Genomic DNA, 121,729 nt, shown 5'->3' with positions numbered 1-121,729 from the left:
GACCTCAGTTGGCACTCAATCCTAACCATGATACTGAAGTGAGAGTCCAGAAAGGTGATTCATCTGTCAAGGAAACAATAGTAGACTTGTCTCAAATTCAGTTGCTTCGATTCAGCAAGCCTCCACAGCAAAAACAAAAACAAAAACAACAGAACCTCCGAGGATGGTGCCTGTTTCTGAAAAGGGAATGAGGGGGCAGACAGGTGGGTAAGCTCTGAATTCTCCAGCCACAGAGAAAGATCCCGGATTACACGAACAAGTTGGTGTGTCTCTGAACACAATGAAAGACTTCTATCAAGAAAAGAAAATAAATGGAAGCAAAGCTATGAAAGACACAGACAAACCTCTAAAAACATAGGAGAACTCAAGGCATACCGGTCCTATGAAACCCATGAAAGAAATGTACTTACTAGTGAGAGAGCTGCAAACACGTTTGAGACGCTTACCTAAGGACTTGTCAATCACATCGATTATAACTTATCTCTTTTTTTTAGTTGTCATTGCACAAAATAATCGGTTTCGTTTTGGTATTTTCATGGGTGCCATGAACTTTGCTCATATCTACCCACCACATTTTCATTCTCCTTTATTTTGTACTTGCCTTTTATGTCTTCCCAAATATCCCCCTTCCTGTTAACCTGTGTGTGTGTGTGTGTGTGTGTGTGTGTGTGTCCTACAAAGGGGAACACAGAGGAAGGGAGACAGAAAAGCAGCCACGGGGTAACAGCAGTGAACTACAGCTGCACCCCAGAACTGGGCTTGGAGATAGCACACATCTGTGGGGTCACAGGGGAGCTGCAAAGATGGCTTGGCAATTAAGAGTGCTTACTGCTCTTGCAGAGAGCCACGTGACTCCCCCACATGGCTGCTCATAACCACCTGTAACTCCAGATTCAGGGCAAAAGAGGCCTGGCTCCTTGGCCTCCTTGAGTACCAGGCACACAGGAACTGAAACACATTCATGCAAACAAACACTCGTCAACATAAAATTCTTTTAATTTAAAAATGGGCACGCGTGCACGCACGCACACACACACACACACACACACACACACACACATACACACACACACATACACACACACACCTTCCTCTCTGCATTGCCCATTGGGAAAGCTTCCACAGAATAAGAACTTAGGAATGAAGAATCTCTAGACCCAGATTTTACTTTGAAATGTTGTCAGGAGCCAACAGGTAGAAGCTAATAATTAGCAAGTGATCTTCCTGAGATGGGTCCACCTTAGATTAAAATGTACGACAGATTCGCTCTGGAAGACAAGACACAGGAGAAATCCATTTTAAGAAAGATTCCTGCTATTAATATGCTTTTTCTGTTATTATTAAATATATATAACAATCACTGGGTATTAGCCCACCCTGTTGATCATATCTCTGCAGAACAATGAAGATATGCTGTCTTGTAGTGATGCTATGTAGACAAATATATGATTTCTTAATCCTTGATGATGATCCTATAAAATTATATTAGTTATTACTAAGTTCTTTGATAGTGAGGTTGCTATTGGCTTCTCTCTGATAATCAGAAAAGCACTGAGAACTCTGCCAGTCTTTAGTGTCATGAGTGACTTAGCAAGCAGGCATATACTAATCAGCATACATTCCAAGAAGTTGTAAAACCATTAACCAAAGCTCATAAAAAGGGAACTAATGATTTACTATGGATGCTACGACAGAAGATAATATACTGACTGATTTTATCTATATGAAACTCGGTGAATATCTTGGTCATGAAAGTTGTGTTTTAACTATCCATGAACATGCAGAGTTGGTGACAGGTGATATATGTTTAGCCCAATAATTACTCCTAATGGATATATATATGCATGTAAACATTCTCTGTTGTGAACTCCTTATTCAGTTTATAATTTTAATTTATGTGTACATTGTGATGAACTTTTTACCATGTCATAATGTACTCTGAAAGATGTACAAGTGCTGAGGACAAAGAGACAACAGTCCACTTAGTCCATTTTTCTTAGACAACTCTTATCCTCCTTTTTCTTAGAGAGATTCCATAGGAAAATTTGTGGAACTTAGAAATAAATGCTAAAAATCACTTTTCAAAGTGTCCCTTTTTCTTCCTGTGAAGTCAACTAGCAGGCTGAAAGTTAGAGCTGCGTAGTTCCTACAGAAATAGAACAAAGGCCACGTTACTTAATCTCCTGATCTTTTATGACAAGGTGCTAAACAGTTTCTCACCTCAGAAGAACTCAAAAGACAGGTCAGCTACTGAAGCACAGTGATGTGGACTTAAGGCAGGTAAACCTTTTATTAGTATACAGCAACCCTAAATATATCGAAAGACCAAATCTTACCCCCACCCATGCTCTTCCCTGCCCCCTCCCCTGCTCCAGTCCATTTCCTTAAAAAGAACCAGAACAAGAAAGAAGAAGAGGAACACTCCTCCACTGCTGATGGGGTTGCAAGCTGGTACAACCACTCTGGAAATCAGTCTGGCAGTTCCTCAGAAAACTGGGCATGACACTTCTGGAGGACCCTGCTATACCACTCCTGGGCATATACCCAGAGGATTCCCCGGCATACAATAAGGACACATGCTACACTATGTTCACAGCAGCCTTATTTATAATAGCCAGAAACTGGAAAGAACCCAGATGTCTCTCAACGGAGGAATGGATACAGAAAATGTGGTATATATACACAGTGGAATACTACTCAGCAATTAAAAACAATGAATTCATGACATTCTTAAGCAAGTGGTTGGAACTGGAAAATGTCATCCTAAGTGAGGTAACCCAATCACAAAAGAGCACACATGGAATGCAGTCACTGATAAGTGGATATTAGCCCAGAAGCTCTGAATACCCAAGACACAACTCACATATCAAATCATTCCCAAGAAGAAGGAAGGAGAGGGCTGTGGTCCTGGAAAGGCTTGATGCAGCATTGTAGGGGAGTACCAGGACAGAGAAAAGGGAGGGGGTGAGTGGGGAATGGGCAGAGAGATAAGGGCTTATGGGACTTATGGGGAGGGGGGAACCGGGAAAGGGGAAATCATTTGGAATGTAAACAAAGAATGTAGAAAAAAATTAAAAAAAAAAAAAAGGAAGAAGAAGAAGAACCACCACCAGGGCTGGTCCCTGGCAAACTGGAGATACTAAACAACAAGGACTTTCTGGTAGTCGTTGATTCTAGGTAAATGTACTAGAACTTTTAAGGGTGAAGCCAAGAGAAATATAGAAGGTAATTGAAGATACTAATTTCAAAAAGGGTCAACGTGCTTCTCACGGGGCCAATTATTTACCACAAGAAGGAACGCTAGAAAAGAACGCAGCATGGCCCTCAAATCCCTCTTGCTCCCAGTCGCAGCGCATCAGTTGTCCTCCCCTTCCCATTCACTGTTCATTCCTGCCAAGATGCCATTCTCCATTCAGCAGCGTGGCCAGAAGGCGAGACGTGCACCGGCAGCTCAATCCGCATGGTCAGTCTTGGGCATTCCGCTTCATCTCTGTGTCAACCAACCCCTTTTAAAGAAGAACACACTGAGGCTCAGGAAATGCCTCAGTGGATAGAGAACTGGCTGCTCTCCAGACCACTTGGGCTTGACTCTCAGTACCCACAAGGTGGCTCAGAGCCAGCTCCAGGGCATCCACTGTCCTTCTTTGAACTCCAAGGGTCCCAGGGATGCACATGCTACAGTATACACAGACAGACAAAAATACTCACACACATAAAGTAAAATAAACCTAATTTACTTCTTTTAACAAAAGATCACCAGCCTCAGGTCTTTTGTCACAACAGAAAAACATGATACCTTCTGAGACCCATAAGGAACAGCATCAGAACACACATAACAAAAATTTTCTGTGATGTCATTTTTGGAGTACACAACATGTCTCATGTAGTATCTCAGAGGACATTAGCCCCTGATGGACCAAACCCAGATTTAACCCTTTGAAAAAGTAAATCTATAAAAAACAGTAAAAGTAAAAGTATTCATTTCATGATGTTCTGTTTAAAGTACATTTGTGGAGTTTTAAATTAATGAAGTAAACAATCATTATTTTATAATAGGAAACATGAATTTTTAAAATAACAAAGAATATAACAGAATTGTTGGAGATTTATGTGGTTTTGGATTTTTGATAAACAGTTCACAAAAATAAATAAAGGAATGGCTCAGTTGTTCAAGTTAGTACATTTTAATTAGCTTATGTGCTAAAAAGTATGGCGGACACACACATTCTTTAAGAAATGCATGTGTTCATTGCACTCCTGTGTAACTGCTTATCCCATGTCCCCAAGTGCTTCCATCCACAAGTATACAACTATTTTTTACTTTATGAATCATGCTGATTATCTATAGACTGTTACTAAGGACAAAGTAAGCAAACCAAAATGTTCTTAAAATACTGAGTTCCAAATCTAAATATAGAACCCAAGATAAAGGACATGTAGATCTGTCCTCTGTGTTAGATGTTTTAAAAATATTCAAAGTGAAAGATTCGTTGAGGGTTACATCTCAAGAATGCAAACGTGAGGGCTGGAGAGAGGGCTCTGTGGTTCAAAGAACTCACTGCATTACAGAAGACCCAGATTCAGTTCCCAGTACTTAAATGACAACTCAAAATCATTTGCAACTTCAGTTCCAGGCATCTGATGGCCTCGCTGGCCTCTTTAGACACCAGGCACACACAGGTACATGTAAAATAATATAAATAAATCTTTCAAACTCACCAGTGCTGTAGCAAGTGGGATTTAAATGAATAAGTGCAAATTTTATTGAGACTTGTATTAGTCAACACATATTATCACAATTTTGTCATCAAAAGTTAACATGCATAATTTATGTAAATTTGATAAATGGAAAATAGTGCCAATATTTATAAAGCTGACCTTATTCTGTGACACTGTAAATGTTTATTGCTTGTTATATATAAGACCTGTATGAATGCTTCACAGCAATTCTATTCATCCGCAGATTGAAAAACATATACAAATGTCTCTTAACAAGAGAACAGATAGAAAAAGGGACATTTATTCTGTGGGATTCTACACAATGGCAAGACAGGAACTATGCTATTCTGGGGTGGGGAAGCTGAGGACAAAATCATATAAACTGAATAACTCCATCAATATGGGACTGAACAGGCAAAATTTATCAACAATGATGAAAGTCATAATTGTAGCTATTTAGGAGACAGAACTTGATCCAAATTGTTAAATATATCCATTCTATTTAAAAAGCTTAACATTGATAAATTGATATTATTGATTAACATTGATGAATGAGGTCAAGAACTTTTAGTGTTTTGCCATAACACTCAAAAGAATTGTCTGGAGGAACTTTTCATCTTTATACTTTGTATTTTCTGAGTTATCTACAAAAAACAACTACTACTCTTCAGCCAGAAAAAAATTATTTCTAATATTTCCTCTGCTTTCTTGAAAGATATCATATAATACACATAACACACTTTATAGCATAATTAACTACAGCATTATATGAATGGAAAATCAAATATATTGCTTAATAAGAGGAAAACCTTTAACCCCCAAACACCTTTGAGAAACTTCCCAAGATGCAACGTGCTTGCAGACAAATTACATCTGTTTAAATATCTGATGGGCTCATGCCTAGTTTTATTTAAATCATACAGAACATATCAACATTCTCAGCATATTTTTTTCATATCTGCTTATCAACTGTGTACCTGAAAACATGATTTCAAAGAGGAAGTGATGAATGGTAGATCCACAATTATACATGTGGTTTATACTCATGGGACTTGAAGGTCTTCATTTGATTATAGGATACTACAGGTTCTAAGGCTTTCTGAGTCCCGTGTGGATAATAGTTTTTTTTGCTGTGCACTGTCCACTTTAGATAGGAATTATCAACATAGTATGTATTTGTGAATGTATTCCTTCAGAATCCTGGTAGGAGAACTGATAGAAGATGTCACACTTTTATGGAAAACAAAAAAGATTCTCATCCACTTTGCCTTGATCTAATTACAAAATATCAAAAACTAACTAAGGAAAAGCTAGACACATCCTGGAACAGGAACCAAACAAAGTGATGTTTTCAATCATCTGTACTCACATGTGTATAAACAAAATTATTAAAACGTATTCTATGTAAACATACTTTTATACAAGAAAGCAGGCCTAGATGACTCACAGAGTCTAAGTCCTCCCTCTACACAGGCTGGGTAATAAAGAGACAGCAAAATGCCTTCAGTTTCCATCCAAGATGTTAACAAGACAGAGTTAGGAAAAGAAGGTTTCTGAGGAAAACTGGTTGAGTGGTATCTTTAATCATTATTCTATGTTTTCATGTGACTTCCGATCTGCCTCATCCCTATACAACAACCCACAGTGCACTCCGACTTAACTGTCCACCATTGTTCTGGGTGCTACACAAAGAAATCTGTACTTGGGAAACAAAGATCTAATACAAACCATGTGTAACCCAAGAATCCAAAAAGCTATTTGTACTGGGAAATTTCGATCCACATTTCAAACCTATAAATTCTTACCCTCCTTCAATAATGTTGGCTTGTGCTCATTTTTAAAACCTAAAGCATCTATCTGACTTACTCTATGCTTGAGACTGAACTCCTCTAAAACTGGGACATCCACCATAAAAAAAAATTAAAGATAAACCTCCATTGTTTTTATATTTTTAAAAAAAATATATTCTTTTATGTCATTCCAGAAGATTTTTTTTTATGTGAACAGACAAAACTTTCTTTTCTGTTTTTTTTTTTTAATCACAATCTGAATTCCTTAGCTAAATTCTTTCCAGTGTGTGTCATCTTTGTTCAGTGTTTGTTACACCCTCTGCAGAGAGGGCCACTGAGTACTGAAAGTTATGCCCAATCCAAGACCTTAGGAAGAACTCCCAGCAGCACTGACTGCTTCTTGGTTTACTTATTTGAATTTTTAAAGTACTTAATTTATTTGGTTATCATCATTGTGATAGATTATGAGTGTGTGGTGTGTGTGTGTGTATGTGTATGTATGTGTGTGGTATGTGTGGTATGTGTGTGTGTGTGGTGTGTGTGTGGTGTGTGGTGTGTGTGTGTGTGTGTGTATGTGTGGTGTGTGTGGTGTGTGTGTGGTGTGGTGTGGTGTGCGTATGTATGTATGTACGTGGTGTGTGTGTGTGTGTGTGTGTGTGTGTGTGTGTGTGTAGGATTGTGAATGGCATGGCATGTGTGGATGTCAAGGAATACATTTTGAAAGTAATTTCTCTCTTTCTACTGTGGGTTCCTGGGATTAAACTCAGGTCATTGGGTGCTTTTACCATGCAAGCTGTCTCACCAGCCCCTTGTTTATATTTTTAAACTTAACCTATCATTTGGGCTGATGAATCTCAACACAGAAATCATTTCATGTCATTTATAATGTTGAAGCTAGGGTTGTTAGGCAGGTTTACATATTTATATGGAGGGGCTCTGGGAGGTCTGGGGCATTTCCCAGAATACTATTGACGTAGATGCCACAATGTCAGGATGTGGTGAGAGAGAGAGAGCCATGCAGGGGAATGGGCCAACACCACAGTTCCCTAAATTAGGATATTTGAGGGAAAGAATGACCAGCTTTCTCGTGTGACCTTGGGAGCTCGGTGTGTGGCATCGGGTTTGACCCTGGTGACTTAGCAAGCAACTAGAAATGTGACCCTGAATAATACCACATCCGTCCATTCCTGACTTGTGCACACAGTTCTCAGTGACTTTCAAACCTGTTGTCCAGGCTGTCTGCTTTATATCTATTGTAATAAATATTTAAGTACGTAGAGTAGTGATTCTCATTGTTCCTAGTGATTGGACCATTTAATACAGTTCCTCCTGCTGTGGTGACTGCCCCCCAACCATAAAATTATTTTAGTTACTACTTCAAAACTGTAATTTTGCTATTGCTAGGAATCATAATGTAAATATCTCTGTTTTCTGGTAGTCTTAGGTGTCTTCTGTGAAAGGATTGCTTGATCCCAGAAGGGGTCATGACCCATAGGTCAAGAACAACCGACATAGAAAAATCCATGACGATAAAATACATCTTAGATGGAAAGCCATCTGTGTGCAGCCAAGTTTTCTGTCCAAATTATGGGGAAGACCTACGAAGTCAAGCCCTTCTGAATCTATTCATGTGCCAGGGGCAGAGGGGTCAGACGCTCATGTTAACCTTTTAGAAAAGTATCTACAACAGAGAGCTGCTGAGAGGTGCTGTTGGTAAGAAATGTAGGCCAGTGGGCGTGGCCCTGGAACGGCAACACGTGGTTACCACTGTTGGAAAGAAACTCCTAGAAGTTATACTTGCCAGATGCTACAGCCAAAAGGTTCCTCTGGGAGTCCATCGACTGGAAGCATCAGTGGGCGTATCTAGCAAGGAACGAGGTCTGTGGACCAGCTATGGGGAGAGTGATTTTTTGGGCTGAGGCTGTTTTTCTTATAGTCATTATTTTGTTGAAACATACTTAGATGACTCACCCTTGATTTTAGAGAAAAGGAGAAAAACTGTTGGTCTTATTAGCATTGACACTAACCGTCATAATTTCCTTCAAAACCAAGGTGCCCTTGTGATCCTGTGTGCTTATTAATAGCAGTATTAATCTGTTTGCTCCCCGGGTGGAAACTTTTCATTATTCCTGGTGCTTCTTCTCTCCTTACCCACATGCAGATATTTTTAACTCTGCTTTGGAAACTCATCTATATAAACAGTGATCCGAAAGCCGGGAATCACCTGACCTTCCCAAAGCACTTCAGAGAGCTTCACCCCCAGGAGCCCTACGTCTTCACAGCTAAAAAACTGGAGAAAAATTAGACACTAGGGCCGGGGAGGGATCAGGGGAAAGTGGACATGTTAAGATCAACAGAACACGCAGTTGTATTTCTCTTTGAAAAAAAAAAAAAAGCTGCGTATGGGAGAAACCACTATATCTACCAGGGCTACATCTGTTATGGCTCTGTCAATCCTAACCCACTTAAAGAGGGCGTGGTGTGGTCAACAGATGATTATGTCATGTTTTTAAATCTACTTCTGACATTCTTCTAATTAGTGTGCTGAGACGATTGATTTTTTTTAAAGGGATTTTGACAGAGCTGTACTATTATCTATAATGTTTGCTACTGCTACTGCTTTCCCCCACCCTGATCTTCCCCCTACGTTGTCTGCTGTGGTATCCATTGAGTACTGTATATTGTTCAGTTTTCACTCTTTTCTTAGAACACCAACTATATCCTTAAACTGATTTTAGTGCTTGCTCTAGTCTTCAGATGGCATGTCTATTGTCTCTATTTCAGACATATATGTGCATATAAATACACATATGCATTAATACATACGAATATCCTCTAAAATAGTTTGATCCACCTGAAAGCATGGTTCTAAGCTGTGGCATCAACAAAGCAGCTGACAAGAGAAAAAGCAATCATCACAGCACTTGGGAGGCAGAAGCAGGTGAATTTCTGAGTTTGAGGCCAGCCTGGTCTACAGAGTGAGTTCCAGGACAGCCAAGGCTATACAGAGAAACCCTGTCTTGAAACGAGCCCCCCCAAAAAAAAAACAAAAGAGAGAGAGGGGAGGGAGGGAGGGAGGGAGGGAGGGAGAGAGAGAGAGCGACCTTTCTCTGGATGAACATGTTCCTAACCCCTCATCCCAGGCATGTAAGCACAGCCTGCCTTCTTCTACAGCTAGTCACTAGGGCTGAAGAAAGATCTGGAGAGACAGCAAAAGCAGTCACATTACACACCAGTGGGAAAGGCAATCACTCTGTGCTCTCTCTCTCTCTCTCTCTCTCTCTCTCTCTCTCTCTCCCACCTTCATGTCTCAAGTGTGATTTCCCAGAGCTCTAGGCAGCCAGATCTCTCTGTCACTTCTACACCCTCTCACATGCCTCAGAGAGAACTAAAGGCACAGGGGGCCTCTTCCATTTTCTCAGAGGGCTTCAGAAGGCTGAGCTTGAGTTTGGGGGTTTCCTCATATTACTCTAAGGTGCCAATGTCTTTTCCAGTTCTAATAGTGGAAGATGCTATAGCAAACCAATCTGCCTGCAGAAATTTCCAAAGAAGAAGCAAGTACCAATCCATATCCGCACATTCACTTTAAATCAGTCTTTTGTCAAGATTTGTGTTCCTATAATTCTTGTTGTTCGTTTCATCATATTTTACTACAGTATTTGTAGACGTCTACGAATTAATTTTCCTATTCCACTCCAAAAAGTCCTAAGATTCCCTAACTGTTATCAGTACTCTTGTTCTCAGTCGGGTAGACCAGATAGCCTCAAAGGATCGACACTGTGCTATGCCCCACTACTACTACTACTGCATAGGTTTCATGATCAGATCAAACTAAACTTAACTCATATTCCCCACAAAGATTCCATATTTTACTTTTACTCACTATAGACCTCTGTCTGGGAACATTCTCTCTCTGATGCTTCCACTATATACAACTTTAGGGTGGTGTGTGTGTGTGTGTGTGTGTGTGTGTTCATGTATGTGTTTGTAAAGATGCCTGCATGTGTGTATGTTGTCTGCACATTCATGTGTATGCATGTGTATGTGTGACTGCTTACAATTGTATGCATTTGTGTATGTGTGTACATGTCTGTGTGCTGTGTAGATGTATATGTATGTGTATATATGAGTGTGTGAATATGTGCATGTGTGCATGGATGTGTGTATGTCTGTGTGTGTGTGTGTGTAGGGACACACATATCATCCTAATCCATCTTCTGCACTCTTCCTTCAAGTGTCTCTCCTGAACTCTCCATCACACCAGCAATCCTCTTCCTTTCAGGATGCTCTAACAAACACCTTCTTCACTCCTCCTATCTGGCCAGCTTTAGTCATATGCTTGTGGTTTTGGAGTTATACCAGTAGGCTGTCTTAGTTATGGTTTCCATTGCTGTGAAGAGACACCATGACCAAAGACAACATTTCCTTGGGGTTGGCTTACAGGTCCAGAGATTCAGTTCATGATTATCTTGTCAGGAAGCATGGCAGCATGCAGGCAGACATGGTACTAGAGGAGCTGACAGTTGTACATCTTGTTCCAAAGGCACCAACAGTCATGAGAACTCTATCCTACAGAGGAGAGGACTCTTCTGTCCTGGGCAGAGCACTAGGAGTCCTAAAAGTCCACTCTCACAATGACACATTTCCTCCAACAAGGCCACACCTATTCTAACAAGGACCTACCTCCTAGTAGTGCCACTCCCTGTGGACCAAGCACTCAAACACATGAGTCTATGGGGAAAATCTATTCAAACTGCTACACTGGCTAATAAACATATATATATATATATATATATATATGTATGTATGTATGTATAGCAAAAGGTCAATGAATTTTAACAAAATCCAGTATAAAATAGAGTTTCTCTGTTGCACTAGCAATATTTAATTTGTCACAGCCTGCAACTCATGGTCCAGTACTGTATAGCACATGAAAAGAACATTTTTACTGTCACGGGAAGTTATACGAGGAAGCCCTGTCCCGATGCTTCGTGACCTTGTCTTTATCAGCTCAAAAGTTCTAAAGCTCAGACTCTCACTTCATATATGAAAGATTTCCATAAATATCTGTTAAATCAAATTGAGTGTATTTATATCACAGGAACACAGAAGTCGTCTCTTTTTTTAAAAAATTTATCTCCTAGATCTAATGCTATCAGTAGATGACTTAAAGAATCAAGATATCTTAAATAATTGATATCTCAAATGTAAATCGCAAAGTCACATATGTCATAAAGATGGCCAGGCAGAGAGTACTTAAGAATCTTATGATGTGGACTCAGACTGATAAAGCTTTATTTCCCACTGATGTCCAATACCTAGATACTAAGCATATTTGGATACGTATTCAAATCCCATTTCTTAAAACACCCAGGGCACAGACCATAATTTTCAAGTTATTTTTAGTCATTGCATTATTTGTATTTCAGATGTTTTTTTTTTCTTAATCCAATCTGATCTAGCTCAAAATTTGGTCTCGCACAAAGGTAGTTTTTCTCACCTCAGTTCAGGGGCGTGGGGAAGGGAAGCGTTTCCCTCCAGTCTTTTTGCCCAGCTCTTTTGGACAAGTCGTCAATCAGCTTCCAAGGCAGCTCTCCCCAGGCCTCACTCAATCACTTGATGATCTTCTTTTTAAATAGTTGCTGTGGTGCACTGAGCTAGGGACTAGAAGTTATGCAAGGATGAGATGCGGATTTCTGCTCTTACAGACTCAAGGTGTGTAAGCAAAAGTGCTTGTCCTCAAATACCCATAAACTCAGGCAGAATATGTTCAATATCTTGAGAGTTGCATAGGAGAAAAGCCCAACAGAAGGATGGAAGTCACCTTGTGATGAAGAACCACTTGAGGTTGGGATCTGTCTAAAAGCATTTATTTCTTTATTTTATCTTTACATTAAATAAACCAATATAATATATATATACATATCTGTGTGGGTTCTGTTAAAAATGATAGCAACTTGATCTAATGGGCATAAACAAGAAGATATTTATGGAGAAAAATTAATTTAAATGGAAAGTCATGGAGGCTGTCTTCAACAGAGAGAGAGAAAGAAAGAGAGAGAGAGGAGAGGAGAGGAGAGGAGAGGAGAGGAGAGGAGAGGAGAGGAGAGGAGAGGAGAGTTAAAACAGTCACCAGAATGTCCTTATCTTTCCAGACTCGTGCTAACTTCAATACAGAAGCTAAGTGAAGCTTTCCATCCTTGAAAGCCTGTCTTAGTTAGGGTTTTACTGCTGTGAACAGACACCATGATCAAGGCAAGTCTTATAAAAACAACATTTAGTTGAGCCTGGCTTACAGGTTCAGAGGTTCAGTCCAATATCATCAAGGTGGGAACATGGCAGCATCTGGGCAGGCATGGTACAGGAGGAACTGAGAGTTCTACATCTTCATCTGAAGGCTGCTAACAGAATTGTAGCTCCCAGGCAGCTAGGAACTAGAAGGTATTAAAGACCACACCTACTCCAACAAGGCCATATCTCCCAACAGAGCCACTCCCTGGACCAAGCATATATAAACCTTCACAGCTTCCCCCCTGACCAGCAAGGCATCTATCTAAACTCAGAACACACACGAAAAATCTTGCATTCTTACTGCAGAATTACAAACAAAATTCCTGAGTCTTTGTGGATGACCCAAACTTGGACAAATTGGTACCCTGAACTAATCAACGTCAGGTGAGGGAACAGAGAAAATTTTATCTCAAATGAACCTTGTAGTTCTTGTGTGGAGTTGACTCTGAAAGTTGGCTTGTGTTGCTTCCAATAGGGCAAGGGTTAGCAACGTTTTCATGAATGGGACCCAAAGTGCAATGTTAGCCATTTGGGGCCATAAAGACTTCCTATTTGACCTTGTCATTGGAGCTTAGAATCTGCCATGAGTTATATATCAGTAAACAGGCATGAATATATGTCAGGAAACTTTATTTACAAAATCAGGAAGAAAGTCAGATTTAGCCCGTAGGCCATATCTCTTCCCATCCCCAGCCTAGAGAGAAATAGACAAGTGACCCAAGTATACATCAAGCAATAAAAATAAGAATAAATAAATGTTCACACACAATGCACACAGATATGGCTGCTTCTCTGAGTCTTTATATTCCTCCTTCTTATAATGGTTATCACAGCCAAAGTCCTTTGGGGTAGTCTTTTTCTTTCTGAAGTTTATTTGGCCTCCATTTAAGTGGCCTCAACAGTTCAGGTGTCTATGGCAGATGTGTACAACTCAAGAGGAAATATAACAGATAGCTTTAGCGGCATCAAGCCCGTGTCCAGTGGCAGTCTCAGTTACAAATATTTGCCTGTAGAACACTTCCCCATGCCAAGGCATGCCCCAAATAATCTACCTCTTTGTTAGTCTTCGCCACGCCAGCCAATAGCACGCCAGTTTTTCCAGCCATTCAAGCCAAATGCGGAGGTTACGTTACACTCTTCTTGGGGCGCACACCCAACAGTCAACCTGTCAGCAAGTTCTATGCCCCAGATGCATCCTGGATGTGACTGTTTCTCCTTCCCGCAGTGCAGCTCCAGTCATCCTGGCCCTGTCCAGCACACTCCAACCCAAATCTCCCTTCCCCCCCTTGCTCCTCTCCTGTCCCTTACCCAGCAACTGAGATTACTTTTCTAAAACGTAAATCCTTTCTACGTTTCATATTATGTTTGAGCAAAATCTAAATGTCTCAGCATGAGTAACGGATGAATAAGGATGGCTCCACGCATGGGAAGCCTTGGCAGAGCACTGGTGGTGTGGAGAAGAGAAAGCCGGTGCACTGACCCACCCCACAGCCCACATCATCTTCCAACGCACAAGTGGAGGGGGCGGTGTTGCAGATTCTAAGCTGCAAAGCTGCAGGGTCTGCATGACACAGGGCAACAACAGGATAACCAGAAGGATTCAATACAGATGGATCACAGAAGCCAGAGACCTCAGACCCTACCAATGACTCATTGCAATGAGCATTTGCAGGTGAGGTTGTGCGACTGTAGGATATACTGTGAGACATACTGGGGCATAGTGCAGCTTCCACTATGAAATATTTTGCTTCCTCTCTCTCTCTCTCTCTCTCTCTCTCTCTCTCTCTCTCTCTCTCTCTCTCTCTCTCTCCCCTTCCTCCCTTGCTCCCTCCTTCCCTCCCTCTGTCCCTCCCTCCTCCCCCGTGTGTGTATGGGTGTGTGTATATGTATGTATGTGTATGTGTGTATATGTGTGTGTGTTTGTGTGTGTGTATGTGTGTGTGTTCGTGTGTATTTGTGTATGTGTGTGTATGTGTGTATGTATGTGTATGTATGTCTGTGTGTATGTGTGTGTGTGTATTTGTGTGTGTGTGCAAGACTAAAGTGGATGATGTGAAACTCACAGAGAATCAATAGAAAGTTAACAAACAAATAAGCAACAACAACAAACAAACAAAAAAGAATGTCCCCACAGGCTTATATATTTGAATACTTAGTTACCTGAGAGTGGAACTTATGAACGGATGATGAGGTGTGGCCTGTGGGAGAAGGCGTGGCCTTGTGGGAGAAGGCGTGGCCTTGGAGGAAGTATGTCACCAGGAGTAGACTGTCAGGTTTCAAAAGCCTGTGTCAGACCTAGTCTCTCCCTCCCTCCCCCTTCCCCCTTCCCTCCCTCTCTCTCTCCCTCCCTCTCCCTCTCTCTCTCTCTTCCTCCCTCGCTCCTTCCCCACTCCCTCTCCCCTCTCCCTCCTCCCCTCTCCCTTCCCCCCTCCCTCTCTCTCTGCCCGTGGATCCAGACAGAGCTCAGCTACTGTTCCAGTGTCAGCTCTCTGCCATGATGATAATGGACTGATCCTCAGTCAAATGCTTGCCTCTGTCGGCCATGGTGTCTCTTCACAGCAATAGAAGACTGGCTAAGATGGTGCGGCTCACAGGCACGCTGGTCTAGACTCCAGTCTGCTTTGGACTCTATGTTCTGAGCTCAGCCCTGCCTCAAGGCCTTGGGGCTTCCTCTACCCAGGCACACATTTTCCTAAGCATTTGTGAGGATATTAAACTCAGGAGAACAAGATGCGATTTCTCTTGTTCTCCATATGTATGAAGGATAGAAAGTGGTACCTGACATGTAATGGGCAAGCAACACATTTTTGCTGAGTGCAATGAAGGATATAGGGTGAGATAAATTAGGACAAATACATGTGTTATGATAATGCAGAAATGTTCAGAACGATTATATTTTTCCAAGCCAAGGTACTTACTTTATTGAGAGCTCAGAGAAGAAAGAACAGGGTCACCCCATGTGGGGACAAGTGTCGTGCTGAAAGGATAGAAAATAATACAGCCTAACTCTAATGACCCCAAGAAATCAGGAGTTTAAAATGCTATCTTGCTTTGTTAGAAACTAGGTAAAAGGTCACATTCCAGAGCCCGCCCTTTGTTTAGACCTAGCAGAAAGGCCTTAAATAGGTGATCCTGGCCCCATAGGGTAACTGGAAATGGGCTAAGCTTATCTTCTGTAAACTTACGCCATTACCCCTAAGCAGGAGTTCACACAGCTGTAGACATTATAGGAAACTAATTGGTCCACTGAGCACGGGCTCCGATAATTTAAACTGACTGGCCTAAAAACTATAGAGTGGTACAAATCAATTGGCTCCCATTTCAAGGGCTTCTCCACGCTAAGAAATGATTGGTTTGTGATTCGAGGGCTTTGTCATAAACTTATAAAAGCTGTCTCAATTCGGCACTCGGGGTCCATAGTCCTCTGACCCTGCGTGGTGCATGGCTATGGAACCCAGAATTCTGGAAATAAAGAAATCCTCATGCTATTGCATGGAGACCATTTCTCGCAAGTGATTTGGGTGTTGCCTTCACGGGGTGTGGGGTGCTGGGGCACCCTCGGTTTTTGGGGTCTTACAGTGCTAAAAAACTGGACCATCGGTGAATGAGCTGATTTATTTAACACTGTCTTTTCTATGAAGTGCAGACAGTGCAGTAAAGAATCCCTAACTCCAGCAAAACTGGCGAAAAGGAAAACGTCACATTTGTAATTGAAAATGTAAAATGCCCAAATCAGTAAATTCCAGGCGGTGTCATCAGGGACCAGTAAGTAACTTTATTGGCCTCTCAAATATGTTCATGATCTCACTCCCAGCATCCTGATGTGGGACCCATGGCACAGTGACACAAAGTGACCTTTTTATTAAAAGTCAGAGTCTACTCAAGCACTGCTTTAAGCACATAGTTCAAGGACATTATTCTGGGAAGAATCATCGCGCTGGTTGTCACTTGATATGAAACTTTTTCAAATTACATCAATAAAAAAACTACGAGAATGTTCTCAGCAAGGTGAGTTTTCCTCATGAAAACTAGTATTACTCAGCTTTCCTATGGCTTTACCTACATGTCAGTGACTTGAAAGACATTTATTTCCACACAATTGCCTATTAGCTGAGGTTCCGTTACCATCATTGTGTTCCGGGTTCCTTCTCATTCCGGATGCCAGTGTAAACACTACATTCTTCTGAGGCAGGGAAGGGAGATCAACAACACTATCCTCTATCTCGCTAATCTGTGACCTGGCATCATTGCGTTTCCATTGGCAGAAACAAGTCACGTGGCCAAGCAGGGACTGAGCAGGAAGTGTAGTTTGCAGGAACAGATCTCTGCAAGTCACAGGGCAAAGTGTGGGCGATGCCTGATGCTCTCGTAGGGAAGGGAACGAAGACTTGGGAACAGTAATTTAATCTACCAATTAGTGAAGCCACCAGCAGACTGTCTTTCCACCAATTGACGAAACATTTATACGGATGTCTTAGTTTCGCTTCTCTTACTGTGACAAAAGCATCGTGAAGGAGAAACTTTCCTTCTCCTGGCTTACAGTTCCTTAGGTGATAACATCAGGCGGGGAAGGCATGGCGGCAGGGGCATGACAGGTTGCTACGTTACATTGGTAGTCAGGAAGCAGAGGGAGAACAGGAAGTGAAGTCCAGGATATAAAACCTCAAAGCCTGCAGTAGTCGGGTATTTGCTTCAGCAAAGCTGAATGTTTTGTAACCTCCCAAATGTTTCGTAACTTCCCCAAGCAGCACCACCAGCTAGGGATGCAAGAATTCAGACTTACTTACCACTCAAACCACAGCAGGCATGGCATGGCGTTCAGAAGCTTCTTGCACATTTTAATTTCTGAGTTAAATCCTCCATTCTGAATTCGATCCTATCCCTCTCTTTAGGCCCATCCTCCCACTGCATGAATATCTATACCTTTAAAACATCATCAGTCTCCTGGGTACCAACCGATTTGCCATCTCCTATAATCTTTTCAGGAATATTTGCATAATCAAATAAAGGAAAGGGTTGATGGGCCAGAATTCTCACTGCGGGCCAAATTACCATTCCCAGCAATAGCCCACTGACTCTTTGCAGAGTACTTCCCTGTCTACCAAGTAGAATTCCCCTACCCACCGGAAAGAAGGGCCTGTTATGAGCTGGGTGGGAATGGGTCCTCAGGATTGAGACCTCAGTAGGCCTTGAGTATTCTTACAAGGGGAGTTCTCATCTACATCACATAAAACATCAAAACAGAACCTCTTCCCACATCAAATTCTGGCTTTAGTTGGTTTTTTTTTTTTTTTGGTTTTTTTTTTTTTTTTTGGTTTTTGTTTGTTTATTTGTTTTTTGAAAGGATATTGTCTTAGTTTGAGTTACTATTGCTGTGATGAAACACCCATACAAAAAGTAAGTTGGGGAGGAAAGAATTTCTTTGACTTATACTTCCAGGTCATAGTCCATTGTTGGAGGAAGTCAGGACAGGAACTCACTCAGTGCGGGAATGTGGAAGCCAGAGGTGATGGGCCTTTGGACAATGCTAGACATGTCATTTCTGTTTCCTTGCAAGGTGCATTTCTGGCATGCATTTTGCCTCATTAGAATAGTTCCTGGATCAAGCATCCTTTGAGCCTCAAAGTCTTCTGGGTAGTACACATACAGGTGCTGGAGTCTATGAGCTCTTCAGAGGCCCACACAGGGGCCTATGTAAATGTGTGTGTGTGTGTGTGTGTGTGTGTGTGTGTGTGTGTGTGTGTGTGTAGGGTCAAAATAAAATGAGAAAATGAGAAAGTTGAAAAACAAGAAAGTTGAAAATCAATGGCCCAACTAAAAATCTACAGATATAACCTGTATCAATTATATCAATCATCAACTTTAGAATTCATATACATGTTATTGCATTTTAATATTATTTTGAAAGTTACTGTGATTCTTTACTTTGAACGAATTTGACACTAAGGTTCCATAACAACTTGACACAAGCTAAAGTACTCTGACAGAAGGGAACTATCAATTAAGATAATGGCTCCAGCCGGGCAGTGGTGGCGCACACCTGTAATCCCAGCACTTGGGAGGCAGAGGCAGGTGGATTTCTGAGTTCAAGGCCAGCCTGGTCTACAGAGTGAGTTCCAGGACAGCCAGGGCTACACAGAGAAACCCTGTCTCGAAAAAACCAAATCCAAAAAAACAAATCCAAAAAACCAAGATGGGGGGGGGGGAGAGAGAGAGAGAGAGAGAGAGAGAGAGAGAGAGAGAGAGAATGGCTCCATAGGATGGGGCCTTAGGTAAGATTTAGAGCAGGTTCTGCATTAGTGAACGGTGTGGGAGGACCTGCCTCAGCCTCATTGTGGGTGGTGCCATCCTTTGGCTGAGCAAGCCATGAGGAACAAGCCAGTCAGCAGCTCCTCTCCATAGCCACTGCATCAGCTCCTGCCTCCAGGTTCCTCTCCCGTTTGAATTCTGTTCCGACTTCCTCCAGGAGTGGACTACAGTGCAGAAAGTGTAAACCGAATAAACCGTTTCCTCCCCAACTTACCTCTCAGTAACGGTGCTGCAGCAACAGTAACCTGACAGAACCCAAGAGTTAACTGAGGAGGGAGGGGAATCCGGTGTGGGAGACTGAGTTAGTGAGAAGGGTGTGGTGGAGGACCAGGGGGACCAGGGGGAAGACAGGAGCCAGCCGCTGCTCTGCCCTCTCAGCACTCTCTCTCAGATTCTCCAAAGGGCCTCTGGCTTCCATCTCAGATCCTCACTCAAATCTCCACTCAGTGAGTGGCTCAGACATCCGGCCAAATTTCCAGTACTAATTATTTTTAAATATATAAAAATATCAAGAAGTTCATGCTGTTTGTATGTTGAGATAATAATATTGAATTGAATTAAATTAAATCCATCACTGATATGGTATATGTGTTAATTTTAACATATTAAAATACATTATCAGTGGTAGACTATATTTAAATATGAAAAACAAATTATAAATGTATGTAAGTTTCTATATAAATTAATATATCGTAAATCATTGTCATTTATCTTACCTATTTCTCTCTCCTTTTAAATGACACTCCTAAAAGTTCTAAATTTCACATGTCTCACAGTTGGGAAATACCACTCTGTTTCATGTTGGTCTGTATATCCACACCCATGTTTAGCACATACTGTTTTTAGTGGCAAGATGATGTGTAACGTATTCGCTAACCATTTTTTAGTTCTCCCTACCTTAAGAACACCTTGCTGCATCTGAAGATATCTATCAGTGTCTTCATAAGTCCTGAAAGATGAGAGTCCTTATTTTCTAGGAAAAAAAAAAACATGATTCCTCAGCAAATCATATGTTTTGGATCATTTTCATTAGCTTGTATGCTCAGATCCTGAATAGGACGTGCACGAAGGATCTCAAGTAGAGATCTGACGGCAGAGGCGCTCCTAAGGGCTCTCTCTAGCTGAGGTAATAACGGATGATTGAATGTCCACGGTATCTGTGGGTTAGTCTGTCACATGGGCATGGGGTCAAGCAATAAATTCTATTTTTAGGAGGTGACTGCATAGTTGACAAGTCTTAAACTGGCCATAGATTGCTTCCGAACAATGGAGGCCAAACACGTTGACGGAGCCAGCTCATGGCACTTTAAGTCTTACAAGAGAACAGGGATTAATAAATCCCCAAAATAGACGTTCTTATAGGAAACTTTCCCCATAAATGTTAGCTTTTTGAAGTCCAGCTCAAACATAGCAAATCTGGACTCCTCATAGCGCAGGAATAATATTGAATGTGTGCCTTTCACACATTTCCAGAACTGTAAAGCAGAGTCAGGGGCACCAACATGCTTTGCACAGTAAAAAGCCGTGCAAAGACAATAGGCGCTATGGGACCAGTCAATGGTAACCAGTATGAAAGAGGAGAAACAATGCTTCCTAAATTCCAGTTTTCCCCTCTATAGAAGGAAACAACATTAAATGTCTCAAGAATCAGCGTAGCAGACCCCCAACTATGTGTAATGGGTTATTTTAAGCGTTTGATTCCGTGTTAGGCACAAGCACAGAAGCTGTCACAGTTAATGCTCTCTCGGAGCTGTTGCTTCTTTCCACTGTATGTTACTGAAATATTTGAACTGTTGTATTAATAAGCACATATGGAAAAGAGCAGAGCAACAAAATAGGAACCAGGGGCTGGAGAGGTGGTTACAAGTCCTTGGTTTCCCTTTCAGAGGACCCAGGTTAGATTCCCAGCACCTGAATGGTGCCTCCCAACTATCTGCGACCCCAGTTCCATATCAAACACCCTCCTCCAGCTTCTGTAGATACAAGATCTGCTCTTGGTACACACACATACACACACACATACATACACACATACACACATACACACACACATACACACATACACACATACATACACACATATACACACACATACATACATACACACATACACACATATACACACACACATACATACACACATATACACACACACATACATACACACATACACACACACACGTACACACATACACACATACACACACACATACACACACATACATACATACACACATACATATATACATACACATATACATACATACATACACACATACATACATACACACATACACACATACACACATACATATATACATACACATATACATACATATACACATACATACATACATACACACATACACACATACATACATACATACATACACGCAGGCAAAACACCAATACATGTAAAATTAATTAAATCTCTCTTTTTTTAAAGAATCAGAAATAAAACCTAACATTCTGCCATCTGAGGATGGCTCTGGAACACCTGTGCTGTCACCCCCACATTTTAAACCTGCATCTGCAGAGTTGCCTTCAGAGAAGTTGTGTGAAGAACCCAGTAACAAGAGCATGCTTACTTGCAAAGGCTTGACGCACACGCTAGAGAATATTCTAAGGACTCAAACTAATTGAATAATTGACATACTGTTTTGTACTCCACGTCAAAAGAAATCTAATTTGATTCTATTTACCATTTTCGTTTCTTAAAGAATCAACCAGGGCTGGACAGATGGCTCAGTGGTTAAGAGCACTGACTGCTCTTCTGAAGGTCCTGAGTTCAAATCCCAGCAACCACATGGTGGCTCACGACCATCTGTAATGAGATCTGATGCCCTCTTCTGGTGTGTCAGAAGACAGCTACAGTGTATTTACATATAAATAAACAATAAATTATTTAAAGAAATAAAAAAGAATTAACCAGCTCTCTCAAATTTCAGAAAATTCTGTAGACCTTGAAAAAAATCTCATGTCCATGGGTACTGTATCCAGAGAGCATCTTAGATAAGAGGCTGTTTGGATTGGAAGGGTCTTCAGACTTAAGGGCTTGCCTGGACCCTTGCTCTGTTTATAAAAGGATGAGTGTCCACCACCTCCCCACAGAGGTCTAGGCTAGGATCTGAGATTTTGTATTTCTTGCTGATATGGTGATACTTTGGGGGCTCTGGGAAACTCACTAGGGAACCAATGGTGTGTTTGATACTGCTGACGCCTTCCAAGCCACGTTTGAGCAGTCCAGAGGTGCAGAACATCTGTGGGGGAGCCCCCACTTGAATGTACAAGTATCTGGACAGGGACATAGAAGAAATTTGTGTTTTTACACATTCCTGCTTACCGTGTGCCAAGACCAAAGTCATGGTGGTACTGCCACCAGTCAATTATCTTTTATCAACTTGTAGAATTCTTCAGGGTGGGGGGGGTGGGGAAACGTTTTCGTTCTGGGCTCCCTTGATGCCTGTGTATGGAACCATTGAATAATGGTGAGGCACTGTATCCACGAGTGTTTTAATTAGATATTATTAAGAAAGAAGAATGCGAATTGATCCATCCTTGTCTCCTTGTACTAAGCTCAAATCCAAATGGATCAAGGACCTCCACATAAAGCCACACACTCTGAAGCTAATAGAAAAGAAACTGGGGAAGACCCTTGAGGACATCGGTACAGGGAGAAAGTTTCTGAACAGAACACCAATAGCGTATGCGCTAAGAGCAAGAATTGACAAATGGGACCTCATAAAATTACAAAGTTTCTGTAAGGCAAAGGACACCATCAAGAGGACAAATCGGCAACCAACAAATTGGGAAAAGATCTTCACCAATCCTACATCAGATAGAGGGCTAATATCCAATATATATAAAGAACTCAAGAAGTTAGACTCCAGAAAACCAAACAACCCTATTAAAAAATGGGGTACAGAGTTAAACAAAGAATTCTCACCTGAAGAACTTCGGATGGCGGAGAAGCATCTTAAAAAATGCTCAACTTCATTAGTCATTAGGGAAATGCAAATCAAAACAACCCTAAGATTTCATCTTACACCAGTCAGAATGGCTAAGATTAAAAATTCAGGAGACAGCAGGTGTTGGAGAGGGTGTGGAGAAAGAGGAACACTCCTCCACTGCTGGTGGGGTTGCAAATTGGTACAACCACTCTGGAAATCAGTCTGGCGGTTCCTCCGAAAACTGGGCACCTCACTTCCAGAAGATCCTGCTATACCACTCCTGGGCATATACCCAGAAGACTCCCCACCATGTAATAAGGATACATGTTCTACTATGTTCATAGCAGCCCTATTTGTAATTGCCAGATGCTGGAAAGAACCCAGGTATCCCTCAACAGAAGAGTGGATGCAAAAAATGTGGTATATCTACACAATGGAGTACTATTCAGCCATTAGAAACAATGAATTCATGAAATTCTTAGGCAAATGGATGGAGCTAGAGAATATCATACTAAGTGAGGTAACCCAGACTCAAAAGGTGAATCATGGTATGCACTCACTAATAAGTGGATATTAACCTAGAAAACTGGAATACCCAAAACATAATCTACACATCAAATGAGGTACAAGAAGAAAGGAGGAGTGGCCCCTGGTTCTGGAAAGACTCAGTGAAACAGTATTCAGCAAAACCAGAACGGGGAAGTGGGAAGGGGTGGGTGGGAGGACAGGGGAAGAGAAGGGGGCTTGCGGGACTTTCGGGGAGTGGGGGGGCTAGAAAAGGGGAAATCATTTGAAATGTAAATAAATTATATCGAATAATTTAAAAAAAAGAGTGAAAAAAAAAAGAAAGAAGCAGGAAGAATGGGGCAAGGTTCATATTCAGCAAAATATTAGAAATCTAAACTCTCGGTTGTTCCGGGGGCCAAAAGGCCTTTGGGACCAACTATCTTGATGTAGCATCAGAATACAACGGCCAGAAATCTGATTGAACTAAGAAGTGTAACCTTGCTGTCCGAATGAATCTACCTCCAAGCAGGAAAGAAGAACACCAAATTCTGTACCCCAAAGCCTGGAGGACCTGTGTTCAACAGTGCCACCAAGTGGCAGAAACTGGCATAGCTGTCCCGAAGGAATTTCAGGTTCTTTTCTGCTGGCGCTGGGAAAAAGGGATTTACCACCCTCTGTAAGGAACAATTTGGCTAAGTTCTTGAATGATTTGCAGGCAAGGACACGGCCTCCCAAAGGAGGTTCTGAAATAACATATACAAACAGACTAAAGTCACTAAATCAAGGAAAGTGACCATACTTGAACAGTAAAATCTTGTGATATGGGTCGTGCCTATAATAGATGATTTGCTTCTGCCCCAGGAAAACTCAGGCAGAACTCCACCTTCCACACTGTGTGTGTCTGGAACTCAGAGAGAGGAGAACAGTCAGTACTCCATTGTTGGGAGGATAGATTTAACACATTAGCATTATAAATCTTCTGGACAGACACCCTTCTCAGAGATTTAGATGTGTTGAACAGGTTCATACTTCAGAAGCTAGATATGCTACACAGAAGTATAAATATTCTTTAAAATCTATTGTTGCACTCTCAGGAATGAAGGGGATTTCTTCAGTACCTTGAAATAATGAAAAATTAACACCTTCAGCTGTGAGAGCCAAGGGCTTCCCTGGAGGGGAGGATTCTGCTGTCAGAAACCAGGGGCCTGGCTCTTAGCACTCGTGTGAGCAGAGAATCAGAAACTGTAAGCATAGCAGGTAGAGTTGGAACTCTGACCTCCACAGCATGGTCATTCTCCCAATAAGCCAGGACTCTTAGTTAACCACATCTTCGTGGAAAGAATGAGCTACAATATCTATTCCACAAGTCCAAGAAGAAAAATTATTTAGTCTGGATGTGGGGTGGCTATAATTATGGGTCTTCCCACAAAGCAGTTTGAGGTTTGACATAGTCCTACCTATGTAGTCTGAGAAACCCAAGCCGGAGGATTAATAATAGCAGACTTAGTCCTAAAACGCTATAATCTCCAGGCCACTTGGCTTAAAGCGATGTGGAAGGGTTTTTGGAAAAGCGTATTTGCAAGCCAGGCTGCAGAGAATTTCTGTGGACAAGACCCAAGATAAGTTCACAACTTGAGACTCCAAAACATGTACTAAGACTTTGAAGAGATGGCTTAGCAGTTAAAAGCATTTTTGCTACTTATTCAGAGGAACCCAGTAAGATTTTCCTTGTATCCACATGGTGGCGCACAAACCATCTGACCCTCCAGTTCCGTGGGATCCAGCTCCCTCTCCTGGGACCTCTGGGTACTACATGAGCAAACATCTAAGCAAGACATACCTGTAAAATAAAAATAATAGATCTTTTTCAAAACACATATTAAATAATTCTCGATGACGCCTTCTGAGAAGGACAAACAGAAATATTGTACCTGGCAAGATTAACACAAGGAAAGACAGGACATCAATTAGAGACGAGAGTGGGTGAGAAATACGTCAGTGTTCTGCAGAAAGACCAAGCAATTGGCTACGACTCGCCTGAGCATTTTGCTGGGAGTCTTCTGAAGCTTCTGGAGACCGGGGGCTCACAGTGGTTCAGTAGCGAAGCTCGCCAAGGGCTCTACAGTGTTCCTTTCCTGGTGGAAGAGAATGTGTTCATTCACCTTAAATCTGTCTGACTTCCCAGGCAAATGAAAATTATCCACACAGCCCCAAGTAACAACAACAACAAAACCAAGAAGACATGGTGTGCGTGTTTGTATCCATATCCACCCCCCTCTGACGTGAATCTTCCACCGTTCCTGGTCTAAAAAAGGATTTTTTTTTTTTTTTTTTTTTTTTTTTTTTGGTTTTTCGAGACAGGGTTTCTCTGCGTAGCCCTGGTTGTCCTGGAACTCACTCTGTAGACCAGGCTGGCCTCGAACTCAGAAATCCACCTGCCTCTGCCTCCCAAGTGCTGAGATTAAAGGCATATGCCACCACTGCCCGGCTAGTTCAATGGAGTCTTAACAAGTGACTGCTTGGTCAGTTTTCCCAAAACGAAGCTTTGTTTTGGAATGTTAGCAGAATAGTAACAGTATCCGGAGAGAAGCACCAGAGACTGCACCCCAGCCATGGATAGCCAAGCCAGTAGGACGAAGAAGGCGGCTAATGAGAGAATTACCAGCTAAGCACCTCAGACGACTCCTCAAGACCCACTATTTTTACTCACTGGATATCGTCCCCTCCAGATTCGTTGCCTTCCCTGCCTTGATATATTTTACTTCCAAACAAGTTTTAAGCTTCCTTTCTTATAGTTTCCAACCAAAATTATCCGCTAACTCCTTCCCCCGCCCCCAAGAGATATCTTTCCAAACATGGGTTTGCAAGGGAAGCTTACAGATCTGGGCTGCAGGACGCCAAGGGCACCTTTGATGGGGACCAGAGCTCAAAAGCCCACTAGCCTCTAGGGAGTGCTGGCAAAGAGACGGCCACTTTAAACAGATGGAACCGGGTCTCCACAGCCTTGCCTGCCCTGCTGCAGCGTGTCCCACATCCGAAACCTTTATCCATCAATCATGGCCCTGTCTGGTCTGAACAAGGAAGGAACTTTTGCAAGACTCGGACTGTCCCTCGTGAAGCCCAGCATTCCTCCCTGCGGTCTTGCCCACCACAGTGGATTACTTCAGTTCCTCCTTTTCATGGAACTCAGGAAGCTGACTGACAGTTAAAGGCTCGCACTGCGGCGAGATCAGTTTTCTCAGGCGGCAGCGCTGCAAGGTTTCGGAGAAAGAAGGCAGCTCCATAGAGAAAATACCACTGCAGCCAGATTCTGAAGGGTGGGGACAGAGAAGGCAGGCAGTAAAACTGCACCAAATATATAACAAATGATTGAAATGAAAATTAATTTAGTTAGTTGGCTGGAATCAAATGGTCGGATATACCAGAGCTGGGAAATTATTCTGCAGCAGTAAACCAAAGCCACAGGCATTTAGTGAGAGTCTCATACGTGCCAAACCAAACCATGGCCACTAAGGTCCGCCATAGGCCTCAAGGCCCTTCATGTACACAGCACCGTGTAGAGTCTCTCAGCCTTTGAGAAAGGCACAGATGAAATACGAATATTTGACCTTGTGAAGTAAGAAAAGGATTGGGAAAGCCAGAGGTAGGGGAAAAAGAAGTGATTGTGACAGAGTGATTATCTTCGGTGTCACGGAGGGACAAATGGGTTTGGACCGGGACTTTGTGGAACGAGTTGATGGGAGGTTTGCACATTTGTGGGATGCTTCCCTCGGGGAAGGGGCGTTGCTAAGGGAGAGCGGAAGCTTGTCTGGATCAGAGGAGGGAGTATTGGTAAATATTTCATAGTCCGTTAAAGAAGGAGTTAATATCGGCTGCAGCAGTAAAGTTATCTATTGCCAGGATGTCCCCCGCAGCCAGATTCAGATAATCCAAAACTGAGATTGCGTTCAACACGCCCAAATGTGACTGTGCGGAGAGAGGTGGCATTGGGAAGTGACTCCAGACAGCAAGCCCAGATTCATCTCTAGCATAAATTTGTTTATGCTCTAATAGTACGTGAGTGCCAGCTAAGCGAGCAGATAGCTCGATATCCAAATCTGAATCTCTAACCAAATGCGCAGAATAGTCGACATGCTCTCTCGGAGCTCGCTTCAGAAAACCTGCTCTTAAATCCGGAAAGTTCTTCACCTCTGGGCCTGGTGCTGAAGTTCTCATAGTCACATACCGCCACCTGCTGGGCGAAAGTTGTGCCACAGACAGACAAAGTATCTGCAAGAGAAACAGAATCCTAAGCAGCTAAGGCTGTGTCGCTCTGAACGCAGGGTCTGACGGTCTGACATGTTAGCAAATATCCCTGGTGGCCGCTGAAGTCACTGACGCTCCTACCATACACTTTCACGTACATGTTGATGAGTCCATCGACAAGCCCAGACGTCATTGCCCCCTCGAGATACAAACAAAGCCAGGCCTCGCTGTGTGAGCCTTCCTCGCAGCTGGGATTCTCTCTGAAGATGCTAAGATTGGAGGCTCTAGGCCTTTGGATAAGCAGTTCTTGTTTCCCAAGCAAGTTATGTGACGCCTGTTTGTCTGGTTCACAGACATACTAGCTTCAAATGGCCCGAAGATTGAAGGCTGATATTCACAAATATAACACATATTACAGAGGTCCCATAATATACATTGTTTTTTAACAATCACGTGAGAGATGAATTTTTGGCAAGATGATTACAGGTTTTCACTTCCACATCTAATATGACTGTAAGGGCCAACTAGAATTTACTACCATTTATCTTCCTTAGGATGATAACTGGAGAATATGGAGGGAAAAACAAAAACCAAACCCCAAAGAAGACACAGCAGTCATCACAGAGGCAATTATTAACATTATCACTGATTTTCATATCGTTACAATGTAAAATTTAATTACAAATAATGTAGTTATATTTCACCAGAGTACAAATTTTTCTTAGTATTATTTTTCTAGGTGATCTTAAATATACTTGGTGTGTGTGTGTCTGTGTGTCTGTGTGTTTGTGTATTTGTATGTTTGTATGTGTGCATGTGTGTGTTTGTGTGTGTGTGTTTGTGAGTCTGTTTGTGTGTGTGTTTGTAAATGTTTGTGTATATATGTATTTGTGTGTGTTTGTGTGTGTTTTTGTGTATGTATGTGTGTTTGTGTATGTGTTTGTGTGTGTATGTGTTTGTGTGTTTATGTGTGTGTATGTGTGTGCTTGTGTGTGTATATGTGTGTGTATGTGTATATGTTTGTGGTTGTGTGTGGTGCACATGTGGTTGTGTGTATATGTATTTGTGTGTGTGCGTGTATATTTGTGTGTGTGTTTGTGTGTGTTTGTGTGTATGTGTGTTTGTGTGTGTGTGTGGTTGTGTGGCTGTGTGTGTATGTGTGTGTATGTGTTTGTGTGTGTGCATGTGTATGTGTGCATGTGTGTGTGTGTGTGTGTGATCCTAGGCCCACATATCAAGGAGAAGGCTCAACCATGAAGCTATGCTGTCAGTCCAGCAATGGAGATATATCTGCCCCATATGAGAGATCACTATTAGGAGCGAAAGAATCAATAGTGGTTCCTGTATGTTATGGTGAAATGTACATTAAAATGTTAACCTTGCTGTTACCATCCAAAACTACTGCCGTCCTTACCGCCTAAGAAGACCGCAGTTCCCAGTGAGGTGTCATGTGCCCTTTCTGGGAGCAGGACCAGGGGACGGTGTACAACCACTGCTGCATAGCGTCACGTGTTACAGTCAGGACAGTCAGGTCCAGAAACAAGGCCACAGACAACAGACAACAAGGAAGAACATTCGCTTGCAAATGGCGTGGGCGTCTATGACAGAACACAGGCAGAACTTAAAAATCATCCTAAGACTAGTGGCCAATATGAGTTTAGCAAGGTTGTGAGATATAAGACAATTTTATAAAAACTAATTTAAACTATATACCAGTAATGAACACTTTGAAACCAATATTTAAAACGTAAACTGTGGTTCTGTTCCGACCTTGAAGGGGTGGGTGGTATTGGCCTGGCTTCTGGAATGGACAGAGTCCACCAGGAAAGTCTAGGGGCGGGAGGAGATGGGGAGGGGCCCTGTCTGCGGAAGGTAGGTTTAGATCATTCCCTCTGTGACCTCCTAGGGCTTCGATGTGCTGTGTTCTCATCCTACCGCAGGGTTGGAAATGATCTGTCAATCCCGGAGAGCGAGTGCACAGCTCTGCCTGAGCACACAGTCAAGCTGGGCACCTTGTAGCAGCCCAGCCGGCCTTGCAGAGCCTCCTTAGCTTGGGGGGCTGGGGACCCAGTCAGCTGGGGCGGGGGTGGGGGGTCCTCCAGGCTCTACCTAAATAGGCATACCAAAAAAAATTTTTTTCCTTAAACATTCCTCTTTAAACCCAGAGCCCTTTAAAGCAATAAAGGACCCAGTGCAGGTGGGTGTTTGTGAAATCCTGTAAGCGTAGAATACAAAGTTTAGTGGGCTGAGGGGCTCATAAGGACTCTTAAGGGCTGAATCGGAGGAACCACCTCCCTTCCCAGTCTGTCCAGTCCAGGGGCACCGCCCCCATTCCTGTAGCGCAGGGCCCAGCTTGCAATACACAGTGTCAGAAGTGACTCGTAACAACCCTGAGATTTCACCTTACACCAGTCAGAATGGCTAAGATTAAAAATTCAGGAGACAGCAGGTGTTGGAGAGGGTGTGGAGAAAGAGGAACACTCCTCCACTGCTGGTGGGGTTGCAAATTGGTACAACCACTCTGGAAATCAGTCTGGCAGTTCCTCCGAAAACTGGGCACCTCACTTCCAGAAGATCCTGCTATACCACTCCTGGGCATATACCCAGAGGATTCCCCACCATGTAATAAGGATACATGCTCTACTATGTTCATAGCAGCCCTATTTATAATTGCCAGATGCTGGAAAGAACCCAGGTATCCCTCAACAGAAGAGTGGATGCAAAAAATGTGGTATATCTACACAATGGAGTACTATTCAGCCATTAGAAACAATGAATTCATGAAATTCTTAGGCAAATGGATGGAGCTAGAGAACATCATACTAAGTGAGGTAACCCAGACTCAAAAGGTGAATCATGGTATGCACTCACTAATAAGTGGATATTAACCTAGAAAACTGGAATACCCAAAACATAACCCACACATCAAATGAGGTACAAGAAGAAAGGAGGAGTGGCCCCTTGTTCTGGAAAGACTCAGTGAAGCAGTATTCGGCAAAACCAGAGCGGGGAAGTGGGAAGGGGTGGGTGGGAGGACAGGGGAAGAGAAAGGGGCTTATGGGACTTTCAGGGAGTGGGGGGGCTAGAAAAGGGGAAATCATTTGAAATGTAAATAAAAAATTATATCGAATAAAAAAAAAGTAAAAAAAAAAAAAAAAAAAAAAAAAAAAAAGAAGTGACTCGTAGCTTTGCCTTGGTTATGAGGTGATTTCATTCCAAGGGAGGGGATGGGGGATCCCTTGGAGGTTCAGAGCAGCTGGCGCAAGCACCAGTTCACCTCCAGTGGCAGCTCAAGCGAGCGCCCCCCCCCCCCCCCGAATGACCTTGTCTAATGTCACCCCAGAGCTGAGCTGGTGTTGTGAGGGCTAATGTGAGATATCTTCCCCGGATGGCACAGATCCTCTGACTCTAGAGCTCCAGCTAGGACAGACTGAGGTCCTGTGGCTTTGGTGTCCACTGCTCTGCACTAGGCCTGCCTCCTGCTACAGGAGCCTTACTGGACCTCAGGGCCTGGGGAGGGAAGCCCTGTGCCCTGTGCTGGAGGGCCAAGCGCTCCAACTCAGAAAAGGAGTCAGCCTCTGGGGGGAGGGGCATTAAGCTTGAGCTTGGCCGGTGCCCTTGCGACCTGGGACCAGGAGTCCTGTGCTTCCTTCTCCTGGGCCTCCTGCCTCCTTCACTTTAGTGGGGCCTCCGTGAAGGCGGAGAACAATTCTGTTCCTGTTTTAACTTCATTCCGTTAATTGACGCAAGAAACTAACCAATTTTTTACTTTCTGCCTAGAATGATGTAAACATAGGAGAGTGTCTTCGTCAGGGTTTCTATTCCTGCACAAACATCATGACCAAGAAGCAAGTTGGGAAGGAAAGGGTTTGTTGAGCTTACACTTCCACATTGCTGTTCAGGAAGTCAGGTCTGGAACTCAAGCAGGTCAGGAAGCAGGAGCTGATGCAGAGGCCATGGAGGGATGTTCCTGACTGACTTGCTTCCCCTGGCTTGCTCAGCCTGCTCTCTTATAGAACCCAAGACTACCAGCCCAGAGATGGTACCACCCACAAGGGGCCCTCCCCCCCTTGATCACTAATTGAGAAAATGCCCCACAGCTGGATCTCATGGAGGCACTTCCCCAACTGAAGCTCCTTTCTCTGTGATAACTCCAGCCTGTGTCAAGTTGACACACAGAACCAGGCAGGACAGAGAGAAAGTGATCATGTTCCCAAAGGGCCTTGTTTTCTGTGATATAAATATATTTATAAGGACATATTCCAATAGGTTCTTGGTGTTCCCCATATCAAGATTTCTAATACATAATGGGAATACTGTCTAAAAATAAACCCTTTTCTCCCAAAGGTGGGGAGAGAGATCTGAGCACTGGAATGAAGACACCACATGGGCCCCTTCTGTCCCTGTCATACGGGTAAAAGGACAGCCACAATTTTATTTTATTTTATTTATGTATGTATGTATTTATGTATGTATTTGTTTGTTTGTTTGTTTATTATTTGGATAGGGTTTCAGGTAGACCTACCGGCCTTGACCCCCTAAAAATGACCTTGAACTACTGACCCCCTGCCTCAGCCATGCGTGGCTAGGACATCCAATTTGTTGTTGTTGTTGTTGTTGTTGTTGTTGTTGTTTCAAGTCTGGTTTCACTTGCTTTGCTGCCAGGCTTACCATGTGAACCACATCTGGACTCCCAAAAACCTGCAGGTTCCGTGTAACTCTTTGTTTGTTTGTTTGTTTGTTTGTTTTTTCGAGACAGGGTTTCTCTGTATAGCCCTGGCTGTCATGGAACTCACTCTGTAGACCAGGCTGGCCTCAAACTCAGAAATCCGCCTGCCTCTGCATCCCAGAGTGCTGGGATTACAGGCGAGCACCACCACGCCCGGCCAGCTCCGTGTAGCTCTTATGTAAGCATGTGAATACTTTATTTTTTTATTCGATATATTTTTATTCACATTTCAAATGATTTCCCCTTTTCTAGCCCCCCACTCCCCGAAAGTCCCATAAGCCCTCTTCCCTCCCCCTGTTCTCCCACCGACCCCTTCCCAGTTCCCTGTTCTGGTTTTGCCCTATATTGCTTCACTGAGTCTTTCCAGAACAAGGGGCCACTCCTCCTTTCTTCTTGTACCTCATTTGATGTGTGGATTATGTCTTGGGTATTCCAGTTTTCTAGGTTAATATCCACTTATTAGTGAGTGCATACCATGATTCATCTTCTGAGACTGGCTTACCTCATTGAGTATAATGTTCTCCAGCTCCATCCATTTGCCTAAGAATTTCATGAATTCAATGTTTCTAATGGCTGAATAGTACTCCATTGTGTAGATATACCACATTTTTTGCATCCACTCTTCTGTTGAGGGATACCTGGGTTCTTTCCAGCTTCTGGCTATTATAAATAGGGCTGCTATGAACATAGTGGAGCATGTATCCTTATTACATGCTGGGGAATCCTCTGGGTTTATGCCCAGGAGTGGTACAGCAGGATCTTCTGGAAGTGAGGTGCCCAGTTTTCTGAGGAACCGCCAGACTGCTTTCCAGAGTGGTTGTACCAATTTGCAACCCCACCAGCAGTAGAGGAGTGTTCCTCTTTCTCCACATCCTCACCAACACCTGCTGTCTCCTGAATTTTTAATCTTAGCCATTCTGACTGGTGTAAGGTGAAATCTTAGGGCTGATTTGATTTGCATTTCCCTAATAACTAATGAAGTTGAGCATTTTTCAAGATGCTTCTCCACCATCCAAAGTTCTTCAGGTGAAAACTCTTTGTTTAACTCTGTACCCCATTTTTAATAGGGTTATTTGGTTTTCTGGAGTCTAACTTCATGAGTTCTTTATATATATTGGATATTAGCCCTCTATCTGATGTAGGGTTGGTGAAGATCTTTTCCCAATTTGTTGGTTGCCGATTTGTCCTTTTGATGGTGTCCTTTGCCTTACAGAAACTGTAATTTTATGAGGTCCCATTTGTCAATTCTTGATCTTAGAGCATACGCTATTGGTGATCTGTTCAGAAACTTTCCCCCTGTACCGATGTCCTCAAGGGTCTTCCCCAGTTTCTTTTCTAGTAGCTTCAGAGTGTCTGGCTTCATGTGGAGGTCCTTGATCCATTTGGATTTGAACTTAGTACAAGGAGTCAAGGATGGATCAATTCGCATTCTTCTGCATGCTGACCTCCAGTTGAACCAGCACCATTTGTTGAAAAGGCTATCTTTTTTCCATTAGATGTTTTCAGCCTCTTTGTCGAGGATCAAGTGACCATAGGTGTGTGGATTCATTTCTGGATCTTCGATCCTGTTCCATTGATCTGCCTGCCTGTCACTGTACCAATACTATGCAGTTTTTTAACACTATTGCTCTGTAGTATTGCTTGAGGTCAGGGATACTGATTCCCCCAGATTTTCTTTTGTTGTTGAGAATAGTTTTAGATATCCTGGGTTTTTTGTTATTCCAGATGAATTTGAGAATTGGTCTTTCTAACTCTGTGAAGAATTGAGTTGGGATTTTGATGGGTATTGCATTGAATCTGTATATTACTTTTGGCAAAATGGCCATTTTAACTATATTAATCCTGCCAATCCATGAGCATGGGATGTTTTTCCATTTTTTGAGGTCTTCTTCCATTTCCTTCTTCAGAGTCTTGAAGTTCTTGTCATACAAATCTTTCACATGTTTGGTAAGAATCACCCCAAGGTACTTTATATTGTTTGTGGCTATTGTGAAGGGTGTCATTTCCCTAATTTCTTTCTCAGCCTGCTTATCCTTTGAGTATAGGAAGGCTACTGATTTGCTTGAGTTGATTTTATAACCTGCCACTTTGCTGAAGTTGTATATCAGCTGTAGGAGTTCTCTAGTGGAGTTTTTTGGGTCACTTAGGTAGACTATCATATCATCTGCAAATAATGATAGTTTGACTTCTTCCTTTCCAATTTGTATCCCTTTGACCTCCTTATGTTGTCGAATTGCCCAAGCTAGTACCTCAAGTACAATATTGAAAAGATAAGGAGAAAGAGGGCAGCCCTGTCTAGTCCCTGATTTTAGTGGGATTGCTTCAAGTTTCTGTCCATTTAGTTTGATGCTGGCTACCGGTTTGCTGTATGTTGCTTTTACTGTGTTTAGGTATGGGCCTTGAATTCCTGTTCTTTCCAAGACTTTAAGCATGAAAGGATGCTGAATTTTGTCAAATGCTTTTTCAGCATCCAATGAAATGACCATGTGGTTTTTTTCTTTGAGTTTGTTTATGTAGTGGATTGCATTGATGGATTTCCATATATTGAACCCTGCATCCCTGGGATAAAGCCTACTTGATCATGGTGGATGATCGTTTTTATGTGTTCTTGGATTTGGTTGGCAAGAATTTTATTGAGTAATTTTGCATCGATGTTCATAAGGGAAATTGGTCTGAAAGTTCTCTTTCTTTGTTGGATCTTTGTGTGGTTTTGGTATCAGCATAATTGTGGCTTCGTAGAAGGAATTGGGTAGTGTTCCTTCTGTTTCTATTTTGTGGAATAGTTTGAAGAGTATTAGGTTTTCTTTGAAGGTCTGATAGAATTCTGCACTGAAACCATCGGGTCCTGTGCTTTTTTTGGTTAGAAGACTTTCTATGACCTATTCTATTTCTTTAGGGGTTATGCGACTGTTTAGATGATCTATTTGGTCCTGATTTAATTTTGGTATTTGGTATCTGTCTAGGAAATTGTCCATTTCCTCCAGATTCTCCAGTTGTGTTGAGTATAGGCTTTTGTAGAAGGATCTGATGATTTTTTGGATTTCCTCAGTTTCTGTTGTTATATCCCCCTTTTCATTTCTAATTTTGTTAATTTGGATACTTTCTCTGTGCCCTTTGGTCAGTCTGGCTAAGGGTTTATCTATCTTGTTGATTTTCTCAAAGAACCAGCTCCTGGATTCATTGATTCTTTGTATGGTTCTCTTTGTTTCCGCTTGATTGATTTCAGCCCTGAGTTTGATGATTTCCTGTCTTCTACTCCTCCTGGATGAATTGGCTTCTTTTTGTTCCAGGGCTTTCGGGTGTGTTGTTAAGCTGTTAGTGTATGCTCTCTCCATTTTCTTTTTGGAGGCACTCAGGGCTAAGAGTTTTCCTCTTAGGACTGCTTTCATTGTGTCCCAAAGATTTGGGTATGTTGTGCCTTCATTTTCATTAAATTCTAAAAAGTCTCTGATTTCTTTCTTTATTTCTTCTTTGGCCAAGGTGTCATTGAATAGAGTATTGTTCAGCCTCCATGTGTATGTGGGCTTTCTGTTGTTTTTGTTGCTATTGAAAACCACTCTTACACCATAGTGATCTGATAGGAGGCATGGGATTAGTTTGATCTTTTTATATTTGTTGAGGTCTGTCTTGTGACCAATTATATATGGTCGATTTTGGAGAAGGTACCATGAGGTGCTGAGAAAAAGGTATATTCTTTTGCTTTAGGGTGAAATGTTCTATAAATATCAGTCAAATCCAATTGGTCCAAAGCTTCAATTAGTTTTACTGTGTCCCTGTTTAGTTTCTGTTTTCCTGATCAGTCCACTGAGGAGAGTGGAGTGTTGAAGTCCCCCACAATTACTGTGTTAGGTGAAATGTGTGCTTTGAGCTTTAGTAAAGTTTCTTTTAAGAATGAGGGTGCCCCTGCATTTGGCACATAGATGTTCAGAATTGAGAGTTCTTCTTGGTGGATTTTTCCTTTGACCAGCAAGAAGTGTCCCTCAGTGTCTCTTTTGATGACTTTAAGTTGAAAGTCAATTTTATCTGATATTAGAATGGCTACTCCGGCTCGTTTCCCGAGACCATTGGCTTGTAAAATTGTCTTCCAACCTTTTACTCTAAGGTAGTTTTTGTCTTTGACATTTAGGTGTGTTTCCTGTATGCAGCAAAATGTATGGTCCTGTTTCCTTATCCAGTCTGTTAGTCTATGTCTTTTTATTGGGGAATTGAGTCCATTGATGTTAAGAGATATTAAGGAATAGTGATTATTACTTCCTGTCATTTTTGATGTTATTTTTATATTTGAGTTGTTATCTTCTTTTGGGTTTGATGAAGGAAGGTTACTATCTTGCTTTTTCCAGGGTGTAGTTTCCCTTCTTGTATTGGAGTTTTCCTCCTATTATTCTTTGCAGAGCTGGGTTTGTGGAAAGATATTACGTAAATTTGGTTTTGTCCTGGAATGTCTTGGTTTCTCCATCTATTGTGATTGAGAGTTTTACTGGGTATAGTAGTCTTGGCTGACATTTGTGTTCTCTTAGAGTCTGCATAAGATCTACCCAGGGTCTTCTAGCTTTCATGGTCTCTGGTGCGAAGTCTGGTGTGATTCTGATAGGTCTTCCTTTATATGTTATTTGGCCTTTTTCTCTTACTGCCTTTAATATTCTTTCTTTGTTCAGTGCATTTGGGGTTTTAATTATTATGTGGTGAGAGGTATTTCTGCTCAGGTCAAGTCTGTTTGGAGTTCTGTAGTCTTATTGTATGTTGATGGGTATCTCTCTCTTTAAGTTGGGAAAGTTTTCTTCCATAATTTTATTGAAGATATTTGCTGGCCCTTTCAGTTGTAAATCTTCACTCTCATCTATACCTATAATCCTTAGGTTTGGTCTTCTCATTGTATCCTGGATTTCCTGGATGTTCTGGGATACAAGCTTTTTGCATTTTGCATTTTCTTTGCCTGTTGAGTCAATGGTTTCTATGGTATCTTCGGCATCTGAGATTCTTTCTTCCATCTCTTGTATTCTGTTGTTGATATTTGCATCTATGTCCCCTGATTTCTTCTCAAGGTTTTCTATCTCCAAAGTTGTCTCCCTTTGTGATTTCTTAGTTGTTTCTACTTCTGTTTTTAGATCCAGGATGGTTTTGCTCAGTTCCATCATTTGTTTGCTTGTGTTTTCCTTTAATTCTTTAAGAGATTTTTGTGTCTCCTCTTTCATGACTTCTGCCTGTTAACTCAAGTTCTCCTGCCTTTTTTTTTAACTGAAAAAGTTTTAGAAAAGATTATAGATAAAAAAACAATCTTCAGGATCTAGACTTGGTGAAAAAATTATTTCATTGACTCAATACTATAATTCATAGGAGAAAAAATTAAAATAAAAGCAAGTTAGAATTAACCAAAATTTAAAGTATTTGTGATGGAAAAGATCCTATTATAAGAGTCTGAAAGACAAGACACAGGGTGTGAGAATATATTGCAACTGATGCAGCACTGTATCTAGAATTTGGGGGGGGGGAGGCAGAATGTGACAGAAAAAATTAAGTAATTTTCAGACAGTATGCAAAAGATATAATAAGATATTTTTAAAAGAAGAATATACAAATAGTAAATAAACCATAGAAATATATTCAACACCCTTAGGATATTGTGCAAATTTTGACTGCTACAAGATATCTCTAAATATCTATACAAAACAAATATGAAAAATAAGTGGATCGAGAATGGGGTGACCGTGTAAACTGTTACAGGCCCAAATACACGCTTACTACATAACAAAGCAATTTTCTTCATGATCACTAAACACACAGAAATAAAAACGTTTTGTTCACACAGAAACTGGGAACTCCATAGTTGTTCTTTGCGAAACAGATTAAAGGCTAGAAATCTTCCACAAAATGTCCTCAGAGGGGAATGAGTAGTCTGAGTCTTGCTGTACATCCACAGCAAGAACATTAGTTGCTGATACAAAGTAACATAAAGGACTGGACACAGGAAGGTGTGCCACGTGGGGGACAATTTCAAAAGGTCGCATTGTGTGTATCTATTACTGTTCTTGGCATGGTAACTGGATTTCCTGCACTGGCATGAAGGCTGGTTTTTACAAATCTCTGTATCACAGATCCTCTCTGGATGGAGCATCATCTTTCAAAGTTGTCTAGCAGTTTCCTCTGAGATAAAACCCTTCCACCTTAGAAGGAATCTCATTAACATGCAGCATTTCAGAGAGCTGAGGCAAAAGGATGTGATAAGGGAAGATGAAATAGTCCATTGTTCAAGAATGCTCATTAAGCTCAGGAGGGGGAAACTCACAAGTTTCAGGAAGTCCCTGAAACTGACCAGATTCAACAGGCCCCCTTTCCCTTAAACATACTTAACCAGTACGGACTGAGAGACACAGAGACAGACCAGCTGAGTCTCCTGGAAGACACAGAGGTCAACCAAGCTGCCAAGATGAGGCAGAGCCAGTCTCTAACCTGTCGTGCCTGTGCTCCAGGTTCCCAGCTTCTGTGAGCTGCCATCCGTGCTGGGGTGGGCTTTGGTGATACGGTGGGCTTTGAGTCATTCCTGCTCCTGTAAGTAACCTTAATGAAACTCATTGGTTCACTGAGTTGGACTTAAGGGTTCCTGTACTTAGTCTGTAGTAGGTTCCCTATCTGGAGTGGGTAGGTGTTCAATCAGGTCCCCCCAAGAATGAGCCACACAATACTGCCAGTTTCCAGGATTTGGGAATGGTGGAAGAAGGAGGTGGGTTTGAATAGGGGGGGAGCCCTGAAAGACTTGTGGGGATGGGATAATTCTCTTCCTGGCTGTATTAGCATTTATCAGCTCTACACATGTGATAAAATTACATAGAAATGCACATGCTTTGAAACTGAATTCTAAGGGAAGGAATACAATTAACTAATTACATACCTATGGGACTCCACTTCTTCCAACTCACAACAGGTTAAAGACTCTCTGTCTTGTATGGCAGCTGGGCTGGCCTCTGGTCTCCCAGGAGGCTCAGCTGGTCTGTCTCTGTGTCTCTCCACAGTCCTTACTGGTTATGTATGTTTATGGAAGAAGGGGACTGGTGTATCTGGTCAGTTTCAGGGACTTCCTGAAGCCTTTCAGTTTTTACTTTCTGAGCTTAATGGGAGGGTGGGGGTCCTTGAAATATGGAATATTTATTCCATCTTCCAAAGTCTTATACTCTAGAATCGACCTGGCTTCTGTCACACCCATAATTCTACAACATTGATTTCATGACTGGTGTGCCTGCATTCCTCTACGAGGTTGTCAGTTCACAGCAATGCTATTGTGAGGCTTAAGTAAAGGCTGGTGTGTTCATTTTAGTAAACAAAGGAATGAATGATTGACTTCAGGGACTGGTGTAGAAGTCTGATATTTATATGCAGAACATTTTGGTGAATGAAAATACTTACCTTTTAGTAACAGGAGCAACTTACTGAAAACGTTCTTACTCCTACCATCCTTTTTCTTCAAGCAGAACAATTCCAAGACTGGCCAGCAGGGGGCGAACAATTCCTTGGCTCAGAGCAACTCCTGTTCAATTTTTATTGCGCCTCACAATCATTCATCCCTGATGCTATAACATGAAGGTGGTTTTTACTGTTCTTGTGATTTGTTTGTTTGTTTGTTTCATATTAGTAACAATCAAGTGTGTTTTCCATCTGCACCCAGGACTTAACATCTATCATGTCAATGCAACCTTCAGAGTTCACTGTGATTTTTTTAAAGTGATGGTTTTTACAGAGAAACCCTATCTCAAAAACAAAACAATGCTTTCATCCTATATAGCACTGAAGGACCGTTCCTCACCACATTTCCCTGTCTCCAGACAACCGCCATGCTACTGTCTGTGTCTACAAATGTGACTGATTTAGTGTCTCTCAGCTGAGTATTTGGCCTCACACCTTCCAAGTCTATCCAAGCTGGACCGTGTAGCAGCATTCACCGCGTGCATCCACGCACCACCTTCTGTTCACGGATCGGTGAACACCCAAGCTGTTTCCTCCCTTTGGCTGTGGTGAGTGCTGCTTCTGTCTGCAGAGGAATATGGAATCGGCACACATACAGAGATGGCTTGTGTCTCTTCAAGAGACACAAAAGAGGCAGAACCAGATCTATTCATTGTAAAGCGCTTCTCCAAACACCAACTAGCCTAGGAATTACACAGAATCTACACAAAAGATCTGCGTGACGGACTCTGGCCGTGAGGGGCAGCACCTGCCAATGCTGCATGCTGGGTTTTAAGGTTGCAATGTCATAAACTGTGGCAACTGACCGTGACTATAGGAGACTATAATTAGTTACATTCACACAAATCAAGGGATAGAAGGCAACATACATCCAAAGGTGGATATTGTCTCACAACGAAGAGGCGGACACAAGAATGACCTAAACCCCCACCCCACCCCTCTGGAGAAACCACATCAAAGGCTTCTGAAATGCTGAGGCGGCTCCTGCCCACGTCCCTCAGAAGCCTGACTTATCTTACCAGTCTTCTTATAGAAGAAGAAAAACATCCAGAGAGCATGAGGGGTGGCGGGTGCCCTACACGGGGAGGGGAGGAGGGAGGGCTGAAGAGGGAGAAAATGATGGAATCATATTTTAATTTCAAAAAAAAAATTAAGCAGAAAAGGAACCAGGATGTGGGCTGTCACTCATCTGTCCCCTCTCTGACAGGTATAAATTGGTTGTCTGATCTCACTAAGGCTACACAACAAATAGTGATGCATTGGCTTCACCTGACAACTTCCACGTTCTGGAGTCCCAGAGACAGCCTGTGCTCTGCCGGAACTCGTCCGTGCCCCTTCCTATAGCCACTCCTCCCCACGCGGGAGGCATCGAGCAGCTCTGCCAGAGCCAGACAGTCTGAGGTGGTCTTTCCCCCCCCCCTCGTATGAGGTCTTGGTGACTGCTGTCAACATGTCCTCTGCCGTCACACTGTCTCTCTTTACCTGAAATCTAGACCATGGTTCCTTGCGCGATGGCAGTGGAGATGGAAGGGTCTTTCAAGGTTCCTTACACACACATTCATTGTGCAGCACAGTGAAGTCCTAGGAATGCGCGTGCAGCGCCAGGACGTAATACTTCCAGCACAATTGCTTCTAGAGCAACCGTTCAGCCTGTGGGCCAAAGGATGCTTTCACCGGGATTGCATATCAGATATTCTGCAGATCAGATACTTTGTAAATATGATTCATAACAGTAGCAAAATTACGGTTGTGAAGTAGCAACAAAATAGCTTTATGATTGGGGAGGGAGTTGGGGGGTGTCACCAGACTATGAGGAACTGTATCAAAGGGTGGCAGGTGGCATTATTGGGAAAGTTGAGTGCCACGGAAGTGTGAGAAAAGAAACTGAGGAGGAGGAGGAGGAGGAGGGAGAGGAACAGAAGAGCCCAGAGGCAAAGAGAAGGGGGCGGGGCATTCTGTTTTCCCTTTCACCTCTGCTACTTACAAGGCTGTCGTTTTTTGATTTATGTTTATTCAGCTTTCCCCTTGGACAAAAGAAGACAAGCGCCAGAGTGCAAGAACACAGCCTGTTGTGTGCCTTCTCTATAATCTCTATAACGAGCCCGTGTTTAGATTCGACATCACTGTATTTTTCTAAAATTATACAATGCTTTCCTCAAAAACAAAGTCCCGAAATTCACATTATAGTTTACGGACTCTTATTTGTTTTTTGTTTGGTTGGCTGTTTTTTGTTTGTTTGCTTTGGGCCTTTCCTTGATTTCTTTTCGTTTTCTTTTCTTTTTTTATTATTATTAATCATTCCATTCGTTTACATCTCAAATGATATCCCACTTCTCGGCTACCCCTTCTACCACCCCCATCCCATGATATCCCTCTTCCCGGTGACCCCTCCACCAACCCCTCATCCCACATTGCCTTCCCCTTTGCCCCTCCCCTTTGCCTGTGTGAGTGCCCCCCCATCCACCCACACTCTCCCACCCCATCACTTCAGCATCCCCCTATGCTGGGGCATCAAACCTCCCCGAGGCCAAGCCGCCTGTCACTGTCAAGCAAGGCCATCCTCTGCTACATATGTATCTGGAGCCATGGATCCCTCCAGGTACACTCCTTGGTTGGTGATCTGGACTCTGGGAAAACTGCATAGTCAGGGCAGGTTATGTTGTTCTTCCAATGGGGTTGCAATCCCCCTCCGTAATCCTCCAGTCCTTCCACCAGCTCCCTGACCTGGGTCCCTGAGCTCAGTCTGATGGCCGGCTCCCAGCATTGGTCATTTGCCAGCCTGACCTCCCAAGGAATCCACACACTAGGTTCCTAACAGCAAGCGCCTCTTGACCAGGGCAACAGGGTTGGGAGTGGTATCTGCAGACATGATGTAACCCCAGGTGCGACGTCTTCGGTTGACCCTTCCTTCAGTCTCTGTTCCATTTTTTTTGTCCCTGTTCTTCCTTTGGACAGGAACACTTCTGGGTTAAAAACTTTGAGATAGGTAGACGGCCCCATCCCTGGACTGGTTCTATCTTCCCCTTCTCTGTGCATTTCTGCTTAAGTCATCCCCGTTGGGTCCTGGGAGGCTCACGTTTCCCTGGTGTCTGGGACCCCCCCCAGTAGGTATCCCCAGTTTTTCACCCCCCATACATATTTTGTTCAATCTCCTGACCCTCTGTACCTACCTCCATCTTTCCAGTTCCTGATACCGTCACCCTTATTTCCTCCCCCTCCTTTCTCCCTTCCCGGTCGCCCTCTTATTTGTTTCTTGAAACAAATTGTCAGTTCACCCTCAGATAGCATACAACAGCTTGTGTAACAATCCTCAAAATATGACTGTCCAGGGCCCCACCTTCCCTGCGCGATGGCTGAAACTTTGCATCTATTCTCGAGTGCCAAGCACAGGAAAATGTGAATTAATAAATGAGTGAAAATATATTCCTGGGTTTGTTGAATTTTCTGTTTCCCAGGAATGTCATAATTCACATACTCATGCCTCAGTCAAGAATTAAGGCCTTTCTTGATTCATTCTGCTCTCTCTTTGAAAATCTCTTGATTTTCTGTTTCTGGTACACCAAAATCTGTTCCAGGAAATCTGAGGAGACGTTTCAATGGGTAAAGGCACTTGCTGTGAAAACTGAGAGCCTTAGTTCAAATCAGTTCACCTACATAAAACTCCAGGTGCATTCTTTTAATCCCCCACTGGCAGACAGGGATAGGAGGTTGGGGGTGGGGGATCACTGGCTGTCAATCTAATTCTAATATAGAGTAATATAGATAGATAGATAGATAGATAGATAGATAGATAGATAGATAGATAGATAGATAGATAGATGGATAGATAAGATAGATAGATGATAGATAGACAGACAGACAGACAGACAGACAGACAGATAGATAGATAGATAGATAGATAGATAGATAGATAGATAGATAGATAGATAAACTAAGAGACTCTTTCTTAAAGGACTGAGTGGAACACCCTCCTCTGGTCCCCATGTATGCATCCTGCCACACCGTGTATACATACATCACACACGCACATATGTGCACACGCGATAAAATAAAATCGAAAATGAATTTACTTAAAAGGCATTATTCTGGTTTGGACGGAAATTTTGAGGAGTGAACTTGAACATGACAAACATGATTTTAAACAGGCACTATGACATCTTGTTTACAGGCTGAAGTTCCTCACCAGGGTCAGGGTTAGAGCGTTCTGGTTACAGACTCACTGGAAAGGCATGGAAGGCATTTAGCGCAAAAGTTTGAAACAAAAAGAAGCTGGGTAATAGGTCAGCGGCAGCATCACATGATCCATCGGCAGCATCACGTGATCCATCGGCAGCATCACGTGATCTATCTCAGGGACGCCTTTGGTTTTCTCAGCCTTTCATGGGACACCAAAGGATAGACCGATTGTGGTGACGCGGCACTGTTAGTTCTCCGAACCTGAGCCCAGTTTCATCCCATTAACCTGGATTTCACAGACAGGAAGTAATGGGAAAATATTTCTCCTCCCTGGGAAGATGACCAGAAGCTGCTGGCAACCGGCTTGTCCCGGCTGCGATCTGGCTACTGCTAGCTCTTTGTCTTTCCAGAGGTCTACTGTGGCTCGGTGGGTGTGATAACCCAGGCACTCGCACACACAGCCACCTTTGCCAAGTGGTGGCTTTCTTTCCTCCCCCCCTTCAGAGGACAGCAGACTGTCCCCAGGGTGGAGTCATTGAAACAATTGTAAAAGGCCCTTGAAAGGCAGTTTTACTCTTATTAACTTAAAAAAAAATCTGACTTGTGCACTGGTACAGTATCTATAAATAAACTTCTTTTAAAAGTAGCCCATTAAAACAGGCACAGTGGGGCCCTCCCTCTTGTAATCCTAGCAGCTGGGAGGCAGAAGGAGGCTTCTGAGTTCCTTCAGAGGAAATGAGGGGCAGCCTGGGCTACATGAGCCCTTGACTCAAAAAAACAGTCGGAATTAAATTAATATACAAATTGTAAATACCAACCGTATTTTCTGTGCAATTTTCCCCTACCGCCTCTGCAATGCGTTTGCCCTCAAGTAGAGGTTTTGGTAGGAATGACCCAATGCTTTTTGCTGACCTGAGCATGTTTTTAAGGCAGACAGATGCATGTTTTTACTAGAAGTGGGTGTAAAGTTTATTCCTGCTTTTAGTAACATGTGTCTTTGGCAGCATGACAAGAAATATCTGAAAAGTTATATATCAATATGAAAACGTGCTTATAACCACTGGGGAGAAGTATGCTGCATTGCTGGATTATAGTCCCTGTGAAACAGAACCCTTCCAGACCATAAACCTTATCAGCTAAGGCACTGGGAATCAGTTCAAAGGCTACACTCACAACAGGCTCAGCAGGGAGACCAGGCAAGGATGTGTCTGTGGCAGTCTCTCAGTCAGCATCTGATGTCTTATGAAGCTTGTGGTGACGGCAGTCTCTCTAAGAAGAGATGGGGCAGGACTCTGGGACCCCTGTAGACACGAATGATCCTTTACGCTTAGAACCACATCACCCCATGGTTTGAGTGTGATGTCACTTGTATTTGAATACGTGGCCCCACCTCACAGGACTGTTTGGGAAAGTCGCTGAACCTGCAGGAGCTGGCACTTTAACAGGAGGAAACATGAGGGCGGGGCGGGGCAGGCGGGGTGGGCTTTGAGGTTTTGTAGCCTGATTCCCCACTTCCTTCTTTCTCTCTGCTTCCTTACAGCCAGTGCCAGCCTTCTGCCCCTGCTTCCAAGCTTTTCTGGCCATAATGAACTGTATTCTCTTGTAAGTGAAAGCCCAGGAAAAATCCATTCTCCCTTAAGTTGCCTTGATTAGGCATTTTATTGCTGGAATGTGTGCAGCCATTATGAGATCCACTAAAATCCAACATAACTCGAAACACCAGGCCGATGCGGATGACAAAAATGTCATATTTATGCTGTTACTGATCCATCGGGGCCAGAGAACAGACTCTAGAGCTGAACTGCATCCGTGAAGAGAAGTTGTACAGCACACTCCAGGATGAAGCCACAAACCGAGGAGGAACGGGGTGGGCTGTAGCATCGTCCAATCGTATTTTGACATGTGTTTGGGCAAAGGAGTCTCCATCGCCGTTTGCCCTGACTCAGGGCCAGCAAGTTACAGGAAACAAGTAAACATTCCCCGGCCACCTGGTTTCAAGGCCTTTGACACAGAGCCTTTAGTTGTCAGACCTCATGCTGGATATTTAACATGTAACTCAAGATGATAAGAGAACAAGGAGTTGGTTGTGGACCTGGGACCATGAACTCAGATTGATCCTGCCAGTAAGATGGAGAAACTGTTCCCGGGATGGCTGCATGCAGACAATTGTCTCCTTCCAAAGCAAACTGAGCACTTCTGAAGCTGCTTTCTTTCCTGTGGTGGCTGTAGACACTGTCATTAGCAAGCATGTACTTGGTATTGCAGCTAGGGTCTGGGTACGACTTCTTGATACGCAGTGCCATCTACCCACTCATGTTGCGGCCACACAAGAAGTACCAGGAGCCTGGGGCATGAACTGTCTGCTATTTTACATCTTGAAGGATCTGACAGACCTTGTTCTTACAGCAGTGGCTCTCAACCTCCCTAATAACCCTTTAATACAGTTCCTCGTGTTGTGTGTTTTCTTTACTGCTTCATAGCTATAAATTTGCTACTGTAATGAATCATAATGTAAATATCTGATATTTAGGATATCTGATATCCAACCCCCAAAGGGGTCATGACCCACAGTTTGCAAACCAATGTTTGAGGTTAATGTTCACAAGTGAGCTGGGAGAGAAAGGAATTCCGTGTGTCCCTCCCTCGACTCCAGTTTACCCAGAATGCCTCACACCCTGTTAGGGAATAATCAGCTAGGCTTGGGAAGCCACTGCCAGTCCTGCTCTGGTTAAATATTATCAGATTCCTGGATTAAAATAGCTGTTGGAAACAAAATAACCATGTCTTAGATACACCTACAGGGATTGGCGAGCTTGCTTCTGTTTGTAACTTCATATGCATGAGTAGCTCTACAAAATAGTGACATTGTCCAGGTACACCGCAGTGAATGATAAGAATCCAGGATTAGAGGGGTCATACAGAATATTGAAAAACTGCAAATTTGAGCAATAAAACACACTCATTAGACTAAGAAGTTTTGCCTCACTTAAAACACTTTCAAGTTTTCGTATCGCACAGGCAGTTCTGAGGACTTTTGCCAGGGCAGCCCCCAGTTACCACATGAGTATGTGCAGAGCTATAAGCGGTTCTGATTTTTTTTTTAAAAAAAAAAACCTCAGACAGCACTTTTTCTAGATAGCCAAAGCCGGTCTTGAACACATGATCCTTTGGCCTCAAGCCTCCCAGTGCTGAGAATACAGGACTGGTGCCTCCATAATTTTTTTTTTTTTTTTTTGGATTTGGTTCTTTCGAGACAGGGTTTCTCTGTATAGCCCCGGCTGTCCTGGAACTCACTCGGTAGACTAGGCTGGCCTCGAACTCAGAAATCTGCCTGCCTCTGCCTCCCAGAGTGCTGGGATTACAGGCATGCGCCACCACCGCCCAGCTCCATAAATTTTTTTTAATAGTGAAAAATATCTGGTCATTATAAGATAAACTTATTGAGATACCATTAACAGTCTTCCCTTCCTGTATAACAGTGCTCTGTATTTTTTACTACGTGAGTGAAAACTGAAACGGATTCTACCTGTGAATACTAAATCTTCTTACTTTATAGGTATGAGTGTCCTTGCTTGCACCGTGGACATGCAGAGCCTGCAGAAGCCAGAAGACATTTCGGGATTGCCCAGCAATTGGAGTCAGACATCTATCTCTGTGCCTCGACTCGATGTGATGTGGGTGCACCCAGGGCCTCTGGGAGAGCGGTGTTAATGCTCTTAACTGCTGAGCCACCTCCCCAGATGCTGAATTCTGAATTTCTTGGATAGGTAACAGGAGTAGACATTTCAGTCAAAGCATTAGTTATTCTTATTAAAACCTTGAAACTGTCCCCTGACAGGTTATACTCCAACATAGAGTTAAATTGGAACAGCATTGGGAAGCACAGTAAAGTGTAGGCCAGTTGCCTTGTAAACTGATAAGAAATCTTTCCATGAAACAGGAAGAAGCTGAGAATACTACGGAAAGCCACGGGAGAAAAGCTGACCCTTGTTTTAATGTCAATGTCTGTGCCATCCAGACCAAGTCTTCCATTGGTCCCAAACGAAGACTTATTTCAGGTATGTATAATTTCTGATAACAGACACAATTTCTAGTCAACAGCATTTTTCTTGACTCATAACTTATAGTGGAAGGGATGAGCGCAAACATTTCACCCTGGAGATGTCTACGGTTGTCACGAGTTAGCACCATTCCTCTGGTTTCAGACTCTTCTTGACACTGGAATGACAGGCACATGCATGCCCTTGTCCCCAAAGAAGACAGAGTTTGCAGGCTGGCAGTGTTTGCCCTGCGAACCTGAAGTGGACTTTACTTCCTTTTCTCCCTCCAACAATGCAGCTGTGGTCTAATGTCTACTGGGCTTGGACTCCATATCAGTTCTCTGTGGGGAGCTCCACCCCTCCCCGCCCCTCCCCCACACCCACAGCCACATACTAAGCTGCCAAGACTCCAAATATTAGAGTTTTATTACGAAATTGACGTTTCTCAGTGTAGACACGCCTGCCTCCTGTAGAAGACTTTTCTGGTGTCTCTTACAGTATTTAGACTGACCAAAAAACAGCCCCCAAACGTCCTCATTTTGTTTGTAGCCATGCTAACATTTCAGCTTAGGAATGCATTCACCATTGCCCTCTTCCTGTTACAAGCTTCTACATGAAGGGCAATCAGTTTAATTGTCTCAAAGTTCAAGTGCCAGTTCCTCTGGCAGATAAGCATGTGCCCACAGGACAGACGTTTACCCTGCTAACAACCGAGAAAAAGCCAAGGACGAGCAAACTTCTCAGGGGCATCTTCTGCCTCCTCTCCTCTCCTCTCCTCACATCTCCTGAGCGCACAGGCTCCCTGACAGGCTCCACCTAAACAGTCCCTGAGTGCTTGCTTCAGATGCACTTTCCCTACAGATCCTGAGCCTTCAGCTTCCTCCCACTGTGGTCCTGTGTGCATCTCCGGTTCTTGAAAACACTTTTTAAAAATTCTGCCTGGTTCTTTCTCAGCAATGAAGGTACTGACCACACAAGTCATTTTCTAAAAATTTACTTACTTTCCTTAAGAAGTATGGACTCCCAAGGTACAGAAATAAAATTTAGGAATGGGGGGGGGGAGTGTTCATTTGCATAATAGCCCTTGTCAGAAAAAGTAGGACAAAGCCACCATCACCCACGGTAGCCCCTAAGAGCTATAGACCCTGAACTAAGCACCCGGTACATCTTTCATGTTTCATTTCCTACTCCTTAGGAACCCACTCACACTTCTGCCGCCGCGGCCTGTTTCCTCAAGATTACAGGAATTGTAACCAGTTCCTCTTTACAACTTTGGTGTCTAGCTCAGAGAATGGGAACCTACCCATTTAATGAAGCCTTACTAGGATGCTTCAGGCCAAGTGGGTCATGTAGCTAGAAAAAATATATGCATATATATAATATATATGTGTATATATATATACATACACATATATATTATATAATATATATACATTGCCAGGGTCCAGCCTCACACAGGATCGGAGTTCTCAACTGGAAGCAGGAATATCTAAAAGGCGCATAATAAATATACACAGACTACTTTTTGGGTGCAAGCTGACAGGCAGTTTTTCAAGGCTTAAAGTTTCTCTTCTCTCTCTCTCTCACTTCTCTCTCGCTCATTCACTCGCAGCTCGAGGCTGCACACACTGCATTCTCCTGCGCACACTGCATTCTCCTGCGCACACTGCATTCTCCTGCGCACACTGCATTCTCCTGCGCACACTGCATTCTCCTGCGCACACTGCATTCTCCTACACACACTGCATTCTCCTGCGCACACTGCTTTTCTCCTGTGCGCTTTTCTTCTCTTGCGCTCCCTCGCTCAGACACACCTGTGTGTTCCCCTTTCACTCACACACACACTCTTCATACACATCTCACACACACACCACATGCACTCTCCTTTCACTCTCTCACACACACACACTCTTCACACACACCTCACATTCTCTCTTTACTCACTCTCTACATGCTCTCTGCATGCTCTCTACATGCTCTCTGCATGCTCTCTACATGCTCTCTGCATGCTCTCTACATGCTCTCTACATTCATTCTGCATTCTCCTTTGCCCCGGTCTTTTATTGATACTCCAAAAGCAGATAAAAAAGACATTTTATAATCATTGCCAAATCAAATTCAAAAGAATAACCAAGTCCCACAAAGAATCAAGAATTATAATTGTTCCCCAAAGTTTCAAGCTTCCCTATTCCCAGGCCTATAGCCAAAATAATAATAATTGCAAATTAATCATTATTTAAACTTTAACTATTATGCTTCAGAGCTCCGAGCTCCGAGGCCAGATACTTGTATTTCCTTGTAAAGCTCTAACGATAAATGACATGGGCAAAGCTGCCAGGCAGTGGCCAGAAAGAATCAAGTTGACCCTTAACTCCGTAGTTCCCCTAGCTTTCTGCTTCTGCACATTGCACACAATGACTTTCCTAAGAGTCCCAGTGCGTTGACTTAGTTTTACTAATATAAGATTTTACATATCTATACTTGCTTATCCAGGAACCACTCTCAAATGTTGCACAGAACTTATTTCATAACTTTAATAGTTTTTTCTTTGGGGCCCCAATGTTGGCTCTAATTCATTTCAAGCTTTCTTTGCAAGTCAAGCATTAATCTGGAACTACCGTTGTGCAGTTATTGCATTGTTTCTAAGATGAGAACACACAGCACGCACCTGGGCCATTAGGACTGTGCTGTGCTGTGCCCCATGCCTCAATTTTTAATTGTTTAAGAATCATTACATCAGGGAACATCTAGTTTCACAGAATTCACCAGAGCAGAAGGAGAAAGAAGTAAGAAAGTCAGATATAATAGAATAATTGTGCAGACCAAGGCCAACTGAAAAACAGTCATGCACAAGTGAAATCTATACAGCCGTTGTCGAGGGCTAAGGTTGGGAGAAATGGGAACAACTGTTGGTACAAAGAGCTGCCGTGGGCTACTGAAGATGTCTCCATGCAGGCCTACTGCAGGCAGTCCCTTATTTCAGATGGCGGGTCCCCTGGAGGGATGTGTGTCCTGCTCCTCAGCATCCCAAACACCATCCTTTTCTACAAGGAGCTGCTGCGGGCTTCTGAGATGTCTCCATCCCAGCCTACTGCAGGCAGTCCTTGTCATTGTTTGCTGTCCCCAGCAATATATATATATATATATATATATATATATATATATATATATATATATATACTAGAAATTATATATATTAATATAATACATAATAAAATAAAATATATAATATGTAATGTGTAATATGTAACATGTAATATGTAATGTGTAATATATATAATATATTGTATAATGTATATAATGTCTATAATGTATATACAATATACTATATAATGTATATTTCATATACATATATATTTCCATGAGACACTTCTACAAATATAAAGCATGTAATATAATATGATGTATGATATATAATATATAATATACTGTATAATGTCTATAATGTATATACAATATACTATATAATGTGTGTGTATATATATATATATATATTTCCATGAGACACTTCTACAAATATAAAGCATGTAATATAATATGATGTATGATATATAATATATAATATACTGTATAATGTCTATAATGTATATACAATATACTATATAATGTGTGTGTATATATATATATATATATATATTTCCATGAGACAGTTCTACAAATGTAAAGCACACATTCCATTAATTGGTGACAAAGCCTTTATAGTATACACAAAACAAACCCAGGAGGACAGAGTAATACATAGGCAGACTAAGTACCTCAGGACCCAAGAATAACGTTCCGTGCTCCAATTTCCCTTGTATGTCACCTACTCAGACTTGATGAAGGAGCAACATGAAAAGGCCAGAGTGGAGGAAGCAGGGAGTGGAAAACATGGCTTACTCTCCCCAGTCACAGGCCAAAGCAGAGCTCCACAGAATCTACTCTGCTCCCGTGAAACACAAGAAAAGACCCTCCCACACCAGCAAAGGGCGTAGAACCTGTGCTTCTGCCTTGGGCAAGCCGTAAGTCCGTGCCCGGCTCTCCAGCTCCCCTGCCAGGGCAGTGCTAGCGAAGGCCGGGAAGACTGAGAACGTCATTCCCACCCAGCGCTGATGAAGCGTTCTCCAGGATGCCAGCATCACCGGAGACCAGCCAGGAGCAGTAAGTGGTACTGTTCACTCTCAGCATGGGAAGCATCAGCGATGAACTAAAGGAGATCTGAATCCCCACCCTGCTTACCTCCTCTCACACCAATATCAATGAAGGAGGTGAAATATTTCAGCTCCCAGGCAGTGAGGAGGAGGCTGAGCCCCCAGTGTTCCTGCCGGAATGATATCAGAGGAGATTTATCCAAGATGCAGAGGGTTACGGCAGAATGCCTAAAATATCCAGGTTTTAATTTAAAACAATCATGAGAAGCAGAAAAACATGTTGAGGACAAGAAAAACCCACTACACGGAGAAACAAACACTGACACCGGAAATGTGGATATACCAATGAGGCTGTACAACAGCTTTGTGAAAATGCTCCAACTGGCAACCACAAATGCACATGAAACAAATGAATACGTTGATACTCAATGGAAGCAATAAAAATTCTCAGCAAATAGAAGACATAAAGAAGAAAAACACGAACGACACTTTACAAATAAAACAATAGCTTGTATATAAAGCTCCTGGGACCAACAGCAGAACGGATAACAGGTAACAGAAAACCAGACAAAGCCCTAGACAGACCGGCAGGAAGCACCAAACATGGCAAGAACAGACCGAAAGATACACACAACAGTCTCCGAGTAAAACAAAACAACACATTCTAACGTATCACCTCAATGCCAGTGGCAAGTTTTATTACCTAAACATCTTTACAGATGACAAAAAGAATAATTATCCTGGGAAGGACATATGAAAACCTTTGGTAGACTAATATTATATCAAAGTGGACCCAGGAAACCTAAAATTTAACATCGCCTCTGGAGGTCCACAGGTTGGAACAAGGGCACAATCAGTGTAGAGGGGACATTACATCACGGTGTCATTTGTCGGGCACACAGTGAAGATGTTAAGTGACGGGTGACTGCATTCTCTTCAGATCTACACAGTTTCAAACTGAAGAGCTAAGCCGGGCAAAGCCCTCCTCCCACAGGACGGGAGGGAGGGTCTCTTGTGCAGAGAATACACTCTTCTCAATGAAAAATGTCAGTTTGCAAGAGCCAGTGAGTTCTCTGGGGTTTCATACAAACAAAGACCAATTGTAATGTCCTGAGAGAACCATGCTCAGGGCTGTTTTTTATTGTTTGTTTGTTTGTTTGTTTGTTTGTTTTTCCTGAGACAGGGTTTCTCTGTATAGCCCTGGCTGTCCTGGAACTCACTCTGTAGACCAGGCTGGCCTCAAACTCAGAAATCTGCCTGCCTCTCCTTCCCAGAGTGCTGGGATTAAAGGTGTGCATCACCACTGCCTGGCCATTTCTTTTTATTTTTTTTCCAGGGTTGTTTTCAGTCTTAATTCATTTCTAGTGAAGAGGACTGAGCTGTGCATGTGTGTATGTGTGTGCATGTGCATATGCAAGAGTGTGCACATAAGTATGTGTGCATGTGTTACATGTGCATGTGTGTACATGCATGTGTGCATGTGTGTACAGGTGTGTGTGAAGGTGTACATGTGCATATATGTATATATGTACATAGAGCCTGATTTTTATAAAAAGTAGATATATTCAACTCACAAATTTTCCATCAAAAGTCCAGTTTTCGAAAGTTGCTAAACCTGAAGAGATCCACTCACAATTTGTTTTAAAAGTACAAGACTAATGATTTGGTTATTGGAGGAGGAGACAGAAAAGATAGAAATGGGACCTCATTTAGTTAAAACTGAAACTCCACGTAAAAATTAATCCAGAACCATTTTCCATTTTTTAATGGGATGTGTGCTACCCCAGTCCTTTACTTAGTTTTATTAACAATAATAGGATTCCAATGCCAGGTCCCCAGACCATGTACACTGCCTCTTGTCCCTTAAGGGAGACCCAAGAGCACTTCCGGGTATGAGGTGAAGTGTCTTTACTCCCAGTGCGTTAGTAACACACCTAATTCTTAGGAAATCTGCACGGCACAGGACAAAAACTTCAATGCTCCTGCAGATGTGTTGATTCATCACACAGCCCCGGGGTCCGACACCACACAGGATTCCCAATTTTAACTCCACTTGACAGTTTCCAAACAATGCAAAAGTATAGAGAACTGTATAAAATATAAGACTCTTTCAAAAAAAGATCTATGATGTATTTCTTAGTAAAAAAAAAAAAATCAGTCTTCTTGGCTGAAGATTGGTAAACGTGTTTTCAACCTCAGCAGTTCTGAAACTGACTCTTGTCGGTCCTGGTAGAAGCTGAGGCCGGTGATGAGTTCGACGTCTGTGACCCGAGCTCTGTGCAAGGCCAGCAGCTCCTCCACCCATGAAGATTCCCGCTTACCGTGCTAGAAGGACAGAGATGAAGAGTCACGAGAGAACACTCAGTCCACATTCCCAATAAGGTCCCCCTTCCCAGTTTGTTGACTTAGGACATTTTAGGCTGGGAAATGACAAAAGTCACAGATGTGTGCATGTGTGAGAGAGCATGTGCATGTGTATGCGTGTGCTACCTATGCATGTGTGTGAGTGTGCACATGTATGTACATGCACACTTTTGAGTAACATATTTTCTGGTGTATACAATAGGCATGATTGTTGAATTAGATATATCAGATTTAAGGGAAAGAAAGCAAACTGAGAACAGTTGGTTACATACTGCATGGCTGTATGAATACTCATTCCTAGAGATTTCTGGTATTTAAAAAATACCAGAAATTGGAACTGTATAACATGGTAGAGAAGAAATGGGGGGAAATGGATTCAAGTTCTGGTCATCTGAATGTCTTCTTGGAAAACTACTTGACAAGTAAATTTGTGCTCTTTACTATATCTTCTAGGAGGGTATATTTATTTAGTTAGATTTTTTTTTGTATTGAGATTTACTTACTTTTAAATTATATATATAATTGTTTTGCCTGAATATATTATCTGTGCATCATGAAAATCAGGTGATCAGATCTCCTGGAATTAGAGTTATAGATGGTTGCTAGTTGCTATTTAGTGCTAAGAATCCAACCTGGGGCCACTGGAAAAGCAGCCAGTGTTCTTAACCAGTGAGCCCATCTCTCCTGCCCTGGTAAGCCAAAGCCAGGGTGGTTTTAAAGATCAAATGTAAGATGTGAGCAACTGTATCACACCAACTGTAGTTACCACAGGAATGTGTCATCTTTATGGTCCCATGAAAATGGGGTTGGAAAATGCGCGCGCGCGCGCGCGCGCGCACACACACACACACACACACACACACTACTAAAAACTATAATTGTTTTTAAAAGCCCCATACATTCTTGGGGCCTTATTAGTAGAAAATAATAAACAGAGTCTTCCCATACAGAGCCGGCAACCTCCCATTTCCCACCAAGCTTAACTTTCCCGCTGCTCAGTTCCCTCCCTGCCACAACCCTGACTCTGGCTTTGAGGGGAGCAGCTGACTCCTTGAGCTCTGTATCAGTAGGCAGTGTCCATTTGTCTCAACATTCTTAGACACGGGTAAAGAGGACATATAACCAGAGTGTTTCTTCAGGTTAGTGCAACTAATACTTCATCACTTCTCTCCTTCAGAGGGGAAGCAGAAGAAACAGTAACTGTGTAACAAGCTTTTCAAATAGCCTTCTTTCTGGCTCACTGCAATATTTAGGGTCTTCTATGATACCATTAAATAACTGAATACAATGTTCCCATCAACAATGGAGGCCAATCCTTTTTGGAATGGCAGAGTAGAACAGCCTTGGGATGCTTGACTCAAGTCACTCAACAACATTTTGATGAAAGGATAAAATTAGGGCTGTCTCTCCCCACCCCCAACCCAGGCAGGTCAATGCAGAATTCGAATGTGAAATCCGAGAAGCAGGAACCATTTTTAGGTCCTGTGGGCCAAAGCCATAAGCTAAGCATGGTGGAACAGAGAGATGAATGGTCTGGGCCCTTTATGGCTCCCCTGATACCAGCACCGTGCCTAGGCAGGATACAGCTGCCCTGGTACTGGAGGTCCCTTCTTTGCTTCTCCGTATTGATGCTTCAGGCTATTTGTTCCAGAACATATTTAATGTTTAATACTTATTACATCATTCTGGATAACTGATGTGTATTTAACAGCAATTTAAATCTCTCAAGGAAAAAAATTTGATTAAAAAAATCAACAATTGTTCAAAACAAAAAAACAAAATAAACAAACAAAAAAAAAAACCCCACCATTGGAATGGAAATACTACAAGAAAGATCATCATGATGTTAGATATAGAGGAACCATATTTAAATGCTTTCTCGCTGTAGCCTTAACATTAAATTATAATAGTGAAATTATAAGTCAGTTTTGGAGTCCAAGAAAATTCCTATCGCAAGTCAATCTAGACTTTAGCAACTAATCCATATTAGAAGTTTCTGGCCTCATTTTTAATGTTTTTAAGGACAAGGTGGCGGTCTTCTACAAAGACCAAGATGGTAATTTTCGAAGATCAATTTAAGGGCCAAGGAGATGGCACCTGAGTGGGTAAAGGCACTTGTCACCAAGCCTGACAACCCGAGTTCAATCCCTAAGCCCCACATGTTGGAAGAAGAGAAATCTCCTCCTCACACACATCCATGGGCCTCCAACAAGCCTAATGTACCAAGGCGTGCATGCCCCACAGACACACAGACACACAGATACACAGACACACAGACACACACACACACACACACACAGACACACACACACACAGACACACACACACACACAGGCGATGCTCTCTCTATAAATAAATAATATAATAAAAAGCAAGGACCACATGTAACACCATCAGGTAAATCCAAAGTCCACGGTACACCCAGGAGTTCTGTTTCTTTCAGAGTGTGAGTATGTTAAGGCACTCATGGGTTACGCGTCAGTGTATGAGGAGGCAAGGGAGGTTACTTACCGTACAGCTCTCGGTGTTATCAGGCCTGTGAGGCAGGATGAAGGCTGAGGACTCCAAGGTCGTGCACTCTAAGGGAGTCTCAGATAGCTGCTGGCAGCTGGTGAGTACAATGAAGAAGTGTGTTGGGATCAGAATTTCTTGACTGCGGATGACTCTGCTGTTTCTGTAAAATACGCGATATTCACTTCCATTAAGAAACATTTAGCTTTCTTTTAATAATACTTCAGTACAGCCTGCTCTTACGAAAACATATCTAAAGTTTACATTTAATTAAATAAGCATGTTATAAGAAGTTAAATAATCATGATGCCTCAATACTCCAACTGTTGCTGCTAATAAGTAGAATGTTCAAATAACTTTTTCTATTAAAAGTTGACTTTTTCCATTTCTATCTAAAGAATATTCAGATAGTATATATGTGTGTGTGTGTGTGTGTGTGTGTGTGTGCATGTGTGTGTTCATGTGTGAAATCTTTGAACACTCACAACCAATATTTTAACTCTAGATCAGTATTGATGGCCTTTTGTCTGCCACACAGTGACAGAGAATCGACCAAGGCCCCTCCTTCCCTTCAGAGAGGACATGTCATGAATTCTCCATCCCTTTAACTGAATTTCCATTTTTAATCCCCAAACTTTAACTGAAAAAAAGAATCACAAACCAACCACAGAGTCTTGTTAAGACTGACCTCTGTTTTTAAACCTGTGCTTATTCATTGGGCCTTTTTCAAAATTTAAGTCAGCGACTTCACTATTTTCCAAATAAAATGACCCTGTGTAGAATCATAACCTGTAACATACATTGAAAACGAGTTCTGGTTGATGCTCTGAGAGGGGAGCACATAAGGTCTCTTCTACAACCTCTACAACTTGGCTTACTGACCAGCTATGTTTTAAAAAAAAAACCTTTCTTCTTCAATAGACACAGCTTAGCTGTCTGGGGGTGTTGGTACCCACTTTAATCCTAGCACTAGGGCAGATCTCTGTGACTTCAAGGCCAGCCTGCTCTATACAGAGAGTTCCAAGATGGCTAGGACTACATAGAGAAACCTTGGCGCTAACAAACAAACACCCCAAAACACACAAAAGACACAGTTTAAAAGTGCGCGTTTTACAAACTGACATACTCCCAAGATGTTTTGTTATAAAGCAATAAAAGAGTTCTCTGTGAGGGACAAAATCTCAGTAGAGTCTTTGGTATCTGTCCTGAGGCTGTAGGAGCAGACTTTCTTTACAAAATGCTGTTGAGTTATTTGCTTTAATAGAGTTCAACCAGGACAAGGCCCATAGCTTAGCCGTGGGTGCTTGTCTTCCTTGTGGGAGATCCTGAGTATGAATCCTGCCCCACACCTCTTTCCCACAAAAGAATCAAAAACATCAACCAGTTCCTAGAACATCCCCCCCCCCCCCCGTTTCATTTTATGAAAGCAGCTCCATTGACAGTTTGCTCAAGATGGCGGTTCCCTCCCTGCCACCCAGTGAGAGACGGCTTGGCGCTGTGGTGTTAACTCAAGGCCATCAGCATTATGGCCCTGCATTTTCACGTCCTCTCCCACACCTTCACTCTGTACTTCTGTCAGAGTACCAGCACTGCTCCCAGTGTCTGCTCTAACTGACCATCTATTAAATGAGCGTCCCAGCCCTGAACCACAGAGATCTGACATTGGGAGCAGCATGTCCGCAGGGCGCATGAATGGGGAGATGTGACTTCTCTCATTGAAAAAAAAAAATTGATTGAAACTGAGTCTTATACCTATCGTAGAGGTTTCAAAATCACGCCTCTGGGTGATACTTGTCTTCTACGTACACGTGAGTTGCGCTGTACAGAAAGGGTCTGCTGACTAGATGGAAATCCCCCTCTACAGCTACTTTAAGAGTATGAAATATGTTCTTACTGTTTCAGGATCTCTAAGGAATCATAACGCCCATCATAATCAAAGTCAAACACGGGACCACTGACAACATTGACGCCATTCCTTTCTTGGGCATACCTCTGCAGGAGGGTGTCATGAAGATAGTGCCATATAACTGAAAGACAAGGCAAGATGCTGTCATCTCAAAAGAACGACACGCCCCGCTGCCGCGGCACAAAGCAATGCTGGTCTTTGTAATCACTGAAGACTAGGTCGAGCTTGGCTTTAGTCCTGCTGCCAAGCCCAGAATGTGACTCACTTTGGGCTTTCGGAAAGACTAAAGGGCAAATGCGGATTCAACTCCATCTCTCTATTCAGAAATGTGCATCTTAAACTGTAGTAATGATCGTGTCTCGATATTAAGCACTGTCGAAGCACAAACCATAAACCAGACTCACTCCTCATAGCTGAGTTTATCCCCTGAAAATATGCACGTGTCATAGACAAATATTCAAATAAAATGTCTTATATGCAGTATATTTTATATTCTGTATCATAAGTTTCACAGGAATGCCTATTACTCTTTTAAAAGTTCTCTTCTAGAACCATCAAATACTGAAATGACTAAGAATGCTATAAAATGTGTTCATTTTTAAAATGAAGACGATTACCCAAAACTTATTTAAATAAGAAACCATACTTAAAGCTGATATATTATTAATTTATTGGATTCGATATGTAACTAAAGAAACCATAGCATATACATTTTTGCCAAAAAATGCTTATAGCATATAAATACAAAGCAAACATATACTAGAATATATCTTAGCATTTATAGAATTTTTGGTGTTCAATTGATAAGTACGCATTTAGCCAAAACTATAAATTATCTTACATAATGATTAAATTTATAGTTAAATTTAACATCGTTAAAGGTTTTTACCTTGAAAACTCTGATACATTGGCACTATATTAGAAGTAAGCAACGCTTCAGAATATATTTGATTTGAAACTCTATTTAGTCCTGTGAAGAAAAAAAAAAGAAAATGACTCTGTCATACAGCATGAAGAAGGTTTTGCAATATCCTGGGGTGCAGAGTAGCAGTCAGCTCAGAGTCCACGGACGCCCGTAAAACTTGCCCGGGGTTCCAGCAGACAGGGAACGCAGTGCACTTGCCCAAGTTCCTTAGAAAAAGAAAAATGTAAACCCATTTCTTTGTGCTGATCATTCATCAAAGAAACACAAATGTTTATAAGAAAGCCCTGAACCATATTTTTAAACTTGTGCCACATTTCCTTTATTTCAGCTGAAAGAGTATTGTGTTTACGGACTTATTCAAACTTGTTTGTCTTTTTCAGCCGAAGGAAGAAAGTTCAGAGGTTCTGGCTTCAACACAACACCTACCACCCAGAGAAAACAACCCAGGAGTCTGCCCCAGCATGCCACACAAGGCTTCTTTGTGTACACTGAGCCAGGACTTGCTCCCTGGCCGTGCAATGGCCAAGTGCAGTCTGCAGAAACTTACACAGGACTGTACTGGAAGCTGAGGGCTCGGGTACCTGGGGCCTTCTGATTTTTTGCCTTTTAAGGCTGGCCTTACAAAGTCCCGTTAAGGGTCTGGTTGTGCCTCGGTTGGAGAGGACTTGCTTAGTCCTGCTGTGAACTGATGTCCCAGGGCAGGCTGGTACCCAAGTGGGGCTTCTCCTTCTCTGAGGAGGAAGGGGGGTGATGAGGGGAGAGTTTTGTGAGGGTGGGACTGGGAGGAGAGGAAGGAGGGAGGTTACCTCTTTCCTAAGAGCTAGATACAACCTTTACTTCCAAGTTTTCAGGGAAAAGATAGTCTTCTACCTGAATATTTGCACAAGGCCAATAACTCCCCAGACACACAGTATACAATGAATCAAACATTCAAGCCTCAGACAAATGTAATGTTTTCCCAATTATGTTCTTAATGTATCACTTTCACTAGTTAATATAAAAAGGCTCCACACAATTAGAAAATATTGCGTGACAGGATACAAGAAAGATATTTCTCACTAATATAAGTTATTATTTTCATTATTGCTATTATTAATCTGGTGCTGACACTTGGCCCAGGGACTCCAACATGCTAGGGGAGTTCTCTAGCCACACCCACAGACCCATGAGAGATTCATCAGCAAGCAAAGAGAACAGCTCTGGGCAGGGAAAGCTTGGGGAGTGAGGTGAGGAGGTACTTACTTGGTGGTGCGAGGAACCCATAACTTAGCTTAGCATTGCTTTTATAATAGGAACATTTATGCACAGGGCTAAGGGGAATCCGAAGGTCCTGGTACAAACAGTTGGAAAAGTTGTCTCTGGAGAGCTGGTCCTGAGGAATAAACGGTGGAGAATCAGCGGGTATCACATGCTGAGCAGAGATGGAAACAATGAATTAGAGGCGATCTGCACTGCTACAGCCCAGCCTCGGCCCTCTCCCATTTCCCCTCCGTCTATGGATTATTGTCTGTCTAAAGCACAAACACGCTCTACAGTGGGAAGATTATTAATCCCCATACAGTTTTAAACACTGTATGAGATGAAAAGTCAATTTCCAAGAAGTTTTCTCCATCTTCGATGTCTAAAACTACAGCCAAAGTTTCTGGGGGGGGGGGGGGGGAAGAGAGAAAGAGAGAGAGGGAGGGAATAAGGGAGAGAGAGAGGGAGAGGGAGGGAGGAAGGGAGAGAAAGAGGGAGAGGGAGAGAGGAAGGGAGAGAGAGGGGGAGAGAGAGGGAGGGATGGAGGAAGGGAGGGAGGGAGGAAAGGAGGGAGGGAGAGAGAGGGAGAGTGGGAGAAGGGGGGACTGAGGGAGAGAGAGAGGGAGGAAGGGAGGGAGGGGGAGAGAGGGAGGGAAAGAGAGAGAGAAAGGGAGGGAGGGAGGGAGGGAGGGAGGGAGAAAAGGAGGGAGGGAGGAACTGAGGGAGAGAGGGAGAGAGGGAAGAAGGGAGGGAGGAGGAGAGAGAGAGGGAGAGAGAGGGAAGAAGGGACTGAGGAAGGGAGGGAGGGATGGAGAGAGGGAGGAAGAGGGGGACTGAGGGAGAGAGGGAGGGAGGGAGTGAAGAAGGGAGAGAGGGAGAGAGAGGGAGGGAAAGAGAGAAGGAGGGAGGAATGGAGGAAGGAAGGGAGGAAGGGAGGGAGGGAAGTGAGGGAGGATGGTAACCTGATTCTGGGATATCTACATGTGATCCTTTCAAGACCCCACTCCTCCTCCTCTGTTGGCAGGGGGAGGATGTGAATTCAGCTGCTCCTTCTGTGCTGGGGTTCTCAGGTGAATGAGAGGTAGCGACTGGACAGAGCTCTCATGGGTTTCCTTAAATTTGGTCACATGGAAACAACCCATGTGCTCAGATAGCTATTTCAACCATACAAAAAGAGTAATTGTGACCTATTGCCAATCTGATTTCCTAGGACTATAAATCAGAGTCACATATTAAAAATAGAGGGGTAACTGGGTATGATGACACAAGTCTTCAATCCCAGCACCCAGGAGGCAGAGGTAGGCACATCTCCAAGCTTGAGGCCAGCCTGGTCTACGAAGTGAGCTGCAGGACAGCTAGGGTTACACAGAGAAACCCTGTCTTGAAAGATCAAAAACAAAGGGGGCGGTGCGGGGGGGTGGGGCGGGGTGGGGTGGGGTAAAGGGTCATAAAGGAAATCAGCTGTGGAGAAGTCCAGTCTGAGTCTCCAGGCTACACAGATAGATAGTGGCAGACCTGAAGCTGTGCCCCAACTCCTGGATTCCTCTCCTCCTTCAGGAAGGGGTAACAGATCAACAGCAGTGAACTGCTTTCAACATTGCGCAAGAGGGGACAGATACTTGCATTACTGAGGAAGGTGTAAGACGTCCAGAGGGGCATAAGGAGGTCCAGGCTGTATCCGGTCAAAAACTGTTGCTGACGGAGTAGACAGAGGTGGTGCTGCTTCATTAGAATCCGGGGCCTTCCATAGGGTACAGTCACAGAGTAAATACCATCTACTTGGGCCATAAAGGGAAAATGAAACCACGCTTTACGTTGTATGGTGCTATACAATGGAGCAACCACGTCACCCTCTCCTCTTTTGAAGCACACGGAGTAATTCTCTTTTAACACGTCACAAATACCGCAGGGTACAGAACCACATGTGAACTCGAGTCCATGAAACTTTGCCTTTTCTACTGAAATATCAATGTTCTATATAAAAGAAAAGTATCACAAGAGAATACTACCTTGAATTACCATAAATGCTTGTTACACCCCCCAAAAAATAAATAAATAATATTTCTTGAGACAAGGTCTCAGGCTAGCTCAGGTTGGTACCAAAGTGAGTGTGTAGCCCAGGTTGACCTTAAACTTCTGATCCTTCTGCTTCTGCCTCCTGAGTGCTGGCACTGCAGGTGCGTGGCAGCATGCCTAATTCTTTGTGGAGCTGGAGGAGGGAACCCAGGACTTCCGTGCAAGCTGGCAAGCAATCCGCCAATTTAACCGCATCACAGCTAATCCCTTAACACATTTCATCACTCTCACTAAGTGACTGGTAAGTGAAGAAGGCACGTGTGGGTGGTCAGCAGGCAAAGGCTGAGAGCAACTGGCAGATATGACGTCACTGTACACAATGGCCTGATGCACAGTTTTCATCTTGCTTCCTACATCTCCTTAAGAAGTCCTATTTCACAGATGATGTGACCGAGGCTTGCGCAGAATAAATACTTCCCCATCGTGTTGCCCCTGAGCCCACAAACTCAGCTCCACCACAGTCTCCAGGCATCAGTCCTTGTCACATACTGTGCCACCTTGGGGATGAAAGATTGCCCAGTCCCAACAGTTATGAGACCAGCTCAAGTCAGGCCTAATGTAGAACGTATCCAGTAAGGAGAAAGTATCAGTCAAGTCATCTAAAGATCAGAGATTGTCCAATGTAACTCTGAGCATACAGGTCACGATTAGAAAATAGTGTATGTCGTCTACAAAGTCATAGCCTTCATTAGAAAGCTATGAGAAAAGAATAAATAAAAAATAAGTTAATTTTAAAAAAATTGTGTGGAAGTAACTTTAGATAGATAAATCAACCCGTAATTTCTTACAATTAATTTAAAACAAGGGGATGAGACTTTGCCAGGTATGTTAAATGGAAATCTACACTCTCTTACAAGCATACAAAAATCTTTAAAATTTCAAAACACTTTCCACGTGTGCAGAAAGACATAGCTTTCACAAAACAGGGTGTATAGCTTTTCAATGTAAATTTCTTGTCTCATAAATAACGTTAGACTATCAAGCAGAGAAAACTATGTCTCATCAAAGGGCTCCCAGTTTATTGGTTCTTGGTAAAGAATGCCCCGCCCCTACCCAACAACTCTCTGAAGACAAGGAGAGTTGTCTGCATCCTCATTTCAGATCTGAGTGTAAACATGCCTTACCTTCTTCCGTGGTCAGATTAAGCTGTTTCTCAAAGTCCGTGATGGGCACAATCTGAAAGCGGTTTATAAAAGGATTTGTAAAGAGGAAGAACATATGCTTTAATCTTGCACTACATCATTTCTGTAGCGTAACTAATCCAAGAAGAAACAAAAAGAAAATTTACAAAATAGCATGTGAGATGTTTCCCTTCTTTGACAAGGGGGCAGGGTGTGTGAAAAAGGAGAAGCAGCAGTTGCCATGAGACAAAAGTATGGGTGGCAACTGAGACTATAAATCTGCTTTACAATCTGATCTCTATTCCAAGTCTAAACCCAAAGGTGAACAAAAGAAAAAGCGTAAAATAAGATCCAACTACTAACTTCAGGGATCTTGTCCACTGGACTGATAGATTTCTGGGAACTTTTACATTCTTACAACAGGTAAGACATTATCACTATGATTAGGTAGGACAGTTACCACTAATGAAAATAAAACCATGTATTGTATTATTGTATTCATCTGAACAACAACAACTCCCTACACACACACACACACACACACACACATTTTTCTCCTAAATTTGCAGTAGGTTGGGGGATTGGGCCTTATTTTAAAGAAGGAACACTCAGTAACATAGATTTACTCTGCTCAAAGAATCCTGTAGAATTCAGCCCATCTGCCCTCAAAAGGTCATAACACCCAGAGATGACAAATAGCTAAAAATGCAGAAGGTAGATTGGAGATGTCTAAGAAATGGTCCATATATATTCCTACATTTAAAAGAAAGCATACATATGCTTAATAAATGTGTTACACCAACTTCTCTACATTTTAATTTCATCATAGTTTTTTCTATAATACATTCTATACACACACACACACAATGCACACAATGAAAAGCTTTGCAGCTATACTCACCCAGGGGTCACACGTGCAGCCGAGGTCATTGGCTACTGATTTGATTGGACACTGGGATGGGAAGCTCTCTTCTTTGGGATGACTTGGGTTATAAAAGGGCTTCTTTAGAAGGTGGTTGAGACTGCCATGGCTTCCGTTGTTAGGAGCTGGGATCAAACCCAATAAATCTGCATAGTCCCAAGAATGGTGAAGAGTTAACCAGACATTTCAAGACCAAACACATTGATTTGTACCACGAGTTTCATTTTATTGTTTCAAATCCGACGCTTTTGATTCTCTTTCTATTTAAGTATAAGGAAGATAAAGCATGCTTGGCTTTGAACTATAGGAATCTGTGATTCTTTTACCCACATACAGTTATGTTTTATTATAATTATTCTATAACAGCTGTACATGTGTGTGCACATGCATGCACGTGAGTGTAGGTGCCTGTGGAGGCCAGAAGAGTGTGTTGGACTCCCTGCAGCTCAAGTTAGACGCTGTTTGAAACCTGTCTTATGGTGGTGTCAGAAACTGAACCTGAGTCGTCTGGAAGAAGTAGAGAGTCACCTCTCGACCCCAAATGTGGTGTTCCAATACTGACCTAAGTGCTATGCCACCAAAATTCCTGAACCTTTCATTTATTTAAGATTGATTTTAACCAGATGTTCACATATGCCCCATGCCTTTAATCCCAGTACTCAGAAGCAGAGGCAGGCGATTCTCCAAATTCAAGGTTAGACTGCTCTAAACAGTGAGTTCCAGAACGGCCAGAGTTGCATGGGGAAATCTCATCTCAAAAAACAAACAAACAAACAAACAAACAAACAAACAAAAAGATTATATTTATTTTTAATCATATGTATGTGTGTGAGTCTACGTGAATATGTACATGTGAGTGCTGGTGACAACAGAAGCCAAAGTCCACTTGTCCCACAAGAGCTAGTGTTACGGGTGGTTGTAAGTCACCCAATACGGGTGTTGGCAACCAAGCTCAAGCCTTCTGTAAGAACATCCATTTTACACCCATCAGAATGGCTGCACACACTTACCACACATTAAGTTATAGACTTCAATATTTTCAAAGGAGTCAACTTCAGCACCATGTTTGAAGGCAGGTCCATAGCCAATAAAGAGAGCCTGAATTCACCAGAAATACAAAAGATTATCAGTTTAATTCAGTTAGGCATGGAGCTGGTCAAAATTTTATATTGTCTGTGTTGTATACATATGTACACACATATACGTATATTGTTGTCTATATAAAATAAGAAAGGAACCACCATGCCCAGTGGGCTGTCTTGGGCACTGTTTTAATTTTCACTGTGTATAAAGATACCTAGAATATTTCTTTTACTTTTACTATCATCTTTGACTTGATAATCAGAACAGAGTGAACAATGAAATCATCTTTTTTTGCATCTATGAAATAGGTCACGTTTCATAGAAATCTGTGACTTCTCAATTGGCATATTTATGGAAGAATTTTGCATTTTAAATGCTCTTTTCTTTTCATAAAAGAGATTCATTGTTTATTTTTTATTTGTGTTTCTGTGTATGTGTCCATGTGAATATATGCCACCTGTGTGGGGGACATTCACAGACACCAGAGAGGGCATCCCCTAGCCCAGAGCTGAAGCTTAAACTCATACTGCCTACCTCACAGAGTGCTAGAGAGAAACATTTTGACCATTACAACTATTCCAGAAAAAAATTAAAATGCCAGGCAAATGCCAGGTGGTAGCTCCTCCCAGACCATAAACATGATCATCTGAAAGCACTGATGTTTGACATGACCCAAAAGAGTTCATAGAGCTCAGATATATTCAGAATGGTCATTAGACACGTGGGAAGGTGGCCAATAAATCACATGTCCACAGAAACATGAATACAGATTCCTAACAGACTCTCTAATTCTTCCCAAAGGAAAAAAGCTCAATAACTGTCTTTCTCTGCACATTTAGCTTGTTCTTTTAAGACTCTGATTTTTTTTTAAATCTGGATTTCTTCAGATTAATCCTGTCAGTGAAGTATAAAAGGTTTACTCACTTGCATGTTTGAAAACATGTTGTCAGAGCCATGAAATCCACTTCCACAGTATTTCCTTTCTGATGGATTCCTAAGTTTTGACATATACAAATTAGTAATACGATTCTCGTCCTTGGACAAAACATCAACCACAAAGCTATTTTAATTCATAAAGAACAAATGGCTATTGCTAAATCAACATCAACTAAATGAAGCCACGTTGCTTTGAAACTCCTGGGTATTATTCTCTATACTGTTTTGCTTGGAGCTGATCCTTTCATAAAACAGCAGACAGAAGTGACCAAGCCTCAGCACAGAGTTACAAGTAAGGGTCTTGGAATGCCTACTGTGCTAAAAAAAAATGGCATTAATCTTCACTCCACTTGGTTTCAACTTCTCTTTTAGGTCATTTGTAAAACCTCAATAATGATGTGGTTTATCATAATACTTAGATGTAGTATCTTGCTGATGTTGGAGGTACTGGGGATTGAACACAGGGCCTTAGAAGTGCTAGGCAAGTACTTTATCACTGAGTTATATGCCTAGCCCTCGCATAGAGTATTAAGATAGTCATTATATACTAAACCTCCCGAGAATAATGACTGGCCCATTATGCATCTTCTAGACTAAATGCCTCACTCTGTAATAGAGATAAGAGGTGTAACTGTTGACTGAACTCTTTCACTGCTCCAAGTATTATTTGGTAGGGACATTTGTCACAATTAATGGTTTGGTGGGTGACTACCAAAATAATTTAATGGTCAAGTTTTGCGATATGAATATAATCAATCATGCAAACCAACAAACTGAGGTTTCTTGGTGGGTTGGTATAAGAAAATGAAAAGAAGCAGCTGTGTGTAACAAAGATGCATGCTTGTTAAAGAGCACTCTCACAAGTGCCGAACTCGGAAGGATTGTTAGAAACAACTACTGTACAGAAGAGTCGGGGTGCTGTGGGTAATACGTTAATGGCGATCGTTAGAAGACATCAGCATGGATGTGGGCAGTCAGAGCATCGGCCTCCGTCAGAGCTGATCGCTCTTCCTCAGGAGATGTTACTTAACATCTGTCAACTTTCCAAATGGCCCTAAGTTGAGATTGAATGTTAAGGCCACGTGCAGGGTCCTGTCAAAGTTCTTACAATGAGTGGCTCAAAGTAACAAGGACCATCCAATTCAACATGTTCAGAGTTTAAAGTTAGAGTGAAGAACATCCTACGTGTACTGTTAGAAAGGGGTAAGTCCTCCCCGCTTTCTATACAGTATGTAGTGCATACTACATCAAGCTGCATAGGCCTAGAATACCTTCATGACTTACAATGCAAGTTGCCACTGAGGGTCCAGATAGAAGGTCAGCGGCTCGATCCTGTCACTTTTAGCGAAGTGTAAGCGCTTGGGTAAGAAGTGTTTCAGGTAAGGCCGGAAATGCTGGTTTGGTTCCCGGCACTGATGGAGCAAAAGACAAACAAAACAAAACAAAACAAAACCATTATTCGTACATGATGATCTTGAAAATCTCTCAACTTCAGGTATGATTTTACTCACAAGCATTTTACCAGCCTGACTGTGACTGGAAGACGCAGGTGCAGCTAGAAAACTAATGCTTCTTTCTAGTTGTGGAACTTGAGTGGTCATTGGAACCTTTATTGGGAATTATAATGACTACTGAGCAAAAGATCTAGGGTTCTTAGAGTGTCCCTGTGTTACAGTGTGGTTACAGCTAATGTGTTTATTTCACATGCCTGTTAAGTGCACCTATACAACATTCTTCAATACTTAGACTGTATCAAGTATAAAACATTTATATACATTTTATATGTCATATGTAATTTGTCACAAATGCATATAAATATGCATTTCTTTGCATATGATACATATACACACATACATATATATCAGAGTAGACGAAGATGCATTTTAAAATAGATATTTAGTAAAAACCAAATCAAAACCAAGATTAGAGGCATGCAGCACAGTGGGACACCATGACCTATATCATATATATTACCAAGAATAGCAATGACTAGATAATGAAAAATTAAGATACTCACAGAAAGATTTTTTGCAAGGGCTTCATAGTTAACTAAAGGGACAAACAAAAGAATTTAAAGCTAATGATATGCTACAATTAGCAGTACAAATAATATAAGATGCACAGTGTCATATTGTTACACTCGAACTTATCAATGAAATACCAATGTGTGTTCTTCTTTCCTTTTTTGGAAACAGGATCTCATGGAGCCCAGACTGGCCTTGAATCATTATGTAGTGAGGACGTCATTGAACCTCTAATCCTCCTACCTGCAACTCTGGGACTACAGGCATGTGCTGTGACACCCACTTTGTGTGGTACTGGGGATCAAACCCAGGGTCTTCTGCAAACTAAGCAAGTTCTGTGCCAATGGAGATACATCGGCAGCCCCAAAGCTAGTTTCAAACAACGCTTCTTCTATCAGTGCATGGCCACTGAAAAGAGCAGACAGGGTCTTAGTTACCACTCTGTCATGATGGCCAAGAAATGGTGTCACACTGCTGTATAACAAGGAAACCAATGCATCGTCTGTTGGCCCATCCATCGTGCCACCATATGCCCGCCCACCCATCCACCTGACTCTTCAGATGCTGTCCACCCATGCAGGTGCAGCATAACTTCTCTGTGTAAGTATAAAAATTTGTGTCTCTGATACGTTACAGAAAGTACTTAAGAAGATATATCCCTAACTAAGCAAGCTGTCATGAGATATAACTCATCTCTGAATTACTATAATACCTGTCATGTGATGTAGAGAAGGAAATGGACTTTTCAAATGAAACTGTTACAAATGAGAAGGCAAGTAGATTATTAGTGTAAATGCCAGATTTAAATGGGGGGGTCCATTAGATTTTCCTAGTGTGGTTTGAGCTACATATCAGCAACTTTATAGTTTTCTCAAAAGTCCCTTTAGTTCTGTTTTTCGTTACATACATTTAAGAAATTCACCTACACAAAAGAATCCTTACGTGTGTGTGTGTGTGTGTGTGTGTGTGTGTGTGTGTGTGTGTGTGTGTGTAGATAAATTGATACACAACTTTTGCTTCACTTTGGGAGATCTGGAGTCCTAACTGGAATGATATGACTAGAGCTCAGTTACATGCCAAACAGCACTCAGTCTGTCTGTCAGCATCAACCACCCTGTGCCCAGTGTCGCCCTGGAATGTCAGTCTACACATTTCTAGTAGGTTATTAGCCAGGCACAGTATGCCTCAGAATTCATGAAAAATATTTCTAGGGTCTTCCTTCAGATACTACCAGTCTTAGATGGCCACATCCCCTACAAAGTCGCGCAGTCTTTGTATGTGATTGACACAATCTCCTGTGTATTTTAACTCGTCTCTGAATTACTATAACACCTAATACAAAGTGAGCCGAAGCTGGTTTATAAGACCGTATTATTTAGAGGGTAACAGTACCAAAATATCCAACCATCTATACTGAAATTTATTTCATTGCAAAACCCAAATGTAACCCAATTTTGACAATTCAGACATATTTATATTTCCACTGCACAATAATATCAAAAACAATTGTATCAAAAAGATAAGTAAAACCAAAGACAGAAATCAAAATAGGGGGCTATGGAGATCAGAGACAGATATGAAGTGAGCTTGCTGTGCAATAAATATCTTTAAAGATGTGTTGGCAATATGTGTTCCAATATAATGTCTCTCTCTATGTAAAAGGTGCATGCTATTGCTTTAGGAAATTGTGTCTTAGTAAAAAAAATTGATTGTCTACCGAGTGAATAATTTCTGCAGCATTCCTCTTCATAACAATAATATTCTAGGGGTGGGTTACTGTAATGAAATGTCATTATTTAATGTTTTGAAATATAGTTGAAATTTTCACATAAACAGTGTATAAAACTTAATAAGCAAACTATGTACTATAATATGAAATTATATTAAGATCGCCAAATAGTGTCCGGTTCATGAATATATAATGGGTAAATGGTTGCCCTCTCTTCACTCCGATGATACTCCGTATGGCACATCTGCGTGGAGACTTCATCATGCTTTCCTAGAGCTGACATGTACTGATGTAGAGGAATAAATACATTCGCGTATTGAGGTAGAGGAATACATTCGCTCTAGTGAGATCTAAGGTTCGCAAATAGCTTCACTCACATGAAAAGTATGTCTCCGGAACATCAGTGGGCCTCAGTCGAGCAGCAGGTCCATACACAACTTTAACATTGTTCACGTCCCCCAGATACTTATTCAGATACACATACTTCTTACAACTGCCTTGCTCCATGCCTGGAAGGATTCAAGCATAAGACAGGTTGTGGCATGACTAAAGAAAACCACACATGAGCATATTTTTTTTTCACTTCCAATACCAGTTTTTATCTCTTTATTGTTTTATTGAGACAAGGTCTCTATACATAGTCCTGAAACTCATAACATGTTCCAGGCTGCCCTTGAGCTCACAGAGATCTGCCTGCCTCAGCCACCTGACACCACCATAATTGACCTGATTATCTACACACATAGAATTCAGTACTCATGTGAGTTGATCATCTGATAAGACACCATGTTTCAACTAGGTGCACATTTTCTCTGTATTTCTCTTTTTAAAACATTTATTATTTTTATGTATGCATATATGCATGTGACTACATGAGTATGCATTTATATATATATACATATACACATACATACACATATCTGTATGGATGTGTATGGATATATGGCATATATACCTATGACGTGTGTGGGCACCCACAGACAACCAGAGGATACAGATCCCAGGAACTGGAATTACACGTGATATGTGCCTCCCGTCGTGAGTGCTGTAAACTGAACCAGGTCCTCTGTGAGATCAGTTAGCACTTCAGTCACTGAGCCATCTCTCCTGCCTCTCCATGCTTTCCCATTCCTTCATCCCCAAATTTGGCATCAACCGAATCTTCCAGGCGTCTTATGCAATCACCACGTGAGCATTGCCCGATGTCTTTCGACAATGAAGAGGGTGATGTACCTCAAAGCACCTCATATCAAATGGAGTACACTCCTGAAGTAGGAGATCCCTGAGTATACAGTGTTAGGACTGTTTCCTAAGATGGCGTCCAAAACCATCTCTGGAGCAAAGACAAGTGATATTAACCAACGGAACCAGAAAGAGCCTGTTGACTACTTTCTTGTCTGGATGGTGTTCTGTAATCCCAGAGCTGTTTGTTCATAATCACGTGGCAAAAGCTGCATTTGGGGGCCAGTGAGGTGGCTCAACTGGAAAAAGCACTTCTACAAACCTATCAACCTTAACTCTATCCCCAGAACCCACGGTGAACGAAGAAACTGACTCCCAAACATTGTCCTCCAACCTCCAACAGCACACAGTGGTACAGTGTGTACACAAGTAATAATTAAGTCAAGACTCTTAAAAAATAAAATATATTGTGAGAAACTCAAATAAAAATAATATATACCACCTTAAAGTAAGATTTATGATGCTAAATGAATTGAAGAGATATATATGAATGTGTCCCAATTAAAGCTAAACTATAGTTACCCAAACCTAATGCTGGAGATTATTTTTAAAACTTTCAGTTCTGGTGTAGAATTTTATCAAATCAGAGAAAAGGTCAGATGGGTTATGGCTGGCTGTATCCATGAGTTTCTTTAATTTTATGCTTTACTTACATTTTATATTTAATATATTTTCCTTAAAAAACTACCCCCTAAGAAATCACATTTAAAAGCAAAAAGCTTAATCTACGACATTCAGTAAAAATAATGAAACGGGAATCAATCGCGCTAATCCTTGAAAGCTCACTGTTTAATCCACAGAGTGAATTCATGAACTCAAATTACCATGATCTGAAATGAGGATGAGGTTCAGGCATTTATCCAAGCCCAGGTCCTTCAGGCCATCCATCAGCATGCCAACCATGCGGTCAACCTTCTGCAAGGCCTTGATGACCTAGGAATGGTAAGCAGTGTGTATGATGCACCCATGCTAAAGCTATCTCTACATAATCACAGTCTACTGAAAGGAAGGAAGGAAGAAAAGGAAGAAGGGAGGGAGAGAGGGAGGGAGGGAGAGAGGGGGGGAGGGAGAGAAGAGAAGGGAGGGAAGGAGGGAGGAAGGGAGGGAGGAAAGGGCTACTGAGGCATTGATAAACTATGATAAACACACATTAGACTAACACAGGTGAGAATCATAAAACATCTGCCAATCATTAATAGTAGAATGGTCCAGATTACTCAACTATATACTCTGGGGTGGGGGTACCATTAGCTAGTCCCTCCCTGAGATTAAAGTATCAAACTCAGACTAGAGTTCATTAAACCAAAATAACGCTCACTCAGGTCTGCAGTGTCTGGGCAGAAGTCAATGCCATCACTTTCCACTACCAGTTATGTCTTGAACTTTTTAATCATTTAAATGGTCACTGTATGGGCACAGTAATTCCTGACTTTCAAAGGGGTTAAAATTAATCCATACATGCTTCATGTAGTTCTATTTATTTAAAAAAAAAAAATCCCTTACGACTCTCAGGAATGGAATCCCTTATTTCCTTACAAAATGTGTCTATGTTGTCCATTGATATTCCAAAGCTACAGAAGGGTTATGAGTTGGCTATGTATGTTGCTTGCTGGCATTTTCTTTTCCGTGTGTGTTATGAAGCCACACAAAGAAAGTCTTCCCTATATTCTCTGTAATATATCTTGATTTAAAGCCTCTATACCTCACATTAATATAAGATCCTTCCATGTGACCCTCCACTCACAGGAAGACAGCCAAATGACATGGATTTTACATTTTAAGTATTAAAGTGGTCTTCAGGTGCCAGTAATACTGAAAGTGTTGGAGAGAGTTGATTAGTGTGGTTTGAAAAGTAGTGGGCTTCATGCAGAGCAAGAATACATTAGGAACAAAGGAGGAAGGTGAGCAAAAAGACAGGCTTGCATGGATCTTAATTATACAACCTAATGAACTGTCTCAGTCAGGGTCTCTATTCCTGCACAAACATCATGACCAAGAAGCAAGCTGGGGGGGGGGAAGGATTTATTCAGCTTAAACCTTCCATATTGCAGTTCATGACTAAAGGAAGTCAGGACTGGAACTCAAGCAGGCCAGGAAGCAGGAGCTGATGCAGAGGCCATGGAGGGATGGTCCTTACTGGCTTGTTTCCCCTGGCTTGCTCAGCCTGCTGTCTTATAGAACCCAAGAACACCAGCCCAGGGATGGCACCACCCACAAGGGGCCCTCCCTATTTGATCACTAATTGAGAAAATGCCCCACAGCTAGATCTCAGGAAGGCACTTCCCCAACTGAAGCTCCTTTCTCTGTGATAACTCCAGCCTGTGTCAAGTTGGCACACAAAACCAGCCAGTACATAAACAAATTGCTTTTTAGCCAAACTGACCTTGTCATGGGTCTTACATATCAGTGAAATAATACAAATTAATAAAGTACAATAATGAAAATCACACTGGCTGCCTGGTCAATTGTTCAAACCATAGCAATATCATGAGAAGATTTTTCTCTAGCACTACTGTGAGATAGCTAGTCTGGTCACACTTCTTCACAGCCCTGCTTCTAGCAACGAACGTGTCTGCTTTACTGACGAGTCAGAGCTGGGTATAGTGAGGCTGCTATCTGCTGTGGTGCTTCTGGAACACGTGTCTGGGTGAAAAGACTACAAAGAACAGAAACAGACCTGTCTGAGGACGAATTTCCCTCTGTTGTCTGATATGAAAGCATCGCAGAATAGTATCTGCTCTTTCAGAGGGTTCAAGTCCGTGCCAGGCACAGGGCAGAAAAACAAGGAGAGATGGGTCTCTTCAGAGGTTTAAATTCACGTGGGTTTGGGGTGAGTGTTTGCTGCCTTTTCCCTACTGTTACATTTAGCAATCATCCTGCATTTTGACCAAAAAGCACAGACATAGCTACCCAAAGCAGAACTCACAGTAGACAAGGCAGACCAAGCCTCCCTCTGGACAAGCGATAAGGAATCCTAAAGACTTGTAAACTATTCAGCCTCCATCACCTAGGCAGAGAACTAGTAAGAGTGTGGAGTAAAGGTTTAACTACTAAGGAAGACAGTGGGTTGACAGTCTGTCTTCCGGATGCATAGGAGAAGAAAGATAGGAGACCTGACAGCACTTCTTCTTTATTTTATGTCCAACAGGATTCCCAAGTCCTAAGTTTCTGTTTCCATTCACATCTCAGGCAATAGGAAAGAATTCATGCTTCAGAAGAAAACAGAACACAGATGCAGGGAGGAAAAGTCCAAGGTGTCTTGGCTGGTGATGGTCTGTACTCCATGGCATGTGAATGGCATGGTGATGTGAACTCAGAAGGGAAGAAATGTTGCTTTAAACTGTGGCGACCATGGCCAGGAACTGGCTGCATTTCTAAAACATGGCAGGTCAAACAAGACACAGGATGATCTTTCCTCCGTAGGTGAGTGGTTCCCATCTCTGGTGTCACAGTAACTAACTTAAGTAATTATCGTTTGCCCCGTTCTTCAGTTTTGACAATGTCTTCTATGCTTTCAAGTCCTACTCTATAGTTATAAGGTTGACTCACAGGCTGGAGACTGTCTCCTAAGAAGAGTAAGAAGAGGATATTCCCACAGAAATTTGGAGTCTTGGATACTTAAAGACTTCTCATAGAGCACTCAGGTTCAAAGGCAAAGAGAGGACAAAAGATTCAGAGCTGAAAACATGATTTAATTCAATGGTTCAGTGTAGCACTGTAAAAACATAGGCAAAACCAGTTCTCTCAGCTCTAATTTTGTTTACATTGTTCTCTCTGGTTACTTAGAATTTTATGTAACATTTTTTTTCTCACAAAAACCATATCTTTCTTTCCAGAAGTCACAGTACCTTACAGAATGTTCTCGAAGTCCACTTCTAGAATACTAAGCTTAATGAAGTGATTATAGATAAGGATGAACTTACCTCACTGCTGACTGGTCCGTGTGAATGCCCTGAAGAATCTGGTTCTTCTAAATACAGAGTGTAAAAGTGTGGTCTAAATCAAACAGTATCAAAATGTAATATTTTACGAACACATTGAAAAACAGAGTGAAAAGAATAATTCAACAGTTGATCCTGATTTAAAAATCCTACAGCACTTGGGGTAGCATCCCTAAAACTCTGAGGAGCCGTTTGAAAACTTGGCATTCCTCAAAAGGAAGCTGCGATTGTTCACCAGTTTCTTTGGATTTAAGTCATCAGAGCAAACAACGGCTTTGTTATAGTTTGCATCGAAACACGTGACATCTATGGAACAAAGCGGCCTTTGTACCGGAAACTGTCTACATACCTTTCATAGCTGGGAAGCTGTAGCCACTCCAGAACAGCTAAAATCCTTTCTTCAAATGGTACTGACCTAAAATTGAGGGTAAGGGAATTAAACTGAATCTGCAATAACTGTATGTCAAATGTAAATCTTTTCCTTATTAGAAATAGTAATAAGTAATACTAACTAGAATAAGCAGAGGTATCTGCTACATTTGAAATTATTTGGGATTTATTTGCCATCCTGTAATTCCAATATCAGAAAACTGATGCAGAATTGTAGTTGAGGTCTATAAAGAAAGACCCTGCTGCACAGACTCCCCCTACCCATGACACACAAAGGTGTTATTTTCAAACTTAAATTTGCTATTCTAATGAAGACCAAGATTTAACTTTCTACAAATAAATGTAATTGGGCTTTAAAAATCATTTCTTGTCTTCTTTTGAGGTATTATACATTCAGTTAATAATGTCCACTGTCAGTCACACCTCTCTCCCTCTCTCTTCCTCCCTTCCTTCCCTCCTTCCTTCCTTCTGTGCTACTTTTTATTTGTTTTACTCAGAAGGACTTGCTGACTGGTGACTGGGAAGCAGACACAGTGAGACCAGACTACAGTTCTCCAGGCAACTTTCCTTCAGTGAAATTACTTCTGCCTCCTCTGGTCACTGGGTTCTGTTATCATAGTCCTTCCAAAGCCTGCTCACCCCACACACCGTCAGCTGCGCCCTTTACTGGATCTAAGAAATCTAGGCTGCCCCTCACTAATCTGTAGGTTCACCTTGACTAGCAGGATGCGCCTTGCATCTCACAGACCACTCAATCCATGAGATAAAGACCATGCGGAGACTGCCTCACATGGAGATCCATCCCATATACAATTACAAAACCCAGACACTATTGTGGATGCCCACAAGCGCTTGCTGACCAGAGCCTGATACAGCTGTCACCTGGGAGGCTCTGCCAGTGCATGACAAATACAGAGGGGACACTCTCAGCCAGCCATTGAACTGAGCACAGGGTCCCTAATGGAGGAGCTAGAGAAAGGACCCAAGGAGCTGAAAGGTTTTGCAGCCCCATATGAGGAATGACAATATGAATCACCCAGTACCCCCAGAGCTCCCAGAGACTAAACCACCAACCAAAGAGTGCACATGGAGGGACCCATGGTTCCCGATGCATATGCATCAGAGGATGGCCTTGTGGGACATCAAAGGGAGGAGAGGCCCCTTGGTCCTGAGAAGGCTCGATGCCACAGTATAGGGAAATACCAGGACATGGAAGGAGGAGTGGGTGGACTGGTAAGCCAGGTGGGGGGGAATGACATGGGTTAGGGGATTTTCGGGGGGGGGGGCAGAACCAGGAAAAGGGAAAACACTTGAAATGTAAATAAAGAATATATCTAATAAAGGTAAATAAATAGTGACATTCTAAAAATAAAAAATTGTTCTGGAAAAAAAAAAAAAAACATGGCAAGCAGCAGAGAGAGAAACAGACCACACACACTCTCCTTCCGTGGGCCACGCAGAACACAGTGCACGGGCTCACCAAGGAAGGACCGTCCTTCACTAGTCTGGGATTTGTGACCATTTTTTACATTCTCATGTCATGTGAGGCACATCATCGGGCTCTTTAATCATAACTTTCAAAAGTATAAAAGGAACTACTTTGGTAGTTTTGCTAAAGTCAATGAAAGAAAGCCCTCCCTAAAATGTCCGTATGATTTTGAAAAATCAATCAGAGAGGCCATCCTAATAGGACCTTAAGTTAGAGAGTAAATATATTAAAGCAATTTAGAAATGGAAATGCAGAGACACAACAATCTTCATTTAAACAATGTTCCAGACTCCACCATGGCATAGCTCCTACCTCCGGATTCTTTATGCGGTATCCACCATGCGGGGGATCCTGATTATGTACTCTTTAATGCGCCTCTCCTTTTTTCCTTCTCTTTTTCTTTTACTTCTAGAGTTGAAATAAACAACACCTCTATGCTCAGAACTCTGTTTCCACTGTGATCTCTCTGTCTCTCTGTCTCTGTCTCTCTCTCTCTCTCTCTCTCTGTCTCTCCCTCTCTCTCTCTCTCTCTCTCTCTCTCTCTCACTTGCTCCCTCCCTTTCTTCTTCTTCTTTCCTTCTGTGCCATTCTTCATTTGCCTTATTTGAAACAGAGTCTGATTATGAAACTCTGGAAGGCCTTGCAGTTCACATAAACTGGCCTGGATCCCGGTCTCCCACCTAGGCTTGCCTGAAACCCACAACCGTCCTGCCTCGGTGCCTTGACACATAAATTACAGTCCTGCACCAACACGCCCAGTATTACCTCATTTAAAAAGAAAAAACAAAACACTGCCCAAAGCCCAGAACACATTCTGTAAGAGATTCTCTAAACCATCTGTCGGATTTTACTTTCTACTCAGCACCATCTGAGACTCTGTAAAGAAGGGATTTCATTCAGAGTACCGTTCAAGTGTTGGAACTCAAGACTAAACAAAAAGAAAAGTAAGGAAAAATAGAAGCTGTACTGTGTCACAGAACCTAGGAAAAGTCCACCCACGCATACCCATTATACACTTTGTAGAGATCTGGTAGAACCCCATCAATTTCCACGTCTGATCCTGGCCAAAAGTATGTGCCGGACTTGAACTCCTGACGGTTAGCGGTCACCCAAATCTGGCAAAGAGACAGGAAGGGAGTGAGATATTCACCTTTAAGGAGACAGAAAACAATACCAACCCATTCTTCTTCAGTGGCAGTGCTTTCAAGGTCCCACAATTAGGGTACCATAATCACATATATGAGAGAAGATTCAGGCTGGGTAAAAAGAACCTCAGCACAACCCAAATCTATCCCTAAAGTAAACTGTGTCACCAAAGTTACATATGAGACTGTCAACAGTTGCTGGCACTACAAATGGTAGATCAAATGACTTGCCAAAATTCCTATGCAATTGGTTTATTTCTCTCTGATTAAAATAAGTATGAATGCCAGGTAGTGGTGGCACACTCCTGTAATCCCAGCACTCTGGGAGGCTGAGGCAGTCGGATTTCTGAGTGAGGCCAGCCTGGTCTACAGAGTGAGTTCCAGGACAGCCAGAGCTACACAGAGAAACCCTGTATTGAAAAAATCAAATCCAAAAAACAACAACAACAAAATAAGTATGAATAAAAAACTATTTTAGTAGCCACAAGGACAAGCAGCTTACCGGCTGTCCTTTGTACCACAAAGGGTTGAATTTCTCTTTACTTTTAAGCGAAAAAGAAGCATTCATCCTGGGATCATACATCTTGTTGTCGATTATGCCGTGGGATTCCGGATAAAGCCCCTAAGGAAAGATCAGTTGCAGATCATAGCTCACATTCCAAAACAAACTATCTCATCCCCATCTGAAGTTGAAGTACGTCCTTGAACAGTGCCTCAGCTATATCTTCCTGGTGCAAAGACAGAATGCCTACTCACTGTGACGATGCTGTAATGATTGGGAAACGTCTTGGTTGGGTACACAGGCCTCATGTTTTTAGTGTATGTCCCACAGTTTTCTAGACAGAAGACAAAACAACGACAGACATTGCTATTAGGCATATCACGTTAAGTAATTATCCCAGGATGCAGATCAAGCGGCCATATCAAACTTCAGAACAAGTCAAAAGTAACACAACTGCTAAAAATTTAGTATTAGCCATGAAATAAAAGGTCTTACTTCTCTCTCTTTCTCTCCCTTCCATGTCAGCCAAGCTGGCATGGGATTTGATGTACAGCAAGGGAGAAACTAAACGCCCAGCTTCCTGTCCCATGTCCCCAGTGCTTGGATTACAGATGTCCACCATTACACCTGGTTTATACAGTACTGGGGACTGAACCCGGGGCTTTGTGTGTGCTGGACAAGCACTCTAACCACCTGAGCCTCAACTCCAGACCTTACAGTCTTTGTTAGAAAAACAATAAGCAAAGTGGTTAAGCCAAGTAAGCGGTCATCCTACAAACATCCATATCCTGCACAGATGGACGGATGTAGTAACAGGATGCTTCGTGGGGCCTGATACTGAGTGTTCAAATAGCTAAATAACAGTAAGTGTAAGGACACGTGGTGGTGGCGCTCTCAGCTAAATCCACAAATGAAGACTAAGAAGATGCAGTAGTTAAGGTGACATTGTCCCTGGCTATAAAACACAAACCAGCCATCCATGGAAGACCTTCTTTGTGACATTAAAAACAAAAGGCATGTCAAAGAGAACTGAAGAGTCAGATGCTGCTGGACTTCCCTCGCCTAGCCCTGGGTCTCAGCCTTCTACATACGCTCTACTCTTGGGAATCCTTGAGGTCATGCATACAGTTGACCGCAGCACTTGAAATGCGTTATCTGAAAATGGTCCCAAGATTGGTCCGTGTCTGCCTATGTATGAACTTCCAAGGGCTCTGAGTCACCAGCCACAAGCCCCAACACTCCTGGTTACCCAATGCAGTCGCTTGAGCTAGCTAAGCCTTGATTTGGTTTAAATGTCGCACATGGGTGATTTTAAATTCAGGGCCCATGTTAGGTACCACAGAGACAAGTCTCAGGAAGGGACAGAGGGCTGGCTAACACCTTCCAAATCCACAGGCTTGATTTATGCCAAGGGATGGCTGAAAAGAATATCTTCCAGGCAGTCATTAAAAACCGAAAATGTTAAATTACCACAGCATAATGATATACGTGTGCATTTACTGAGAGTAATTTTGAGGTTTAAAACAGCATCATGTATTTGTATGGACATATTTTGGAATTCCAGAACACTACAACAACTGTGCTTATCTACTTCTATGTCAGACACACAGAACAGGATAATAAGCGTTAAGCACGAACAACTAACAAAGTCTAACAGTTGTCACACCCAACCATGCTCTTCCCACTTCCAATAATGCTGCTAACTCACTGAAGTTAAGACTTAAAGCTTCAGCGAAGACATTAAGAAAAAGCCGTCCTATCTCATCAGTAATTTGGAGATCGTCGTTCAACAGGCATTTTTAATTAAGATAAAGATATTGAAGGTGGGGGCATGCCTATAACCTTGGAACTTGATAAGTAAGGCCCGGAAGATCAGGAATTCAAGGTTATCTGTAACTACACAGCAAGTCTAAGGCTAGCCTGGGTTACATAAGATGTATCAAAATATAAAACACAAAATTGAGTGGATATCCAGTTTGACAGAGTCTACATGAGTTGTATATTAGTTTCCAAAATTGTCAGCTTTTGCAATTCTATTTTAACATGAAAACTCAGGAAGTAAGTAAATATTTTCCCAAAGTTCTCAAGAAGAATAAATATGAGTAGCCACGGTCAAGGGTTAAGATACTAGGACAACCGATTGAGCTAAAAGTATTTTTGGAGCAGTTTCCAAGATCTACAATATCAACACTAGTGGTCTCCCAAGTTCACCGCTTTGCAATGGAGAAGTTTGGTAAAACAGTGAGAGGCTTCACAGTACTTTTCCAAAAACATCTCCCCTCCCTCATCCATCTCCAAAGTCGTGACCCTTCAGTACTCAACTCTGAAGTTACTTACTCAGCTTGCTAATGACAGGAAGAAGTCCACCCCAGGTGTGCAAATATTCAGCTCTGAACCCATCCAAAGAAAACAAGAGAGTAGGGGGCGATTCAAACCTGGTAAAGAGTTTTTTTAAAAAAAAAAAAAAAGCTGTGTAAAGAGACAAAATGAAGACACATCCAATGAGGATGCCCTCTCCCCGGCTCCGCCCTCTCCCCCTGAAGGTCTCGCTATGAGGTCATCATGCAACTGAAGTAATCTGAAAAGTCAGCATGAACACACAAGACCATCCTCCATGCATTTATATTTATATACACATTTTATCAAGGAGTAATTCACATGCCTCTATCATCAATAATAGTTATAAGGATCTATACTATTTTGAGCTACAAACAGAAGCTTTAATCACAGTTTCCCCCATTACAAAAGTTTGGTAGAATGATACTGTCATGTTATACGATTTTCACAGTTTCTAAGAAACTAAATTTGACAAATAAACTACATCTTCCCCATTAATTCTTTTTCTGAACAAACCTCTGCCTCTCCTTCAGTAGATGGTGCCTCATTAGGCATAAAACACATGCTATAATTAGGCTTTGTAGCTTTCTTTTTATACGCTGAGGATCAAATCAGGTCTGTCACCACTAATGCTACGTATCTCTGACTATCAGCTGCACCCCTGGCCGTATTTAATATTTAAGTTCAATATATTTTGAAGAGGTAAGTATGTGGTATGGAAGCTTTAGAGACACGGTGTTTGCATATTTAAACAATAAAGGGACCAGGAATGTTGAAACATGAGTTCAAGAGAGCCACAGAAGGTGTGTACCACAGAAAGCCTGAGAGGGCTCAGAACTTTAAAATCTGAGGGCGAATCAGCTTTCTCTTTCTCTTATCTTCTCAGCTCTCCCATTTTAACCAAACATCCAGACTTAAAAGCAACCACACCAAAGGAAGAACTCTGCTCTACAATTCTCAGTAACTACTCTTGATAACCTAGCCCTCCTGGGTGATTGTAATCAACTGTGTATGGTCTCAGTCACTGCACAAAACCATGTCAATCAACAAAATCCACAAAATCCAGGCCAATGGAACACCAGGTAAATACACTGACATAAAATTTCCCAGAATAACATGCTCTAAATTATAACAGGAGTTCTATTTTCCAGTAAAGAACCTACATTACACTTTAAAACAATGATTGACATTTAGAAAGAAATATAGAACAAGGCTAAAATTTTAGTATATCTTGGCATTTAAAAAACAGCTTAGAGAGGACCCCTCCCCACCCCCAAAAAAAGTCTTCTGATGAAATTATTTAGTTTAGGTTTAGTTTTTGTTTTAACTACTGTTTCAAACAAAAAAAAAGTTTTATGACAAAATAAAAACATGCATAAAAATAAGATAGAAAAAATGTTTAAAGTATTTTAAGTCTAAAAAACTTTTAAACTGGTAAAAAAAAATGTATTTCTGTCAGGTGGTAGCGGTACACACCTTTAATGCCAGCACTACAAAGGCAGAGGCAGGCATATCTCTGAGTTCTAGGCCAACCTGGGCTACAGAGGGAGTTCCAGGACTGTGAGGGCTACACAGAGAATAAATAAAATAAAATAAGTAATTTGACATGAATAGATCAAAAAAGAACACAGATGAATTACAAAACTCATGTAACTTCCTCTCATAGATGTGTTACTTATGCCAAAACTGCATACAATTGCAAAAAAAAAAAAAATTAAAGAACTTCAATTTGCTACTAGTTCAACACCAGAATCCCATACTAGAGTCAAGTGCTCTCTTCCATAGAAGGCTGCAAACGCACCACCCACACTCACTGGTAACAGCACCACCCACACTCACTGGTAACAGCACCACCCACACTCACTGGTAACAGCACCACCCACACTCACTGGTAACAGCCACTATTACTCCTGCCGTGTCTCTCTCTACTAGCTTCCAGAGAGAGGATCATACCACAGTCCTCCGGAAACCAGCAGCAAACACGGTCTCCTGGAAGCAAATGTCTCATCAGCCAATGATTTATTACTATTTTTAATCTTAATTTAGAAAGAGAAAGAAAAGACCCTTCTTAAAAGGGGAAAATATGTATGTCTCGGGACGTGAGCTTACTCTGCTGGGCACTGTGGTGTATCGATGCTTTCACACGCCTCTTCTACCCAACTCTTCTTATCTGGAATATTTTCAAAAAATAAAAATAAGTGAGCACACTTTAAAATGGCAGGAATGCAATGTTTTTCAGACACAGCAACATAGACTCCCCAAAGCAAAACAGACAGACATCATGAGGCATTGACAGTAGACAGATGTCATGAATATAGAGAGTTGTTCTGTTTCAAAGTAACAGTCAACAAGAGAAAACTAAATACTGAACTGCAGGATGCAAATATACCACTCTTCCCCAACCTCTGAATATTCTGTACCCAGGAATTCAACCAACCGTAGTTGAAAATATTTATTTTTTTTGAATTGCATCAGTATTGAACATTATACTTTCATTTCCTAAGTCGAACTGTATACCATTATTTCCATAGCTCCTATATTCCATGGGTACTGTGAGTTATTGCAGATTATTTAAGGTATGTGTGCAGAAATGCACAGGTTATGTGCAAACTATGCAACTTAATATAGAAAGGACTTAGCATTGGTGGACTGAAGTATCCTCACACATACTTGTTATGCAACTTGTCTCTGTGAAACACAGGGACAACTATTCTGTCTTTGTGAGGACTGTTTTCTAAATCTTAGTATTTTCAGCCAGAATGTATAGCTTGTCCCAGCCTCTCTACACAATTGGTACTTTGGTGGCTAAGTTCCCTCACATTTAGACTCCGGTTCTGTTAGAGACTTCAAGACACCTTATAATTCTTGAGCAAAACATTAGAACACTGTTAGCACCCTTCAAAGTAATTTCCTGTCTTCAGCCATTCCACCCTGAATGTGCCTGGTCTCATCATCTAGCGCTCCATGGCCAAGACTGTGCTCCTTTATAACAAGGAAACCTTGGCCAGAACTGGAACAGGATCCTTACTCAAGTATTAGGTATGCAGACACCAACTAAATGGCATAAGGAGGATGGTAGAAAAAAAAAGAATAGAAAATTGGCTTCAGGTAAAATAAGGTCAACCATGTACAGATAGTAACTATCATTCAGCTGGATGACACCACACGTTCTTAGTTCATATAAACATCAGAAACATTCCATAATAAAAGTTTTACAAGTCTTTTTCGGCAAATGTAATTGGCCCATTAATACATCTGCTACTATAATGACAATGAATACAGCTGCTCCTAGAAAAGACAATGCTGATGCAACCCGTCCCCAAAGGCCCTGGAAGACACCAAGCTCCAGGAGAGCCCAGGGAAGGGAAGCTGACCTTGGCACACAGAATTGTAGTTGATGCAACAGTCATTGTGGGTTTTGCAGTCGTCTGCACAGGAGCACACGAATCTGGACAGCCTCTTCTCACCGCACCTGAATTTGTTGCAAGTCCATATATGTGCTAGAAACCAGGTATCAAACAAACAAATAATTACGGTTCAAGTTCAACGCATCTGTAAAGTCAACATCATCTTAGACAAGAGGATAAGATATGATAACTCATTTTATAACTGAGTCCTGAGATTCTGCTTCTGCTCAGACTTTCTGCTCTAACAGATGGCAAACATGCAGGCACCCACCAGTAATATTTCACTAGGAACCTGGAATTTCATTATTTTTAAACTGGGACACATTATCACTATTGTACAAACATAAGAAAATCCTTGATTGTTCCAGCAGCCATTTTCAGGGTTTTCAAAGTTTAATCTAGAACTATACATGCTAGGAAACAACTGTAATTCTAGTATTCAAGAAACAGAGGCAGGAGAATGGCAATTTGGATGCCAGCCAAGGCTACAGAACAAGACTCGTGTGTCAGAAACAAAATGAAATGAATCAAAAAAAAAAACCGCATCCATTAGATATTAGCCCTCTGTCAGATTTAGGGTTGGTGAAGATCCGTTCCCAATCTGTGGGTTGACATTTTATCCTTTTGACAGTGTCCTTTGCCTTACAGAAACTTTGTAATTTTATGAGGTCCCATTTGTCAATTCTTGATCTTAGAGCGTAAGCTATTGGTGTTCTGTTCAGGAACTTTTCCCCTGTGCCTATGCCCTCAAGGGTCTTCCCCAGTTTCTATTAGTTTCAGTGTGACTGGTTTTATGTGGAGGTCCTTGATCCACTTGGAGTTGAGCTTAGTACAAGGAGATAAGAATGGATCAATTCGCATTCTTCTGCATGCTGACCTCCAATTGAACCAGCACCATTTATTGAAAAAGCTGTCTTTTTTCTACTGGATGTTTTCAGCTCCTTTATCAAAGATCAAGTGACCATAGGTGTGTGGATTCATTTCTGGGTCTTCAATTCTATTCCATTGGTCCACTTGCCTGACATTGTACCAATACCATGCAGTTTTTATTACTATTGCTCTGTAGTGATGTTTGAGGTCTGGGATACTGATTCCCCCAGAAGTTCTTTTACTGTTGAGAATAGTTTTAGCTATCCTGGGTTTTTTGTTATTCCAGATGAATTTGAGAATTGCTCTTTCTAACTCTATGAAGAACTGAGTTGGGATTGTGATGGAGATTGCATTGAATCTGTAGATTTCTTTTGGCATGATGGCCATTTTAACTATATTAATCTTGCCAATCCACAAGCATGGAAGATTTTTCCATTTTCTGAGGTCTTCTTCGATTTCCTTCTTCAGAGATCTGAAGTTCTTGTCATATAGGTATTTCACTTGTTTGGTTAGAGTCACCCCAAGATACTTTATGCTGTTTGTGGCTATTGGCACTCAAGAAGGTAGACCTCAGAGAACCAAATAACCCTATTAAAAAGTGGGGTACAGAACTAAACAAAGAAGTTTCACATGAAGAACTTCGGATGGCTGAGAAGCACCTTAAGAAATGTTCAACATCATTAGTCATTAGGGAAATGCAAATCAAATCAACCCTGATATTTCACCTCACACCAGTCAGAATGGCTAAGGTTAAAAACTCAGGAGACAGCAGATGTTGGCGAGGATGTGGAGAAAGAGGAACACTCCTCCACTGCTGGTGGGATTGCAAGATGGTACAACCACTTTGGAAATTAGTCTGGCAGTTCCTCAGAAATCTGGGCATGACACTTTCGGAGGGCCCTGCTATACCACTCCTGTGCATAGACCCAGAGGATTCCCTGGCATGCAATAAGGACACATGCTCCACTATGTTCATAGCAGCCCTAATTATAATAGCCAGAAGCTGGAAAGAACCCAGGTGTCCCTCAATGGAGGAATGGATACAAAAAAAATGTGGTATATATACACAATGGAGTATTATTCAGCCATTAGAAACAATAAATTCATGAAATTCATAGACAAATGGATGGAGCTGGAGAATATCATACTAAGAGAGGCAACTCAGTTGAAAGATCAATCATGGTATGTACTCACTTATAAGTGGATATTAGCCTAGAAACTTGGAATGCCCAAGACATAATCTACATATTAAATGATGTCCAAGAAGAACGGAGGAGTGGCCCCTGGTTCTGGAAAGACTCAGTGCAGAATTATAGGGGAATACCAGGACAGGGAAGTGGGAAGGGGTGGATGGGGGAATAGGGGGAGGAAAGAGGGCTTATGGGACTTTGGGGGAGTGGGAAGCCAGAAAAGGGGAAATCATTTGAAATGTAAATAAAAATATACCAAATAAATATAAAAAAAAAACGCATCCAAACAAACAAACCCCTAAATGTGACTCCTAACTCAATTTTTTGTTTCAATAGTTTTGTTTGTTTGTTTGTTTGTTTGTAGCATGACCCCAACCAGTTCTGAAGCTGAGGCAGGTTTATTTTTTCCCAATCTACTTTTACACTGTTTTAATTACATGCAAGTAATAAGGGCAGTTCTAGGTTGATGAGCAAGCAAGACAATAAATACAAAAATTTGAGGAATAAGCAAGGCAATAAACAAAGTCCTATGACCAACTGTTTCTAAGAACTTATCAGGATGACCAAGATATCTAAGCCTACTTCTGTGTCCTAGCCCAGAGTCAAATACTTGCCTGAAGCCTGCTTCCTTGTTCTAGCCTAAAATCAGATTCCTGCCTCAGCTTACTTCCTTGTCCTGGCCCAATGTCAAATTCCTGCCAAGTGGTCCCCCAAACTTACCACATCTCCCCCTTTTCTATTTCATAAACGAGACTGCACCTGTCTTAGGGGTTCTGACAAGAATGCCTTCCTTATCTATCGAGGAATATGCATTGTCAAAAGCAATGCACTTCTATGTTTGGTTGGTAAGGATCTGTGCAGAACCTACCCATCTCTGACTGCCAGCCTGTTAAATTAATAACCCTGGAGGTCCATTTTTAGTTTCAAGCCATGTATTTTTGCCGCCAGCATATTGCTGTTGTTAAAGCAACTTTTATCACAATGGGCAGGAATAAAAGTATCCCCAGGCCAAGGACTAGCATGATCAAGCTATATAAGCCATTCTTGAAGTTTGACCATTATGGAAATACTGACTTCAGGCCATGAATAATTTTATCAGCAGATCTGTAGCATCAAAGCTCAACAGAGCAGCATTTTTTTAAAATTCATAATCTCATTATGCAAGTCAAAACATCCAGAGGTGTTAGAATTATAATACCATGCAAGTGTCTTTGAACTTTTTCCCAAATTATAGTAACTATCATTGCAAATTTTAGAATACAAATCCATTGGTATTTGGCATGACAACTGAGATGCCTTCTTACTTTTAAATGATGAACCTCCTCTCCAATAATTTGAAGAATATAAAGAGCATCAATCCCTTGTTCCAAATGCCTATCTAAATTCTCTTGAACACTCAGAGCATTAGTAACATTTTTTTGCTAACTGATTAACAAAAGTAGCTGTCTTAACTTCTGTGTCAAAGCAATTACAGAAGCAGTGATGTAATTAAAGAAATTAAAACTGTTATACCAGCAATAATCAAGCCCACTACTCTTGCTTCTTCTGCTTAAAGCTGGACTCACTTCTTACAGTTCCTGAAAGCTTTTTTTTCAGAATACCAAAGTCCTTTAATATTCACAGGCAATAAAACAAAGCTGGTTAATAGATCACCATCACAGACATGCCAAGTTTCAGTACACTGACATAATTAGGAAGTGTACAATCAATACAACTTACATTAAATACTGTAGAAGAAACAAAAGTAATTTTAACACAATCAAATAATAAAAGAACAGGAGCTTTAACACATGCACTAACACTTGTTTGAAGTCCAGATCCTGTCCCAATTTTATTTATTGCTAATACAACAGTTTTATTTTTAAAAATGTTCAGTAAATAGGCAAGAATTCTTTCCTTAATAGATCCATAATGAAAATATTTCACATTTCTCTTAGGGCTACATTAAAAAAAAATAAGCCACAAGTTTGGTACACATTAAATACACGCACAATTTTGTTATGCATAAAGCATTTAACAAAGATGAAGTAAGTGAAGATTTTTAAGTGTTGAAAAAGAAAGGCTACAGTAGAAAACATATACATTCTGAAGTAGGAAAGAAGATACAAAGTTGGGTATGGTGGAGATACGCCTTTGACCTCTGTACTCTGGGCAGAGGCAGGTGAATCTCTGTGAGTTCAAGTCTAGCCTGGTCTACATAGCAAGTTCCAGAATGTGAGTTTAAGTCTAGCCTGGTCTACATAGCAAGACCAGGGTTACATAGTGAAACCTTGTTTCAATAAACAAACAAACGAATGAATGGTGTCTAGAAAAGGAAAAAACATTGCGTTAATCCAACCACAGACAGGATGATGCACAGCTTCCTGGAGATCTTTTCCTGACACCCATGACTCTGCCCCTTCCCAACTCTATGCCCGGTAACCCCGCCCCTTCCGGACTCCACTCCCCCCAGTAACCACACCCCTTTCGGACTCCACTCCTCCCTGTAACCCCGCCTCTTCCGGACTCCACTCCTCCCGGTAACCCCGCCCCTTCCTCCACCATATTTACTTGGTTCTACACAGGTCTCCTGGAAATCCAGACAGCAGTTCCCAAGGGTGACACAGGCAGCATCACAGCGACAGTTGCCAAATGTCCTTTCAAAGCAGCGGCCTTTGCAACTTTTTACTGAAAATTGTAAATAAGTCAGGTGGTGTCAATCACAAAATTACAAGGCGTGCACCAGCTAAGGCATACCCGAGTCAAGATGCCACCACCACTATGGAATGTAACTCACACCTGTCGCTTGGAAATCAGGACATTTTACAAGGAGAAACTAGAGTGAGGAAACTAACTTTCCTAGAACTATCTGAGGAAGAGCTGGGGCCTGGTATCACAGTAACTGCTGTCTCTTCATATGCGTCTGGCAACTGTTAAAACAGTGCTCACGACGCTTCCCTGAGCTCAGATTAAAATAGCTATTTTTCAGTCTCCTTGCTGTGAGGTGAATTAGTTCATTTTGTGAACAAATGCACAGGTAACATAAATGCCGACCTTTTCAATTGTATTAAGTTTGAGGATATCTGCTTTATGGTGTCCTAACCAGACAGGTAAAATAGGCATATTTCAGATAATCACTAAACATTTAGATGAGTAAAATTCTAATAGCAGGATAGTTGAACAGGACAAAAATGTATTCAGTTTTGAAAACTGAATCACCAGCCGGGAGGTGGTGGCGCACGCCTTTAATCCCAGCACTTGGGAGGCAGAGGCAGGTGGATTTCTGAGTTCGAGGCCAGCCTGGTCTACAGAGTGAGTTCCAGGACAGCCAGGACTACACAGAGAAACCCTGTCTCGAAAAACCAAAACAAAATAAAGAAAAATAAAACTGAATCACCATATGGTATGGGGCGGGGCACTACCAATTCAAAAGAATGACCACTGAAATTGCCCGTGGTTTGCTTTCATATATTTTCTATATGGTGGTTTTGCGGTGCTGTACAGAGCCTGCTCTCGATATTGGGAAAACACAATTAGAAGTGTAATGATTTCATTACTACTTTGAAACTAGCAATAGCAGAAATACATAAAGCTCTCCTGAGATTCCGGTCACTTAGGGATGCTAACTGGTCTCCTAGTAACCTCCAGAGCTGCTTTAGCAACCAATCCTTGGGGCTTGGAGGAACTTCTGGTCACGTCTTCATGGGTTTTGGAGGGGAGGGTTGTTTTTGGTCACAGACTCTATTCCACATTTTCATATAAACATTTGTAAGGAAAAAATACTTTGTGTGGCCAAAATAAGATAAGACTCTAGGAAGAATGCTTAAACCAGCATCAAATGAAATTTTCCACATCTGTGGAGTATGCACAGGACTCGGAGATTGCAGTTATCTCAATCATGTCATAATGCTGAATACACACACACACACATACATACAGATGTAAGCATACAGATGTACACATACAGAGAAACACGCAGAGACACATACACACAGAGAAGCACATAGACACACATACCCACATACATCCACAGGTGCACAGACACACAGAACCCCACAGCATTAATTACCTTCTTTGGCGCAGCTCGGTTTCAACCCAAATATACAACCAAGAATAGTTGTTAACACACATACTGACAAAACCTGTAAGGAGAGAAAAAGACTGTTAGAGTCTTCTGACATCCTCCTATTCCCCCCTCCCAACTTCATCCCTTTCAGCGTTTCTGACTTTGCTAGTGAGGATGTTTCCAGATGTGGCAGCCGATCACAGGGACAGGTTTGCTTTTGGGACATTTCAAACCACATACTTGAGATTTAAGTCCTGTTCTGAGATTGTGATAAACGTCACTCAGCAACTTCCTAAATCATCCAAAGACAATGTAATGAGGCAAACACTTGGCTAACACCAAGGAATTAGCCAGAAGAAAGTTGTAATCCTTAAAAGAAGAAAAATCTATTATGAAACTCCACTTCCTACTGCTGTCTAGGAAACGTTCCAGGCCTCTCTTAGCTGTGAACTCACAAACCTAAACCTAGCACAGCACCCTCGAATGCACCATGCGTGGCCGTGGGCATGGCTACTGGGCCACAACATTGCCATGAGCTGGCAGCAGGTGCTGGAGGGGAAGCTCATGAGGTCTAAGCATCCCCTTCTCCCTCCCCATGATTCCTGCCTTTAATATTTAAAACGAAGTAGACTGAGTTTGGAACCCCTAACGTCAGTAACAGGTTTTGATGGTCAGAAGACAAAGGAGGAAGGTAACTCACAAAACAATCTCCTGCCCACCTTTTTCAAGTTGGCATTTCCTTCAGAACACCCTGGAATTTCAGGTCCCAGGGCACTTCAGCATTCGCAGACAAAGGAGTGTGAGCAAAGGTGCTATGTGACTACTGGAAGAGTGAGTGCGACCCTCTGGAGCTCCGGAGCGTGAGAGGGAGGGCGAAGACAAGCACCCTAGACACAGACACAGCAGTCTCCCTTCATCAGTGCCTTCACTTCCCAATTAGAGCTTCCCACAGTCAACCATCATTGGAAAATATTAAAAGGAAAATTGTAGAAATAACAATTTTTTTAAATCGTACACTGTTCTGAGTAGACATAGAATGTATCGTTGTGCTGTCTCTCCCCAGACATGCACCATTTTCTCTTACGTATCTATGCTGTGTGCACTGTCAGTTTTATGAGTATACCCTGGCAGAGTACTGTAGTGCTTGCATTCAGGGAGCGTATGATAGCAGCCTAGGGCCATGTCCCAGAGCCTCCTCTATCTGCCTTGCTGCATCTCATCACAAGCAAGGCGAGGACAGTACAAATAGATATTTTGAGAAGAGTCAAATTTAGCTTCTATGACATTACATTGTTATGACTGTTTTATTATTGTTTTGATGTTATTTTATTAGTTTCGATGTAAATATGTGTCTACTTTTTAAGTTAGTCTTTATTAGGTGGATGAATACAGAGAAAATATAAGATACAGATGATACATAGATAGATATAAATATAACTATATAAATGATGTAGATATAGAGTCCAGTACTACCCCAGTTTCAGGTATCCATTGAGGTATTGTATAAACTTGCAGATCTTCTATTTGTATATGTATAGTCTTGCATATTCTTGGTATAACTATGAACATAGCAATAAAAATGGGCATTTATCAGAGGACGACGTGAATAGTAGCTATCTAAGGAAAAATGAAACAATAAAATACCAGAAAAGGCACTGATGGAATCCTCTGGAAGTGTTATATGCTGACATAAATATGGGATGCCACAAGAAGGCAACTAGCACACATCTATTCGAAATATCAAAACCTCTTTGGCTGCAAACTGTCTGTATAGAGGATAAGCTAGCAGAACTGCTGATCGATATTTCACACACTGGAGTCGCAAACACGAAGCAGTAGAGAACTAAAGTCTGTCTTGTAGAATCCATCTAGAGCAGTTTAGACTCATGTGCCTGTTCCCCTCCCATCCTTTATATAACTTACAGTACAAAATAAAGATGGCTTTGTGCTGTGAAGAGTCCTTTTCCTTCTTCCTGTGTTCACACTGCTCCCCCACTGTGATCCCTCACTAATGATTTTACTGTCGCTTTTCCTGGGGCTCCCCATTCTTATGGGCACAGTCACTCTCTCATATACGCCCACACAGCAGTCTTCACGCCTTTCCTCCGCCTTCCTGTCTTCATCCAAACTGTGGTAATCAATGTCAGCAGTCAACGGGTAATGTCAACAGTCTCACATAAGCCACGCCCTCCAAAACTCCATCTACATTTTGTTTGAATTTCGATTCCAGCACTATAATTTTTCTGCTCATTTCTGTACTTGCTTTATCAATCAACTGCCTTTTCAATTGCAGACTGTTACAGAATGTCACATAGGCATTACCCTGGTTGCCAAGGTAACAGCACAAACACACAGTGCTTTCTGTGCATGAACTGACAGACAGGTGCCTGTCGACCAGTCACTGACAGACTCTGAAATGCACGATAGGACTAGCTACTGATGATCCACATCTATAGTTCTCTGCCCACTACTGCGCTAGCAACAAAGTTAGTATTTCATGCAATTATTGGATGTTAATATACCTAAATCTTAAACAATGTTGTTGGCAAACCAGTGTTATCTAAACCATGGCAAGTGAAATTGTACTTACCAGAGAACCAGGAAAACAGCACTGCCTATACAGTTAAAGGCAGGAAATGATTATCTGAGCACAGTTATTTCAAAACTGTACTCAACAAACAAAAGAACAGAACAGAAAAACTAGTTCAAAAAGTCACATTCTGGGATCAGTGGTTAAGAGGACTGACTGCTTTTCCAGAGGTCCTGAGTTCGATTCCCAGCAACCACATGGTGACTCACCACCATCTGTATTGGGATCCGATGCCCTATTCTGGTGTGTCTGAAGACAGCTACACTATACTCATAAACAAATAAATAAATCTTTTTTAAAAAGTCACGTTCTTTTCTATTCTGTGGAAGCATCTCCAGGAGTTAGCCTCAGAGACGGATGTAACAGAAGACTATGTAAAATTAAAAATAAAAAAGTAAAAGACCCACTCATATGCCAAGAGCCTGGGTGATAGGAAGCGGAAGCAGCTCACGGTCGGTCAAGCAGGGAGCACTACTGGGGATGAGGGAGTCATGGCAGAGCTCTGGTGTAATGATCAGGACAGGGACTGCACCGTGGGGAAGGGTGGCAGTAAAGGCAAGGATGAGGACAACCAAGTGTTCAGGAACAGAAAGGGAATGACCTTCAGGTGCCGGCAGCCCAGCTTGACCTATCTAGATCACAAAGGACCTTAAAGGCATGAACGTCTAGGAATGCGGTGGGAAACTGGCTGAAAACTTGGCACAGCCTGGGAACTGGGAAGGGAGAATCGGCAAAGCAGAAAGGCAGACTTGGGAGTCGACGCGTGGGTGGAATAGCTAAACAGGATCAAGCAGACTTGAGCCCTTGTGTGGGAGAAATGGAGGGAAAAGGACAGAATGGAGAGAGTTGACTGCAAGCCACCATTTAAACTGTGCCCATCGGTTTAACCATGTAACAGGTAACCGTGCATCTGTGACGCCCTGCCCGCTTATTAACTACCAGAAGGTGCACACTTATCTTTTCATACTTAGTTCTTCATTGTTCCTTGTTCATTAAGTTCCTTGTAATTGCATTTTATAATATAATGTGTAACACAGAATTAAAACATGCGTACATAAGAAGAAAATGTTCTTCATGCATCTTTACACACACACACACACACACACACACACACACACAAACACACACAAACTAAAATTGCAGTGTCTGTTATTCTATCGTACCTGGTTGAGGCCATTTTAGTGGAAAATTTCCCTGGAACATTTTCAAAGCATTGAACTCTTCTGACATAGTTTTTCTTCTCAACGTAGATTCATCTGAGGTCAGAGTCCACTGGGCATTTATTTTCATATTCTTTATTATGTGTGTGAATGTATCACCTGCATGTGTGTATAAGCACCCTGATGCTCACAGGGACCAGAAGATGACACCGGATCTCTGAAGTTACAAATGGTTGTGAGGACTGTGAGCACGCTGGGAACTGAACCCAGGTCCACCTCGCTAACCCCTCCCTCACCTTTGTTTTCCTCTGAAACTATTCAGACTCTTTTATATTTTGATATTTTCAATTTATAACTTGAATAATTAAATTTATATTTTGATGGTTTCTTGAAAATTATAGAAAAATATCTCCTGGAAATCTGAGACGCATGAAGTAACAAAACAAAGTTGTTGAAATGTTTTGCCTCTATATTAAAGGATATTTATTTATTTATTTAGCTTCCTGCTTGTTTAATAAGAGTCCTTAACTAAATATAAATGATTAGGTTTTTCTTTGACATTATGTGAGACCAAAAAAACCCATATTTTTACAAAGCTCATTTTTCTCAGACTTTTTCAAACACGCTAGCATTAATTTTATATTGCATTTACCTATAAATTAGTGTGTGTGTATGTGTGTGTGTGTGTGTGTACATGCACACGCATGAGGGTCAGTTCTCAACTTCCACAAGTGGGTCCCTAGGATCTAACCCAGATCTTTAAGCTTGGTAGCAAGTGCCTGTCCCCACTGGGCCGTCTCGCCAGCTCCATATTAGCATTAGCTTAATTTTCATCATTCTTTTTATATCAAGTATTCACCAAGATCTGAATGCCTACTTGTGTGTATTCTCTGCACTGACGGCCAGAACCACAATGGAAGCAACTCTGAGTCTCTGAAGAGATAAAATGGGGGGGGGGGGGGGGGAGGGAAGAATGGGCATTCAAATAAATTAACACGACAGAATTTGACAAGAGCTACAGTAGAAAATCGCAAAAGATGCCGACATACTGGTAGCCTCCGTCCCGTGGAGAGCCAAAAGGAGAGGTAACAAGGCTACAAAAAGATATTTGGAGGGAAAAGTAATTTCCTTCTGTATCGATGAACAAGTGTTTATCAGTCTGCAGTGTGTGACAAAATGAGGTTCAACAAAAAAGCACAAAAGCACACAGAAGACACTGTAGTGAGATCCTGCATCTCAGAGCAACAGTCTGGTGAGCAGAACTCCAGAAGAAGCCTCACATCAATGGAAAAGACACAAACTAGCAAGAGGCAACCTCACAGTCAACTGACAGAATCGCAGTACATGCTCCCGGGTCTCCAGAAGCCCGGCGCAGATATAGACTCTGAGAAGATAACAGTAACACCTGTCCCTTCCACAGCACATCCTAACGTTCTCTCAGCTTCTATATTGAGTCACTTAATCCTCCCAAGAGCATTATCTCAGAGTGATTATGATGATTGCACCTGTTTAAGGAAACCGAACTCTGGAGAAATGGATAATTCTCCAAGGATCATGGAGTTTAATCAAGTGGCAAGACAGAAATTCAATGAGGAGTGGGGCACAGAGGTTGTGGAAGAGACCTGGAGATGGGGAGATCTTGACGCCTTCAGCTACAGAAGTAACATAAATGGATTGTTCTAGAAACTTCTAGAAAAGTCTTCCAGCAGCATCCTGGAAGGCCGTGGTGTGAATCCGCGTGGTCTCACACCAAGATGAGGTCTCGGCTTCACTGTGGGCGGGCTCTTTGCTCTCTGCTCCTCTAGACCAGAGTCTCCTCACGTTACAGGAACCCGGACCTCAGGCATGGGTTTGTTTATTTGCCCGTCTCTAACTGCCTGTGAGCTCCAGGCAGCTATAGACATATTTATTTACTTCTGTGCTCTCCACACCTAACACGGCGCCTTGCACACATTAAACCCCCAAGCCGAAAACCAGCAAGCAGAGCCGGACTAAAAACATAATTTGGGAAAAGAAGCAGAACTCCCCCTTTTCCCACATTTCACTTGACCCAGGCGGTGCATTTGTTAAGTGTCTTTATGCCTGATCCATATAAAAGATACCAACAATAAATACATTACAAATTTTTCAGAAATGGACGACTGTTGTATTTGCCGTCCAAGCGTAACAGGTGAGAAGGGATCATGGGAATGGATTATTGCCGATGAGGTCTTAAACCTTAGGCCAAACTGCAAGAGAAATTAAAAAACAAAATAAACCCAGCCCTGCAAGAAATCAGACCTCAGCGGCATTTTAGTCTTCTGGGGACTCCAGCACGGGGATTGTATCTAGAGGGAAGTAAGTCCGACTCCTTCAGGACACACAAAGGCTAACGATTTATTGGAGATCTTGTAAGTATTGTGAAGTCCAAGTATAAATTATAATCTTCCTCTGGCGCTCTTTCCAGGCAGGGGCTGATGCCCCTTTGAGTCTATTACCCACACGCGGACACCTCTCTTCCGTCGTTGACTTATCGGTAGATCCTCCCTGGCTAGAGTGGAATGGTGTGTGAAGACCCTCCTGAGCTACAGTGAGGTTGTGTGGTAAGGTACTCATGTTACTGGAAATGGGAGTAAGAGGCCGAAAGCCTGAACAAGCACATCACCTGGGCAAACCTCGCGCTCAGATCCCCCTCTGAACGCTAACACTGAAAAAGCACACACCTGCCTGGCAAAGAGTCCCAGCTTCAGACAGGGTGGTTCAAAGCCAAGTTACTGAATCAGTGCTTCCCTGGACAACACTTCCACTGTGTGGTACAGACCAGGGAATAGAGCCAAGCCAGTGCCTCCGGGGGCTTACATTATAGCAACGTCTAGAAAACTGGCATCCATGAGGCCTAGGAATGCTTCACGGGATCGCTGAGACTTCTGGCTTCTGTTCTGTTTGATTTTTCTACCTATAAAAGGGCCAAGTCCTGAACATAACACACAAGAAGTTCCCAGACATGCCTGGGGCTAGAGATAAATCAGAGTTCCCAAGGAGAGCATCCCAGATGCTGAGAGAACCAAGCCACCCAGAGAGTCTTCCGGGAGAACAATCTATCACACTGTCATGAACATTGAACAACGTAGAATTGGTTGACTTTCAACTTTCCCAAGCCGACCCCTCATGAGTGAAGACCATTGGCCTGCAGCCAATGGAAACCTGACAACAGAAAATCCCGTGCGAGCATTTATTTACTAACTCAACACAGCACAGTTGGCTGGACCGGTCTTGCAGACAGAGCTCTATCAGATTATAAACTGCAATTAAGAATCAAAAAAAGGTGTTGGCACCTAGGATACTTAACACCTACATCACTATGTCTTTGCTTTTTGATGAACTACTTTGGTAAATTTGCGCTTGAAGAAAGGACTGAAAGCCTTCTATTTAGAAAGCAAATTATAATTTTAAAAAGATTTAGGAAGGACCCATTAAAAGGAAATATCAAATCTAAAGGCTAGCCTTAAAAAATAGAAAAGAAACAACACAAATTAAACTATCAGCATATCCTTCATATTAGAGCCGGACCCAGTTAACAGAGCTCAGAACTGTGGGTAGTCACAAAGGCCACCACAAAGGCCAAGCCTCTAAGCTGAACTAAGACACAAACTACATTTAAGATGTGATGTTTCTGAGCAACAAGCACCCTCCCACCACCCTCCCCGGCATAATACAGCACTACCTATGAGTCTACTTCTCCCCACAACTTAATCTCTTACATCTTGTAAGGGTGAGGGCTCTCCCTTGAACATGGGCCGCTGGAATAAACTACGAGGCCTGGAGCATCTGTTCCTCAGACACAGAAGAGGAAAGTCACTGGAGCTCACCTTTGCCATGACCTTCCAATGAGAGATCTGTTGGGGAGATCTGCAGAGGATGGAGTTATCTACTGTCCTCTTGTGTTCAATCCTTTGTGTTTAATAAGTACCAAGTATCTTCAAAGAGAAGAATAAGTAGTGTCTGCAGCCTCCGCCTCAGTGAGCATCTGTAGCCTCCGCCTCAGTGAGCACAGGCTCCTCCGGTCTCTCCCTGTGAGCTCCCACAGACCATTTCTCTCTGAACTTAAAGGCCTGAGAAGAAAACGTCCATCTGATAGCGTAAAGTAATGTCTCTGCTCAGCTTTGAAGTCGTCCCACCATGACCCATACGCCTTCACTGAAGCCCGAGGCACAAGCATCAAGGCAGTCTGCCAGGCGCAGGAAACCCCACAAAGGCAGAGCTGGATCAATCTTCAAATGGCTAGAAGGCACACCGTAGACCATAGACACAACCTCCCACAGGAAAACTTTGGTTTACGCCCACAAGGGTGGGTGCCCTGGATCGATCACGGAATCAGTAAATATCGCCAGTGTATTCTTGCTCTGATGATTTAATTGTCTTTTGTTTTCGATAGAACTTTTTGTATAACAAAATATTTTTGTGACCTTTCTTTACATAGTTTATTTAATTCTGATCCTAAAGAAGAGTTACCTATTAAAAAGAGAGATTTGGGGCTGGCAAGAAGGCACGATGGGTAAAGGCACTTCCCAGCAAGCTTGATATCCCAGATTCTACCCTCTGGACCCACACAGTGGATGGAAAGAACTGACTCCCACAAACTGTCCTCTGACTGCCATGCACAAGCTGTGGCAGGTTAGTGTCACCTACACACGAATAAACAAATGCAACATTTTTTAACACAGTGAGCTTAGGGGGGAGGGGTATCCGGTAGAAGGAATGCCTTATACAAAATAAAATGGTGGATGAAGAAAATAGTTAAAGATATAAAATGAGAGTCTAAAGAGATGGCTTAGTAGCTGAGAATGCTCACCTAAGAGATAAGTTCATGAAGAAATCATATGACCTTCCCTTGTCTGATAGCGGACCACAGACACTCCTCATTCCTACCCTGGAGGAAAGCAATCTCACTCCTACTTTGAAGGAAGAAATGCTGTAGGAAGAGGCCAGGCTGGATGGGTGTTCACATTCATTGCATTATCATCAGATGTTCCTATATGGGTTAGCTCATACCTGCCCATAACTTCAGCTCCCAGAAACCCAACACCTTCTACTGGCCTCCAAAGGAACCCCAGGTACATACCAACATGTATACACATAAATAAAAATAAAAATGACATGTTTTTAAAGATATAAAGTGAAATGTTACCAATTGTTTTAAAATGTGGCGGAGGGGAGAGTGATGACAAAACCCAGAGATAGTATTTGCTTTCATTTAAGGTAAAAATCTAGGACCAGTGAGACAACTTGGTGATAGAGGAGCTGTCCCAAGCACGAGACCTTGAGTTTGACCCTCAGACCGTAGTGGTGGAGGGACTTCCAGAAGTTGTCTCCTACCCCATATGCCTACACAAATAAAGAAATGTTAATTTTTTAAAAAAGTCAAAAGCTATAAATCAATATTAACGAGCACCAAAAAGACTGATAACTGGTAACGGTCAGCAAAGATGAGCCACGGGCGTCTTCACAAATGCCTCAGGAGACGATCCCTTAACTGAATCAAAACTCAAAATGGGGCATCTTTTACCTTGTGATTCCAATGCTCTCGATTTACCTGATATTCACAGAAACACACAAAGATATGCGCACAAAGGCATTTATTGGAGCAAAGTGATAACAGCAAAACCTCTGCCAACAATGTGTGATATTAAATGTATCCATATTCATACTGACTTCAGCCTTTGTCCATTAATACTGCCTTAGAAGCCTTCAGAAACTAGTATTTCTCTTCCCCAGAGCAGGTCACTGAAACACTAATCTTCTGTCGGTAACCAGCCATAAAGAAATCATGTGGCCGTCCCCTGCCTGATAGAGGACAATAAGATGCGAGCAGTGTCTGACCCACCCTGGAGTAAGGAAAGCTCATTCCTACTTTGAAGACAGGAATGCCACAGAAAGAGGCCAGAGAATTGCCTCAGCAAGCCTTCCTGGATGTCCACGCCAGTGTATTATCGATAGATGCTCCCCCTTTTGTCAGAGTTCAACATGCCTCAATCATGCGTGAAGTGAAGTCTTCATTAAAATACAGAGAGCTCCCAAGACAAAGAGACTGGGAGAATCCTGACTTCCAGTCATCCGCAGGGTAAAAACAACTTGAGGCTTACGACGGGTAAACTGGAAGTAGGTGCAGTTTTGGAGACTAGGCTCTCAGCCGTGAATCCGATGGGCGGGGTCCGGACAACTCAACACATGCAGGTTCCCGGTAAGAGGGGACACAGAGAGCACAAAACCACACTCTCTTCTCACGCACCTTGCCTCACACATCTCTTCATCCACGTCCTTCAGCAATATCTTTTATAGCAACTATAAATGTATTCCTTTGAGATATGCGAGCCCCTCGAGAAAATTGCTAGAATTTTCCCAAGGAGACTGGGAACCAGCCAGGGTAAAAGCAACTCGAAGCTTACAACAAACTGAGGTTTAAACCAACAGACCCACCAGAAGGGGGTTCGATTTTGGAGACTAAGCCCTTAAGCTGTGACTCTGATGCCATCTCGAGGTAGACACAGTTCTGTAGCTGCCGAGAGGCAGCTGAGCTTCCTATAACTCAGTTAATTCTGACGTCCAGTGATCAAAGTGAAATGTGGCCAGGTGTGGTGACAGACACCTGTAACCCCAGCACTTGGGAGGCAGAAAGTCATATACACCTTTCTTCCAAAGGAATATTATGAAAATGGACCAAGGGGGGGGGGACAAAAAGGACATGGTGGATAGGTCGCATTAATATGCATAATGTATAGAACAGCACTTTAACCCTCTGACTGCCTCCTAAGACTTAACTATCCAAGTCTAATCATGAGGAGCATATCAGGTAAATCCTAAAAGAGGAACACTCCAAAAAATACGGCAATCCTCCCCAGACTGCCCAAGTCACCAAAGTCAAGGAGAGTCTGGGACATTTAGGTGGAGGAGATGGGGTAGAAATCTTCAGTGTAATCTGTCATTCCTGGAGGGAGTCCTAGAAGATTAAAGACAAGAGAAGGGGGCCCTGGTGATTGTTCTTGTCTCTGTCGACACAGGGAAGGGTGTGGGTTACAACTTTCCTGAAAATCTAAAACTGTTGTAAAAATAGAGTATTTATTGGAGAACAGGGAAGTCAGAAAAAATCAGAATTACTCTACTACAAATTTCCATTTTGCTTAAAACCTTTGGTCTATTTTCATTTCTTAAAATGTATTAATATTCTAACATAGCTGTGAAGACGTAACTAAGAAATAATTCTACACGCAGTATTGATTCATCTCTTTGCATATAACACAATTTTAATCATTTGTTTATTAATGAATATTTTTTTAATATCTGTAATTTTAATTTCTTGGGGATTGACAGGCTGGAGTATGGAAATAATAAATAATCTATGGTTTTATTATGTGGAGAAAAAAACCAAGTTAATTGCTTGAATGTTTATATATTTCAGCAATATGTGATCAGCGTGTGGACTTGATTTTCACATCTGTTTCCTAAGTGTACTGGACACACTGGTCAGCACTGGACACTCCAAATTGAAGTGTCCAGGGCTGAAGTAATTCCACGCCAGCTGTTGGGAGTGGTCTCCAGGGCTGAAGGAATTTTACCCCAGCTGTTCAGAGTAGTCTCCTACGGGGATTGCCTTGACTGAAGAATGCCATGGGGTCACATACTCTTCCTGAGATAGCTGATCCTTCTTGCACAACCTCAAAGGGTTATTTTAATTGAGGACAGTACATGGTGTAGCCAATGTGTCTACTGAGCATGGCTCCCACTAGCCATCCACAGGGCATCAGAGCTCACCTTTACCACCTGAACAGACCTACGTGCTTCCTTCCCCCGTATAGACCCCATGAGCAGACCCTGCACACCCGAGCACAACTAGATCTCTAAGTCTGGCTCTTGTTTTGTTTGCCAAGAACACCAAAGCGGTAACACTAATTCCTGCTGACCTGGAGCTGAAGAGAAATGACCCTTCCTGGCCCCATTACCCAAGCTCCCTGGCTCAAGCCAGAATAAGCCTGTACTGGCTGGTTTTGTGTGTCAACTTGACACAGGCTGGAGTTATCACAGAGAAAGGAGCTTCAGTTGGGGAAGTGCCTCCATGAGATCCAGCTGTGAGCATTTTCTCAATTACTGATCAAGGGGGGAGGGCCCCTTGTGGGTGGTGCCATCCCTGGGCTGGTGGTCCTGGGTTCTATAAGAAAGCAAAATGAGCAAGCCAGGGGAAGCAAGCCAGTAAGAAACATCCCTCCATGGCCTCTGCATCAACTCCTGCTTCCTGACCTGCTTGAGCTCCAGTCCTGACTTCCTTTGGTGATGAACAGCAATGTGGAAGTGTAAACTGAATAAACCCTTTCCTCCCCAACTTGCTTCTTGGTCATGATGTTTGTGCAGGAATAGAAACCCTGAGTAAGACAAAGGCAATGGAGAATAATGGCAGGAGACTAGAAGAAAGTGAAAAGAAATGAATTATGGGGGTGCAGAGAGAGTATGGTATCAGGGGCACAGGAGACCCCATACCTCTCTATTCACTGACTAGCAATAGATTGATGGAGAGGAGTCACTATTGTCTTCAGTGTGTACCCCCCGGGTTCCAATGAACAGGTCCAAACCACTGCTCTCACAGACCTCCTGGTTAAGTGAAGATGTCACAACACAAGACAAAAAGCCAGGTGTGTGAGAAAGGGATTTGCAGGGAGGAGTGTGGAGTGATTGGGGGTTATAGGAGGCAGGTAGGAGAGTGGAAGTGGGATCAACCAGAGTGCATTATATACATGTGTGAAGTGGCCACGAGACAAATGCAATTAATAATAAAAAAAAAAGACTCAAGAATAACAGAGAGAAAGTCAAATAAATTTCAGGGCTTTTTTTTCTTCTTTTTACTGGCAACAGTATAAAGGAAGATCAAGCAACCTTTAACCTTTGAAAAAGTTCCAAGAATTGCTCCATCCCATCACGACACCAGCAACGTAGGGACAGAATTTATGAACAGGTAATGGATATGTGGGTTTATAATTAGGGAGGGATGACAGTTTTCCAACCATAATAACTTTTAACATGTTTATTATGACTTCAGTCAATTTAATTATACACGTTCATGTGGGTAAAGAATCTCAAAAGTATATTTATAAGAACATTTATGCTTAACCCTTTTAATGTGTTTTATTCTCTTAGTAAATGTATCTTTAACAAGTGTTATATGTCATTATTACTACTACTACTACTACTATTCGATAAAGGGTTAGAAATAAAAAGAACTTTGGGGCTGTGGCTTAGTGGCAGACTACGTAGCATGTACAAGGCCTGGGGTTTGATTCCCCACATTACACAAACAAAACTTGTACGACATCACAATGCACAGTTGCTGTCCAACAGACAACAGAAATGTTCTACAGACCTGTAAATCTCAATGTTGCAGTAAAACTTCATACTGTACTTTGGAAATGTGGCTCGGGTAATGAATTTTTACTGTACTTAATATTAATTCATTAGCATGTCAATATAATAACCTCACGTGCCCACCCCATAGGGGAGAAGTTACAAAGTGGTCCCAAAATAGAAATAAGGCAGTGTATCTTTCTATACCCACTCTTCGATTTATACCTATCGCTAATACTAAAATGACCTTTGTAAATGTAAATCAGACCTTATCTTGTTGCTAATACCAAAGAAGAAAACAAAAGCAAACAACCATCAGAAAAATACTTCAGTACTTTCCAGTCACTCTGGAAAACCCAAACCCTTCAGACCGGACTGCAAGAACCTGCCAGGAACAGCTGGCCTTGGAACATGTCACACACACACATACACACATACACGATGAGAGAGAAAGAGACAGAGAGACAGAGAAAGAGACACACACAGAGAGAGGGGGAGGGGTAAAGAAAGGGAGGGAGGGAGGGAGGGAGGGAGGGAGGGAGGGAGGGAGGGAGGGAGGGGGGAGATCTCAAACAGAAGCTCTGCACAGCAGGCCTGCCAGGGCTGGGACTGAGACACATGCTCCTTTCTCCCAGGGCCTCTGTTTAGGCCGCAGTCTCCCCTCAGATCCCTCTCTCCAGGCCTGGTGCCTCCTCAGGGAAGCCTCTTCATGCCAAGACCTCAATCTTCTTACGCTTCACCCTCTGCCCTGTGTACAGCTCCTGGGCAGCACTTCCCACAGCTGCTTCTTGATAACTCCCTTTTGTGATTCTTGGACAGCTACCTACCCCCCCTGTTCCCGCCCCCCCCCCCGGGGTGTAGACTATGAGAACAAAGCAAATATCTTCCAGGTGCCTACACAGCACCAGAGTCCAGACAGTCACAGAACACTGTCACCCAAGGAGCTCCAACTTCTCAGGGAATAAATCACAAAGCACCACAGGAACAGTAAACACAAAGTCTGCATCTGGAGTCTATCAGGCATAAAGGTGGCGACTGTTCTCCCTTTTCATACGGGCAAGGAAACTAAGACACAGGAAAGTTGGGGTCTTGCCCGGAACACACAGCAGTTGTTGGCAGAGGTAAAGTCAACACCCCAGCATTCGGGTTCCAAAGTCTGTCCCCTAACCACTAAACGCTGTGACCTCCACATGACTTAATAGCAATGGAGTGCTTTAGGGTCATGGGAGTTAGGCCAGAGAGCAGCTAAGAGATATTTCATGTGAGAGGTTACACAGAGGGAGATCCCAGGGTGCTGACTGAGGAGAGGAGACAGAATAGAACCAGCGTGTGTAAAGTGCCTTGAAGCACGAGGTGAGACAGGCGGGTGACAGAACAAGCTTCAATCTGGCAGTTCAGGAGACTAAATCTCAGCTTGTGACATTTGTGCCATCTTTATAGTGATGATCTTTACAATTGGAAGTTGCAGATCCTCCCATTTTAGAGAGACCATTAGCTCTCACACGCAGGTCAATCCTGCTGACTCAGAATTGCTCTGGATCCTTTTCACAACAGGAGAGAGAGAAAGAGAGAGAGAGAGACAGAGACAGAGGAGATTGTAGGAGCCACCTGGAAACTGGTTCCAGGAGCAAATGGGCTGCCCACTCAAGTCCAGGCTGATATCAATGGAGACTTTCCTTTGACTTTGACCCAACTGGGATTTTAACACTGCTGAAGGTAAGGAGAGGCTCCATCCAGGTCTACCACCAGATTCTGTTGAGGGGGGGCTCCAAGAGGCTGCCAAATGGCCCACAAATTTATCTAAAGTGAGCCAGTGGTGCAGGGAAAAAATGAGAGCCCAGGGAATATCTAGAAAGACATTTAGACGCCTATAGGACCTACACTTCCTTTAAGGCAGAAGCCCAAGAGCAGCAGTCTGCTGCGAACATGGCTTTTGTTAACCAAGCTGCCCCTGACATCCGTTGCAAGTTTCAGCACCCAAAAGCCAGCCTCTACTAGCCCTTGAATGGCAAGATTTGGATAGAAGCTTCAAAGGACAGCTGACACGGGCAGGCCTGCCTTAAGGATTCAAGAACTCACCCACCATCTTGGACAGGGCACTGCATGAGGACTTGGGTGAATACCCCCAAATAACTGTACTCCAGTATATAGAGTGCCTCCTGTGGGGGGCGGAGGGAGACACTTGGAAACATGCCAGGAGGCCACAGGAGACCTGCTACAGGAGCTGAGTCAGTTGGCTACCAAGTGTCTACTAAGAAGGCCCAGCTTTGTCAGCTTGAAGTTACCTATCTGGGGTGCATAGTCAAGGGGGTCTGGCCAATGCATGCTGTCAGATACCCCAGAAGCAAACAAACCATCCTTAGCATCCCAGTTCTATCAACCTGAAGTCAAGTATGGGAATTCTGAAGGATGTCTTGACCAAATTAACTCTTGAAACAGCTGTGACCGAACATTCCTCCTACTTTATGCCTTATAAAGGGCTAGGAACACCCCCCCCCATACTTTAGGTCTCACCCCCTTTCAGATGCTATATAAGAGGCCCTCTCCCGTTCTGCCTAACCTCCAGTCTGACATCTTAGCTGAATATGACTAACATAAGTGTTCTAAACCCTTGGAAGCAACTCTACCTGACATCTGCCAGGTTTATGAGTCTGCTCCTTCCCCTAACCCACATTGCTTTGAGCCAAGTGACAAAGTCTGGATTAAGAGATACAACCACAAGACTCTGGAATCTCTCTGGAAAGGACCTCACTCCATACCCTGACCATGCCCATGGCTGTTAGGGTAGATGGGATAGGATGTGGATAGACCACTTCCACTTTAATGCTACCCCAGTGGATAAAGTGGGAGCCCCCTTATTATATTCGGGTACCTCCCAGGGGGGCGATGCAACAACCTCATCATCAAGTTCACAATGGCTGGCAAGAAGGCCATTTGAACACTAGTTCTTAACTCCTCTCACCTGGGACTTAATACAGAACGGTTGGTTACCAGACAGGGACTCTACATTGGAATTAAGGTAAGGTACCACCTGCCTATTCCCACCTCTGTAACACTTACCATTCCAGGATACATGCTGTCCCCAAAGAACACTTGATGGGCTCAGACCATAGGGCTTACCCCATGCATTTATGACCTGGTTGTAAATACAACTGAGGATGTAAATACAACTGAGGTTGTAAAATCAACAAATGGATGGTTATAGATGCAGATGTACAGGAGATGGAAAATTCCATAATGGCCCTGCAGGATTCCCTCTCCTTCCTGACAGAGGGAGTCTTACCAAAGAGAAGAGGCCCAGATTTGCTGTTCCTCCAGCCAGGGAGGATGCTGTGCAGACTTAAGCATGGAATAGTTGTTTCTATGTTGACTACTCAGGAGTGGTCAAAGAATCCATGGCCTTAGTCAGAAAGAGTCTACAATACAGAACAGTCTCAGGGTTGGTATGAGTCCCTCTTCAACTGGTTTCCTTGACTGACCATCTTTGTGTCTTCCATGACCAGTCCTCTTATCCTACTGCCTTGACTTGCAGTCCCTGTGTAACGTAGAATAAAACAATCTTTGTTTTTGCATACTATTTGATTCCTGGTATCATTCTTTGGTGAATTGTGGACCCTAACAGAGGTACCCAGCCCAGTCACCAGCAACCATGTGAGACATAATGCTAAATGCCTGTAGTTCCAGGGCTGAAGGGAAGGAGATGGAGATACCACAGGGCTTACCCCATGCATTTATGGCCTGATTGTAAATACTGGATTCCACTGGGTTCCAGTAAGGGACCTTGTGGGAGCAAGCAAGATGGCTCCAGTGGATACAGGTGCTGACTGTCTAGACTGATATCCATCTCTTGGGCCCACATGGTGGAAGGAGAGAATAGACTCCAAGAAGTTATTCTCTGACCCCACGTGTGTGCAGTGACACACACACACACACACACATATTCACTGTGCAGATGGTTGGATGATAGATGGATAGATTGATAAGATAGATAGATAGATAGATAGATAGATAGATAGATAGATAGATAGATGATAGACAGATATGATGGATGGAGAAAAAGAGAGAGATAGTGTGGTGGTTTGAATGTGCTTGGCCCTTAGGAAATGTGACCTTGTTGGAGTAGGTATGGCCTTGTTGGAGTAGGTGTGACCTTGTTGGAGTAGGTATGGCCTTGTTGGAGTAGGTGTGACCTTGTTGGAGTGGGTGTGACCTTGTTGGAGTAGGTATGGCCTTGTTGGAGTAGGTGTGGTCTTGTTGGAGTGGGTGTGGCCTTGTTGGAGTGGGTGTGGTCTTGTTGGAGGAAGTGTGTCACTGTGAGGCTGAGCTTCGAGAATCTCCTCCTTGAGAAGATTGGAAGTCAGTCTTCTCCTAGAGGCCTTCAGATCAAGATGTAGAACACTCAGCTGCTCCTGTGTCATACCTGCCTGGATGATGCCATGCTCCCACCTTGATGATAACAGACTGAACCTCAGAATCTGTAAGCCAGCACCAATTAAATCCAAGAGTTGCCTTGATCATAATGTCTCTTCACGGCAATGAAAGTCATAACTAAGACAGACAGATAGACAGAAATAGGTAGATAGGAAGGTAGGTAGGTAGGTAGAAGGCAGGTAGATAGATGATAGATAGATAGATAGATAGATAGATAGATAGATAGATAGATAGACAGATAGATAGATAGATAGATAGACAGACAGATAGACAGACAATACACACATACATATATAGAAACAGAAAATAGATCATACATCCATAGATACATATAATAGATGGGGAAATCTCCTAGCTGAGTACAGCAGAAGACTGTGTGAGCAGATCTGAAGCACTTTGGAAAGACATCTTGACTTCTTTGATTCTCTAACTGACAATGAGTCCAAAAAAGAAAAGACTATCCAATAACAAATATCAAATAACAAATAACACTTAGTTTACACTCCACATGATCCCCTCACTTTGTTTGAACCATTCCAGAAAAACAAGTAATGCTTTTCCTTTCCATTTCCAGACGACAGATGAATGCATACTGTGTCTGCTGGAGTTCTTCACAGCACCTTCCTTTAAACTGACTGTATATGGTATTTAAATAAACAATACACAAATGGCTCTGTATTCATTCCCCTGGGCAACCTGAAAGTAGCTAAGATTGAGAGTCTGTCTATGCACAGTGCTCTACACCTTCCCTCCTAAACAGAGTTCATTTACACTTCCTGGAATCCCAGAACCTCACATCTCTACGATGCTAGGTGGCATTCTACTGAAAGCCGATGTTTTTGGACAATGCGGTATCACGGAACAAACTCGGTGCCCAGAATATTTAATCTGATGCACCGTCACCCGAGGAGTACCGCTAAGAGATCCCTTTGCTTGGCTGTGTCAAGCGTCTGCAACAGAAGTTTAAGCGGAGAGCTCTCCTGAGTGAGTGCTGCAAGAAAAATCAATATGGTGTCTGGATAGACAAATGGCAGACTCAGAAAAACATCTGCTATCTACAGATAGCCACAGCAGAAACTTGGCTGCACTTGGAGCAATAAACAGCAATTAAGGGGCAAGTCACAGCAGGGTGAGGATGGTAATTAAACTAAGCCTCTGGCAAGGGCACAGTGAGTTAGTTCCCCATAAGAGGGAAACTGTGCCTTGAAGGGATGAGTTCCTGGTCACCTGCTGTCCAGGGAAGCAAATGGGCCATTGGAAGTAGGACCAGCCCAATCCAGTTCACCACAACCCAGGCCACAGTGAGCCCTTGGTTTGTTTGTTTGTTTGTTTGTCTGGTTTGCTGTTTAATGCATGATAGCAATGGCATGATTGATTATCGATTAGAAATCCCAGGAACAAAAACTCCAGTTTTGGACCTCAGACTTGTGGTAAGCTGGGACACTTCAAATTTTAATGTGTAAAAATGATGGTCCAGAAGGTCTGGGGTGGGGCCTGTGACACTAGATTTCTTACAAATTCCAAAGGGATTTTTGTAACACTGAGGCATTACAAGGTCACACTATTAACTACAACAAAAAACATGCTCAGGGACCATAATGTGCCACCTCGTATTATCTGACTCTCTTAACAATACATGAGGGAGGTGGTTTTGGCTTCGCAGCTGAGGAAATTGATATCCAGGACACAATCTTTTCTTAATCAGCTAATCACAATATTAGTTTAATCTTAATTCTGTCTGACTCTAAAACTATTCACCAACAGCCACACTGGTGAGATCCACAAAGGAACACGTTTTTGTGATCTTAGAAAATCTCTCAACCTTTTCTGAGGCATGATTTTTATACCTCCAACAAGAGGTAGAGGCTGACAGGACCGCAAGATGCTGTGCATGGAGAAGTGTGTGGAATCTGTAAAGGCTGAGGAGGAGGCTCAGCGCTCAGTGGAGAAACGCTTGCCATACAAGACCTACATTAAAAAAGCACAGGTTTGTAAATTGCCACCCTCACCCCCAACAGAGGAACCCATCTGGTTTTAACCTAACTGCAGGCTCTCATTTCTAGCAGAAAACTACTGTTCTTTCATCAATGGCTGGTGTGTTACATGCACCCTTTCAGTTCCATCCTACAGAAAAAAAAATGAATGATGGCTAAACTTTAATAATTAGAATTATTAATAAATTAATAAAATTAATAAAAGCAGTGTAATAAGGATCATGTTTGTTGCTCTCTCTAGGACATTCTTTTACATTAAGGAGTTTTTGGCAGGGTGTTATTGTAGATGTTTAAATAGAAGTCAATGACTACTTGTCTAATCCAGCCCATTGCTATAGAGGGTTGGCCTGTTGCTATGTGTTATGATGCTAAATTCTGTGCCTGAAGGTCTAGGCCTACCATCGAATTTTCACTTTCACAAAGTTTTGTTGTGCAAATCTTGTTCCTTAAACTATTGGTTAAATAAGATTGACTACAGCCAATTGACTATTAGCCAATTACAGGGATTAGAGGTAGGTGGGTTTGGAGTTACCTGGTTCGGGGTAGAGAGAAGAAAGGAAGAAAGAAAAAGGAAAAAGGAAGAGGAAGTCACCATGAGAGGAGATGGATCCCAAGCACATGACCAGGAGAAACAGCAAGTGTCTGGGGTACACTGCTGGGGACATAGCCAGACCAGGAATTAGAAGAGTAGATTAGAGGTGACTCCGCCTCCCCACACACACACACAGGAATTGTCAAAGCCAAACTAAATAGCCATAGTCACAGCCTCATTCATTTGTGAATTGGGGAAGAGCTTAAAACTGGTTGTGACTCACACTGCCTTAACCTCCTTCCACCAAGGCACCATGGGGTTCATTCACTCCAGTGCACTAAGACACTATCACCTAAAACCAACATGGTGAGAGGGCAAGGAACATCTTGTTCTATTCAGGTAAGACTGATTTGTGCCACCTTTTAATCCCAACACTCAGAAGGTAGAGGTATTAGGGATTTCTATGAGTTTGAGGACAACCTGGTCTACACAAGAACTTCCAAATAGGCAGGGAGACATAGTGAAACCTTGTTGTTGTTGTTGTTGTTGTTGTTGATGATGATGACAATGATGATGATGACGATGATGACAATGACTGTGATTCTGAGCTAGAGTTCCCCATGCAAGTTCCTAAGGAACCCCCAAGAATCTGCTAATCCCATTTTGAGAACCGCTACCTAAATATTCTGGCTGAAACTTTGCTCCAGCTATATTGCCTTTGAACTATAAGCACACTTATCTAAAAATCACATGAAGATGGTCCAGATTAATGTGAAAGTCTACTTAGGAGAATTCTGGTAATACATATAATGTCACCATAAAAATTACTGAGTCGCTGGGCGGTGGTGGCGCATGCCTTTAATCCCACCATTTGGGAGGCAGAGGCAGGCAGATTTCTGAGTTCGAGACCAGCCTGGTCTAGAGAGTGAGTTCCAGGACAGCCAGGGCTATACAGAGAAACCCTGTCTCGAAAAAAACAATTCCAAAAAACAAACAAAAGAAGTTACTGAGTCTCTGTTTTGTTCTCTGTAAGAGACGACAGACCTCAGATGGCCCATTACAAGTGTGTAACAACTCAGATGCCCAACAAATTTTCCAAGACAAGAAACTAGCTTTAGAAACAAAGAAATTTCTTCTCAAAAGTGCCTTGCATGGGAACAAGCTAGAACATTCTTTATGGCCCCCAAACCACAGCCAGAGAGGATGTTTGACAGCTGAATATTTGCAAAGTCCTATAGTACAGTGAGAAAATTAAGCAGTGACACTATCAGTTATGAATATTGGACACGGACACACATACACACACACACATTACTGAATCAATATTAACTAAAAGTACACAGCTTGTGGGATCCCCAGGAAAAGTTACCCAGCAAATTATCAAGAGAAACACATCTCACCATATAAGTGATCCGTATATCACCACACTAGCGAGGAGCTCTTAGATTCCTATCATTCATTATGGAAATCACAGAGGAAGGAAGGTGACAGTCTGGGGTAGTCAGAAGTGATACATCTGGGTGGGACATTTGGTCTCTACAGAGAGGGTGAAGAGATGAGGCGGGATTGGGGCCAAGGTCTTCCTCTAACTGATGCCATGGAGTCTGCTCAGCCAAGTACATTCCCACACGTGGAGAAAAGGAGCAGCCTCCACCTGAATACCCTTAGTTAGCCGTTAATGGCACACGCCAGACTGGAAGGAGAGCTCAGTTAGTGCGAGCTCGCAGTGTCAGAGCAGGGACCTGTCTTCAGTCCCTAGAACCCATGAAGGGAGGAAGGGAAGGAGGGGAAAAGAAAAAAGACAAGGCAAGGCAAGGAAAGGCAAGGAAAGGAAAAGAAAGGAAAGGAAAGCCAAGTGATGGGGAGACAGGGACAGGCTGATCTTTGGGCTGCTAGGAAGCCTAGGCTACTGAAGGAATCCTCTTAAATCATAAGAGGAAGGTACCTGAGGAACAACAGAACAAGCTGACCTCTCTCTCTCTCTCTCTCTCTCTCTCTCTCTCTCTCACACACACACACACACACACACACACACACACATTCTTGCATACACATACATCACACACACACACACACACACCACACCACACACACACACACACAGTCCTTGGATGCATTCCACCACTTCGAGATCTTCCAAATCAGAACTTGAGACCTCTGGAATCTCTGCCTTTAAGGCAACCCCAGATTGTCTCCAGGCACACAAACATTCTAGAATCCTGAAAGAATTCCTCTGTGCCTATTTCCTTAACTGTAAGACAGACCTGGCTATTACTGTGTTTTCCTAATATACAATTCATGTGCCACGAGTCAATAAAAATATATATGGGAAAAGGCTTTTGAAACTTCCTTACACAGCATGAACATTTTTAACCACCAAGGCTTTACCACCTAATTTCCACCAATTCTCCTGAAAAACAAGAGGAGAAAACAACAGTTATTTGACTGTTGTCCTAAAGCCTTCACTAACTAAAATGCTGTGGTCACGTGCTCCAGTTAATATTTAATACAACATTCTTGTCACTGTTTTGAAAAACCTTCTTAGATTCTTTCTCTCCTTAGTAAATCCATAACTTTTGTTTAGACAGTGAGGTATTTCTCATGTTGAATTAGCATTTTGTCTATTCTTCCACTGCAGATTTATGCTTACATAAATAATCTATGTTCTATCTTGACTCCAAAAGCCCAAAGTTTTTATTGACCATCTTGGGGGGGGAGGGAGTAGGGGGACATATTTCATGGTCGATGGAAGCAAGTTTATTTTATCCAGAGACCGTTCTCTAGTTTTGTTATCATCCAAAAGTTTATTCATTAGTAAGTTGTTTAAAATTTGAAATGCCAATCTCTCTTGCAAAAAAATGATAAGTCATGAATCATGACTAGGTTCTGTAGCTTGTCCTTAAAGCCTATAATACAGATGAAATATATCTGCTAATCTTTAAACACATGAGCGAGTCAGAGACAGAGAGACAGGGAGATTTCAATGGCACTGATCAAAATCAAAAAAACAAAAATACTGCCTATAAAATGAAACTATTTTTATTTTAAATATTGGTATCTGGAAAAGAAAAACTAGTGGGAGGAAAAAAGGAGTTGGCAACCGAAATTTCTGTCCATATTCTAGAATGGTTAGAGGCCTCCAGCTCTCTCTTATCCATGGCGTTTAACATGTTCCACACGGCCATTATGTCCAGAGTCATGATTAAGATGTTTCAATGACAGGGAAGAGGCAGAGTGAAAGAGAAGAGGAATTAAAGGGGTGTTGAGACCACGGCCGTGTTCCCGAGAAAGTGACTACGTGGGGTACAAACGCCGAGCTATAGAGCTTGTCAGGGGGAGAGAAACAGGCCTCAAGGCAAGGACAGGAACAGGAGACCCAGAAGAGCATCTGCAGGAGACTCCACGGCTGAAGTCAGGAAAAAAAGACAAGTAAGACAACAGTTACCAAAGCACAAGAAGTCCTGGCATGAGGGAGGGAGGTTTGTTTTGGCCTTTTTATATATCCTGGTCTGGCCACACCTGAGTTGCATGTGCCAATGGGGAAGAAAGCTCAGGGTTACATTTCTGATCCTGAACCTAAATTACGACAGGCTTAGCGTGGGCCCTGCTCAGGCACGCTGGCCCTCATTCATCCCAGTCATTCATGACTTCTTCCATTACCGTCATCCAAGTAAAATACTAGCCCTGTTTTTATCTTGCTCCCGAGGTACAGCCAAGTGCCAAGTGAATTTGGATTCCTCACATTCTGACTTTATAACTGAGTGTTCTGTCTTCCCATGATTCTAACTAGAAATAAAGTGTGTAGTGTATTCATTCAACCAACCAAATGCAGGCGAGAGTCAGGTACTGTCAGAGACCCAATAGAAACACGATGAATCTGGGCTCCTCTATCTTCTGTACATATTAGAGCATGTGAACCAAGTACTGTACTGGCTGGTTTTGTGTGTCAACATGACACAGGCTGGAGTTATCACGGAGAAAGGAGCTTCAGTTGAGGAAATGCCTCCACGAGATTCAGCTGTGGGGCATTTTCTCAATTAGTGATCAAGACAGGAGGGCCCCTTGTGGGTAGGGCCATCCCTGGCCTCTATAAGAGAGCAGGCTGAGCAAGCCAGGGGAAGCAAGCCAGTAAGGAACATCCCTCCATGGCCTCTGCATCAGCTCCTGCTTCCTGACCTGCTTGAGTTCCAGACCTGACTTCCTTTGGTGATAAACAGCAGTGTGGAAGTGTAAGCTGAATTAACCCTTTCCTCCCTAACTTGCTTCTTGGTCATGATGTTTCTGCAGGAATAGAAGCCCTGACAAGACAAGGACTTTTAGAGACAAATTTTAGACTGTTCTAGCTTTGGAAATACCCTGGTCATTTTGAAATAAAATGCAAAAGCCATAGTAGGCACATATTAAATTTGAAAATTAATGGACAATGTCAATCCAAATCTGACTGAGAGAGTTATTCTGAACACTTTAGGATAATGGGAAGAGGAAAGAAGCTAGAGAATTAACTGGTCACACCCTAGTCTAACTAGGAACAAGGTCAACTTCTACTTCTTGAAAGAACTCTAACGGAAAGGTCAAAACAGTCTTCAGTTACCACTACCAACAGCAAAGCCTGTGTCATAGAGCAAATCTCTATCTTTATAATTATAGAAGACAATCACAAACTCATAGCAGTCTTGCTTTAGAAGGCCTAACTAGAGCACACGCTGCAAACTACGTAAAAGCTACTCGTCCATTTAGAACTAGAATAGAGAACAATGGTATTCTAGAGAGACGCCTGAGCCCGACTTTAGGAGTGACTATTTCAGTTCAAACTTGATCTGGAGCCAAGCAAAGGCATCTCATGTGTAACACTGCTGTACGTGAGACTGCAAATATCTACCCAAAGCTTCATGAGCTAAAACTCTTAGTCCGTAGGGCAGTACCATTAGGAAGTGGTAGATCTGAAAATCTCCCTCGTGGGAGATTCGCGGGTCATGGGTGGTGTTCACTCAAAGGGGACTGTGGGATCCCGGGCTCCATCTGTGTTTGCTTATCCGTCCTCACTCTCCACTCCAGTGCCCACTTTCTCTCAGCAGAGGCCCAAAGCAATGTAACGGAACCTCTGGTACCCTGATCTCAGTACCATGATCTGCTCAGCCTTTTCCCTTGGCAACTTAATTGCCAACGTAGTTATCACAGCCAGGGAATACTAACACACGTCACAGGGGACGTTGGAAGCAGTGCTTGTCTCTCCCTCCTGCTGTTTCTTTAGTCCTGCTGAGTAACCAGGTAGAATCCTTGCCACTGCCCAAAGTCCTGAGATGAAACATCACCCGGGCAAGATCCCCCTTTCTTCCTCTATTCTGATGTAACTACATTCTTTTCAGTAATATTAGAAAAATCTGAGAAAAGCACACAATCGTGTCACCACTGTGTCATCCTCCCTCTGCAGGCAGCCCCGTGATTATCCTGTCCCATTAGAATCCTGTGGCCAGGGAGTGGGGGGCCTCCCTGATCCTAACCCCAGGATACAATTAGCCCAACCTGATTCTTCAGCGTCATACAAAATGTGCTGATGCTTAATCTGAAAAAAGAAACAAGATAAATCCAATGATTATGGCTGTCTCTAGAAAACATATCCCAGAGCGCTTTGATGACAGTTGTCAGCGTTCCCTTGAGGGCTTCTGAGAGAGGGTTATTAAAGTAGAGGAGGAAAAGAGAAAGAGTAGGTTTCAGTTCCAGCTCAGTCCTGAACCAGGAGCTCCAGCGAGAAACCAAGCGGCTGATATTCTATTCTCTCAGTAGCTCATCAAAAGATCTGAAGCTGCCCTGCCGTGGAGAGAGGGCACAGCGGAGAGGCACCTTGTTGCTCTTGCAGGGACCCAGGTTCAGTTCCCAGCACCCACATGGTGGCTCGTAACCATCGGTAAACTACAGTTCCAAGGAATCCGACATCCTCGGTGGGAACCAGGCACATACACACAAGGTATACAAACATACACACACACATACACACACACAATACACACACATACACACATACACACACACACAGAGACACACAGACACACACATATACACATACACACATACACACACACATACACAGACACACAGACACACACACACATACACACACATACACATACACACACAAACACACATACACACACATACACACAAACACATACGTACACATACACACACACAAACACATACACACACAAACACAAACACATATACACACACATACACACACATACACACACATATACACACACACACATAAACACACACATATACACACATGCACACACACATAAACACACACATAAACACACATATACACATACATACACATACACACGCACAAACACACACATACACATACACACATACACAAACACAAACACATACACACACACATACACACATACACACACACATACACACATATACACACATGCACACACACATACACACACATACACATATACACGCACAAACACACACATACACACACACACACACACACAGTCCCTCAAAGGAATTTGACAACTCCCTGGCCCCAGGATTCTAATTGGACAGGACATTCACTGGGCTGCTTGCAGAGGGAAAGCAAGAAGAGAGAAACACAAAGGGAGAAGAGCAGGCCCTGCTTCCAGTGTCCTCTGTGACTGTGGTGGCTGCTTCCAGTGTCCTGTGTGACTGTGGTGACTGCTTTCAGTGTCCTGTGTGACTGTGGTGACTGCTTTCAGTGTCCTGTGTGACTGTGGGGGCTGCTTTCAGTGTCCTCTGTGACTGTGGTGGCTGCTTTCAGTGTCCTGTGTGACTGTGGGGGCTGCTTTCAGTGTCCTCTGTGACTGTGGTGGCTGCTTCCAGTGTCCTGTGTGACTGTGGGGGCTGCTTTCAGTGTCCTGTGTGACTGTGGTGGCTGCTTTCAGTGTCCTGTGTGACTGTGGGGGCTGCTTTCAGTGTCCTCTGTGACTGTGGTGGCTGCTTCCAGTGTCCTGTGTGACTGTGGGGGCTGCTTTCAGTGTCCTGTGTGACTGTGGTGGCTGCTTCCAGTGTCCTGTGTGACTGTGGTGACTGCTTTCAGTGTCCTGTGTGACTGTGGTGACACTCCCTGACTGTGATGAACTGCTTTGGGCACAATGGAACTAAATGCACCATTACACTGCTTCAGGCCTCTGCTGAGAACACTGGATAGCTGGAGTGGGGATGTAGCATACGTATGTGTGCGTATACGTGTATGTGTATATATACATATATATATGCGCTAAACAATCATACACATAAACTAAAAATAAATAAATATCTAAAATTTATCTAAGACAAAGATTCGTTCTAACTCATAAAATATGCCGTATCCAAATATACCAAATATTCATAGTTGATCTCTTTGAGGAAATTCTAGGGCACACGCATGACAATTTCTGAAGTGTGCCGTCAGAGCCATTTGTAATGGTGGAATGCTGGTCAACCAACCCACTGCAGGTGTCAGAGTGAAAACGTTGTGTTCTAAAGGTGGACCTATGTTGACATCTATTGTGGGCCTATACACAAATGAGTAAAACTGAATTCAATAACTGGAAACCCTTTAAAGACTTATAGTAAGCCATAATCATGTCTTACAATTTCATAAATATTCATTGTGTCTTTATTGAGCATCTCACAGTGGCTAAGGGTACTGATACTCAGTAATTTAAGTAGTCCTGTAACACCTACGATCTTCCATCAAAAAACATACAACAAAAACACTTACTAGACTCAAACTAAATAAATGCCCATCAGTATCGTATGAGTGACATAGGATACAAAATTATACCCTGGGATAAAGCAGCCTGTGGTTTGGGAGACTTCTCGTTTGAACCTCAGACTTATTTTTAAAAAACTAAGGATATGACACCATCTCTTAAGTCTAGGAATTCTGGTTCTCAACGTGCCATGGTGTCTGCATAGAACCATTAGGGCAGTGGAAGTAGAAATGATGCCAAGGAGGAGATTATGTAGGCCCAAAGCAATGTAATGATACCTCCAGTTCATACACACACACACACACACACATCAGAAAGGAGATTTTTCAACAAAACAGTGCTGAAGCCATACGTGTAAGAATATGTTTTCCGGTGTGCTATCCACAGAAAGCTGTGGTTTGCACATACTATAAAATAAATACAGCCCCCTCCGGTTCTGAATTCATTTCCCGCATTCAGCCCCATTGAAACTATGCTATGTGCTCTCTTTTTAACACGACAAAACTGAGCTTTGGAAGAATAATGTAAACCCCCACCAAAACTTAGAACAACCAAAGGACTCAGCCTTTCTGACCCAAGGAAGATCCGGAGTGAAAAATCGGCCTCCTGTTTCCAGAAGTTGGCTGTAGATTCTACAACTGTCCTAACAAAATACCAGAGGGATCTAGCAGGCAGCTGTGCCGGGACACCACAAACAGCGCTGCTGTCTGTGGTTCAAAGAGTGGGCAATGAATCCCAGACCTCTTCCCAGTCACATAAACATGAATATCGATGGGGCTTCTAAACAACTGCCTGGAAACACCACTACACAGCCAAACATGGGTGTTTCTAAAGTTCCCGATACTTTCAAAAGCTGTGATAAATCTTTCAACTGGAATAAATTCATCTACAGCCACGAGCACCACCTGTACCCTGACCTAGGCCACCTAAAAGGCTACAAACATCGCTGCGCTATCCTAAGACCAGCTGATCATTTGTTTCCACCTCTAAATATCCTGCATTCTCAGATAGAAGAGGACGGTATTTCCAGGTGACTATTTTAGCAGCCTGCTCCTGCTGGGCGAGGGGGTAGGGACCCTGCAGGTCACCCGGTGCTGGCGCAGGAGGCGCCCATGCTCTCAGCTGTGCCACTGGGTTCTGACCCTGCTCTCTGCTCGCCCTCGCTCCCTCCCGGGTGTCGGGTCGCAGCAAGCACCGACCTACCAGCGACAGCACTTTGTAGGTATTGGGGTCTTTGGCGGTGCGGGCGCGCTCCGCCTTCTCCAGAGGCTCCTCTCCTAGGTCCATAGGGGCCAGCAGCGAAGTCGCAGCAGGAGACTCGGGCTCGCGGCCGTTTCCCGCTGGCCCGTGCCGGGGCCCGTGCCCTGCCTGGTCGCCGTCGCGCTCCATCGCCCCGCTCTGCCCCCGCGGGCCGAGCTTTAATAGGCTCGCAGCCCCGCCCCGCCCCGCGCCGCCCCCGCCGGACCCTTGGCTCCCAGCCCTCGGCCAGCGCTCCGGCCCGAGCCGCTCAACGCCCCGGGTATTTGGCTTCCTGTCTGATTTCGGGCCCTGGGCGCGTGGTCTATTTTGGGTCCCTGACGTGGGCGTGTCTTTAACTTCCACCCCAAACCCTGTCCCCGCCCGCGATCGTGGCACCCTACGAACCCTTGCAGGAATCGCCCCGCGTTGCCTAGCCTGAAATCGCTGTGTGGTCTGCAGAGGGCATGAGATCATGGAGCCCCAAAATAGAGCCTTGAGAGGATGCAGAGCCCCCACCCCACCCACCCCGGAGGTCTCAAAGGCGGGACGCCCGGAGCCAGGAGCAGACCTGTGCACCTTTCACAGGGGAAATGCAAATGAGCGCGTGGAGGGGTGACTTTCTTTTTCTCTCAAGAGTGCAAACAAAAATTCTCTGCCTGGAGCTGCTAAACGTGGGACACGGGGTTTACACAACACTGATGGGTTTGCACAAACACACATATGGGATATGTGGCGTCCAGGGTTGCTATCCTAATATATTTACTTATTAGCTATTTTAGACTTCCAGAGGCTTCCGGTTGTCGGGGTGTCTTGCTCCTCCGAGACCAGCACTTTAATTGAAGAGCAGGGTCAAGAACTCTAACTCTTCTTGATGAACTTATTTCTGAAGCAGAACGTGAGCAGTAGGCTCGAATTCTTGGTAGGTTTTGTTTCACCTTTGATTCTT

At 42.6% G+C, this 121,729-nt stretch overlaps 1 protein-coding gene across 2 annotated transcripts; it reads right to left on the bottom strand.

Annotated features, from left to right (window-relative positions):
• Window positions 1-53,013: 53,013 nt before the first annotated feature.
• Enpp1 (ectonucleotide pyrophosphatase/phosphodiesterase 1) lies at window positions 53,014-120,968 on the bottom strand. Of its 2 annotated transcripts, XM_052169788.1 has the most exons (25): window positions 120,748-120,968; window positions 91,739-91,811; window positions 90,241-90,357; window positions 85,598-85,723; window positions 84,333-84,393; window positions 82,224-82,321; window positions 80,141-80,220; window positions 79,887-80,006; window positions 79,245-79,354; window positions 76,710-76,775; window positions 76,343-76,415; window positions 73,244-73,352; window positions 71,555-71,686; window positions 69,442-69,473; window positions 68,709-68,836; window positions 67,413-67,482; window positions 66,416-66,503; window positions 65,385-65,551; window positions 64,487-64,538; window positions 62,910-63,061; window positions 61,290-61,419; window positions 60,012-60,092; window positions 59,111-59,243; window positions 57,217-57,379; window positions 53,014-54,666 (listed from the first exon to the last, which is right to left on the bottom strand). In XM_052169788.1, exons 1-25 carry the CDS (start codon window positions 120,931-120,933, stop codon window positions 54,496-54,498), a joined length of 2,718 nt encoding a protein of 905 aa, XP_052025748.1. In that variant the 5' UTR covers window positions 120,934-120,968; the 3' UTR covers window positions 53,014-54,495. The 2 variants fall into 2 exon arrangements, with proteins under 2 accessions (XP_052025748.1, XP_052025749.1); XM_052169789.1 differs by lacking the exons at window positions 79,887-80,006; window positions 80,141-80,220; window positions 82,224-82,321; ... (3 more) ...; window positions 91,739-91,811; window positions 120,748-120,968 and having other exon boundaries at window positions 76,343-76,389; window positions 79,245-79,262.
• Between the last annotated feature and the right edge of the window lie 761 nt (window positions 120,969-121,729).

Source organism: Apodemus sylvaticus, chromosome 23 (genome assembly GCF_947179515.1).
Source record: "Apodemus sylvaticus chromosome 23, mApoSyl1.1, whole genome shotgun sequence".
NCBI classification, from domain to species: domain Eukaryota; kingdom Metazoa; phylum Chordata; class Mammalia; order Rodentia; family Muridae; genus Apodemus; species Apodemus sylvaticus.
This window is presented reverse-complemented; position numbering and strand designations above follow the sequence as displayed.

What these genes read in the sequence shown, in the direction of transcription:
- Enpp1 (XM_052169788.1), bottom strand. Translation starts at nt 120,933, where the DNA reads ATGGAGCGCGACGGCGACCAGGCAGGGCACGGGCCCCGGCACGGGCCA. An exon ending in ACGGACCAGTCAGCAGTGAG is followed by an intron (nt 73,353 to 76,342) that starts GTAAGTTCATCC and finishes TACCATTCCTAG; the next exon opens with GTCATCAAGGCCTTGCAGAA. An exon ending in ATAACACCGAGAGCTGTACG is followed by an intron (nt 54,667 to 57,216) that starts GTAAGTAACCTC and finishes CTGTCCTTCTAG; the next exon opens with CACGGTAAGCGGGAATCTTC.